The following is a 130281-nucleotide window of genomic DNA, read 5'->3' as shown; positions in this document are numbered from 1 at the left end:
AACCCTTTTGTTTTTAACTTTAGACAGGCTTGCTTTCTTCCTCCCTAGCCTCCAGGGTAGCTGGGATCATAAAGCATGTGCTACCATGCCTGGTGGAACTTCCTTTGAGCCTGGATTGTAATTCACAAAACTTGGGATCCATCAATAGCTAAATTCCATCATGTGGTTTGTGGAGAGCTGAAAGAGTAACTTCCTAGACTCCCTAAGACACTTCTGTCCCAGGGTCCTTTCCAGCTGTGACCTGAACTTATTCAGCATGTGATCCTTCTAATAAATGTCTTTCTCTGTTTAAGATAGTTTGAGTTTCTCTTACTTGCAAGCAAAAGAATTAACTATATGGGTTAACAATATGGGTTAACCTCCCTTCTGCCTTCATGCCTATATGTAAACTGTAAATGAAAAAAATCACAGTGCTGTTGACAGAAGCCAGAATTCCTTTCCTGATCTCCAACCTCAATTGATTTTCTAGTATTTATATCTTCCAGATATTAACCACCAGTGAGTAAGTGTTGAACAGGAACTCCTTCATCCCGACTCTAAATTTGCTAGTATAAGTACCCAATCAGATTTACTTGCTTTCACATCTCAGGGCAAGTTCCTCATATGCAATGCTACTTGACATAGCTGTGCCTATTCCAAAGCTCAGACTTTACTCCACCTATTATTCTCTCTCTTCTTTAGATTTATAGTTTCAGAGTTCCTCTCATCACACACAGTCCAGCTCTATAAACACGCTAAGATCTGTCTTTAAAATATTAAAGAACTTTCCTCAGGCCTTTGTTTTCCTCTTCTATTTTCACCTAATTTCTCTTTCTTCCCCTCCTTATTCCTTCCTTTGGTTGAATTCAGGGATGTCTACTACCATGGTACATCCCCAGTCCTTTATATTTATTTATTTTTTAAAATTTGAGACAGGGCCTTGCAAAATTGCTGAGGCTGGTCTTGAATTTGTGATCCTCCTGCCTCACCCTCCCAAGTTGCTGGGGTTACAGGTGCGCACTATCACACTGGGCTTCACCTCAATTTCTTGCAGCAACAACCTAAACTCATGTGTCCACTTCTGATTATTCTTTGACCTACTGTAATATTGTTAATTGATCAAGTTTTTGTTTTTCTGGTACCAGGGATTGAACCCAGGGCTACTTGGCCACTGAGCCACATCCCCAGCCCTTTTTAAGATTTTTTTCAATTAGAGACAGGGTCTTACTAAGTTGTTTAGGGCCTTCTAAGTTTCTACTGCAGGCTCTGAACTTGCAGTTCTGCTGCCTCAGCCTCTTCTAGCCGCTGGGATTACAGGCATGCACCACCACACCTGGCTTGATTTGAGATTTTATGGTGTGCAATGTACTGTATTAAGCACTTGGTATGCATTCTAATCTTGCCGCAGTCTGGCTGGGCACAAATCACGAGCCACTGAAGCAGGAACAAACTTTATTTTTGAACTGCAGGAAAACACTTCACACAGCTCCTGGGGAATCCTCCCGAACGCCATGCGGCTAGTCCAGGAACCCCCAGCTGGAAATATCTCTCCCGGAAATCCCTCCTCCTGCACTTCCCCAACCAATGGGAACTCTCGGGGAATCCCCGGAAATCCCCACGAGAACTCCAAAATAGTGCGAGAACTCAAAAGTTGCGGCAGAGGCGGATAGTAATGCCTCGCCTGTCAATCAATACTGTTGGCAAAATGCCAGGGGCCATACAGACTCAGCCGTGGCTCTCAGCATCTCCCCCTTTTTGTTTAATTAAACAACAAGCAATGTGGCTTAGGGACCGTGCCTGTTAGGCAGTCCAATTCAACATATGGTCCTTACCCGTCATCGGACGAACTGACCTCCAGGTGTCAGCCTCCTGTCCCAGGTTGGTACCACTGCAATTCGATCATACCCGTCACTGACTACCGGTCCAGCATACAGCCATACTTGTGGATAGGCCTTTGCACCAGTGGGGGGGTGAGGTTCTTTGCCTCACCTCTGTTGGCCCCCAAATTTGGCCTTGGTGCCAGTGGGGGGTGACGTTCTTTGCCTCACCTCTGTTGGCCCCCAAATTTTAGACCATCACTAGTAGAAGGGAGGAGGATGCAAAATGCCATGACACTAAGCCAATTGAGGGCTCCTTTGAAAAATTGTACCACCGGTGACACCATCAGCAAAAATACTCCAGCACTACCACAATTCGCTGTACCAACAGATAGTACACAATGCATACAAGTGATACATAGTCCAGGCAAGTTCTGCAAGCAATTCAAAGCAGAGGAATCTGTCAATACGTCCATTTCCTCCCAAAGTAAATCGACTCCTTAATTGAGCATTACTTGTTGAGTTATTATTCATTGATGCATCAGTTTTTACAGTTTGTTGTGATAACTATCGAAGAAGCTGTAGTTTGGTTTTATCTTTGTCTTCACCGGCACTGGGATGAAGATAGGAATTCTGGCAATGATGCTAAGAAAAAAAATATGTAACATTCCAACAGGCACTAAGAAACAATTTTTTGAACAATTTACAGTATCCTGAACAGAATTATTAAATATAATGAGAAGGACAGGTGAAAGTAAACAAACGGATCTGTTAACCTCCTTATTTGTTCACATATTAAAACAATTTTCAACAGCTGTTTACCCAATCTAAATTAAACCATTAAAATCACGTGAATAAAAAAATTCGGATCCATTTATTCATGAGCGCTCCTCATATATGATATATGGACATACGCACATACAGACATACAACACAAAACAGAAGTGTGCACACATAACATACAACACATAAGACAATAGTAAAGGCCTTGTAGCTTTACCTAGGTGAAATCTCCATTGCAATGCTTAAAAACTCCACAGTCAAAAAATAAAACTGATCAGAAAAACATTAACCTAGGTCTGTATGAGCTCAAAAATAAAATAGAACTTTATGATGTGGGAAAAGGCAAATAATAAAATAAATATTGAAAAAAGCATCCTGGTTAATCACTGTCGCAGATGTAAGAATAGCCAAACTGGAGTTCTGGATATCAGCTGTTATGGATTTGAGTCAAATCATCTTCCTTTTGGTCTGTAGAAATTGTTTTAGTTAATCTCTCTGGAATCCAAATCGGCTGCTGTTCTCCCTGTGGAAAAACACAAACAGAACCCCGACTCCAGACAATCACTGGGTCAGGACCTTTCCATTGTCCTGTTAGAATATCCTTCCAAAGTACCTTAGGCTTATGTACATTTTTTGGACACATATGCCTTTCCGCAGCACTAAGCCCTGAGGAATCCAAATTTAAAAAGTTTAGAGTAAAAAGGGTTATTTTAAGTTTATCTTTGGGTGATATATACCCCTTTCCAATTCCCTCTTTTTGCTTTAGTAAGTACATTTTAATAGTTTGATGAGCTCTTTCAACTATGCCTTGTCCCTGAGGATTGTATGGGATTCCTGTTATATGAGTAATGCCAAATGATGAGCAAAATTGTTTAAAAGAGGTAGAAGTATAACCAGGACCATTATCTGTTTTTAACTGTTTTGGAATGCCCACAGTGGCAAAATTTTGTAAGCAATGAGCTATAACATCTTTAGTTTTTTCTCTGGCATGAAGGGAGCCCATCAAAAATCCAGAAGAAGTATCAACTGTAACATGCAAATATTTTAATTTTCCAAATTGTGGCAAGTGTGTGACGTCCATCTGCCAAATATGGTTAGGTATCAGTCCTCTAGGATTGACTCCAAGATTAACTTGTGGTAAAAAGGTCACACAATTTTGACATTGTTTTATTGTTTGTCTAGCTTGTTCCTTAGTTATTTTAAAACGCTTTTGTAAAGTATTAGCATTGACATGGAACCTTTTATGAAAATGTGTAGCTTCTTCTAGTGTAGAGAAAATATGTATGTCATGTGTAGTTTTATCTGCTAAATTGTTGCCCAAACTAAGGGCTCCAGGCAATCCTGTATGTGCTCTGATATGTCCTATAAGGAATGGATCTTTTCTGTCCCAGATTAGACTTTGTATAGCAGAAAACAAAGAGAAAACAGTAGAGGAAGGGGAAATCCTGCCAGCATCTTCAAGGGATACTATAGCATTAACTATATACTGACTATCAGAGAATAAATTAAATACAGAATCTTTAAACATCACAAAAGCTTGTAAAACTGCATTAAGCTCTACCTTTTGAGCTGATTGTTTGGGTACTAAAAATGTAAAAGTTTGATCAGGGGTAACTACTGCTGCTGTACCATTATTTGACCCATCAGTGAATACATTTGGAGCATTCATGATAGGGGTTTTTCTTGTCATTTTTGGAAAAACTACAGGATGCGAAGACCAAAAAGACAACAAAGGATTAGATGGTAAGTGATTATCAAATGAAACATTAGATTTACACATGATTGTTGCCCAAGTATTTAACTCATTAGCTAACTCATCAATTTGATCCATAGTATATGGAGTAATAATTTTATTGGGAGAAATTCCAAACACTCCCTTTGCTGCTTTTATTCCTTTGACTATTAATTGTCCTACAGCCTCAGGATACCTAGTAAGAATAGTGTTAGGAGAATAAGATAAATGTATCCACAATAATGGACCTTCTTGCCAAAATACTCCTGTAGGAATATTTTTTGTTGGTATTACAATAAATAATAAAGGCAAAGTTATATCAATTCTATCCAAATGCATATTTTCCATATATGTTTCAATAATTTTTAATGCCTTTCTTGCTTCAGGCATTAACATGCGGGGTGAATTTGGATCTGATGGACCTTTTAGGATATCAAATAAAGGTCCCAACTCTCCTGTTGGTATGCCTAGATAAGGCCTTATCCAATTTATGTCTCCTAATAACTTTTGAAAGTCGTTAAGTGATTTGAGTTGATCTACTCGTATTTGAATTTTTGGTGGACGGACCATGGTTGAGGATAATAGAACTCCTAAATAATTAATTGGAAAATTTAATTGTACTTTATCTATTGCTATCTCTAGATTATAATTTTTTAATAAATTTGTAAGTGTGGCATAACATTCTAGCAATGTGTTTTTATCTTTGTGTGCTAACAATACATCATCCATATAGTGAAATATTTGTAGTTCAGGATTTTGATTTCTAAGTGGCTGGATTACTTTGTTAACATAAATTTGACACATAGTTGGGCTGTTAGCCATCCCTTGAGGGAGTACTTTCCATTCATATCTCTGATCAGGACCTTCATGATTCAGTGCAGGGATAGTAAATGCAAAATGTGGACTATCCTCAGGATGAATTGGAATTGAAAAAAAACAATCTTTAATATCTATAGCTAAAACTTTAGTACCAGGTTTTTGGCAAAGCAGACAATTGAGGAATCCCCGATTGAGCAGGCCCCATAATAACCATCTCATTATTAATGGCTCTTAAATCTTGCAATAATCTCCATTTGCCAGATTTCTTTTTAATGACAAAAATGGGAGTATTGTAAGGAGATACGGAAGGTTGTATATGTCCCTCTGCTAATTGTTGTTTGACCAGGTCATGGGCTGCTTGTATCTTTTCTTTAGTCAGGGGCCACTGAGGAACCCATACTGGTCTATCTGATTTCCAAGTAATTTTTATTGCCTCAGTGACCCCTTCTGAAAACCCAGTCCATGTCTATTTATTCCCTGATCTATTTGAATTGGTGCTGCTATGCCTTGTTCTCCTAATCTTTTTTCTTTCCTGAAACCTTGTCTAGCCCTAATAGTGGGCGCATTTGGATTGATGTTATTTGTTAATATCAAACCTAATTGATCTAGGACATCTCGTCCCCATAAATTTATAGGAAGATGATCCAATACATATGGCTGTATAGTTCCTTCACATCCTTCAGTATCCTTCCAATCTAATACCATTGCACTTCTATGGGGATTAGTTGCCACTCCTAGGCCTCGAAGCGTTTGAGTGGCTTGTTGTAACGGCCAATGTTTTGGCTATTCTTGACGAGATATGATGCTAAGGTCTGCACCTGTATCCAGTATCCCATTAAATTCATGTCCTTGAATATTTAGTTTTAGCATGGGGCAAGAATCTAAATTTAAAGACAGCATAGCCCAATCTACACCTGTGGAGCCTAATCCCCTGGAACCTCTTTCTATAGTACTACTGGAAAATTTATCATGTAGGCTGGGTATTATTAATAACTGTGCTATTCTATCTCCTGGTGAAATTACTGATATACCCTTTGGAGAACTAGCTATAATTTTTATTTCACCTTCATAATCGGGATCAATTACCCCGGGACTTATCATAAGTCCTTTTAGCGTAGAAGAACTGCGTCCTAACAATAAGCGTACTGTTCCTTGGGGAAGAGGTCCTTTTTTTTTTTAAAATTTATTTATTTTTAGTTCTCGGTGGACACAACATCTTTGTTGGTATGTGGTGCTGAGTATCGAACCCGGGCCGCACGCATGCCAGGCGAGCGCGCTACCGCTTGAGCCACATCCCCAGCCCCTGGAAGAGGTCCTTTTACTCCTGTGGGAATGATTTGAACTCCCATCTCTGGAGTTAGTACTGCTCTGGCGGAGGCGCAGATGTCCAACCCTGTGCTCCCTCTGGTTCGTCTGATGAGAGATCTGATGGATAATGTGTCCTGGGCACTACCCTGATGGTGTTGCTGGGTTCCTCCATGGTGTTTCTGGGTTCCTCCAGTGCCCCGTACATTTGTGGTCGTGGGCCCCGGAGCATTGGGCCCCCCTGTCCGTTTTTTGACAATGGAGCCCGATGCCTTTCTCCACAATATCGTGGCTAAACACTTGGTCCTTGTCTGTTTTTTGATAACGGAATACCCTCTATGGTGGTTTGAGAACGGCATTCATTAGCCCAATGTTTCCCTCTACGGCATCGTGGGCAAATACCCGGTATTCTATTCCTTTGACACCTAGCTTTGTTAAACCCTCCTCCTATGGGGCAACTCCTTTTAAAATGTCCTGTTTGATCACAATTATAGCATGTTTTTGGCCTGGCATCTAAAGCCTGTTGTACTGCTGCTAAGACTTGCCCTTGTTCATTAATGTCTCTACATAATTTAATATATGTGTTTAAATCTTCATGTCTCCATGGTCTAATGACCTCTCTGCAGCAACGATTTGCTTGGTCATAAGCCAGTTGTTTTATAAATGGCATTGCCTGTTCTGTATCCCCAAAAATTCTGGAAGCTGCTTGAATAAGCCTATCTACAAATTCAGCGTAAGGTTCATTAGTTCCTTGTATTACCTTAGATAATTGACCTTGTAAATCTCCATGCCCCTGTAAAGTTTTCCATGCCCTAACCGCATCTACAGCAATTTATGCATATACTCCAGGATCATATTCAATTTGTTGCCGTTGACCCTCATAAGGTCCTTTTCCTAACAACATATCTAGATTTCTTTGAGGGTAACCAGCTGCTGCATTTCGCCTAGCTGTCTCCCTGCAAAATTCCTCATTGGCAACCTTCCATAACAAATATTGTCCTCCATTTAGCACAGATTTACACATACTAGCCCAATCTGCTGGCGTCATGTCCAAGTTGGTAATGGATTCGACCATGCTTACAGTGAACGGTGCTTGAGGACCATAGGTTGTTACAGCCTCCTTTAACTGCTTCACTGTTTTGAAATCTAAAGCACGGTGAATTCGCTGCCCTCCTACCTGCTCAAGTACAGGGCATGCTAATCTTTGAGGTCCTGTCTCAGGATCCCATCTATCAACTACGGGGTTTGAGGGCCACTCAGCTATCTCCATAGGGGGAGCTGTTGGTTGAATTACGCCCTCTGGTGATAGAACGGTGTTAGTAGCAGCCTCCTGTTGTAGCTTTTTCCCTAATAGCTGTTTCTCCTCTAAGCTTTCTTCCTTTAAATTTTCTTCCTCTGTCTGACTAGCTTGAGAGACCTTCTCTTTTTCTTGATCTAAAATGTCTTTCTCCATGGTCTGAACCTCTAACAATTTACTTAACACTCTTTGAGTTTGTTTTTTACTAATTTCTAATCTGTTATAAAGATAACGCAACCCAATAAGATAACACAAAACAAAACCGAAACAGAATTAAACAAAAATGGAACAAAAAATCGTTGTATCAATTTTCCTATTTTCTTGATATGTGCATTTGTGGTCTATTTCTATCTCTTCCTCAGGGGCGAACAACTTCAAACCTTGAGCCAACCATTTTTCCCAATCTGCCTGAGAAAATCCTAGGGATAGGCAGCTTGAAACAAACACAAAACAAATCAAAACAAGAACACATTGTTTTTTAAAATGGTCACCCATTCTCTCGCCTTCCCTTAGGGGCAAGCAATTTCACTTACCCCGAAGCTTCAGACGTTCCCCGTTCGGGCCACCAATTGCCGCAGTCTGGCTGAGCCACTGAAGCAGGAACAAACATTATTTTTGAACTGCAGGAAAACACTTCACACAGCTCCCGGGGAATCCTCCCGAACGCCACACGGTTAGTCCAGGAACCCCCAGCTGGAAATATCTCTCCCGGAAATCCCTCCTCCTGCACTTCCCCAACCAATGGGAACTCTCGGGGAATCCCCGGAAATCCCCACGAGAACTCCAAAATAGTGTGAGAACTCAAAAGTTGCGGCAGAGGTGGATAGTAATGCCTCGCCTGTCAATCAATACTGTTGGCAAAATGCCAGGGGCCATACAGACTCAGCCGTGGCTCTCAGCATGATCTCATGTTTACAAGAACCCCATGAGGTAGGTGTTAGGCGATACTTCCCCATGGGTCCCTCATGTTCCTTCACATCCTGGTGAATATACCTAAAATGCAAGACTCTGCCCTCCACAAATTCTCACACTTAAGCTAATTCACTAACCTAGATAGAGCCTCTTAGTGAGATCCTATCTCAAAAAGACTAGGAATGTAGCTCAGTGGTACAGCACCCCTGGGTTCAATCCCCAGTACCACAAAATAAATATAACAAACATTTAAATAAATAAGCAAACAACTCTTAACACAGGCCGTTTTCTCAGAGTTGTGTTTGTAGTAGGCAACCTTGAAGGATGGATAATGTCTCCAAATGGGGAAAAGAGCAGCTTACTCACCACTTACTATAAAATATTAGGTCCCAAGCTCCTTGTTTTCCCCCTATAATTCAGTTTCCTGTATGCCTCACATCCATCTGATCCCCTCCATGTTGGCTCTGGGGCACTTGGGAGAATGCAAACAAGTAACCAAGGCATACATGCTTGTGTTACTTGTGCCTTGAATTATAAGGTCTTTTTTAATCTCTGACCCAGATATCTCTTGTTTTCTACCAATATCCATGAAACAGTAACTAATTTATTAACTTGTAAGGAGACTTCAAATTCCAGACCTGATAGTAGATATTATTTTCTTTTAATATCCAATTGGATGGATAGATAGAAGAGATTCATTAGGGGAACTGGCTTATATGATAAGGAGGCTAAGAAGTCCAACCATAGGCACTCTGCAAATTGGAGGCCATGGAATGCCAAAAGGGTGGCTCAGTCTCAGCCCTAAGGCATGAGAATATGGGGGAGGGGGTCACTGATGTAAGTCCTGAAGTCCAAAACTGGAGATCCTGGAATTCTAATACCCCAGGGCAGGAGGAAAGCATTTACCAATTCCAGGAGAAAGAGACCTTTGACTTTTTGTCCTCTCTGGGCCTCCAGCTGATTGGATAATGCCTACCCACAATGAGCATCGATCTTCCCCGCTTAGTTCATTCAGACCCACACACCAATCTCCTCTGGAACTCCCTTCAGACATGCCAAAAAATAATGCTTTAGCAGTTCTCTAGGCATTCCTTAATTCAGTGAAATTGACACCTAAAGTTAACCATCACAAGTCCAGCCCTTGCCAATTTGGTACCTCCCAATAAAGATAATATTGAGATAGTAGTTCTATCCAAGATTATGCAACTGTTTTGTATACAACAAAAAGTGCACTACTATCCCTTCCCTCAAAGGGAAAGTAAAGTCTTTGGGTAATGTTTACTCTTCTCCTGATATCTTTTATCTTAAATACTATGATATAAAATTAACAACCCTTAAGCACTGAAACAAATTCAACAAATCTTTTTTCATTTTTTAATTTTTTGGTACTAGGAACTGAACTCAGGGGCACTTGATCACTGAGCCATATCCCCAGCCCTATTTTGTATTTTATTGAGACAGGGTCTCACTGAGTTGCTTAGCGCCTTGCTTTTGCCAAGGCTGGTTTTGAACTCTGGATCCTCCTGCCTCAGCCTCCTGAGCTGCTGGGATTACAGGTGTGCACCATTATGCTTGGCTCCAATAAATCTTACTGTTACACAATAAAATAAGAAAGGAATTGAAAACAAAGATACTGCTTAACATATGAAAACACACAAACATATTAACAGTGTAAGAAAATACTCTTTGATAATCACAGTCCTCATTTCTGAAACTAGTCACAATTTATATATTCCTCTAGGTGCTGGAATGTAAAGTTTCATAAATGTTCAGAAAGTGCTCTACCACTGAGCAATACCCCAGCCCCACAGCTACCCTCTACTACCATACTGTACTCCATTTACCTTCAATAAGCACCTCAGCTAGTCATGTTTCTTACCTTCCTGAGTGGTCCAAACCTTCATTCTAGATGTCTTGGCCATTTATAGTCTTGCTTTGAATTGGGTTCTAATTTCCCCTTGATCTTAATCACAGGGCATAGTAATATTAGGAGACGTTTTAAAGGATTACCTACATTCCAGACATATTCTTCCTTACCTCCATTGTGGAGGACCAGTCAAACTTCCCCTTGGTAGTCTGGAAAGTGACCCTAGCCAACTTAACCTGTTGACTCAGAGGCATGAGGAGCCCAAAGTGACCTGATAGGTATCTTAACTTCCAGTTCAATGTGTCTCCTGGTGGAAGAATCCCCACTCTGGCATTAAGACCTCTAGGCCAGAAGAGCATAATGTTACAAAAGCAGGAAGCAAAAAATTACTTGGTCACTACAGATAATGGTGAATTATGTCACTCCCATTTGTATCCCTTGGTTCCTGGATTTGTGAATCCTGGCTATGGGAGTACTATAGTACTATTACACAGTCCCCAGCTTATAATGACTCAACTTTCAATTTTTCAATTTTACAATGGTGTAAAAGCAGCATTATGAATTCAGTAGAATCCATACTTCAAGTTTCAAATATTGATCTTTTCCCAGGCTAGCAATGTGCAGTGTGATACCCTTGTCATAATGCTGGACAGTAGAAGCAAGTCATAGCTCCCAGTCAGCGACATGATCATGAAGGTAAACCAACTTGATTAGATCAAGTCTCTAATGATAGTACTGTGTTGCTAAGTCATGATATTTAGAAGGTTAGTTATATTAAATGTACTTTCAATTTGATATTTTCAATTTACAATGGGTTTATTAGGATATAGCCCTATCGTAAGTCCAGAAGCCTCTATGTTGGATGCTGATCTGGAACAAACAAAGCCTTTAGAAGAATCTTGCCCCAGCCCTGCAAAGTATTGTCACTTACCTGCTGATGTGACCCTTCAAAGGGCCACTACTCCAGATGCTTCAGGATGATGAAGATCATGTTAAGACCAGTGAATCCACAAGCACGAGGCAATTATCTCACTTTTTTGGCTACAAAGTGTGTTCCTTGATCAAAACCAATGCTATGTGGAACACCATGATAGTGGATAAAGCACTCTGTGAATCCACAGATGTAGTTTTGGCAGAAACACTGTTTTGGCTGGATAGTCAGGGACTTGAAGGAACATGATTGGAAAACCAGTGACAAAGAATTTGACAGAAGTATGTAGATTGATCGCTCTAAGGCAAAGGATGTGGAGATATCTGTGTCCTGTGTGAATGCTCACCAAAGGATGACTTTTCGTAGTAATTAGGTGGATAGAATGAACTAATGGATACTAGTCAGTTTTTCTCCCCCAACTTTGTCATCACCAAATGGCCTTGTGAACCAAATGACCATGGTGGCAGGGATGAAGGTGTTATGCATGCACTAAGCAACATGGACTTCCATTTACCCAAGGCCAACCTGGCTATGTAACCAACTGAGTGCTCAATCTGCTGGTAGCAGTAATGAACATTGAATGCCTCATGTGACACTACCAGTCTCTGGGGTGACCAGTCAGCTAACTGGTGGCAGGTCGATTACATTGTACTGCTTCTGTTTTGGCAGGGGTAGTATTTTGTCATTACTGGAATAGACACTCCAGATATGATTTGCCTTCTGCACACAATTCAGAAGCAGAAACTATGAGATTTGGGGATATTTCTTTATGTAACTTCTTTGTTCCTTCAGGATCTGCTTGGGCCTGATCACATATGAATTTGATAATGGACTGCTTCTGTACATGCCCAACTGTTACTGGAGTCCTGGGCCAGAGGCCAGACTCCAGGGGTTCCAAGAAACCAGGTCCAGCCACTTGTCCGGAGAACCAAACAGAAAAGATAATGGCGAAAAGCAGGAAAAGAACTTTAAACAATATGGCCATATTGAGACGGCAAAGTGAGGTCCATCATCTTAGCCCTGTCTTCAGTGTGCTGACAGAAGCTGTAAGTTTAAATAGAGGAAGAATAGAGGTGGGGTAAGAGGTATGCATAATTAAGCAGTCTTAGACTGTTGTCTGGGCTGATCACTATTTCAGTTTTGGTTCTGAGATGTGGTCTGGAGTTCTTACTGCTTGAGAAGATAATTTCTACTTGTTGCTCAGAATATTTATCTACCAGACTTGTCATCAAGTATAATTCAGTTCCCATGGAATGAAATGATTGTTCCTGTCCTGCTCAGGATGGCAGTCTCACAGTGGGGTAATTTGTCTATAAGGTTCTGTTGTTCCTGGAAGGTGTAGAACAATCACTGAAGATTTCTAGGCACCACTCCAGGAATCTGAAACAGGATGTTATATAAGCTGACAGTTGCATGTCCCTGAAAATCTCATCTCAGGGGGGCAAACTGGTTAGGTAAACTTAGGGTTAATAGACCCTAAATTACTAGTTTTTAGGTCACTCCATAAATGATTAATATGCCTACATATAGAGCTAAGCAGGTACAAAGTTTAAGGTAATAAAAGAGATACAAGGCAGGGATGCCAAGCTTTATCCTGCTTTCAGTTACCTAATGGGCATCTACAGACTGAAGTAAATAGTCACTGCTTTTAGGAAAGGCAACTTCAAGTCCCTGTTGAACAACTTTCTTGGCTTGGTGGGTCAAATAACATCCAGTTCATGACGAGCAGTTCAGGTTGCATGGTAACTTGGTAGCCCATGGTCAAGCACTCAGTTTCTACCAAGGTCCAGTAGGCCAAGAGCTGTCTTTTAAAAGGAGAGTAGTTATCTGCAGATGATAGCAGGCTCTTGCTCCCAAGTCCTAAGGATCTGACTATAATTCACCCATAGAGACCCACCAAAGGATCCAAATAACTGGAGTCTGCCAGTAACACCTCAAGTGTTAGCAACAAGTACTATTGGATCTGCTGGATCCTATGGCTGAAGTGGCAGAGTAGCTTGCACAGCAGTTTGGACCTGTTGCAGCTGTCTCCAGTTCTCCACTTAAAACTAGTAATTTTTAGGTCACCTGATAGAAGGGCCACAGTAGCATATCAAAATGGGAAGAGTATTGCCTCCAAAATCCAAACTAGGCACTGAACCTTCTTCTCAGTTGTATAAACCCTTTGAAGGGATATCTTTTTTCTTTTTTTCTTTCTTTTGTAGTGCTGGGAATCAAACCCAGGGCCTCATGTGTTCCAGGACGCACCCTACAACTAAGCCACATTCTACGCCATTGGATCCCTAGAAATCTCACTGATGTAGACAGCCCCTGAATTTTAGTCTGATTTATTTCCCATTTTCTGATATACAAATGTCTTACCAATAAGTTCAGAGTACTTGCTATTCATGCTCACTAGGTCCAATCAAAATAATATCATTAATGTAATGGATAAGTGTGATACCTTGTAGAAGGGAAATGCAATCAAGATGTCTGAAAACTAAATTGTGATACACAGCTGGAGAGTTGATACAGAGTAAGACAGTGAAGATGTATTTCTGGATTTGCCAACTAAAAGTAAACTGCTTCTGATGGGCCTTATGGACAGGGATGGCGAAAAAGTCACTTGCCACATCGATAGCTGCATTCCAAGTACCAAAAATATGTTAATTTGCTCAAGCAATGAAACCACATCTGATACTGCAGTTGTGATTGGTGTCATCTACTGCTTAAGCTCACAATGATCCATTCATTCTATAGTATCCACATGTCTTCCACAGAGGCAAAGTAGGAACAGGGATATGGTGGGAATCTCAATCCTTGCATCTTTCAAGTCCTTGATCACGACAATAATCTTTGCAATTTTCCATTTTCTTAGGTAGAGGCATTTCTAATAATTTCCATTTGGCTTTTCCTAATTAATGTTAGTCAGCTTTTTGTCACTGGAGAAAAATAATATATAGGAGGAAAAGTTATTTTGGTTCACAATTTCAGAAGTTTCAGTCTATTGTCCCCAGTTCCACTGCTTTGATCCTGGAGCAAGGCAGAACATGATGGCAGAAGGGTGTGACAGGTAGCCAACTCCTGGTAGCCAGGAAGGCAGGGGGTGGAGGAGGAATGACATAGGGGCAGGATATAGTTCTCAAAGGCATACCCCCAGTGACCTATTTCTTCCAATGATGCCCTGCCTGCCTCCACCACCTCCTAGTAGTCCCCTTAGTTTATTAATCAGATGGATTAATCCACTGTTAAGTTGAAAGTCCTCCTGATCCAATAATTTCCTAAAAGCCCCTGAACATCACAACATAGAGGACCAAGCCTTCAACATATGAATCTTTGGGGAACACTTATAATACCCACCTCACTGCAAAGGTTAGGGAACCAATGTGGGGATCTGCCAGCTACTAAGTACATCAATTCCAATTATGCACTCTGGAACTGGGGAAATGATTAAAGGAGGGGTTTGGGACCCTCTGTGAGTTGGATCTGAACTACAGCTTCATCTATTACCTGACCTCTATTAGCTCCTACTCTAACTGGAGAGCTACAGTGATGTTTTGGGTCTCCTGGAATCAGTGTCCATTCAGAGCCAGTGTTCACTAATTCCCCCCAAAAGGCCTTTTTATTTCTGTTTACCTAAAGTACAGTTACCCTCATAAAAGGCTGTAAGTCCCTTTGGAGAAGGATGGGAGGAAGATTAATAGTATAAGTTTTAGTAATATACCAGGGTCCTTTCTGGATGCAAGCTGGCCTACATACACCTCAGTAAGGGGAAATTTGACTGAAGGGCCATGATTCTGTTTTTATATTTATTTTATTTTTTCAAGGCATTTTTTTAAATCACATTTACTATGTTTACCTACTATTTATATCACATTCAGTAGGGCTCTTTTATGCATAATTAAAAGCTTCTCATTTTATCAGGCATCTCAATGTGCATAGCACATGTATCACATTATCGATTGGCACTTGTTAAAACTATAGATGGATTCTGAAAACAGTGAAAAGTACGGAAACCTCAAATCCCTATCACAGCAACCTGAAAACTGCAATATTTCAAAGGTTCAATTACATTGTTAGATGCATAGCAAATGATTATACATACAAGTGGTAAGGATGATCAAACTTTGCACTTCAGACGTGCTTGTTTTCATGATTCAAGTTAGACTCTTGTTCACCCGACCTGAAAATTTTCTAGTTATACAAATGAGGTAAGAATTTAGTAGCCTTCCTATCTATTTTACTTCTAGGAACACCATGAGTTCCTAGAAACAAGCAGCCAACATCACAGATCTACACTAATCAGACTATTCTAATTGTTGCTTTGCCTCTACTTTCTGTTACAATACCTTTGTTCACCTTGCATTTGATGGTTGAGTGCTGTCACTTGGCTCCTGCCTTGCTAGGATCTAATTATTCCCAATGCATTTAAGTTGTCCAATTGAGTTACTGTGGTTCCCATTGTAATGTCTGGTTTATAGAGAAGCACAATATCATGGAGTTCTACGGGGATGCTGGGGATCCCCTCACATAACTATTTTTATTTCCTTTTATAAAAAATATTTTTTTAATTGTAGTTGCACACAATACCTTTATTTTATTTATTTTTATGTGGCGGTCTGGCTGGGCACAATCAGGAGCCACTTGTCAAAAGAAACTAACTTTATTTTTAGAACCACACACGACAAACAAAATAGTCTCTCAGGAAAAACCCTCAGAGCCTCAACTGCCACCACCGGCTTTCCACAAGCCTTTCTCTCCCCCACAAGCTTCTCTCTCCCTCCCACAATCCTCCTGCTCTTGAGGCCGATTGGCTGGGTCACGTGGGCGGAGCCAAAAAAGTCCCCCAATGAGCAGCTCCGTGGTCTGAAAGGGCAGGGAAACAGTCCAATGAGCATCACCGCAGAGGAGCCAATCAGCTAGATGTTGCTGGGGCCGAGGAGCCAATCAGCTAGATGTTGCTGGGGCCGCTGTGAGCCAATCATCAGCCAGCAGCTGGAAGTTTGCTGGCAGCTGGAAGTTTGCTGGGGCCCCTTTGGCTGTGGCTCTCAACATCTCCCCCTCTCTGTTTAAACAACAAGCATGTGGCTTAGGGACCGTGCCTGTTAGGCAGTCCAATTCAACATATGGTCCTTACCCGTCATCGGATGAACTGACCTCTAGGCGTCAGCCTCCTGTCTTAGGTTGGTACCACTGCAATTGGATCATACCCGTCACTGACTACCGGTCCAGCATACAGCCATACTTGTGGATAGGCCTTTCCACCTGTGGGGGGGTGAGGTTCTTTGCCTCACCTCTGTTGGCCCCCAAATTTTAGACCATCACTAGTAGAGGAGGATGCAAAATGCCATGACATTAAGCCAATTGAGGGCTCCTTTGAAAAATTGTACCACCGGTGACATCATCAGCAAAAATACCCCAACACTACCACAAGTCACTGCACCAACAGATAGTTCACAATGCATACAGGTGAGCTCACAGTGTGTCCAGGCAAGTTCTGCAAGCAGTTCAGTGATGGCTATTGTAGAAGCTGTAGATTGGTTTTATCTTTGACTTCACCAGCACTGGGATGAAGATAGGAATTCTGGCAATAATGGCTAAAGAAAAAATTATGTAACATTACAGAAGGCACTAAAAGAAAACAATTTTCTTAACAATTTACATTATCTTTAAGAGAATTATTAAATATAATGAAAAGGAAAGGTGAAAGTAAACAAACAGATCTGTTAACTTTCTTTTTTGTTTACATATTAAAACAATCCTCAACAGTTGTTTACCCAATTTAAATTAAACCATATAAATCACGTGAAAAAAAAATATTTGGATCCATATTATCATGAGCGCTCATCATATATGATATATGGACATACGTACATTCAAACATATAACACAAAACACAAGTGTGCACACATAATATAATACATACAACACATAACATTATAGTAAAGGCCTTATAACTTTTTACAGGTGAAATCTCCATTGCAATGCTTAAAAACTCTATAGTCAAAAAATAGAACTGATCAGCAAAACATTAACCTAGGTCTGTATGAGCTCAAAAAACAAAATAGAACTTCATGATATGGCAAAGGGCAATAATAAAATAGATATTGAAAAAAGCATCCTGGTTCTGTTGCAGATGTAAGAATAGCCAAACTGGAGTTTTGGATATCAGTTGTTATGGATTTGAGCCAAATCATCTTCTTTTTGGTCTGTAGAAATCGATTTAGTTAATCTTTCTGGAATCCAAATCGGCTGCTGTTCTCCCTGTGGAAACACATAAACAGACCCCCGACTCCAGACAATCACTGGGTCAGGACCTTGGTTAATCTCTCTGGAATCCAAATCGGCTGCTGTTCTCCCTGTGGAAACACACAAACAGACCCCCGACTCCAGACAATTACTGGGTCAGGACCTTTCCATTGTCCTGTTAGAATATCCTTCCAAAGTACCTTGGGCTTATGTACATTTTTTGGACACATATGCCTTTCTGCAGCACTAAGTCCTGATGAATCCAAATTTAAAAAGTTTAGAGTAAAAAGGGTTATTTTAAGTTTATCTTTGGGGAATATATACCCCTTCCCAATTCCTTCTTTTTGCTTTAATAAGTACATTTTAATAGTTTGATGAGCTCTTTCAACTATGCCTTGTCCCTGTGGATTGTATGGGATTCCTGTTATATGAGTAATGCCAAATGTTGAGCAAAATTGTTTAAAAGAGGTAGAAGTATAACCAGGGGCATTATCTGTTTTTAACTGTTTTGGAACACCCACAGTGGCAAAATTTTGTAAGCAATGAGCTATAACATCTTTAGTTTTTTCTCCGGCATGAAGGGAGCCCATCAAAAATCCAGAAGAAGTATCAACTGTAACATGCAAATATTTTAATTTTCCAAATTCTGGCAAGTGTGTGACGTCCATCTGCCAAATATGGTTAGGTATCAATCCTCTAGGATTGACTCCAAGATTAACTTGTGGTAAAAAGGTCACACAATTTTGACATTGTTTTATTATTTGTCTAGCTTGTTCCTTAGTTATTTTAAAACGCTTTTGTAAAGTATTAGCATTGACATGGAACTTTTTATGAAAATTTATAGCTTCTTCTAGTGTAGAGAAAATATGTATGTCATGTGTAGTTTTATCTGCTAAATCATTGCCCAAACTAAGGGCTCCAGGCAATCCTGTATGTGCCCTGATATGTCCTATAAAGAATGGATCTTTTCTGTCCCAGATTAGACTTTGTATAGTGGAAAGCAAAGAGAAAACAGTAGAAGAAGGGGAAATCCTACCAGCATCTTCAAGAGATACTATAGCATTAACTACATACTGACTATCAGAAAATAAATTAAATACAGAATCTTTAAACATCACAAAAGCTTGTAAAACTGCATTAAGCTCTACCTTTTGAGCTGATTGTTTGGGTACTAAAAATGTAAAAGTTTGATCAGGGGTAACTACTGCTGCTGTACCATTATTTGACCCATCAGTGAATATATTTGGAGCATTCATGATAGGTGTTTTTCTTGTCATTTTTGGAAAAATTACAGGATGCAATGACCAAAAAGACAATAAAGGATTAGATGGTAAGTGGTTATCAAATGAAACATTAGATTTGCACATGATTATTGCCCAAGTATTTAACTCATTAGCTAACTCATCAATTTGATTCATAGTATATGGAGTAATAATTTTATTGGGAGAAATTCCAAACACTCCCTTTGCTGCTTTTATTCCTTTGAGTATTAATTGTCCTACAGCCTCAGGATACCTAGTAAGAATAGTGTTAGGAGAATAAGATAAATGTATCCATAATAATGGACCTTCTTGCCAAAATACTCCTGTAGGAATATTTTTTGTTGGTAGTACAATAAATAATAAAGGCAAACTTATATCAATTCTATCCAAATGCATATTTTCCATATATGTTTCAATGATTTTTAATGCCTTTCTTGCTTCAGGCGTTAACATTCGGGGTGAATTTGGATCTGATGGACCTTTTAGGATATCAAATAAAGGTCCCAACTCTCCTGTTGGTATACCTAAATAAGGCCTTATCCAATTTATGTCTCCTAATAACTTTTGAAAGTCATTAAGTGATTTGAGTTGATCTACTCGTATTTGAATTTTTGGTGGACGGACCATGGTTGAGGATAATAGAACTCCTAAATAATTAATTGGAAAATTTAATTGTACTTTATCTATTGCTATCTCTAGATTATAATTTTTTAATAAGTTTGTAAGTGTGGCATAACATTCTAGCAATGTGTTTTTATCTTTGTGTGCTAATAATACATCATCCATATAGTGAAATATTTGTAGTTCAGGATTTTGATTTCTAAGTGGCTGGATTACTTTGTTAACATAAATTTGACACATAGTTGGGCTGTTAGCCATCCCTTGAGGGAGTACTTTCCATTCATATCTCTGATCAGGACCTTCATGATTCAGTGCAGGGATAGTAAATGCAAAACGTGGACTATCCTCAGGATGAATTGGAATTGAAAAAAAACAATCTTTAATATCTATAACTAAAACATACCAGGTTTTTGGCAAAGCAGACAACTGAGGAATCCCTGATTGAGCAGGTCCCATAATAACCATCTCATTATTAATGGCTCTTAAATCTTGCAATAATCTCCATTTACCAGATTTCTTTTTGATGACAAAAATGGGAGTATTATGGGGAGATACAGAAGGTTGTATATGTCCTTCTGCTAATTGTTGTTTGACCAGGTCATGGGCTGCTTGTATCTTTTCTTTAGTCAGGGGCCACTGAGGAACCCATACTGGTCTTTCTGATTTCCAAGTAATTTTTATTGTCTCAGTGGCCCTTTCTGAAAATCCAACCCATGTCTGTCTGTTCCTTGATCTATTTGTATTGGTGCTGCTATACCTTGTTCTTGTTTTTCTAATCTTTTTCCTTTCCTAAAACCTTGTCTAGTCATAATAGTGGGTGCATTTTGGTTGATGTTATTTGTTAATGTCAAACCTAATTGATCTAGGACATCTCGTCCCCATAAATTTACGGGAAGATGATCCAATACATATGGCTGTATAGTTCCTTCACATCCTTCAGGATCCTTCCAATCTAATACCATTGCACTTCTATGGGGATTAGTCGCCACTCCTAGGCCTCGAAGCGTTTGAGTGGCTTGTTGTAATGGCCAATGTTTTGGCCATTCTTGACGAGAGATGATGCTAAGGTCTGCACCTGTATCCAGTAGCCCATTAAATTCATGTCCTTGAATATTTAGTTTTAGCATGGGGCGAGAATCTAAATTTAAAGAAAGCATAGCCCAATCTACACCTGTGGAGCCTAATCCCTTGTAAACTCTTTCTACAGTACGACTGGAAAATTTATCATGTAGGCTGGGTATTATTAGTAACTGTGCTATTCTATCTCCTGGTGAAATTACTGATATACCCTTTGGAGAACTGGCTATAATTTTTATTTCACCTTCATAATCGGGATCAATTACCCCAGGACTTATCATAAGTCCTTTTAGAGTAGAAGAGCTGCGTCCCAATAATAAGCCTACTGTTCCTTTGGGAAGAGGTCCTTTCACCCCTGTGGGAATGATTTGAACTCCCATCTCTGGAGTTAGTACTGCTCTGGCGGAGGCGCAGATGTCCAACCCTGCGCTCCCTCTGGTTTGTCTGATGAGGGATCTGATGGACAATGTGTCCTGGGCACTACCCTGATGGGGTTGCTGGGTTCCTCCAGTGCTCCGTATATTTGTGGTTTTGGGCCCCGGAGCATTGGGCCCCCCTGTCCGTTTTTTGGCAATGGAGCCCAATGCCTTTCTCCACGATATCGTGGATAAACACCTGGTCCTTGTTCGTTTTTTGATAATGGAGTACCCTCTATGGTGGTTTGAGAACGGCATTCATTAGCCCAATGTCTCCCTCTACGGCATCGTGGGCAAATACCTGGTATTCTACTCCTTTGATACCTAGTTTTGTTAAACCCTCCTCCAATGGGGCAATTCCTTTTAAAATGTCCTGTTTGTTCACAATTGTAGCATGTTCTTGGCCTGGCATCTAAAGCCTGTTTTACTGCAGCTGCCACAATTTGCCCTTGTTCATTAATGTCTCTGGCATCTAAAGCCTGTTTGACTGCAGCTGCCACGACTTGCTCTTGTTCATTAATGTCTCTACATAATTTAATATATGTGTTTAAATCTTCATGTTTCCATGGTCTAATGATATCTCTGCACCAACGATTCGCTTGCTCATAAGCCAGGTGTTTTAGTAATGGCATTGCTTGTTCTGTATTCCCAAAAACTCTGGTAGCTGTTTGAATAAGCCTATCTACAAATTCAGCATAAGGTTCATTAGCTCCTTGTATTACCTTAGATAATTGACCTTGTAAACCTCCATGTCCTTGTAAAGTCTTCCATGCCTTAATTGCATCTGCAGCAATTTGTGCGTATACGCCAGGATCATATGCAATTTGTTGCTGCTGATCCTCATAAGGTCCCTTTCCTAACAACATATCTAGATTTCTCTGAGGATAACCAGCTGCTGCATTTCGCCTAGCCGTCTCCTTGCAAAATTCCTCATTGGCAACCTTCCATAACAGGTATTGTCCTCCATTTAGCACAGCTTTACACATATTAGCCCAATCTGCTGGCGTCATGTTCAAGTTGTTAATGGATTCGACCAAGCTTACAGTGAAGGGTGCTTGAGGACCATAGGTTGTTACAGCCTCTTTTAGCTGCTTCACTGTTTTGAAATTTAAAACTTGGTAAAATCGCTGCCCTCCTGCCTCAAATACAGGGCATGTTAATATTTGAGATCTTGTCTCAGGATCCCAACTATCAACTGCGGGGGTTGGGGACCTCCCAGCATATGGAGGTGGCCTTGTTAGTTGGACATTTACGTCCTCTGGTGATAGAAAGGTGTTAGTAGCAGTCTCCTGTTGTAACTTTCCCCCTGATGGCTTTTTCTGTTTTACACTTTCTTTCTCTGTCTGACTAGCTTGAGAGACCTTCTCTTTTACTTGAATCATTATGTCTTCTCCTTCCTCTACCATTGTCTGAACTGAAGGCTTTGGACTAAGCAAACAAGATACGAATGTCCACAATGGCAATGTGCCAACTGGCAGAGTCCCTGGGCTTTTCTTTTCTATTCTTTTTAAATCTTCACCATGATGGTTCCATTGTGATATATTTAACAACTCCTCCTTAAAAAGCCATGGGCTACATTTTTGTATTGTATCAACGTATGCCCTGATTGTTCTTGATTTTACTGAGATGCCTCCTTCCTCTAACAATTTACTTAACACTCTTTCAGTTTGTTTTTTACTAATTTCTGATCCCGTATTTCTACTATAATACAACCCAACAAGATAACGCCTAACAAAACTGAAACTGAGTGAAACAAAATTGGAACAACACAAAATCATTATAATAGCCTCCTGAAATGTCCATCCGTCCTTTCTCCCTATCTGTTCCTCAGATGTGAGCGGTTTTTCTTCCATCTTACACATCTCCAGGGACAGGCAACTTAAAACAAAAGTGAAACAAAATAACAAAAGAAGAATCTTAAAATGGCTACCCATCCTCTCGCCCTGCCCTCAGGGGCGAGCAGTTCACTTACCCTCAGTCGCTCCCTGTGCGAGCCACCAATATAACATGATTTGAAAAGGGAGACACTTATGTTTGAAAAAGATTGTGCCACTAAACTAAAGGAGAAGCAGCTCTTTAAGATATTTCCAGCCATTAACCAAAATTTTCTGGTGGACATTTTCAAGGATCACAACTATTCGTTAGAACACACAGTGCAATTTTTAAACTGTGTTCTCGAAGGAGATCCTGTAAAAACAGTTGTAGCTCAAGAGTTTATTCACCAAAATGAGAATGTCACTTCTCATACTGCACAGAAGACTAAAGAGAAAAAGGCAAAGAAATTGAAGGAGACTGAAGATACCCCAAGTGAACCATCTTTCCAGGATTTCGAGTACCCTGAGTATGATGACTACAGGGCAGAGGCTTTCCTGCACCAGCAGAAGAGGTGGAGAGAAGCTTGTGTGGGAGAGAGAGGCTTGGGGAAAGCCGGTGGTGGCAGTTGAGGCTCTGAGGGTTTTTCCTGAGAGACTATTTTGTTTGTCGTGTGTGGTTCTAAAAATAAAGTTAGTTTCTTTTGACAAGTGGCTCCTGATTGTGCCCAGCCAGACTGCGGCATTTACCGGTGACATCATCAGCAAAAATACCCCAACACTACCACAAGTCGCTGCACCAACAGATAGTTCACAATGCATACAGGTGAGCTCACAATGTGTCCAGGCAAGTTCTGCAAGCAGTTCAGTGATGGCTATTGTAGAAGCTGTAGATTGGTTTTATCTTTGACTTCACCAGCACTGGGATGAAGATAGGAATTCTGGCAATAATGGCTAAAGAAAAAATTATGTAACATTCCAGAAGGCACTAAAAGAAAACAATTTTCTTAACAATTTACATTGTCTTCACCGGCACTGGGATGAAGATAGGAATTCTGGCAATAATGGCTAAAGAAAAAATTATGTAACACTACAGAAGGCACTAAAAGAAAACAATTTTCTTAACAATTTACATTATCTTTAAGAGAATTATTAAATATAATGAAAAGGAAAGGTGAAAGTAAACAAACAGATCTGTTAACCTTCTTTTTTGTTTACATATTAAAACAATCCTCAACAGTTGTTTACCCAATTTAAATTAAACCATATAAATCAGGTGAAAAAAAAATATTTGGATCCATTTTATCATGAGCGCTCATCATATATGATATATGGACATACGTACATTCAAACATAACACAAAACACAAGTGTGCACACATAATATAATACATACAACACATAACATTATAGTAAAGGCCTTATAACTTTTTACAGGTGAAATCTCCATTGCAATGTTTAAAAACTCTATAGTCAAAAAATAGAACTGATCAGCAAAACATTAACCTAGGTCTGTATGAGCTCAAAAAACAAAATAGAACTTCATGATATGGCAAAGGGCAATAATAAAATAGATATTGAAAAAAGCATCCTGGTTCTGTTGCAGATGTAAGAATAGCCAAACTGGAGTTTTGGATATCAGTTGTTATGGATTTGAGCCAAATCATCTTCTTTTTGGTCTGTAGAAATCGCTTTAGTTAATCTTTCTGGAATCCAAATCGGCTGCTGTTCTCCCTGTGGAAACACATAAACAGACCCCCGACTCCAGACAATCACTGGGTCAGGACCTTGGTTAATCTCTCTGGAATCCAAATCGGCTGCTGTTCTCCCTGTGGAAACACACAAACAGACCCCCGACTCCAGACAATTACTGGGTCAGGACCTTTCCATTGTCCTGTTAGAATATCCTTCCAAAGTACCTTGGGCTTATGTACATTTTTTGGACACATATGCCTTTCTGCAGCACTAAGTCCTGATGAATCCAAATTTAAAAAGTTTAGAGTAAAAAGGGTTATTTTAAGTTTATCTTTGGGGAATATATACCCCTTCCCAATTCCTTCTTTTTGCTTTAATAAGTACATTTTAATAGTTTGATGAGCTCTTTCAACTATGCCTTGTCCCTGTGGATTGTATGGGATTCCTGTTATATGAGTAATGCCAAATGTTGAGCAAAATTGTTTAAAAGAGGTAGAAGTATAACCAGGGGCATGATCTGTTTTTAACTGTTTTGGAACACCCACAGTGGCAAAATTTTGTAAGCAATGAGCTATAACATCTTTAGTTTTTTCTCCGGCATGAAGGGAGCCCATCAAAAATCCAGAAGAAGTATCAACTGTAACATGCAAATATTTTAATTTTCCAAATTCTGGCAAGTGTGTGACGTCCATCTGCCAAATATGGTTAGGTATCAATCCTCTAGGATTGACTCCAAGATTAACTTGTGGTAAAAAGGTCACACAATTTTGACATTGTTTTATTATTTGTCTAGCTTGTTCCTTAGTTATTTTAAAACGCTTTTGTAAAGTATTAGCATTGACATGGAACTTTTTATGAAAATTTATAGCTTCTTCTAGTGTAGAGAAAATATGTATGTCATGTGTAGTTTTATCTGCTAAATCATTGCCCAAACTAAGGGCTCCAGGCAATCCTGTATGTGCCCTGATATGTCCTATAAAGAATGGATCTTTTCTGTCCCAGATTAGACTTTGTATAGTGGAAAGCAAAGAGAAAACAGTAGAAGAAGGGGAAATCCTACCAGCATCTTCAAGAGATACTATAGCATTAACTACATACTGACTATCAGAAAATAAATTAAATACAGAATCTTTAAACATCACAAAAGCTTGTAAAACTGCATTAAGCTCTACCTTTTGAGCTGATTGTTTGGGTACTAAAAATGTAAAAGTTTGATCAGGGGTAACTACTGCTGCTGTACCATTATTTGACCCATCAGTGAATATATTTGGAGCATTCATGATAGGTGTTTTTCTTGTCATTTTTGGAAAAATTACAGGATGCAATGACCAAAAAGACAATAAAGGATTAGATGGTAAGTGGTTATCAAATGAAACATTAGATTTGCACATGATTATTGCCCAAGTATTTAACTCATTAGCTAACTCATCAATTTGATTCATAGTATATGGAGTAATAATTTTATTGGGAGAAATTCCAAACACTCCCTTTGCTGCTTTTATTCCTTTGAGTATTAATTGTCCTACAGCCTCAGGATACCTAGTAAGAATAGTGTTAGGAGAATAAGATAAATGTATCCATAATAATGGACCTTCTTGCCAAAATACTCCTGTAGGAATATTTTTTGTTGGTAGTACAATAAATAATAAAGGCAAACTTATATCAATTCTATCCAAATGCATATTTTCCATATATGTTTCAATGATTTTTAATGCCTTTCTTGCTTCAGGCGTTAACATTCGGGGTGAATTTGGATCTGATGGACCTTTTAGGATATCAAATAAAGGTCCCAACTCTCCTGTTGGTATACCTAAATAAGGCCTTATCCAATTTATGTCTCCTAATAACTTTTGAAAGTCATTAAGTGATTTGAGTTGATCTACTCGTATTTGAATTTTTGGTGGACGGACCATGGTTGAGGATAATAGAACTCCTAAATAATTAATTGGAAAATTTAATTGTACTTTATCTATTGCTATCTCTAGATTATAATTTTTTAATAAGTTTGTAAGTGTGGCATAACATTCTAGCAATGTGTTTTTATCTTTGTGTGCTAATAATACATCATCCATATAGTGAAATATTTGTAGTTCAGGATTTTGATTTCTAAGTGGCTGGATTACTTTGTTAACATAAATTTGACACATAGTTGGGCTGTTAGCCATCCCTTGAGGGAGTACTTTCCATTCATATCTCTGATCAGGACCTTCATGATTCAGTGCAGGGATAGTAAATGCAAAACGTGGACTATCCTCAGGATGAATTGGAATTGAAAAAAAACAATCTTTAATATCTATAACTAAAACATACCAGGTTTTTGGCAAAGCAGACAACTGAGGAATCCCTGATTGAGCAGGTCCCATAATAACCATCTCATTATTAATGGCTCTTAAATCTTGCAATAATCTCCATTTACCAGATTTCTTTTTGATGACAAAAATGGGAGTATTATGGGGAGATACAGAAGGTTGTATATGTCCTTCTGCTAATTGTTGTTTGACCAGGTCATGGGCTGCTTGTATCTTTTCTTTAGTCAGGGGCCACTGAGGAACCCATACTGGTCTTTCTGATTTCCAAGTAATTTTTATTGTCTCAGTGGCCCTTTCTGAAAATCCAACCCATGTCTGTCTGTTCCTTGATCTATTTGTATTGGTGCTGCTATACCTTGTTCTTGTTTTTCTAATCTTTTTCCTTTCCTAAAACCTTGTCTAGTCATAATAGTGGGTGCATTTTGGTTGATGTTATTTGTTAATGTCAAACCTAATTGATCTAGGACATCTCGTCCCCATAAATTTACGGGAAGATGATCCAATACATATGGCTGTATAGTTCCTTCACATCCTTCAGGATCCTTCCAATCTAATACCATTGCACTTCTATGGGGATTAGTCGCCACTCCTAGGCCTCGAAGCGTTTGAGTGGCTTGTTGTAATGGCCAATGTTTTGGCCATTCTTGACGAGAGATGATGCTAAGGTCTGCACCTGTATCCAGTAGCCCATTAAATTCATGTCCTTGAATATTTAGTTTTAGCATGGGGCGAGAATCTAAATTTAAAGAAAGCATAGCCCAATCTACACCTGTGGAGCCTAATCCCTTGGAAACTCTTTCTACAGTACGACTGGAAAATTTATCATGTAGGCTGGGTATTATTAGTAACTGTGCTATTCTATCTCCTGGTGAAATTACTGATATACCCTTTGGAGAACTGGCTATAATTTTTATTTCACCTTCATAATCGGGATCAATTACCCCAGGACTTATCATAAGTCCTTTTAGAGTAGAAGAGCTGCGTCCCAATAATAAGCCTACTGTTCCTTTGGGAAGAGGTCCTTTCACCCCTGTGGGAATGATTTGAACTCCCATCTCTGGAGTTAGTACTGCTCTGGCGGAGGCGCAGATGTCCAACCCTGCGCTCCCTCTGGTTTGTCTGATGAGGGATCTGATGGACAATGTGTCCTGGGCACTACCCTGATGGGGTTGCTGGGTTCCTCCAGTGCTCCGTATATTTGTGGTTTTGGGCCCCGGAGCATTGGGCCCCCCTGTCCGTTTTTTGGCAATGGAGCCCAATGCCTTTCTCCACGATATCGTGGATAAACACCTGGTCCTTGTTCGTTTTTTGATAATGGAGTACCCTCTATGGTGGTTTGAGAACGGCATTCATTAGCCCAATGTCTCCCTCTACGGCATCGTGGGCAAATACCTGGTATTCTACTCCTTTGATACCTAGTTTTGTTAAACCCTCCTCCAATGGGGCAATTCCTTTTAAAATGTCCTGTTTGTTCACAATTGTAGCATGTTCTTGGCCTGGCATCTAAAGCCTGTTTTACTGCAGCTGCCACAATTTGCCCTTGTTCATTAATGTCTCTGGCATCTAAAGCCTGTTTGACTGCAGCTGCCACGACTTGCTCTTGTTCATTAATGTCTCTACATAATTTAATATATGTGTTTAAATCTTCATGTTTCCATGGTCTAATGATATCTCTGCACCAACGATTCGCTTGCTCATAAGCCAGATGTTTTAGTAATGGCATTGCTTGTTCTGTATTCCCAAAAACTCTGGTAGCTGTTTGAATAAGCCTATCTACAAATTCAGCATAAGGTTCATTAGCTCCTTGTATTACCTTAGATAATTGACCTTGTAAACCTCCATGTCCTTGTAAAGTCTTCCATGCCTTAATTGCATCTGCAGCAATTTGTGCGTATACGCCAGGATCATATGCAATTTGTTGCTGCTGATCCTCATAAGGTCCCTTTCCTAACAACATATCTAGATTTCTCTGAGGATAACCAGCTGCTGCATTTCGCCTAGCCGTCTCCTTGCAAAATTCCTCATTGGCAACCTTCCATAACAGGTATTGTCCTCCATTTAGCACAGCTTTACACATATTAGCCCAATCTGCTGGCGTCATGTTCAAGTTGTTAATGGATTCGACCAAGCTTACAGTGAAGGGTGCTTGAGGACCATAGGTTGTTACAGCCTCTTTTAGCTGCTTCACTGTTTTGAAATTTAAAACTTGGTAAAATCGCTGCCCTCCTGCCTCAAATACAGGACATGTTAATATTTGAGATCTTGTCTCAGGATCCCAACTATCAACTGCGGGGGTTGGGGACCTCCCAGCATATGGAGGTGGCCTTGTTAGTTGGACATTTACGTCCTCTGGTGATAGAAAGGTGTTAGTAGCAGTCTCCTGTTGTAACTTTCCCCCTGATGGCTTTTTCTGTTTTACACTTTCTTTCTCTGTCTGACTAGCTTGAGAGACCTTCTCTTTTACTTGAATCATTATGTCTTCTCCTTCCTCTACCATTGTCTGAACTGAAGGCTTTGGACTAAGCAAACAAGATACGAATGTCCACAATGGCAATGTGCCAACTGGCAGAGTCCCTGGGCTTTTCTTTTCTATTCTTTTTAAATCTTCACCATGATGGTTCCATTGTGATATATTTAACAACTCCTCCTTAAAAAGCCATGGGCTACATTTTTGTATTGTATCAACGTATGCCCTGATTGTTCTTGATTTTACTGAGATGCCTCCTTCCTCTAACAATTTACTTAACACTCTTTCAGTTTGTTTTTTACTAATTTCTGATCCCGTATTTCTACTATAATACAACCCAACAAGATAACGCCTAACAAAACTGAAACTGAGTGAAACAAAATTGGAACAACACAAAATCATTATAATAGCCTCCTGAAATGTCCATCCGTCCTTTCTCCCTATCTGTTCCTCAGATGTGAGCGGTTTTTCTTCCATCTTACACATCTCCAGGGACAGGCAACTTAAAACAAAAGTGAAACAAAATAACAAAAGAAGAATCTTAAAATGGCTACCCATCCTCTCGCCCTGCCCTCAGGGGCGAGCAGTTCACTTACCCTCAGTCGCTCCCCGTGCGAGCCACCAAATGCCGCAGTCTGGCTGGGCACAATCAGGAGCCACTTGTCAAAAGAAACTAACTTTATTTTTAGAACCACACACGACAAACAAAATAGTCTCTCAGGAAAAACCCTCAGAGCCTCAACTGCCACCACCGGCTTTCCACAAGCCTTTCTCTCCCCCACAAGCTTCTCTCTCCCTCCCACAATCCTCCTGCTCTTGAGGCCGATTGGCTGGGTCACGTGGGCGGAGCCAAAAAAGTCCCCCAATGAGCAGCTCCGTGGTCTGAAAGGGCAGGGAAACAGTCCAATGAGCATCACCGCAGAGGAGCCAATCAGCTAGATGTTGCTGGGGCCGAGGAGCCAATCAGCTAGATGTTGCTGGGGCCGCTGTGAGCCAATCATCAGCCAGCAGCTGGAAGTTTGCTGGCAGCTGGAAGTTTGCTGGGGCCCCTTTGGCTGTGGCTCTCAACAGTGCTGAGGATCAAACCCAGAACCTTGCACGTGCTAGGCAAGTGCTCTACCGTTGAATCATAACACCAGCCCCATCACATATCTAGTTTTCAAAGTACATTGGACAAAGGTATATCTTCCGGACCCTCCAGTGTGGGAGTAGTCAACCAAGAAGTCATAGACAAAGTTAAAATACAAGCAAAGATGTTTTAAATTCAGATACAGAATAGGTTTGCAAATCAGGGGTGTAGTTTTGAGACAGACACCATCATAGGGACAAAGGGCAAATGCATTCCTGCACAAACATGACCAAACAGCCATTTAAAAACAGCAAAACATAGCTGGGTGCAGTGGTGCACAACTGTAACCCAAGTGGCTCAGAAGATGGAGGCAAGAGGATTGTGAGTTCAAAGCCAGCCTCAATTTAGTGAGGTACTAAGTAACTCAGTGAGAACCTATTGCTAATAAAACACAAAATAGAGCTAGGGATGTGACTCAGTGATAGAGTTCAATTCCCGGTACCCCACCCCCCCAAATAGCAAAACGTGTTTTCTTTTTCCCCCTCCTCTGCTCTCCTACTCAACTCATAGCTTGTTAAGTAGCAAAAGCTTGGTATGCCTAATTACCCCTTAAACAACTTTACCAACTTCAGACACCAGGTGCACCATTAGGGGCAGGTTGATCTTGCCATGACTCTCCAAGGACAACATAAAGGAAAAAAACGGTTGAGAAGCCATCAAAATGGCAAATTCCCAGGGACCTTAACTTGTTACCTGCCATGATATGTGTTCTCTTCCATTTCCCACCTGCCTGTTCTCTTAACAGTTTCAACAGCCCATACTTACCACAAGATGTTTATACAGACCATTGTCCCAATGTGAGAAACTAACACTTGGCTCCACAGGGCCTTCCCCAGAAGTTAAAATGAAAAGAAAAGCACACTTTTAAGCATACCTAAAGACAATCAACATTCCTAAATCTTAGCTCCCTCCCTTGCAAATAGCACTTTCACATGAATAACTCTCTCCCTTTATTATCAGAGCCAGCCTGACACTGTGCTGTGACACTCGACTAAATCAGTCAGGGTCACTCCAGGTGAACTGGGCACTAAATAATCACACAGACACGGAAAGTACCTTTTTCTTGAGGTTCAGTGACAGCTCCTCTGCCCCAGCTCCCACAAGGGAGGCAAGAGAGGCAGGCAAGAGAGAGAGAGCAGGCCTGAAACCCTATTTATTTGGGGGAAAGACATTTGAGAAAGTTCAACCCAAATAAGGCAGCAAAGAATTGGGTTTCAAGGTGATGTCTTGCAGTCAGCAGATTGACTGACATCTAGGAAAGCCACACCCATCTCAGGTGCTGTGTGGGATGGAAGGCAGAGCAAGGGAAAAGGACACATAGGTGGCACAACCCAATCAGAGCAGCACAGTCAGGCCAGTACCCTCATGTGCTGAAATGCTCACAGCTCACACACACTCATGGCTGGCTCCTGACAACACTGTGGTCAGTTCTGTCTACCTTCTCTTAGGAGTAACCCTAATAAAAGCCTTGTCCATATGTTCTCTCCCCTGACTTGCTTTCCTTTCTGCTGTTACTAAGTCAAAGTTCCCATATCCTGCATCAGGCTCACTTCGAAAACCAAACAAATAGGGCTGTGAGTGTGGCTCATGGTATGAGTTTACCCAGCATGCAGGGGACCTGTGTTCAACACCCAGCACCTCAAAGAGAAAAAAAGAAACCAAACAAGTATTTCAAAGCATTTCATCAAGGGTGAGGAAGGCTGTTTTTTAGTATTTATTTATTTATTTGGCACTGGAGATTGAAGCCAGAAACACTTTACCATTGAACCACATTCCCAGCCCTTTTAATTTGTTAATTTTGAGACAGGGTCTGGCTGTTTCTTAGAGTCTCGCTAAATTGCTGAGGCTGGCCTCGACCTTGCGTTCCTCCTGTTTCAGCCTCCTGAGCCGCTGTGATCACAGGCGTGCGCCATCGCACCCAGCAGAGGATTCTTTTTTTAATACGGTAAAAGGGAGACTGTGGGGTGAGGTAACGCAACATTATTATTATTATTATTATTATTATTATTATTATTATGTGCGGAGATTGAACCCAGGGATGCTCTACCAAAGAGATACACCCCCAGTCCTTTTTATTTTTATTTATTTAGAGACAGTTCTCGCTAAGTTGCCCAGCCTGGCCTGGAACTTGCGATCCTCATCTCGGCCTCCCGAGTCGCTGAGATGATAGGCGTGTGTCGCGTCGGGCTTGGACACTTTGTGTAGGAACCCTACACTAAGCACTCGACGGAATCCGGGATTCAGAACTCTGGGTCTCGGTTCTGCCGCCTGCAAGCAGCACCTTGGCCTCTGCATCTCTAAGAGGGACGGCATCCGTGACCACAGCCAGAGCTAAATCAAATCGAGGTAGGAACCTGCCGCCGCGGGCCTGTCCAGCCGAGATCGCGAGCACCGGTGGCTCGGGCCGCCCCTCGCTCCCTTGAGTCGCTTAACTGCTCCAGTCTTCGCCTTCGGCTTCTACTCACCTCACCGATCCGTAGGCAGTCTCACCTAAGTAGCGGGAAGGAACTGCGCCAGGCAGTCGGAACCTTTCTCCCAGGCTGCTGTCCGCGAAAAGCCAGTGAGGGCAGGCCCCCAGCCCCGGCCGCTTTCAGACCAGTCGCTCCTTCATCCTCATTCGTTCAAACAGGCCGCTCCAGAAGGACCAATCACAGCCTCCCTTGTCTACCGGGCTTCCCGGCGCCGTCCAATCAACGCAGGCCATCTCTCAGTAAGTTGCGCCCAGGAGTCCAATCTCCCCTCCGGTTTCTCTACTCCCGCAGGGTAAGGTCAGAGGGGAAAGGCAAGGATGTTGACGCCGGAGAGGCGCCATCTTGGCTAAGGGCAGGACAAAGGGTCCTGGTGGGCTTTTCTGATAGGAAAGCTACACCATATCTTCGTGTTTCGGAAACCTGTCTTAGCCAAGCACTGAAGGGATTTCTCATGGCGCCACCCCTGAAGAATGTAGAGAATGCGGGCAGTGAGATTCGCGGACGTGGCCGTGTCCTTCTCCCCTGAGGAGTCGGGGTGTCTGCGGCCCGCGCTGAGGGCGCTGAACCGGGACGTGATGCGGGAGACCTACGGCCACCTGGGCGCACTCGGTGAGGCCCGGCGATCCTGCCAGGACCCCCCCGGAAAATCTGGAGCAAGTGGGGATTGGTGTTCCCACAGGCGAGTGGGCAGGTGGTGGGGCCATGAGAAAGTGGCAGCATCCGCTCCTCCCGTGGTGGCCAGCCGGCCTGTCCCCTGTCTATACCCGACAGAGGTGGCGGATCGAACAAAGGACACCTATCGCTGGGTGTGGTAGCTCACACCCTAGTCCCAGCCGCTCTGGGGCAGAAAGATGGCTTGAGTCCAGGAGTTTGAGAGGCTAGCCTGGGAAACAGCCAGACCCTGACTCAAAAATAGAGAAATAAGGAGACTCATTTCTTCACTTTGCACCGCTGACCACAATGAGCGCAGGGAGGCACCGCCAGAGCTCAGGCCATAAAACCTGAATGTAACCATGAACAGGTGGGATGGCAGAAGTCCTACCAAAAGCCAGAATGTATTGCAGCCGTAACAGCCAGTGGAGGCCAGAAAATATAAATTGACTGAAAAGGCCCTAGTATTATCTACAGTGAGGAACATTAAACAAGAATGTGAGGTTGGGCCTGAACTTGGGCAGGCAGGAGCGCCTGCCAAGAGTGGCTCCAGGGCCAGTGGGTCTTATTTGTTTTCTCCAGTGACCAGCCCCAAGCTCGGCAAGCAGTCTTCCGGCATCTTCCTGCCTGACTGCAAGAATGTTCCAAGTGGGAGGATGAAGGTATCTGCACTGACAGTCCATCTCTACTAGCCACCAAGATGGCCCATCTTGACTAAAACGCAAAGAGGAAAACACTGAATCTAGGAAGTAGAGGTTACAACCCAGGGAGACCCTGGGTGATACATGAGGCCCAGTCCAGTCTGGAGAGAGGAATGAGACTCAGGGAAGGAGGTTTCCAAAGGGGGAAATATGGATTTGAGAGCTGATGCTACTATCCTTAATAATTTGGAACAACTTAAAGGAGAAGGAGTAGATAACACAAGGAGGGGAGGTAATTAGAAGCCTCAAACAATTGAATAAGAAAGGAAACAACAAGCACATACAGAGAATATTTACAAAGATTTCATTAAGTGTGTTGGGAATAGAGGTGAGAAAGGGGCTGGAATCTAAAGCAGCAAGTATGGAGAAAGATTCTCTCCTTGACCAAACTGAGCAATTTCTCCTTTAGCTCAGCCTTGTACTATAAACACTGACATAGTTTCTAACAGCTCCAGACCACACTCACAGAGTGATCCCACCAACCCCTTAAAGTTCCTGCCTGAGAAAATTCAAGGCTGCCAAAAGAATCTACTGTGGGCTGGGGATGTGGCTCAAGCGGTAACGCGCTTGCCTGGCATGTGCGGGGCACTGGGTTCGATCCTCAGCACCACATAAAAATAAAAGATGTTGTGTCCACAGAAAACTAAAAAATAAATATTAAAAAAAAATTCTCTCTCCTCTCTCTTTAAAAAAAAAAAAAAAAGAATCTACTGTGTGTTCCAGCCAACATCTGGAGACAGGGGACTTTCGCCCAGCCTTTGTGGGAGGGTAGGAGCTTAACTTTAATAAGCATCAGTTAAATCTTGTTAGCAAACCCAGGCATGTTTCACATGGACCAGCAGCCCCTTCCTGATCCCTTCATTCCCCTCTTTAAAGTGCTCAGTGGCAGCTGTACAAACCAAAGTTGAGTTCAGCTCACATTGGGCTCCTTTCCTCACTGCAGTAGTGTATTACAGATTAAAATCTATCTTTACTACTTTAGTACCTAGTTTTGATTTGTGATAGCATCACAGCAGTATGCCCTAGATAATGATAAAAATTGGTATATCAAAAAACAGCAGCCAGCACATAATCCCAGCATCCCAACAGTTTTAGGAGGTTGAGGTAGGAGGATTGAAAGTTAGAGGCCAGCCTCAGCAATTCAGTGGGACCTTGTCTCAAAATAAAAATGGCTGGGGTGTAGTTCAGTGGTAAAGTGCCCCTGGGTTCAATACCCTGTATCCCACCCCACCCCCACCCCACCAAATTAAAGTTCTAAAAGAAACAACTCAGAGCATTAAAAATGTATTGACCCAACATGGGAAGATGAAAATGTTCTGGAGATAGTTGGAGTAATGGTTGCACAACGTGAATCTACACTTAAAATGGTTAACTTTGTTACATATATCACAATTTTTAAAAAAGAGGAGTGAAATCCTAATATATGCTACAAAATGGATTTACCTTGAAATTAAGTAAAATAAGTCAGATTATGGGGCTGGGGCTGTAGCTCAGTGGTAGAGCATTTGCCTAGCATGCATGAGGCACTGGGTTCAATCCTCAGCACCACATAAAAAAATAAAGGAAAGGCATTCTGTCCATCTACAACTACAAAAAATAAAAATAAAAAAAAGTCAAATTATAAAAAAGGGCAATTATCATATGACTCTATTTATATGAAACATTTAGAACAGACAAATTCAAACATGCACAGAGTAGATTAGAGGTGACCAAGGGCTGGAGGGAGAGGAGAGGAATGGGAATTGACTGCTCAATGGATTCTGGATTTCCTTTTGGACTCAAGAAAACATTTTGGAACTATATAGTAATAATGGTTGCATAACATTGTAAAAGTATTAAATGCTGCCGGACTGTAAACTTTAAAATGATTAAAGTGGCAAATTAAACTACCAAACTGAGCTGGTACAGTGGTGCATGCCTATAATCCCAGCGGCTTGGGAGGCTGAGGTAAGAGGATCGTGAGTTCAAAACCATCCTCAGCAATTTACCAAGGCCCTAAGCAACTCAAGTGAGACCTTGTCTCTAAATAAAATGGAGGGGGGTGTGGCTCAGTGGTTAAGCATCCCTGGGTTCAAACTCTAGTACCAAAAAAAAAAAAAAAAAAATAGAACTGGACACTTTAAATGGGTGGATTGTACAGTCAGCAAATTGTATTTCAATAAAGTTGTTAAACAACAACAACAAAAACCCTATACACAAATGTTTATAGCAGCACTATTCACAATAGCCAAAAGGTAGAAATTCAGATGTCCATCAACTAATGAACGGATAAATGAATTTATATAAAATATCGAGAAAAAGCAGTTCCATAGAGACAGCAGATTAGTGGTTGTCAGGGGCTGGGTGGAGAAGGAGAGGATGGAAGAGGCTGCTAAATGGGTGGGATGTTTCCTTATGGGGTGATAAAAACACCAAAGTGATGATAGTGGTATATTGTGTGGTATATTGTGAATGTCCTAAGTACCACGGAACAGGAAGGCTTAAAATGGTTAGTCTATCTATTTTATCTATGTATTTTACCACAATAAAAGTTTTGACTGTATGGGAAATAGGTTCTGGTGTTCTGCAAGGCATGTTAACTCCAGATAACGATAATTGTACTATATGTTTCAAAAAGAAGAATTCTTCTTTCTAGGTTTTTTGAAATATGCAGTACGATAATTCACTGTTGTGAATGTTTTCACTACAAAGAAACAATAGATACTTGAGGGGATGGATATGCTTATCCTGATTTGAATATTACACAACGTCTACATGTATCAAAACATCATCAGACAGTATTCCCCAAACGTGCAATATTAACGTGTCAATTTTAAAAAGTGGGGCTGGGGTTGTGGCTCAGTGGTAGAGCACTACAACTAAAAAATAAATATTAAAAAAAAAAAATGACCGGAAAGGGTACACAAGGAAACATTCAGAGGTGACATCCATGTCCCAGTCTTGTTCTGGGTAACAGTTACATGTGTTAAAACTCAAGGAATCTTACATCGAAGATTTGGGTATTTTACTGTATGTATATTATAACTCAAATTAATAAAGAGAAATCGTTTCCTTCAAGAAATGGGGGTTGTGGCTCAGTGGCAGAGCACTTGCCTTGCTCATGTGAGGCACTGGGTTTGATCACATCACCACATAAAAATAAATAAAGATATTGTGTCCATCTATAATTAAAAATTTTTAAAAATTAAAAAAAAAAGAAAAGAAATAGGGGGAGTTTAAAGTACTCCTCTTTACATAACAAACCTGGTTATATTACTTTTTTTCTTTTGCAGTATTGGGGGTTAAACCCACCGGTGCTCTACAACTGAGTTACATCCCCAGCCCCTTTATTTTTTGCTTTGAGACAGGAGCTCGCTAAGTTGTTGAGGCTGGCCTCGAACTTGCGATCCTCCGGCCCCAGCCTCCGGTGTATCTGGAATTACAGGCATATCCCAGAGCCAGGGCAAGCGGAATCTCGCATATACAAAGGGTCCTGTTGGCTCCGCAGCTGTAAACACATGCTGTTTTCTACCTGGACCGCTGTATCCAGGTTTTGCTACAGTGTCTTCCCGCAAGAGCTGGGGTCCAGATTCTAGATCCCGCTGCTGAAAGGTACGGGGGAAACCGTGGTGGACCAATTCTCAGGCACCAAAGCCGCCAAGGTTCTTCTTGAGCTCCAGTCCGCCTAAGGAAGATTCAGGTTCTGTTTCAAACGCCCAGCCGATCCGGACCAATCACAGCGCAGCTTCTTCCTGCGGTTACAGCCAATCATCAACCGCTGTCTGTTGTGGGTACAGAGAGGTGGAGTGAGCTGCGTCCATCTTTCTTGAGGGCAAGAAAGTTTTCCTCGACTTTCCAGTCAGTCCTCCTGCCACACCAAAAGAAGGGGCCCCGGGGACAAGGAGGGCGGGGAAAACTCCTGAAGCAGCCATTATATTTCAGGGCAAATGAGACGCTGATGCCAGAGAAGCCAGAAAGCGCCATATTTGATATGCTTAAAAGAAGCGGCGCCCTCAAGAACAACCAGTGGCAACTGAAGCCAAATTGTCGCCATATTTTCTGAAGGCACCTTCCGGGTCCTTTAACCCGGGTGTCTATGTCCAAGCGGCCATGAAGTGAATAAACACCAAGGAGTTTTATTTGTCCCCATCCCCGAATCCCTAGTAGCTAGTCCCTACTATTTCGGTTCCCATTCCCGGCAGCGTTCGGACGCCGAGGCTGGGCGGGGCCCGGGCCTGGGCAACCCTTCCCGTGGACGAAGAAAGCTGAGGCCAGGAGCCGGGAGGCGGTGGCCTCAGGGACTAGGCTGCCGCTACTCGGGGTTGGAAACCCCATGGCGCCGCCCCCAGCCCAGCTCCTGGCGCTGAGACCCAGGGAGACCCGGCCAGGTTGCAGGGAGCCCGGGGCCGTGAGCTTCGCGGACGTGGCCGTGTACTTCTCCCCGGAGGAGTGGGGGTGCCTGCGGCCCGCGCAGAGGGTGCTGTACCGGGACGTGATGCGCGAGACCTACGGCCACCTGGGCGCGCTCGGTGAGGCCCCTGGCCAGAGCCCCCCTCCTTCACCGGGTTTCCTGGGGGACATGACACAGAAGGACCCAGTGGATCGTGAGCCCTCACCCCGCACTAGTCCACCAACGGCGCCAGCCACCTCCCATTCCCGGGGCTTCAGGTACTCCCCCGGGAGTCTTACCCTTCCGTATCCGCTTCATCCAGAGCATTGCAGACTCTGTTCAGGTTGAGCATAAGTTCTGAGGAGGTGCCCTCACTGTGGCAGGGGGATGCCATCTTCCAGGACAGCCTCTCAGGCCGGCACTGTGATCCCTGTTCTCTCCCAGGATTCCCAGGCCCCAAACCAGCCCTCATCTCTTGGATGGAACAGGAGAGTGAGGCTTGGAGCTCCGCCGCCCAGGATCCTGAGGAGGGGGAAAGCCTGGGAGGAGCTCTGAGAGGTGAGGGGTTGTCCCAGGTCTCCTCCCATCCCCCCCTTGATACTCTTCCTAGCAAAGTTTTCTTTCAGGTCCTCAATCCCAACATCTCTAATGAAAGAACCAACCTATGTTGGATACTAGAAGAGGAAAGAAGGCAGACCTAGTACAAGTTTGCAGAACTTGAGACAGTAGTCATGTTGATGCCAGGAGCCCAAGTCCAAGACTCAGGTTTCCAAGTCCCTCTGATAGAAAACACCATTCTTCCCTTTTCAAGAACAACTCAAATGTCCTTAACAATGGAAGTGGCTTCCAGTCTACTTTTTCACATTTCTCAAGCAAGCCAAAGTGGTATCAGGGAAAATACTGGTAATTGATTAACTTGGGTCTTTTTCCCTCATCAACCCCCAGGGAAGTGAACTGGAGCAAAGTGCTGACTATGCATTATTCATTTAATCCTCCCATGGATCTTATGAAGTCAAGAAACCATTATTGTTTCCATTTGACACATGAGGAAGGAGATCTGTTCACCTTCCACCAAAGGTTAATTACTGGCAGTATTTTTTTTCAGCACTTCATAAGTAAAAAGCAACCTATAACCTGAGATGATTTATGCAAAAGTGTTTTAAAATGTACCTTAATACCTGTTTCCCAGGAGACATCCCAAACAAGGAGAAGTTGGAACCCAAGGAAGGTCCTACGGCCAGAAGAAGAGGGATGACTCCTGGGAAGGAGCAGCATGAAGAGTTTGTTAAACACAACCCTGACTCCACTACTAGCAAGGCCTCTGCGAGAGCACAGCTGCCCGTGAAAGTTGCCTGGGATCAGACGGCACGTGCACAGTCCCCAGTACCCGTGGCCAGTGTGGATGCTCAGGCAAACCAGCGGCGTCATGTATGTGCAGACTGCGGCCGCCGCTTCACCTACCCGTCGCTGCTGGTCAGCCATCGGCGCATGCACTCGGGCGAGCGGCCCTTCCCCTGCCCTGAATGTGGCATGCGCTTCAAGAGGAAGTTCGCGGTGGAAGCTCACCAGTGGATCCATCGCTCCTGCTCTGGGGGGCGGCGGGGCCGGAGGCCTGGCATCCGGGCTGTGCCTCGGGCCCCAGTCCGAGGTGACCGGGACCCGCCAGTGCTCTTCCGGCACTACCCAGACATCTTCGAGGAATGCGGGTGAGCAGCTCCCACCAGCTGTACTTCAACTTCACCTTGGCACTGACTGAACCCTGAGGTTGGCTCCGGAGTCAGGGATTTGGGAACTGATATTCATCCCTTGTGCTTCCCTCAAGGATCCCTCAAGTTTCCAAACTTGTAAAAAAGAAAAGTGCCTGTAAAGATCTAAACAGATTAAAACTGATATCCCTCTCCCAGTGTTCTGTTAAAAAAAAAAAAAAGGGTGTGGGGAGTAAGAGGCTGGACTTTTCTCAGTGTTATCTCAGTAGCAGGTGCAACTGAGACCTTGCCATCATCTCAGGAAACATCCACTGACTCCCTGTCTACTTCAGAGGTAAATGCTGAGGCCTGGGGAGAGGCCTGCAGGCAGACATGGTCCCCCAGGATGTAGGGCAGGTGGACTGGTGCATGAGTACAGATGCATGTGGCCCAAATCTGTTCTCTGAAAATTGCCCCAGGGCACTTCTGGTAAGTCATATGCCCTCCCTGAGCCTCAGTTCCCTCATCTGTAAGAGGAAGATTAATATCTACCTCAAAGGGTTGCTGTGAAGATTGAAATTTTAACAAGATAATATGTATGACATAGTAAATGTGCAATAAACATTTGTTAAAAAGACTGAGTTATTGTCAACATTTTACACTTTACAAAGTGTAAAGAAGAGTTGGTTGTGGTGGTGCACATCTGTAATGCCAGCTGTACCAGCTACTTGAAAAGCTGTGACAAGAGGAAGTCAAGTTTGAGGGCAGCCTTGACAACTTAGCAAGATCCCGTCTTAAAGAAAAGAAAGAAAGAAAAGAGGGCTGGGGTTGTGGCTCAGTGGTAGAGCACTCACCTAGCATGTGTGAGGCCCTGGGTTTGATCCTCAGCACCACATATAGATAAATAAATAAAGGCGTTGTGACCATCTACAACTAAATTTTTTTTTTAAAGGAGCTAGGGTTGGATAAAATGGCACACATCTATAATCCTAGCAACTTTGGGAAGCTGAAGCAGGAGGATGTAAAGTTCCATGCCAGCCAGGGCAACTTAGTGAGACCCTGTCTCAAAAAGTAAAAAGGACTGGGGATGTAGCTCATTGGTAAAGTGCTTGCCATTGGGTTCAATCTTCAGTAAGGGGGTTGGTAGGGGTGGGGATAGAAGGAAATAAAAAGAAAAAAGAAAGAAGTCAGGCATGGTGGTGCATGCCTATAATCTTTCTTTTCTTCCTCCTTCCTTTCTTTGAAGTACTAGGGATTGAACCCGGAACCTACAGCCTCCCACAAGCCAGGCAAGTGCTCTACCACTAAGCTACATCCCCAACTCTTCAAAAAAAAAAAAAAAAACTTAAGGGTCTGGAGATATAGAGCATGTTTGACCCCCAATACCAAAAGAAGGAGAAGGAGGAGGAGAGGTAGGAGAGAAGAAGCAGCTTGCTAAGGAGGGCATGGATACCAACAGCCATGTTTTGCAAATATGTAAACTTAAGGTCAGATTTAGTGACTTAGTGATGCTCTCCAGGTTTGATTGTTATTCCACAGTAAGGCTGGAAACAGACATTGAGCCCCAGTATTTCTGCCATTTCTGAGAAGTCAGATCTGGGGCTCAGGATACAGGACCTAGCCCAACCTGCCTGGGGACTGTGTGCAGAAAATTAAGCACCCCAGCAAAGCTAGTGCCCATTTTCACTCCAAAGATGCAGCCAATATTCAGTGACTGTGTTGAAAGCTTTCTTTGGAGAGACTGGGAGGTAAGGGATTCCAAGATGAGGAAAGAAGACCTTATTCATTCATTCATTCGTTCGTTCATTCATTCAGCAAAGACTATCTGAGGCCTACTGTGGGTTTTGTGCTGGGCTCTGGGGGTCACAGCTCACCCAGGTTGCACATGGAATGTGGAAGAAAGTGATTGGGGCAGATACCACCTAACCCAGCCTACCTGATGATAAGCCAGGAAATGCTGCTGGGAGAACTGTCCTTGCTTACCATGGCATGAGGAAGAACTGGTGTGGGGAGAGGTTCTCCAGCAGAGGAAGCAGCAAAGGAGGCTTGTTTCACAAAAATGATAGAAAAGGGACACAATGTGGGGCAAGGTTAAGAGCACTGGCTCTAGACAGACTGGTTCAGCTTTTGACTCACCTGCTTTTTGCCACGCAATCCTGGGCAAATCATTGCTTGCCCAAGTGCATCAGTTTCTTTGTCTCTAAAAACCTGGAAATAACAACATGTATCTCATAAGATTGGTATAAGGAGCCGGGTGTGGTGATGCGTGCCTGTCGTCTGGGCAGCTAGGGAAGCTGAGCCAGGATTGCAAGCTCAAAGCCAGCCTCCTCAACTTAGTGAGGCCCTAAGCAATTCAGTAAGACACTGTCTTTAAATAAAATATACAAAGGGCTGAGATGTGACTCAGTAGTTAAGCACCCCTAGGTTCAATCCCTAGTACAAAACAAAAACAACAACAACAAAAACACCAAACCAAACCAAAACAACAACAAGAAACAAATTGATGCCAGGAGCCATCCATGAAATGTGCGTGAACCCAATCATCATGGAAGTCACTAGGTAGGAAAGTCTAGAATCTGGGAACTCCCAGAGGCACTCATGCTGGTTCTGAGACTGCCCAAAACATGGAAATTCCTACTTAGCTCTGCCAGGTTCAGCACTGCTCTGGAATTGGGGTGACCCTCTGGAGATACATAGCCACACAGCCTCTCAGAGATGGGTGTAACTCGCCAAGATGCCAGTCAACCTGTTTGCTGCAAATCCCCTGCCACAAGACTCCCCCACTGAAACCCTCCCCTGCTTCTGATGTTCTCCCTTAAATAAAGGACCAGAGCCATTTTCTAGTTCTTCAGTTCCAGCTCCTACCAGGACTGGAAGACCTATCAGGTGCTCTGCTTTTTAAAACTAATTTCTGGCTCTGGGTCTCTTAATTCTTCACTAGTTATTTAAGGCTTTCATTTTCTCAGGTGGCTCATCACCTCTTGAGCAGAAAACTATACTGGTGGGGTGCTGGTCACCCTGTGATAAATTGGTATAAAGATTATAAATAATGGAGTCTTGCACATTGGTGGTTTTTTGTTTTGTTTTTATTTTGATTTGTTTTTGTTTTGCAGTAGTAGGGATCAAACTCAGGGCCTTGCACATGCTAGGGAAATGCTCTACCACCAAGCTATACCCCTAGCCCCTACCCCCTTTTTTTGGTGGAGTCTCACTACTGTGCCCAGATTAGTCTCAAATTCCTTGAGTCAAGCAATTCTCTGACTCAGCTTCCCCAGGATCTGGCTTCACATTAGCGTTTAATAAGCATTGGTTATTGTTATTACAAAATAATATGTGGGAGGACCTCGAAGAGACTTGGGCAGGTCTTCTGAATCTAGGAAGGCTTCCCAGAGGAGGTGGAGCACACCGGACTTGAAGAATGACAAAATTTTCAATAGACTAGGTAGACCTGCATGTGGAATGGTCAGCAGTTCCACTTGACTAAAACATGAAGACCTAGAATGGAATAAGGGAAAACAGGCAGCTGAGGGATGGGGTCATGTTTTAGTCAGCTTTGTGTCACTGTGACTGAAAGACCCGAAGAGAACAATGTAGGGGAGGAAAAATTTATTTTGGCTGAAAATTTCAGAGGTTCAGTCCATGGCTGACCAACTCCATAGCTCGAATGTTAAGGCGGAAGGGCCTGGTGGAGGACAGCAGCTGAGACATGACAGCCAGGAAGGAGAGATGGAGAAAAGGGGACGGGGGAGAGAAAGAGGGAGAGGGAGGGAGAGAGGAAGTGTTCTGTTCAGGTTGAAAGTAAATACCCTAAAGTTAAGCACCCAGTGACCTATATCTTGCAGCCACATCCTACCTATCATTATGCTGCAGGGACAAACGAGGCAAGGCACCGAAGATAGCAGGAAACAGTTGTATTTGGCTGCAGCCAGGTTCAGAGGGCACAGCTTTTGCTGTCATCAATCAATCCCCTGAACCCCGAGTTCAGGGAGTTTCAGAGTTTTATACCCAGTGTGTAAGGAGAGGGGCTCAGAAGTTCACAGTCTGCAGAAGTTCACATAAAAGCAGCTTTTTCTTTCACTATTTTGGGCAAGTTAACCTTTCAAGGACAACACCTGAGAAGGGGAGAGCTTCTTCTCCCCTTCTTTCCTCCCCTGCCAGCTGTTACCATGGAGCCCAATTGGTAACTTCTCTTTTTTTTTTTTTTTAATTTTTAATTGTAGATGGCCATAATATCTTTATTTATTTTTATGTGGTGCTGAGGATTGAACCCAGTACTTCAAACATGCAAGGCAGGCACTCTACCACTGAGCTACAGCCCCAGCCCGGTAACTTCTCTTATCTTAAAAATGTAGACATCTCTGTGAAGCCCAGCTCAAGGGCAGAGGCCTTGTTTGCACATTTCTTCAAAGTACTATACTGGATATTGAAAGGAAAGTGACCACAACACTCGGAGCAACCAAGAGATCTTTATTGCAGTAATGCAAAAGAGGAGAAAAAGAGAGAGAACGAAAGAGTGGGGAAAGAGAGAAGAAAGGGGGGAGCAGAGAGAGAGAGAAGAGGAGAGGAGAGAGTGAGAGGGAGAACTGAAGAAAGAGCAAGAGCAAGAGAGAGGGGCCCGGCGGGAGGGAGTTTTTATAGCCCAAATCTAATGGGGTCTCTGGGTCTGTAAGCTGCCTTGTTGGCCTACAGTGATTAGATCATACTGTAGTGTCATCTTCTGCCTTCAGGCAGACGGGGCAGGGGCTAGATGTGGGTTTCCGTTGCACCAGACTGGTGGGGGTTGAGTGTTCAGCCTTGATGCAAACAGGTGATAAAGGACCAGACAGAGGTGGGCTTGAGTGCGTGGGTTCTCCTGCAGCTAACATTCGTTCAGCCTGCCCTGCAGATAACTTACTTCAGCCTGCCCTGCATCTAACAGATATGTTTGTGAAAACTAATAAGGGGTGTCCAGCATCTGGAGTGCTGGTATCTTCTTAGCCAGTGGCCAAGTAAAACAGGGCGACGGGAAAATAGGAAGTTTATCTTCACTGAACTCTTTTGCAGAGACTCTTTTGCTGATAGTCCTAAAATCACTCTGGGTGAATATTTCTGGAGAAGCCCAGTTAAAGTCTTTTCTAGGGAGAAAGAGGGTGCCACTTCAATTATAATCCAGTTAATCCACATCAGTGGATTAATCCATTGATTAGATTCAAGCTCTCATAATCTAATCATTTTACTTCTGAACCTTCTTGCATTGTCTCACACATGACCTTAGGGGACATCTCATATCTAAGCTATAACAGGTCAATCTGAGAGAATAACCCATCCCAGCAGAAGAGTCTGAAGTTTATTTTGCAGGCACTGAGGAACCATAGGAAGTTCCTGAACAAAAGCAGGACTGTTTGATAGGTGTTGTCAGAAGATGTCTTTGCAAAGCATGTGAAGTGAGATTTGTGGAAGAAGCCTAGACCCTACAGATCTGTTGAGGAGCCATGGGAGTTGGAGAGGAAAGGGTCTTGGGGCTGCGGGTTTTGGGATGGAAAAAGTAGGGGGTACAGGGAACAGCAAGTGAACCTTCTGAACTAGGAATGAGTTTGGGAGAGGTACAGAAAAGACACTTGTGTTTGGACCCAAGAGCAGAGTACAGATTTACAGATGGGGTTGGAGAAGGGGAAGGGGCAGGTCACAGAAGCTCTGGTTGCAAGAATGCAAAGTTTGGACTTGATTCTAAATATATCAGGATTGTGTCTGTACAGTGCTATGGATTAAATCCAGGGCCTTGTACATACTTGTCGATTGCTCTACCATTGAGCCATACTCCCCAGTCCCACCTAAACTATTTTTAAGAATATGGTACAGTGGCTATAAATACAGTCATGCTTAGCACAGGGGCTCATTCTGAGGAATGCTGCCTTAGGCCACTTAATTGTTGTGTGAATATCATAGAGTACTTAACTAAGAAGGATTTGACATCACCTGGCAACATAATCCCTTGGGACAGTTGTTGTACTTGCTATGGACTAAAACCTCATCATGTGGCTATACATTCAAATTGTTTTATGACTATCAAAACCATCATGGGCTGGGGCTGTAGATCAGTGGCAAAGCGCTTGCCTAGCATGCATGAGGCACTGGGTTCGATCCTCAGCACCACCTAAAAATTAACAAATAAAATAAAGGCATTTTGTTCAACTACAATTACAACAAAAATTAAAAACAACAACAACAACAACAAAGAAATAAAAACCCAATCAGGCTCCAGAACTTCTTCATTTTCCCCAATTAAAATTCTGCACCCATGAAACACTGACTCCATATTCCTCCCTCTCCGCAACTACTGGCAACCACTGTCCCTTTTTGTGTGTGAAGTTGACTCCTGTATGTGCTTCCTGTAAACCACTGGGGGTTTAGGCAGCATGTTAATTAGATCTGATTTGCATTAAACAAACAAACACACTTTGGCTGCTCTGAGAATGAACTACAGAGGAGGATAGAGGAAGGGTGGAGATGGAGAGTTGCAGATGAGGCTAGAGGTTAACAAGAAGCACCTGCTTCCTTCATGGGCTAAACGTGGGGAGCATCAAAGGAGGCTGGAATGATGGTTTCAGGTTTTGGTCGAGTGAAGAGGAAGATGGAGGAGCCAGTTCCTGGGTAGCCCTGGGGTGGGCTTTTAAGCCTCTAAAACTCCTGTGGGTCAGTGTTTTAAGCACGGTTTGGTAAGCAGTGGATGCAGTTCTTTCCTTCCCCTCTCCCTCCCCTCCTTTTTCAGTATTGGGGATGGAACTCAGGGCCTCAGACATGCTAGGAAAGCACTCTATCCCTGAGCTACATCCTCAGCCTCATTCTCTCTTTCTGGTACTAGGGATTGAATCCAGTGGTGCTCGACCACTGAGGTACATCCCCAGCCCTTTTTTTTTTTTTTTTAATCTGAGATAGGGTCTTGCTAAGTTGCCCAAGCTGGCATTGAACTTGAAGTTCTCCTGACTCAGCTTCCTACTTGGGATTACAGACATGTGCCATTACACCTGATTCTTTCTTTCTTCTTCCCTTTTCTTTTCTTTTTCTTTCTTTCTTTCTTTTCTTTTTTTTGGAGTAAGAGTCTCACCTAGGTTGGTCCCCAAATCATGGGCTCAAGGGATCCTCCTGCTTCAGCATCCCAAATAGCTGGGACAACAGGCATATACCACTACATCTGGCCTTAGGTTTCTTTCTGAAGACTGCCCTGTATCTTAAATATGTTAAAGGGACTCTCTAAGGGACATGGAGGAAAATTCTTATTTTTCCCCCATAGGGCATTTTGTGGGAATACCGTTCCACAGAATATAGTCAGAGAAAGCTGAGGCCCAGAGATAGGAGGGAACTTACTGAAGGTCACACAGTTGAGTCAGTGGCAGACAAGTCTGAAACCTAAACCTCCTGATTTCTCATTTCTTTTTTTTTTAATTTTTTAAAGAGAGAGAGAGAGAATTTTTTAATATTTTTATTTTTTAGCTTTCGGTGGACACAACATCTTTGTTTGTATGTGGTGCTGAGGATCGAACCCGGGCTGCACGCATGCCAGGCAAGCGTGCCACCACTTGAGCCACAACCCCAGCCCATCATTTCTTTTCACTACAACAGACTGTCACAAAGGATGGATGGGAAAGGCAAAAGGCTAGGCGCCCAGAGACCAGCAAGGAGACCCCAGACTTAAATCTGTAAGGGTCTGAATCAGAGAAGCCCACAGGGCACCTTTTGTTCCTGTCATCCTTCCTCCTGGGCAATTTCACATACCTCCTATACACATGAAATGACTTTCTTCCTCTTTTACAAGACCCCTAAATATATCTTTGTTATTTACTTTTCATGGCTTATCATAGCCTATTATTTTTAGCTTTTCTTTTCAGGGTTATAGGACTGTGGAATAGTGCATGAGGCCCAAAGTAGCTTTTCTGATCTTTAGGTCCCTGCTTCTTGCACTACCCCATGTTACTACTCTATCTGGCCTCAAATTCCACTTCTCTCTGGTTGTTGAAAAATTGCCTTCTCTTGGGCTGGGGATGTGGCTCAAGCAGTAGCGCGATCGCCTGGCATGCGTGCGGTCCAGGTTCGATCCTCAGCACCACATACAAACAAAGATGTTGTGTCCGCTGAAAACTGAAAAATAAATATTAAAATTCTCTTTCTTTCTCTCTCTCTCTCTTAAAAAAAAAAAATGCCTTCTCAATTCTGTGTGTTCCAGCATGTGTTCTGGAATCAGATTGCCTGGATTTGAATCCTGGCTCCACTACTCACTAGTTCTGTAGCCTGAATAAGATAATCTCTGGTCCTTAGCTTCCTGATAAACGAGATTACCTATCTCTGAAGAGTTGTTTAATGAGTTAACCAGAAAGACCACTTAAAGTGTGTGTGTGTGTATTTAAACCAGGAATTGGACCAAGGGGTGTTTAACCACTGAGCCACACCCCCAGCCCTATTTTGTATTTTACTTAGAGATAGGGTCTCATAGAGTTGCTTAGCACCTCGCTTTTGCTGAGGCTGTGTTTGAACTCACGATTCTCCTGCCTCAGCCTCCCAAACTGCTTTGCCACCGTGCCCTGCAGCACTTAAAGTCTTGTACATAGTAAATGACCAATTAAGGTAAACAAATACTACTAATCTCTTTAGTCATATCACAGAACCAAGTGCAGTTTTGTAGAGTGGGCTATTATCTTCTGTCTGGAGAGCCTGGAATTAGGAAATTCAAGGAAGTGAAGCTTTAAAAACAAACAAGGAGCTGGGAATGTAGCTCAGTGGTACGTTTTCCTAACATGATCAAAGCCCTGGGTTCAATCCGTATCACCCACAAAAAAATTGAAAATAAATAAATGAAACAAATGAATCCTGTCGTCCATTAATGCACCTAATTTTTTACACAATCATACCTTAATACACTTAAAATCCAGCTCCTTTTCATATGGTCAGCAGGGGTCAGCATATTCAAAGTGTTCACGTAGCTTTTCTGGCCCACACCTGGAGGAGGCAGTGTGAGGCGCTGGGAAAGGCTGAAGACCTGCAATCACTGAAGGGGTATCTGCCTTTGGCTAGCAGCCGGGTTTCAGCGTTCTCTTTTCTCGTTGAACTCCTAAGGCATTGAGAGATATTCAGCCCAGTGTCCTCAGAGCTAGTAAATATGACTTCTGTACAGGAATACTTAAGAAACTGATAATAAAGGAATTGAATAGGAAGTGACGTCACTGAATATTCTTCCGCACCTGGTAAATGAAATTTTGAATAACATTTTAAATGAGGTTGTTAAAAAAAAAAAAAAAAAAGATCGCTGGTTATACCTTCTTGCAGAAATTGAGGCGGCGGGGGGGGGGGCGGGGCGCAAGAGGTTCCCTGACCCCATCTTTTTCCACTTCTGGATCACTCGCCGCCGCCCGCCCTGAGCTCAAACCCGAAGCAACCGGGGCCATATTAACTATGGGCAAGTGGAGCCGCCAAGAGACCCTCAGGAACAGAGGACAGAGTGTTTCTAGGGGGGACAATCCAGGTTACTGACACCAGGTTGACATTCAAGCTATTCAGTGACTTTTTCTAAAACAAATAGAGCCTAGGACGCAGCCATCTTTTCTGAGGTCACCTTAGTTTTCTAGCCCCCGCACCACTGAGTTCGTGTAACCTGAGTTTCTCGCGGTCCTAGAGCAGACACACCCAAAGGTATTTCCGGTCGCCGAGCTCCCTATCCCCCGCCTTGGCCCCCAGATTCCTTAGCGTCGCTCTCTGGGTTAGCGGAACTCTTTTGTTTCCCTCCCGATGTGCCAGTGAAAAACTGAGAAGGGGAGAGATCGAAGGCTGTGAGCTTCGCAGACGTGGCCTGGGACACTGGGGTGTCTGCGTTATGGGGGTGCACACGTGTTCGTTAGCTGGTGGGGATTTCTGAAAAAGGAAAAAGATGGGTGGCATGGGCAGGGCCTTGTGTCTGACTCGCCCTCGCTCTTGCCCCAGATTGATTCCTCCCTCTCCAGGTCAACCTCACTGAAATTACTAGCTGCTTCCCCCTGCCACATTCCTCCAATGGCCTATCAGAACGCACTGTAAAAAGTTCGGGAGTGTATATTCCACAGTGGCCGGCATCCTGCATCACTTGGAATTCCAACCAGCTCTCTACCTACGAGAGGCCGTCCCACTTAGTTACACCTCCAAATTTAACTCATCCTTCAATGCTCTCAAATGCTACCTCCAGAAATTCCCCCTGGAGCTGGGTTTGGTGGCTTACCACTCTAAATCCCAGCGACTCTAGAGGCTGAGGCAAGAGCATTCAGGTCCAAGGCTAGCCCCAGCAATTTAGCAAGGCCCTGTTTCAAAAAATGAAAAAAAGGACTGAGGATATAGTTCAGTGGTAGAGTGCCCTCAGTTCAATATTGGGGGGGGTGTCTTCTGAATCCCTTCTATCCCATGCTAGAACCCTACTCAGAACCATGGCTCTGTGTCTTATTTGTATAGTCATGAAGTTCTATACAGTCTGCCCAGAAGATCTTCTAGAAACTTGTGCCAGCAAAACTCATACCTGGTGTCTCTCTCCCTCAGCTTATTGTAAACTTAGAGCAGAAACTTAATTTTGATTCAACAGTGACTCCAACACCCAGAGCATCTGCCCTGAATGGAAGAGATGCTCCACTTTCATTCAATTAGTACACAGGTAGTTTTGGTGGGGGGCGGGGTTGTACCAGGGATTGAACCCAGGGGAGTTTAACCACAGAGTCACATCCCCAGCCCTTTTTATTTTTTATTTTGAAACGGTCTCACTAAGTTGCTTAGGGCCTTGCTAAATTGCCCCAGCTGGCCACAAATTCCTGCCTTAGCCTCTGGAGTTGCTGGGATTATAAGCATGTGCAACCATGCTCTGCTATGCCCAGGTAATCTTAGGATAGGTTTCTTGAGTAATGAGTGTTTTCCCCAGGATTCTTAGACCCCAAACCTCCTTCATCTCTTGGGTGAAGGAAGAATCTCAGCTGTGGGGCCCAGATACTCAATAGGAAGGCAGAAACCTGAAAGCCAGTAGGGACAGTGTACTGGTTCCAGCTAGAAGAGAGGATGTTCTGTTGAGCAAGAAACATCATCTACATATTCTTTGCTTAATCACCCAGTGTTACTAATTTCTGCTGACCTGAATTTCTAACACACACTAGAGCCTGAGATTTTGACCTTCTTCTCACATAATTGGCTTTGAGATATCCAGTGGTACCATGATCAGGCCACACTATATGAATCATTCAAACTTGAGGTCAGTGGCAGAGTGTGAATTCAAATTTAGGTTGGAGGTGGTACACCTTTCCATCTCCACTTCCCTAAGCACTGTAATAGTTGCTCCTATGATCCATCCTAAAATGTGTGATTGGCCCTACTTGGTAAGCCCCTCAATTGCCCAGCATAGTTCAGGGGTCGGGTGGCTCCGAGGGGCTAGCGACCCATCTGAATCCTTCTGCTGTTGTGAGGTTTGATGCTGTTACCTAAATGTAAGTAACCCTTGGGGAGGTCCCAGAGCAGGGTGTGGAATGGAAGATAGATTTTTTTTTTTTTAATCTTTGTTTAAAAAAAAAATCTACTTTGTTTCTTTCTGAGTAGCCACTCAGAAAAAAAAAAAAAAAAAAAAGGATACATTTAGAAGAGGCCAGCAAGGGAGCTAGCTGGGAGTTGTCTTGAGCCCTTGGGCTCAAGAGACACTGATGTGGTTTCTGAGCCTCTAGCCAAGGCTCTCTGTATCCCAAGCCTTCCCCAAACCCTCGATCTGTGCCAGGTTTCAAACACCTGGCACTCACCCAGCAACCTCATGGCTGTTCCCAAGTGTAGTCATGAATTGCCAAAATCTTCAGTCTGGCCCAGTTGGTACTGCATGGAGTGACCTTTTGCCTGTAGCACCTGTTTCTACCACAGGGAGTAACATTGGAACAGTGTTTTTATGTCTTTCTTTAGTGGGCCATACTTCAGAGGCTTACTGGGGGACCCAATGCTGTGGTCCCATGGTCCTTAGGGGCTCACCTCCAGGGGTGTGAACTCTGCACCTGGCTCTTCCCTAGAAGGGTCCAGACCCCCCATAAATCTTCCCAGTCCTGTGGGTGATGAGTCACTCAGGGAGTGGGCACTGAGAGGTGACAAAATGCCATTGCTCTTAAGGGAAGTTTTCAATGTTCTCTGTATCCTTCTAGGGCCTGAGAGACTGGGAGAACCAGGGCTGGGGTGTAGATCCTTGGGAGCAACTCTACACCCTCACCCTTTCCAACCCACTCTTCAGTCAGTCTGGCCCTGCCCAAGATCTTTTGTCTCCTCCTCAGTCTGCTGTGATCAACTCTTTATTTGCGCTACCCTGGGTGTGGGGAAAAGCATCCACTAAGCAAAGTGTCAGGTGAAAACTTCACAGCAGACTTGTTGAAGAGATGAAGTCTTTTCATGAAGCATGTGAAATGCTGTGATTGATTTAGTCTGCCCAGAGAAAAATACCAAGTCTCCCTAGGGCAGGGTATGTATGAAGGCATGTGGGAGCAGAGTTGGCAGTCAATAAATGAGAGGGAGGGCTGGGGCTGTAGCTCAGTGGTAGAGCACTTGTCTAGCACATGTGAGGCACTGGGTTTGATCCTCAGCACCACATAATAAATAAATAAAATAAAGGCATTCTGTCCATCTACAACTACAAAAAATATTTTAAGAAATAAACAAGAGGAGTTTTAGGGTTAGAGATGGTGACACTTGTTTAAATAGAAGACCTGAGGTTGGGAGTGTGCTTGGGAAAGAAAGTGAGTTCAGTTTGTCAGTTTATTTTGTTTTTGCTTTTTGCAGTATTGGGGATGCTGATAAACCAGTCTAATTCTCTCTTAAGATTGGGAGCCATCTCCTCACAAAGGCATGAAAAGTTAATTTCGGCTTTACTATAAATTACTGAGATTTCTAAACTTGCTTGGAATGCCTGCCCTTGCCTTGAACTCACCCATGCCTGGCTTTCCCTGACCAGATAACAACCCTCTCTGAAACATTAGTGGCGCCTCATAAATTCTGGCTTTCCCTGGCCAGATAACCACCCTCTCTGAAACTCTAGTGGCCTCATAAATTCTGATGTTGGGATCTAAATTTACTCCTTAAGTGCTGAACCATTTAGACCATTAATTTATTATCTGCCTTTGTATTATGCTTGTCAAAATCCTATTATCTGTAATTTCTCAAGACACTCCTCTTTTGCAACTTTTTGGTGCTATAAAACTGCGCTCCTAGAAAGCTGGAGGGCTGTCTTCTGTTCCCACCGGTTTTGGGAGAGACAGCCTGGGCTGATGGGAATTGCAAGCTTGCTTTAATTTGATTTAAATTGGAGTGGGTGGTCTTTTCTTTGCATTATGGTTTAACAATGGAACCCAGAGTGGCACATATACTGTCAAACCCTCTACCAATGAGCCATACCCATTCTCTAAGAGATCAGTTTGAGGCATGTGGAATTCCAGGTGCTTGAATGACATCCAGGCCTAGCCAGGGAGGCAGTCAACCTGTAAAGGTGGGTCCTGCGGGGAAGGTGGGGGGAGTATCAGCTTGCACAAGAAGGTTCTTCTGTCCTTTCTGAGACACTAGGCTAGGCTCCCTAGTGGCCCCCATTACCCAGTGTGCCCAGAATTTTAGTCTTGAACAAGTTTCCAATAGAAAAGATTCTCTTTTATCTTTTTTTTTTTTTTTTAATTTTTAACTGCCAACATTGAGAAATGGTTGCTATCATACAATTTTGAGCTAATAACAGAACAAGAACGGCCCAGAAAAGCAAACTAACGTCCCAACCCCAAGAGCACAGCAATCATCAGTTCGGGCCCGCAGCGACTCTCCGCAAGGGACCCGGCCTGAACCCCGACAGGGCAGCAGCTCCGCCCTCCGCGCGCGGAGTCCTAGCCCACCCGGCCCAGCGACGCGCGGCGGGTTCTCGGACTGGCACTTGCAGCCGCCGCGGCCATTTTGGATGAGGGCTGGAAGACAAAGCGACCGGGAAATACCCGGCTGGCATCACCGTGGGCATGACGGCGTGGGAGCAAAGTTCGAGAGGCCGTGTTGCCGCCATTTTTATGAAGGCATCTCCCGGTTCTGACAATGTATCCGTCGCTCTCAGTTCTCATCCACTCCAGTGGGCCCAGGAGAGGCCCGGTCTTGCCCTGTCTGGGTCCTAATTCCCGCCCTCCGAACCCTGAGCCCGGGCTGGGGAAGCGTTCTTAAGCGCGGGACGCTCGGCAGAGCCAGGTTCGGTAGGGGGAGGTGGCTGGCCTGTCGCCGGAGCTGGCAGTTTCCATGGCGCCGCCTCTGGCTCCTGTCCCCGCCTGGGAACCGAATGGGGCCGGGACCGAGTGCAGGGAGCCCGGGACCGTGAGCTTCGCGGACGTGGCCGTGTACTTCTCCCTGGAGGAGTGGGGGTGCCTGCGGCCGGCGCAGAGGGCGCTGTACCGGGACGTGATGCGCGAGACCTACCTCCACCTGAGCGCTCTCGGTGAGAGCCCTGCCTGCCCGCCGGCGCCCACATGCCCCCTGTACCCTGGGTTCTGCACGCGGAGTGGGAGGCCCCAGGTCGGGGAAGTCGGGACAGTGTGGGGTGGCCTCTCTACAACGCTGGGTTTGCGTTCTTTTTTCCCAGGAGGCGGAGGCACCAAGCCAGCGCTCATCTCCTGGGTGGAGGAAGAGGCCGAACTGTGGCATCCGGATGCCCAGGATCCCGAGGTCGCCAAGTGCCCAACAGAAGCAGATACAGGTGAATATATACTCAGGCTCAAGGGGACTTACCTGCTTAGCATTTTCTTCCCTGAATTGCGTCTCAGCCGAAACCATCATTCTTGGCTCCTGCCTGGCTTCTGGACTCAGCCTAGAAAGAGGCGGCTGGACCCACCTGTCTCCACTCCTTTGAGCTCTCACACCTATTTGGTCACTAAGCTCTGTTGCTACCCCCCCGCCCCCACACACACACACATCATTACTCTGGCTTCTCTACCACCTGTGTGTTGCAGTTCATTTTCTCTTGGCTTTTATTGCTGTATTTCTTTAGTTCCTCAAGGGCTCAGCCTCGATTACTTTGTCATTGCTGGCCTCATTCATGCCTTTCTTTAAGCTGTTTCTGCCTCTGGGAACATCCATAAGCATCCATTCATCTTTCTTGATCCAGCTCAAATGGTTCCTCTCCTGTCCCCGAGTGCCATTTCCCTAGCCCTGAGGGACAATATACTGCTCTTCCCTCCCCTCCTTTCTGTCCCTAAAGCTGATGAAAGGTGTTCATCCAAGATCCTCTGCCCATTCTTCACTAAGTCCCAGAGACAACCGTGGGTCCAGAAAGTGGTGTATCTGAGAGGCCTGTCACTGTGCAGGGTGTGGGATTCAAGGACTAGGATGAGCCTGAGTCTGAGCTCTTGCCCTTGTCTTCCAGCAGATTCCAGAAACAAGGAAATAAAAAGGGAAAGGGAAGAGCCAGAAGCACTGGAGAAGACACTTTCTGTGGACTCTGCAATTCCTGGGCAGAAGGTCCCCCAACCATCCTCAGCTGGGTTCCTTTCCGGCTTAGAGAGGCGGTCCAAGGTCCGTCACCGGGGTCGCCCTCCGCTCCGTGCCCACCCATCTGTCCCACGAGCAGATCAGCGTCATGGCTGCTATGTGTGCGGCAAGAGTTTCGCCTGGCGCTCCACACTGGTGGAACATCTCTACACCCACACAGGAGAGAAGCCCTTCTGCTGCCCTGACTGTGGCAAGGGCTTTGGCCGGGCTTCCTCCCTGAGTAAGCACCGGGCCATCCACCGAGGGGAGCGGCCCCACCGCTGCCCCGACTGTGGCAGGGCCTTCACGCAGCGCTCCGCCCTCACTACCCACCTGCGCGTCCACACCGGCGAGAAACCCTACCGCTGTGCTGACTGTGGCCGCTGCTTCAGCCAGAGCTCTGCCCTTCACCAGCATCAGCGGGTGCACAGCGGCAAGACCCCTTTCCCCTGCACAGACTGTGGCCGGGCCTTTGCCCACGCCTCAGACCTTCGGCGCCATTTGCGCACCCACACAGGCGAGAAGCCCTACCCATGCCCAGACTGTGGGCGATGTTTCCGGCAGAGCTCTGAAATGGCAGCCCATAGGCGTACCCATAGTGGCGAGCGACCCTACCCCTGCCCTCAGTGTGGCAGGTGCTTTGGCCAGAAGTCAGCCATGGCCAAGCATCAGTGGGTCCATCGGCCAGGAGCTGGGGTCCGCAGGGGCCGGGGGGCTAGTGGGTTGCTTGTGACCCTGGATCCTGGCCCAGGGGACCTGGACCCACCTGTAAGCTTTCAGCTTTATCCAGAGATATTCCAGGAGTGTGGGGGACAGGCAGAGGGTGAAGATCTAGACCTAGTCTGAAGCCCCAGATGAGCTCAGGGGCATCAACTTCTGTGGTGACCTCTAGGGAAGTCACAGAATTTGTAATTAAAAGCTGAACCTGGGGACTGAGGATGGTCTTACAGGCCTCACCAGCTTCATCTGCTGATGCATTGCTCCCTGCTCCCCAGGTTCTAGAAGCTCTCCCCCTCTCATTTGAGGTAGGGCTGTATAACCCTCACTGGACCTCCCTTTGGGGGAAAAAAGGCAGTTTTTCAGCTCAGAAGTATCAAGAGGATTGAAGTCAAAGAGAACCTTGTTTGACCAATTGTCTCTTTAATGTAGAAGTTAAAACTCACTGCTGCATCTTGAATCAGGGCTGACCCAGGCAGCATTTTTAGTGTTATAAATTAGCAACCTAAGATTTTTAAATCTCAAGAGGCTGCGGCAGGAGGATTGCAAGTTTGAGGACAGCTTCAGTAAGTTAGGGAGACCCTGTCTCAAACAAAAAATTGAAAAGGGCTAGCATGGGCAAAGTTCTAGTTTCAATCCCCAGCACCACATAATAATGATAATAAAAATCAGGGTATTTCACACAAAAATCTAGGTTTCTAGCTTCTCTTGAGAAGTCCAAAGATTTGGCAAGTTGACCTAACCTAAGTTCCCATTAAACCATAGCTGGCAGAAGCAGATCAACAGCTGCTTCCTCAGTGAAGCCAGAGCTCTCTATAAGCACAGCCCACACTCCTTATCAGCTCCTGACAGCTGATAAGCCATTAACCATGGCTTGCTTTTTAGTGTTTTCAGTGTTTTTCTTAAAGCAAAAAGATAAAGTAAATTGTTTCTTGAACCAATCAATGTCTTTGACAAAGCAGGTTTTCTCCCTCTGGACCTGCTGAGCCCCCAGGAGTCATTTGAGTTTACAAACCAAGGTCTACAGTGTTTGGGTTTTCTTGAATAGGAATGAGTATATATGTGAGAATGTGGCAAGTGGGAAGTAACAGCAAGGTTTGTATCAGATCTCTGCTTCTCTCCTGTTTTATGGTTTACAAAGTACTGTCGTCCATAGACTCATTTCACCCTTATAACAGCCTAGGAAAGGAAGCATCTTGCTTGAAGGGGACAGCCTAGTCAGGATGAGGCAGTAAAACCAAGTGTGACATCTGCCATGCCACAGTACCACTCTCAGGTGAGCAGCAGCTCCTGGTTTTTTGGGTTTGGTTTTGGTACCACAGATTGAATCCAGGGGTGTTAACCACTGAACCACATCTCCAGCACTTATTTATTTTTTATTTTGAGGCTGGGTCTTGCTAAATTGATTGGAGCCTCAGTAAGTTGCTGAGAATGGCCTTGAACTTTTGATCCTCCTACCTCAGCCTCCAGAGTCACTGGGATTGTAGGCATGTGCCACCACACCTGGCAGGTCCTGGTTTTGAAGGGGAAGGCCCCAAGATTCTTCCTAGTCCTCCTTGGACCTTCCTGAGAAACCCTTGGGGCTCAAGCCTTCTTAGCCACCCTAGAAGGCCTCCTCACACATTATTATTATTATTATTATTTGTGTGTGTGTGTGTGGTGCTGGGGATTGAACCCAGGCCTTGTGCATGCAAGGCAAGCACTCTACCAACTGAGCTATATCCACAGCCCTCCTCGCACTTTTTAATTGAAGATTTATTTTTCTTGACCCTTTGCAATTGGGGACATTGGGATCAGGTGAGGCTAAGCACCCTGCCCCCAACGTCACACATACACAGTGAAACTCCAGGGTTCTTTTTTTTTTATTATTTATTTATTTATTTTTAGTTCTCGGCGGACACAACATCTTTGTTGGTATATGGTGCTGAGTATCGAACCCGGGCCGCACGCATGCCAGGCGAGCGCGCTACTGCTTGAGCCACATCCCCAGCCCGCAGGGTTCTTAATTGTCCTTTTTTTCTTTTCATTTTCTTTCTTTTTTTTTTTTTTTGGTACCAGGGATTGAACCCAGGGGCACTTAACCACTGAGCCAAATCACTAGCCCTTTTAAATATTTTATTTAGAGACAGGATCTTGCTAATTGCTTAGGGCCTTGCTAAGTTGCTGAGGCTGGCTTTGAACTTGCAATCCTCCTGCCTCAGCCTCCGAAGCCACTGGGATTGGGAGATATGGTCTCACTATATTGTCCGGGCTGGCCTTGAACTCCTGGGCTCTTCTGCCCAATCTTCTGCCCCAGCCTGCAGAGTAGCTGGGACTACAGGTGCACACACTGTGCCTGACTTGTCATTTTCACCATACCATTCATGTGTTCCTTGCCAACTTCTCAGTCAGGGTTTAGAGGCATCTGTCTGTTCCTTGTGATAACACCCAGGCACTGACCTGGATGGGGATAGTCAATCCCAGTTATAAGATGGGCCTTAGAGAACAGCCATGTGACAGACTCAGGCAAGAGAAAACCCAGCCCAAGATGAGAGTTGCAAATCAACAAAAGCAAATCTTACATCTTCATTCTTTTGGTACCTGCCATAACGAACAAAGGGGGATGGGGGTCAGAAGCCATGTGGCATTATGAAGGAACTGTACCATCTGTTTCCAAGCTTTGCAGAAACTTTTCCTGATCGCCCTGTGACTCCATTTTCCATCTACCACCAATTCCTTTGTGGTTCAAGTCCAGCCTCACACATGTGGCAGGGAACAGCCAGCATGGGTGAACCCTGAGTTCCCTTGGTCAGGAAGACCCTTCACTTCATGGAGTCATGACAAGGGCGTATGTCCTAGCTGTCCTGTGTGCACTTGCTTGTTCACCTGTCTTAGTCCTGTGTTTGAGAGGAAGAAAGCAGGCCTGTCAACTTCAAGAAACTTCTGAAAAAGTAGAAAATTTGGAGAAAAGGCACTGTTCTGGTGAAGTAATGAACTCTACCCACCTAATCTTCAAATCTGACTCCATTAAGGTCTTCCTAACCCTAACCTTTTCTGGGGAGGATTGTTTTATGTGTCACCTTATCACAAGGGGAACAGGAGGTGAGAAGAGGCACCTTGGCAGTAGGAGCTACCTTTAAACCAGATTTTAATTCCCAGTTTACAGCCCCAGCCCCTCCCTGGGGCTCAGTGCTGTCTGGGGAAATCCCAGTTTGCAACACCAGTTCTCAGCTCAGATTCAAGCCAGATCTGGCCCCTGCCCTCAGCTTGCCAATTAAAGGTGCCATAATTGCAACTTAAACACGTTTGAGTGCTTTGAAGTTTGCAAAGCTTGCTCAGGGCTCAACTGAAAAAGAAACCAGACTCAACTCCTCTGCTTCCTGCCCTCATGACACGATTTTCCACTGTTTAATCAAGTCTTTAGGGTCATGAAACCCTTGGGCCTCAGCCCCATTTTATTCTCAGCTGCTCATTTCTTGGCACAAATACTTCCACCAAAAGTAGGGCTCCCTTTTCTGCTTTTGTGGGTCTTTGAGGCTCAGCTTCAGAAACAATTTAAACAAGGAAGAGGTGTTGTTTAGTTTTGTTTTTACTAGGAATTGAACCCAACAGTGCTTTACCACAGGGCCACATCCCCAGCCCTATTTTTTTTTTTTTTTTTTTTTTTGAGATACAATCTTGCTAAATTGCTTAGGGATTTGCTAAATTACTAAGGCTGGCCTCAAATGTGCTCTGCCTCAACATCTTGAGTTGAGGGGTTTCCCAAGGTTTCACAGGTGCATTGGAAGAAACACTTGTCAGCACTAGACAAGATAAGCCCTCTGTGAAAAGCCAACCAGGGTGAGAAGTAAAAGCTACAGCCACATCACTCACCCTTAGCTTGACCAGACCACTTAAAATAAGGGCAGGTAAGAGCTTGAATTCCAAAGACCCCCTAAAATTCCTCAGAACATTTGTCTTTCTAGGAATAGGACACATAAAGAAATTTATGATCCAAAGAAGCTAAACCTTGCTCTAGGCCAGTACAGTTGTTTTCAGGGTTGGGGAATTGGTTCCAGGATCCCCATAGATATTGAAATCCACAAATGCTCCAGTCCCCTGTATAAAATGGTGTAGTATTTGCATATAACCTACACACATCTGCCTGTATACTTTAAATCATCTCTAGATTACTTAAATACCTAATACAACAAGTGCTACATAAACAGTTATACTTTATTGTGTGGAGAATACTGACAAGACCAAAAAAAGTCTATACATATTCAAAACAAAAACAGATGTATTTTTTCCCCAAATATTTTAAATCTATATTTGGTCGAATTAGTGGATGCAGAACCCACAGATACAGAGGGCCGATTATATTTCCAAAATAAGGGATCTCTCTCACAATTATCACATGGGATGCCTTTTTAAAAATGTAGCAAGCTCCCTGGCTCTGGGCTCTACCTCTAGCCTATTGAATCGGAATCTCCAGGGATGGAATTTTATGCCTGCTAAAGTTCAAAGAACTACTCCTCTGAACAAAAGGTCATTTTCCAATTACTCTTTTTTTTTTTTTTTTGAGGTAGTGCTGGAGATTGAAGTTATCTTTCCAGGGTCACTTTCTTCAGCATTCAAAACTATACCTGGGGCAGTATTCTTGGATTCTCTTCCTCTCAGCCAGACAGGACTGGAGAGTTCTTAGATCACTTAAAAGGAATTTCGTATATGCTAAGTGAGCACCCTACCATCAACTGCATTCCAAGCCCTTCACTGTTCCTTAGTTTTGCAAGAATAGTGGCTGGTTCCAGGGTCTGTCCCAAATGTGTCAGGCCAGGGGATGACCTGCCCTGGTACAAAGACCACATTTCATTTTTCCGGTCCTTAGCTGGTCTCTCCTGGGCACCTCAAATCATGTTGACTATATTGGGGCATCTCTTCTCATGCCTGACAGAGGCCTTTTAGAGGACTTGTCTTTTGCTTGCAGGAAGAGACAGTTCATGCAGAAGTCCTTCACACATTGAGAAGCTCTTTCTAGCATGGGCCCTGAAATGTTGTCCAATACTTTGTCCCTAAACTGAATGGTTCTGCCCCAGGCTCCTTTACACTGAGTGGACAAAGTGGCCACTCAGCTCAGGACATGCACAGGGTTCCTCACTATGGACACAGTAGTAGAACAAGTCCAGTGGACTCCTAAGTTTTCTATGACTTGCAATGAAGTTGAAACCCTTACTTATCAGAGGGGACTGCACCATCTGCTAGAGCTTCTCACTCTGTGGGTGTGTGGCAAGTGGAGGCTGGATATCCGTTGAAGGCCCTTTGCATAGACAGGACCCAGTGTTGGGGGAGGTGAACTGGAAGTCAGCCACTCTTTTCCTCTAGGGACAAAGGTGGCTGAATTTCCCTGTGGAGATGCTGGTGCCAGAGCAGCTGGAAGTCCTGGCCTGACTTCTGCCACACTTTGGGTTTGTGACTCATGATAAGAAGAATGCAGGCAATGGACTGTGTCAGAGCTGTGGCTGGAGGACCTGCCACACATTTTGTAGAATTTGGTTGCTCTTCTGTGAATCTTCTGGTGAATAAACAAGTTAGAAGTCAGAGAAAAGTTGTAAAGGAAACTTTTGTTTCTTACCTGTGTTCATGCTTTGGGGACAAGAGGTGGCCTCATGTATAGCTCTTCCCACAATCAGTGCACTTTGTAGGGTGTTCTGACTATGTGGGCTCTCTAGTGATGCACCACACATATCACTCTTAGCAAAGATTTTAGAACAAACAGATATTGTGATAGGACAGAAGTATAGAACTGGTAGCTGTTTCCCTGGAGGGCAGAAGGGTGCCTCAACTTCACTGTGGAAAGATCTGTAATTCTATTTGTAAGTCTCTCTCTCTAGTCTTTTTTTTTTTAATTTTAAGTTATAGAAAGACACAATATCTTTATTTTTATGTGGTGCTGAGGATCGAACCCAGGGCCTCACACATGCAAGGCAAGCACACTGCCACTGAGCTACAACCCCAGCCCTCTCTCCAGTCTTTTATTGTTAGACCATGATGCAAAGAAAGGACCACCGACTCTAATTTAAATAAAATTAAAGCAAGCTTATAATTTTTGACTGGCCGGGCTGTCTCTCCCAAAAACCGTGGGAACAGAAGATAGCCCCGCAGCTTTCTAAGGAGCACAGCTTTATAACACAGAAAGTTACACAAAGGGGGGTTTGAGAACTTACAAATAACAAAATTTTGACAAGCATAACACAAAGGCTAGTTAATATTTTAGCTGGCCCCAACATCAGAATTTATGGGGGCCATTAGAGCTTCAGAGAGAGTTGTTATCTGGTCAGGGAAAGCCAGGCTCCGGTGAGTTCAAGGAACGGGCAGGCATTCCAAGCAAGTTTAGAAATCGCAGTAATTTATAGTAAAGCCGAAATTAGCTTTTCATGCCTTTGTGCAAGATGGCTCCCAATCTTAAGAAGGAATTTATCATTACCACTTGGTATTATCTAAATAATTGTTCTCATCTCTTTTCAGGAATATTGGAAGATGCCATCTTTCTTCCCAACAAGTTTCTTACCTTTATTTGTTCGGTTAGGCAAGAAAACACACAATCCATGGCCACTGTAACATTCACACAGGATAATTTGGCTCCTTAATTGTCAAGAATGTTACCTAACTTGTTTCAGCAAGAAGGGCAGAAAAAGGACAAGATTGGATGATATTAAGTTGTCTTTTCAGGGTCACTTTCTTCTGCATTCAAAGATACACCTGGGGCAGTATTCTCAGGTTCTCTTCCTCCACAAACATCCAGTCAAACCAGATAGGACTAGAAAGTTCTTAGATCACTTAAAAGGTCCTGTGGTTCTGTCTGTCAATTCTCTTCCTGAACTCTTCATTGTCATCCTCCCCTGCAAGAAATCCTGCTTCCCTGTGAGAAAATTCAGGAACCAGGGACTAAGGTTCCCAGGGATTCAGTTAAATTCAGGCTTTGAGGAGAGTAAAGGGAAGAGACAGGGTAATGAAAAAGAAAGAGGCTTCCTCTCTTCAGGAGGATCTCTGGACTGGTTCCTTCAGCACTTAGAACCTGTGGGAAGAAGGAAACTGCTGAGAAAGGACTGCAGGGAGAGAGGGTAAGGAAGTGTATCTATCCTCACATCCCTTGGCTTTCATTCCTCAAAAAGATAAAACATAATTGAGGGCAAATGGGGGTGGAAAAGTTTTGAAAGCACGGGCCGAGGCGCCGGGCATCTCCCTCCCACTCACTCCCCCGGGCAATTCTGGCGGACAGAGGTGCAACCGGCCTGGGTGCCTTCAGCCAATCATAAAGATGCCTCTGGTTCCCTGGCGACCATTAACGCCAGGCAGCCACCGAAGTCGGAGGAGGAGGGGCGACGAATGCACTAGCCACATTGACCAATCGTTGAGCTCTCTGGGAAGTTAGGGGAGGTGCTTCTGGAAGCCGGAGGCGGGGCTGTCTCCTTGGCAACGATCCTAGCCTTCCCAGTAGGGGAGAGGGGTGGATTAGGAAGAATGGGGAGGGGGCCGAAGAGGAGTGAGGGTGGGCGCGCTGGTGTGGGGACCCGGAGTTCGACGAGGGAGTCCCAGGCTCAAGAGCCGCGATGAGGTCAAAGGGGAGTCCGTCTAGGATTCCGAGGTGCGGCCGGAGCTGACCCGAAGGCCTGGGAGGGGAGGGGAGTTAGACACCGCCCCCGCTGGCGCCGGGAAGCGTCGCTCCTTCTCGCTGACCTTGGTCTCGCTTGTCGCCTCGCCCTTGGCCACACGCACTGAGGGACACAGGGCTCGGGAGATCGACAGACAGGCCCGTGGACAGACGAAGACCCAGGATATAGGCACACAACTGCCCTAGCCCCTTCCGCTGGCTCCAGCACGCTGCGTTTCCCCTCGCCCTAACGCCGGGGCCATCCAGCCCAGGGTTAATGCCAACGAGTTTCCACCTCCAGCCGCTCCTAGAGAGGCCGCGGCGCTAGCCAGCGGGGGAAACTGGCCGCGGACGGACACTTCCTGTGCGGGGGGAGGGGGTCGGAGAGCCGCAGCCCAGCCCCGGGCCGGGGGGCCAGACCGCGGGGTCTCGGGCAGGGAGCGGTGGCAGGGGGCGGCAGGGCTAGTCGTGAAGCCCCTCATCTCGGAGGCCCCGACGCGCGGGGGCTGGTGAGGGCCACGGGACAAGTCGAGACCTTGGGAGGGGGGCGGGGCCGCGGGTAGGGGAGGGGCTCGGCGGGCCGGAGAGGCCCAGGGTCAAGACGTCCGGCCTCGGGGGCCAGGGCTGGGCAGCTGGGTGCCCTGGGCGGCGCTGAGCGGGCGAGTGGCGAGGGCCCAGGTCCCAGGGCACTCAGGCAGGGTCTCAGGATCGTTCACCATCGCCACCGCTGCTGCACTGGGAGCTGGCGGGGATGGAGCGGGAGGCGTCGCCGTGGGGTCTCGAGCCCCGGGATGTGCAAAGTCCTGACGAAATGGGGAGCCCCGAAGGGTCCCTCAAAGGTGAGGGAGGGACCTCTCCTCCGAGGATTGTACCGGGAGCGGGAGAAGGGGCTTTGGCCCGTGGGAGGGAAAGAGGGTCGGGGGCTTGGACACCTGGGACTTGGTAGGGGGGTGCTGGGGACTGGATGTTCTGGGTCTTCTCTGAAGGGTTGGGAATTTCAGCACCTGCCAAAGGGTCAGCGACCCTGCTTGGGGCGCGGGGAGAGGTTTGTGGCAACTAATGGACCAAATGACCTTCCAGGTCCCCACACAATTTGGATTTTCTGTAATTCTCTTGACCCTGCAGGCAACTCGAGTGAGAATGAGGAAGAGGAAATTTCTCAGCACGAAGGCAGTGGGGACTATGAAGTTGAAGAGATACCTTTTGGGCTTGAACCCCAAAGCCCCGGGTTTGAGCCACAAAGCCCAGAGTTTGAATCCCAAAGCCCCAGGTTTGAGCCTGAAAGCCCGGGGTTCGAGTCCCGAAGCCCTGGGTTTGTGCCCCCAAGCCCCGAGTTTGCACCCAGAAGTCCTGAATCAGATCCTCAGAGCCCTGAGTTTGAACCCCAGAGCCCTAGGTATGAACCCCAAAGCCCTGGCTATGACCCTAAGAGCCCTGGTTATGAACCCCGGAGTCCTGGCTATGAACCCAAGAGTCCTGGCTATGAACCCAAGAGCCCTGGTTATGAATCCCAGAGCCCTGAATTTGAATCTCAGAGCTCCAGGTATGAATCCCAGAGCCTGGAATATGAACCCCCAAACCCTGGAATTGAACCCCAGAATCCTGGGTTCAAAACCCAAAGCCCCGAATTTGAGGCTGAAAGTTCTAAATTCCAGGAAGGTGCAGAGATGCTTCTGAACCCAGAGGAAAAGAATTCCTTGAGTATCCCCTTAGGAGTTCACCCCCTGGACTCCTTCACTCAGGGGTTTGGGGAACAGCCTACAGGAGCCCTGGCCCTGGGGCCACCTTTTGAAATGCCTACGGGGGCCCTGCTGGCAACACCCCAGTTTGAGATGCTCCAGAATCCCTTGGGTCTGACAGGGACCCTTCGGGGCCGGCGGGGCGGCAGGGCCAGGGGTGGGCAGGGCCCTCGGCCCAACATCTGTGGAATCTGCGGGAAGAGCTTTGGGAGGGGCTCCACCCTCATCCAGCACCAGCGCATCCATACCGGTGAGAAGCCCTATAAATGTGAGGTCTGTAGTAAGGCCTTTTCCCAGAGCTCTGACCTCATCAAACACCAGCGCACCCACACGGGCGAGCGACCCTACAAGTGTCCCCGTTGCGGCAAGGCCTTCGCTGACAGCTCTTACCTGCTTCGCCACCAGCGCACCCACTCTGGCCAGAAGCCCTACAAGTGCCCCCACTGTGGAAAGGCCTTCGGCGACAGCTCCTACCTCCTGCGGCACCAGCGCACCCACAGCCACGAGCGGCCCTACAGCTGCCCTGAGTGCGGAAAGTGCTATAGCCAGAACTCGTCCCTGCGTACCCACCAGAGGGTGCACACCGGGCAAAGGCCCTTCAGCTGTGGCATCTGCGGCAAAAGCTTCTCCCAGCGGTCGGCACTTATCCCCCATGCCCGCAGTCACGCCCGCGAGAAGCCCTTCAAGTGCCCGGAGTGCGGCAAGCGCTTTGGCCAAAGCTCTGTGTTGGCCATTCACGCCCGCACCCACCTGCCAGGCCGCACCTACAGCTGCCCCGACTGTGGCAAGACCTTCAATCGCTCCTCCACGCTGATTCAACACCAGCGCTCACACACGGGCGAGCGGCCTTACAGGTGCGCCGTGTGCGGCAAGGGCTTCTGCCGCTCTTCCACACTGCTGCAGCATCACCGGGTCCACAGCGGGGAGCGGCCCTACAAGTGCGATGACTGTGGAAAGGCTTTCTCTCAGAGCTCCGACCTCATTCGCCACCAGCGGACCCACGCGGCTGGCCGGCGTTAACCCGGGACCCATCAGGGGTGGGGAGGCGGTGGGCAGAGGAGAAGGGGACCGGGAGCTAGAGAAACCTTTAGAGAGGTTAGTGGAAGGGTTGAAGGAGAATGGAAGAATTGAGCATCCTACAAGAGGGCCAGGGTGCAGGAAGTTACATGCCCTGGAGACTTATGGGAAATGGGCTATGAAGAGGGATTGGAGGGAGGCCAAACAGGCAGCAGGAGGCACTGGGAGAGATCCAGAAAGAGGTCAGCAGAGAACTGGCCTCAGCAGCATGCTCCTTAGTGGGTGCCTGGCTTGGCAAAGTGCTAGATGGGGAGGGGGGGAGGGAGAGGGAGGGCTAATTAGAGTGGGGTAGTTTAGATTGGTAGCTGCTGAGACCCTCGTTGAGTTTGGAAGGGGTTAAAAAGGGTAGGTAGGGTGGGGATTGGGGCCTTGGGGTAGGGCCTGGGCCTCTTGAGTGCAAACCCCAGCCTGCCTTGTCTTCCTCAGGCTTTGGAGCCCCTGAATTTGAGTTCAATAAAAACCTTATGTGATAAAAGAGACTTGTCCTTAAAATGAGTGTGTGGACAGTGCCCTGGGCATCATGAGCCACTAGTCATTACTATGAACAGCCAGTGAAGCCCTAGGGCCTTGTCTGGGAAGTGCTTTTATGTTCAGTGTTTCCTTGGAATCTTATCTAAAATTCAGGAGGCATGATTTCCACCTAATTTCTTGTTGCATGGTTTGTATGCTGCACAAGTAGAGTGGCCCAGTGTGGGAGGTGTGAGGAAGCCTTCAACTTTATGGAGATTGCTCTTCCTAAACACAGGGTTTCCCCTTGGGCCAGAAAACACCCTGATTGTCATCTCTCCCTGGTTCCTAGCACCCAGTTGCTCTGTCCCTTAAGCTGCAATCTCCAGCCACTATCTTGTGCAGATCCTTTGTCCAGGCTCTGAGACCAGAATGGGCAGCTGCTATCACAGCTTCACCCAAAGCACAGTGTATATTTGATCAGGTGTGAAGACTGGACCATTTTTCTTACTCTCATGACCCTCCCACCACACTGGGCTGAATTTGCCACAATTCTGCTTCCTTTTTAATGCCCCCGTGCCAGTTGGTGTGGGACCCCCCTGTCCCTGCCCCACTTTTGTGTTACTTTTCCATCCAGTCCTAGCCTTCTTAACTCTTGGCCCCTCAGGTATGGATAGAAAGGGCCATCTGAAGTGTGGCCTCTTGTGACCTTTGCTAGAGAGGACAGATGCCACAACTCGGGGAATCACTTGCTGCTGGACACATTTTGAGATAAAGACTACTAAGGGCCTGATAGTTCTCTCTGAAGGTTTACTTATTTTATTCACAGATAAGAAAAGAACTCATAGAGCTAAGTGACTTAAAGTTACTCTGTGGCCAAGAGGCAGATGTGACATTCAGATTATATCTATGTGGCTCTGACTCTCTCCAGCAGCTTGGTTACACAGGCATATTTAAATCTCTTGGGTCTCTGGATCCAACCCCATACCCATCCTCAGGGCCTTATAACTTGCAAAGAGCAAATAACTTCTTGGAGCACATTTCAGACCAGCCTCTCATTATCTGCAAGCTCTAGAGTTATGCAGTTCAGTTTGTTTGGTTTTCAAACTAAAATATTTTTGGAAGTAGGAGCTGGGGATTTTAGCTCCCAGGCAGAGCTTTTACTTAGCATTCATGCACAACACCCTGGGTTCAAGCCTCAACGTGTGTGTGTTCCCCGCCCCCCCACACACACACACAAAGTAAAACATCTTTGTCAAATGAAATCTTAATAATAATTTCAAGATCTTTATGAATTTGTGTGTGTGTGTGTGGGGGGGGGGAACTGGGGATCAAACTTAAGAGTCTCATGCATGGTAGAGAAGCACTGTATCACTGAGCTACCTCCTCAGCCCAACCTTTATGAACCTGATGAATATATTTTTTTAAATGGGGTTAAATGTTGCCCAGGCAGCCCTCAAGCTCCTGGATTCCAGTGATTCTCCTGCTTCAGGTGCATGCCACAGGGCCCAGCTGATGCAGACTTTTTGTATTGACATTCTACCACACATAATTTCAAATATTAAAATACTCCAACTACCACATGTAAAATAACAACATAGCTATAAATGTTTAATAGTACTGCACCTGACTACCTGACATATTTGTGCATTTACTTAACCCTTCATTTCAATTCTATAATTTTATTTTTGTATTTTGAAGTTGATTTTTGTATTCAGCTCCCAAACATGTCTATAGACCCCTGAAAACTGGAAGACCCAGGGCACAAGACCTGTGACATTTAATTACAAGTGGCTTGTTTGAACAGACCCTCAATATTCATCAGTATCCATGGGTAATTGGCTCCAGGACCCCCTGAAGATACCAAAATCTGAGGATGCTCAGGTTCTTTATATAATTTTCCCGTACACTTTTTTTTGATACTGGGGATTGAACCCAGGGGTGCTTAACCACTGAGCGACATACTCAGTCCTTTTTTGTATTTTATTTTGAGGCAGGGTCTTGCTGAGTTGCTTAAGGGCCTTGCTAAGTTGCTGAGACTGGCTTTGAACTCATGATCCTCCTGCCTCAGCATCCTGAGCCACTGGGATTAAAGGCATGTGCCACCTTGCCCAGCCACTTTAAATCATTTCTAGATTACTTATAATCCCTATACATGTAATTAATCATTAAACTGCATTGTTTTAAGGAATAATGACAAGAAAAAATCTGACATATTCAGTACAAATGCAATTTTTTCTGAATATATATTTTGTAGTGCTGGAGATTAGACCCAGGGCATCATGCATGTGAGACACATGCTGTACCAGTGAGTTACATCCCCAGTGTCCTAAATATTTTCAATCCACAATTAGTTGAATTGGCAGATGTAATAAAGTTTGTGGATAAAAGGTCCATTGTATATAAAAGCAGATCAAATAAGGGTGAGGATTTAGGTGATCACACTCCACCCTTCTCTTCTATGACAGCTCCTGAGAAACTTCCAGAGTAGGGGGAAAAAAAAAAACAGAAAGGGCAGGTTTCTTTCCCAAGATCACACAGCAAGCTAATGGGAGAACTCAAACTCCAGATTAGGTCTCTCTATTTGGCTTTCTGCTACAGCCTGCACAAGAAAAACCATTGCCATCCACTACCATTAGTAAGCATATATGGGCTAGGAATAGTGCTAAGCAGTTTGCAAGTGTCATCTCATTTAATGCTCACAGGAGCTCTGAAGTATACATATAGTTTTTATTGCCATTTTACAGATGAAAAAAACAAGTCCCAAGGACACATCTAGGAGGCAGCAGAGCCTGAATTCAAACCAGATCTGACTGAAGTTTGACTATTTTCCTTAACAATATTAAGATGTTCTTTGTTCACTCTCTCTTGAAAATACAGCATTTTCTAGTTATGATTTGCAATGACATATATCATTATTCTGATGGTTCATGTGGAATATGGGCTTGGATGTTCTTATGTTTTAACTTTTTTTTTCCATTTTTAACTTCTAATTTAATAAATAACAATAGATATAACCCATATAAAAATGGTTCTTTGGAGAATCCTCAATAGTTTTAAAAGCATAAAAGAATCCTCATATTAAGTACCGCAGAATTAGACACTTATGGAACAGCCCCTTGTGCCAGCCCTGGGGAGGAGCAGGTGTTGCTAAGACACAAATGAGGCTTTATCCTCCTTGCAGGACCTAACAGTTTGGAGAGAAGCCTGCTCAGAGGCAGCGTGATGGGCCCCAGTGAGGAGGAAGCTCAGTGCTGATGGAATCGAGTGAATGAAGAAAGCTCAAGTGCTTTGAAGTAAGGAAAATCGTATCGGACAGAAAAGAGGTAGAATCCAGGTGTGGTGGTGTGTGCCCATAGTCCCAGCTATTTGGAAGGCTAAAGTGAGAGGATCACTTGAGTCCAGAAGTTCAAGGCCATCCTGGGAAATATAGGGAGACCCCCATCTCAAAACAAAACAAAACAAAAAAATAAAAAAAAAAGAAGAAAGGAAAAGGAGAGGTGGAATGAGCATTTTGTGTAAAGTCATAAAGGCAGAGAAAGGCAAGTAGGGAGGACCAGTTAGAAGAGATTCCGAGATGCAAATGATGGCAGTTCTCATCCTGAAATGAGACTTGCTTTTTTGGTTCCAGACTCGATGAAAACAATCTTTTTTTTTTTTTTTTTTGTGTGTGTGTGTGTGTGTATGTGTGGGTGTGTGTGTGCAAGTATGTCTCAAAATCTCACCTCCTCAGAGATACTTCCCTGACCACCCATGGCCTTCTGCATCACTCCCTAACCTGTTATCCTGCTTTCTTTTCTTCCTAGCCCTAATCACTACCTGAAGTCACTGTACTATTTTCCCACTGGAACAAACTTCTTGAGAGCAGAGATTTGCCATTTTCATCACTACATCTTCAGATCCCAGGACAGAGCTGGACACAAAGCCCTCAAGACCCACTGAATGAAAAGAACCTGACTTACCTTTCATGAGCCCTACAGATCATTTCATGTGCTGTTCTTAGTTCTGCGATATTCTGGGCAGTTAAACATTTTCTCCACTCTGGGAAAATGGGTCTCAGTTCTTCCTTTCTGCTATCTTGTTTATGGGCCAGCCCCAGGTTCTTTGGGGGCTTGACCAGGAGAATGGGTGGTGAGGTTGGAGAGGCTAGGAGGCTTTGAATGACCATCTTGGGTCTTGCATGCCAGGCTTGGGAATGTTTATGTCATCTTCTCTAGGCAGAAGGGGGCAGTCACTGCCTGGGGAACCAAAATATTGCACCATGTTCTCTCTTCCCAGTGCTAGACCAGGAGCTGATCCTAGTCACTCAATATTTCCTTGGGGTCCTATTGAGCACAGGAAGATAGCAATGACTGGCCCCCTCTTTCTCCTCTAAAGGAGGTACTTGAGGGCCATACCTCTTCCATCCTTGCTCTAAATAAAAGATGAGGAAGGTGTGGGGGATCACTGAACCCAGGTCTCAAGCATGCACAAACATACCACTGAGTCCTTTTCTAATGTTTATTTTGAAACAGGGTCTCACTTTGTTGCTCAGTCTGGCCTTGAACTTGTGACCCTCCTGTCTTAGCCTCCAAAGTAGTTGGGATTACAGGCATGCACCATTATTACTGGATTATACTCCCATCTTAATAAATTATCAAATGCCCCTAACCTTGTCTACCTTTTCTCTGATTCAGTCTTTCCCCCCGCCCCGCCTTTGTCCTTTGTGGTGCTGGGGATTGAATCCAGGGCCTCATGCATTTTAGACAAGTGTTCTACCACTGAGCTACACCACCAGTCTCTCTCCTTTTTTAAAAAAATATTTATTTTTTAGGTGTAGATGGACACAACACAATTCCTTTATTTTTATGTGGTGCTGAGGATTGAACCCAGGTCCTGCTTGTGCTAGGGGAGCACTCTACCGCTGAACCACAATCCCAGCCCCTCTCCTTCTCTTTTTAATAAAACCTACAAGGTCAGGCACAGATCAGTATCTAAGGGTCACCATGGTAAAAGAAAAAAAGAGGGAGGATAAGAAGGAGGGAGGGGGAGAGAGAGAGAGAGAGAAGGAGAGAGTCACAGAGAAGGAAGAGGCAGAGCTGACCATTTTGGTTCCTCTTAGGGAGAACTGCAACCTCTTAGGTTGAAAGGGGAATGTTTATCTAATTGAACCAGTCCGGAATGTTGCACCAGCACAAAAACATGACAAAACTGGACCGAATCTCACATTTACTGGGCAAATATGTACAGGCACTGTGCTTGGTGGCAAGACACCAGTGGAACCCATTCCATTTTGAGCTTGGCTTTCCTCTGAGCAGGCACTGTGGAACCAGGAGAGGGGCAGAACCTGTGAAGGCTGAGCCTTGACAGGGTTCCCAAGGGCCTGTCTAAACATTTTCTGTATCTTTCCATAGGTTCCATCATGAATTTAATGAAATTGTGACAAACACCTGCTGTGCCCTATCCTGAGATAGCATCAGTGATTCTAAGGTGAACGGGGACAGTTACGCACTCCTTACATTCATGGAGTTCACTATTTGAGAGATTGAAATTAAATAAATCATTAAGCAGTGAACACATACAACCTGGGGGATAAGGAACAGGTTCAGACCGGTGTAAGTGTGGACAATGTAGAGCTGGATTGAGCCAGGATGGGGGCTGCCTTGAGGAAATGACAAGTAGGCAGAGATCTGAAGGGTAGGAATGTTCCAGGCACAGGGGGCTGTCTGGGCAGATGCAGCAAGAGAGGAAGGAGTTTGGCAGCCAAGAAAGGCTGGAATAACAGAAGCCTAGAAAGCCCTAGAAAGGGAGGTAGGACATCTCCAGAACTGTAGGGACCCAATTCTGCAAGATCTTGAAAGTCTTCTTAAGGAAGGTGGTCTTTGTCATTTGCTATAGCAATGCAGTTACACGGATCACATTTGCTCTCTGGCAACAGAATGGGGGGGACTAACACTAGAAGGAGAGAGTATAGGGGCAAGTTCTGGGAATCCGAGGCCTCTGGACATTCAAGGGCAAAGGAGAAGGCCAGAGTATCACTAGGTTCTGAGACTGCGGTTCAAATTTAAATTTCAATTTAAATTAGATATTCTCTTCCAGGGGAGAAAACTAAGACAGGCTGGTGGGAGCCAGGACTATCTGAGGACCACAAGGCCTCACCTCTGTAGATTCTCACCGTGAATCTGCAGAAGAGACAGGCGGGAATGAGATCCATGCTCAAAACCAGGAAACTGAGGCCTGCAATGCAGGCAGAGGCTGACTAGCCCCAGGCATCTTAAGTCCAGTTCTGGGTCCTCTGTGCATCAAGCCTGGACCTCAGTCCTTGTCACCTCCATCCTGGGCCTCCTCTCCCTGGAGGGGCTCTAAACAATCCAGATCCATGGACTTTTCCTGAGATGCTTCTCCAGAGTCTTCTCCAGCGATTCCATTTGGAACATTTCCATCAGCTTCCATCTTCTCCTTCAGGTTCCGTTTGAAGAATCCAACCTGAAGGAAGACAGATATTTAGTGAGCAAAAGTCCAGGCAGCATTTTGGACCAGTCAGCTCCAACAACATGTGAAGACACTCTGTCATCTGCAAGCTTGGTTCTTTGGTGGGGGAAAATATATGTACATATAAATCTTGAAAAAACTTTTTTGTGTGTTGGGGAATGTAACCGAGGGGCTCACACATGCTAAGCAAGTGCTTTACCATTGATCTACATGCCCAGCCCTTCATATTGTTTGTTTGTTTGTTTTGTTTTGTTTTGTTTTGATACTGGGGATTGAACCCAGGGTGCTTTACCACTGAGTCATATCCCCAGCCCAATTTTTTTTTTTTAGTTGTTGATGGATCTTTATTTTATTCATTTATTTTATATGTGGTGCTGAGAATCGAACCCAGTACCTCATGCATTTGAGGCAAGTGTTCTACCACTGAGCCATAACCCTAGCCACCCCTAGCCCAATTTTTATTTTTTTATTTTGAGACAGGGTCTTGTTAATAGCCCAGGCTGGTCTTGAACTTGTGATCCTCCTTCCTCATCCTTTTAGGTTGCTGGGACTATGGTGTGTGCCACCCTGCCTGGCTGGAAATACTTTTAAAAGCTTTAAGTTTAGTAGTTCACTCTTTTTTTTCTGCAGTGCTGGGGATTAAACCTAGGGCCTCATGAGTTCTAGGCAAGCACTTTACCATTGAGCTACAGTACAGCTACATCTCCAGCACTAGTAGTTCATTTTTTGGCTCATCAAAATGTCATGTTTCAATCTTTTAAATGAGTGTCTTTTTTTTCTCCCAGTGCTGGGGATTGACCCATGGCCCCCCACACACTAGGCAAGTGCTATTCCCCATCCCATTGACCAGTTATTTGACAGTATTTAGTAACAAACATGAAGAGCCAACACTTATATAGTGCTTATTATATGTACATACTTGTTGAAAGCTCAAAACATACATATATTTTCCCCAGTGCTTTCACTTCTAGGAATTAAGTCTAAAAAATATTTGAATGAATGTGCAAGGATATCAGTAAAAAGAGTCTTTGACACATTGGTTAAAACAGACGGGAATGAGAAACAATCCAAATGTTCATTGCTCATCAATAGGGAACTTGTTTAATCTTGGTGACTTGGGAGGCTTAGACAAGAGGATCATAAGTTCAAGGCCAGCCTGGGCAACTTAGCAAGACCACATCTCAAAATATTGAAAAACAAAACAAAACAAACAGACAAACAAAAAACAAAGAGGGCTGGGAGACTCAGTGGTAGAGCTTCTATGGGTTCAATCCCCAGTATGAGAAAACTAAAAAACAAAATAGGAACTTGTTAAATAAAAAATGGGACATCCAGATATTAGAAAACTAGCCAAGTTCAAAAGCAGGAGGTAAAGCTGACGAACATCAAGATGTAGTATCAAGTAGATACCAGGCACAGTGGCGCACACCTGTAATCCCAGTGGCTTGGGAGGCTGAGGCAGGAGGATTGCAAGTTCAAGGCCAGCTTCATCCCTTAGCAAGGCCCTAAGCAACTTAGTGAGATCCTGCCTCAAAATAAAAAGTAAAAAGAGCTGGGGGCTGGGGGAATGTGACTCAGTGGTAAAGCACCCCTGGGCTAAATCCCCAGTACTCCCGCCCCCGCCAAAAAAAGAGAGAGAGAGAGAGAGAGAGAGAGAGAGTGTGAGTGAGTTAAGTGGAAAACACAAGCTCCCAAGAAGTCTTTATAGTATTACTCCATTTGTGTTCTTCACCTATACACACATAAAATTTCTCTTGTCTCTTTGTTAAAATATTTTTTAGTTGTAGATGGACACAATACCTTTACTTATTTATTTATTTTTACGTGGTGCTGGGGATCCAACCCAATGTCTCACACATGTGAGGCAAGTGCTCCACCACTGAGCCGCAAACCCAGCCCTCTCTTTTCTCTCACACTCACATGCACACATATATTAACAATGAAATCAGAATTTGAAGGAATAAAAACAAAATGGGAGTTTATGACAACCCTCCGGGAATGCAATTAGAGAGAAACTTTGATTTTCTGTGCTCTCTTTTCTGTACTATTTGAGGTTCTTTACCTGGATCATATGCCCTTCACTCTTCATCTCTATCTTCTAGTCATTTTTCAAATCCCAACAAATGCCACCTCTCTTAGGAGGACTTCCCAGGCCCTCCCAGCCTGAGTGAGGTCCCTGTATGACAGGTTCCAGAGTACACAGGTCCCCAGTGTGGCACTCATTATGCCTTCCCTTTGGGAAGACAGGGACCATATTTTGGCATATGCCTCTGTACTATGGGACTTGGCACCAGGAGGCCCTGCTACATGGGCATCCTTGTCCCTCCTTTCTAGGGTACCTAGTCCTGGCTCTGCCAGTGCTGGACTGAGCAATAGTGGGAAAAAACCTCACATGCTCTTTGGACCTCAGTAGCCTTATCTGCAGAAAGAGGAGATAAGTTGACATCTTTTCTGGCTCTAATGCTCCCTGAACACAGTGGTCTCCTCCCTGGCTCCTGCCAAAGGGCACCCCCCAGTCTTGGCAATGCCCATTCCTCTCAGAAGTTCTTACCTTGTATAACGCTGCGAAAATTAGTAGCAGTAGTAGCAGCCCTCCAATGCCACTCAGCACATACAGATAGAGCATCTCCTTTTCGTAAACCACGTCGACCTTCATGAGGACCTGTGGGAGGAGGGGCAGCTGAGTGCAAGCCTTCCCATCCCTAAAAGTTCCCATACCACCCAGTCCCCAGTCTCACCATGTCCATCTGGGTTTATTGGAGTACTGGACTCTGGCTCCAGACCCCCTCTCTCAAATGTGTCACCCACTATAGTCACCACAGTGGCTAGGTCAACCTACAACCTACAACCTACATATAAGTCTTCCCAAAGACTTATATGGCTTCCCATTAGCCCCAGCACACAGTGCCAGAATCTCAGCTCAGCATTCAAATCTGAATCTGGCTTCTGCTTCTGCTTTAAGATTCATCTGTGGGGCTGTCTACACTTCTTGGTCCCCCGCCTTCTCTGATCACTCCCTGAACCTTTGTACTGCTCTGAGCACCCTCTCTATGTTCATTGCTGGGTTGGGGACCCTTTGCTAAACTGCCATCTGATTGATCTTTAGCTGACACCTGAGTCTACCTTATCTCAGAGGGGTGACCTTGGGGTCTGCTTGCACCCAAGTGGGGTGGGAAATTCCCCAGGGCAGATGGCTTTGACTGGGGTTGTGAGTGTGTGTACCTGGCCTGAAGCCCTCTGCTGCCTGTTCCTGGGACTTCTAAGTGGGTAGATACCTGGGCCATGGAGCCATTGCTGCCATACAGGTGGAAGTGCTTGCTGCTATTGAAGGAGATGGAGAGCGAGCTGCAGAGGCTGAACGTGGTAGAGGCCTGTTGGAAGGGTGGGGAGGCATCAGGACCAGGAGAACAAGGACGGAGAACTCACTGACTTCTGCCCCCACTTTAACACAAAGGGGAGAAGAGGGGAGTGGGACCAGTGAGGTGACCCTCCTCTACCCAGTTCTCTACCATGGGCACCTCCTCATTGCTGGAAGGGAGGTTTTTCCCATAAAGAACATCCCCTTCCGTAGACTCACAAAAACAGCCCTGCAAATATCAAGCAAATCATAGTTCTCTTTCATCTGCAACTGTCTAAACTTGGGGAATTTTTCATCCAGACAGAAAGAAAAATAGAAGTAGACTATTTGGGGGAGTTCCCATGCACTACCACCCACCGAGGCTCCTAGGCCCTGACTACTCCCCATCACCAGTTTTGAGTAGATGGTACCTCAATCTCGCCCACCAGCTCCACGGTCCCGGTAACATGGACGAGGATCTCCTGACTGAAGACAAATGGGCAGTGGAACTGGACTCCTGGGAGACAAGGCTGACGGGGTCAGGAATACAGGGGTATCAGAGAGGGCTATTGTCCCTTTGCATACTACCCAACCGCAGACTGATTTCTTTTTTTTTTTTTTGTACCAGAGATTGAACCCAGGGGGCTTTACCACTGAGCTACACCCCTACCCCACCCCCATTTTTGTGGTACCAGGGATGAACTCAGGGGTTCTCTACCACTGGGCTATATCCCCAGCCTTTCTTATTTTTAAAGTTTAAAAACATTTAAATTTGTTTTCTTTCCCTTGCTATTTCTTTTTTTGGGGGGTGGGGGAGCAGTACAGGGGATTGAACCCAGGGGTGTTTAACGACTGAGCCACATCCCCAGCCCTATTTTATATATATTTCATATTTGTAAAATTTATAAATTTATATTTATTTATTTACATTTTCTATTCATATTTTATTTAGAGACAGGATCTCGCTGAGTTGCTGAGAGCCGGTTCTGAACTTGCGACCCTCCTGCCTCAGCTTCCTGAATAACGGGGTTACAGGAGTGCACCACTGTGCCTGGCCCCAGCCCAGTTTCTTAGCTCACATGCTCATACCTCAGCTGCACTGGGTAACTTTCTCAGTTCCTCACGATGGCAGGAGACAGGAGGATCCTAGGAATGAAGATGTGGGGTCTCCAGTTGGTCTGGGGCCTCTTTCCACCCGAGTAAAGACATTAGCATTCTAGTTTTCTTCCCCCACTGGCCCTTAGTTATTTTAGACATCACTGAGTCTATGGGACTTGGATCCCTCCATTCTCACCCACTTCCCATATCCAGCTCCAAGCTTTGAACCCAGGACAAGTTCACCCACAGGCCTGGGCAGCCCCCTTCTCTGGGCAGCACTCACCATCTGCACGTGCCACTGGTGTGTGATGGGCCCCTCGCTGTGAGGCTGTGGCACTCCAACCAAGGCCTCTAGGGTTGGCATGTTGTGATCATGAACAGAAGGCTGGATCCTCACCTGGCATAGAGGACAGGGACTTCAGAGACTGAATACCAACCACGCCAACTGCCACTCCACCCAAGTGCCCTGCAGTCCTCACTGGATGAGTCCACTATTTGTGGGCACTGGGCACTGATGACCCACACCTGGCCCGCCCTCACAGCTTTTCAGTGTGGCTTCTGTGCTCTTCACATGGCAAACCCTCACACACCTGCTAGGCCCTGCCCCATCATCATCTCTGAAGGTTTTACTGCTGCCCCAAAGAGAGGGCAGTTTCCTCCTCCTGTGTCCCACAGCACTGGTCATCCCTGGCAGGATGGCAAAGTGTCTGTTTCTGTGTCTCAAACTCCACTAGACCTTGAACTTCCTGACTACGGAGGCAATGTCTTATTTCATCTCCTATTCCTTATTGCTTGACATGGTGTCTAGTACGTAACAGGCTGAAAAAAAGGTAGTTTTGTGCTTTTGTTTAGGTGCTGGGAATTGAACTCAAGGTCCTGCACATGCTAAAGTATATGTTCTTACCACTGAGCTAGCCAACCCCAGCCAGAAAAGTAGGGTGTTGTTTTTTTTTTTTTTTGGGCGGGGGATCCTGGGAGTTGAACCCAGGGGCTTTACCACTGAGCTATTGATAAACCTAGCCTAATTCATTCTTAAAATTAGGAGCCATCTTGTCAAAAGTTATAAAAGAATCATTTCTGTTTTCTGTAAAATATTAGGATTTCTATTTGGCCTGGCCATATTTTGATGTTTTAAACTGGCTTGGAATGCCTGCCCGCGCCTTGAACTCACCCAAGCCTGGCTTTCCCTGAACAGATAACAACCCCCTCTGAAACCTTAGTGACGCCTCATAAATTCTGGCTTTCCCTGGCCAGATAACCACCCTCTCTGAAACGCTAATGGCCCCTCATAAATTCTGATGTTGGGATTTAAATTTACTCATTAACTTGCTACCTGCCTTTGTATTATGCTTGTCAAAATCCTGTTATCTGTGAGTTCTCAAGACAACCCCCTTTTGCAACTTTTTGTGCTATAAAACTGTGCCTAGATAGCTGGAGTGCTGTCTTCTATCCCATTGATTTCGGGAGAGGGACTGTCCGAGCTAGTCAGAATTACAAGCTTGCTTTAATTTGATTTAAAATTGGAGTCGGTGGTCTTATCTTTGCATCGTGGTTTAACACTACATCCCCAAATCTTTTTTTTTTTTTGAAACATGGTTTCATTAAATTGCTTAGGGCCTCACTAAATTGCTGAGGCTGGTTTCAAACTTTCAATCCTCCTGCCTCAACCTCCTAAATCTCTAAGATTATAGGCAGGAGCTGCCTGGTTTAGATTTAGGGTGTCCCAAATAAACTCAGGTATGAGACAATGCAAGAGAGTTTGAGGTGAAATAATTGGGTTATGAGAGCTTTAACCTAAACAGTGCATTAATCTACTGGTAGGGATTACTGTGGTAACAATAGGCAGGCAGGGTGTGGCTGGAGGATGTGGTTCACTGAGGGTGTGCCTTCAGGGTATATATTTTGTCCTCGGTGAGCAGAGCACTCTCTGCTTCCTGATTGTCAGGTCCTGGATTGCTTTCCTTTTTTCTGCCTTGATCTTCTGCCTGATCTTGGGCGCCAGGACAGTGGAGTTGGCGTTCTACTGACTGAGACCTCTGAAACCGTGAACCCTAAATCAACTTTTCCTTCTCCACTTTGATCTTGTCTGGTCTTTTGATCACAGCACCAAAAAATGCTGACTAAAATATCTGGCTTTTATTTAATTATTTTATTTTATTTTACTTTTTAGGTCCTGGGGATTGAATATCTAAGTCCACTTTACCATTGAGCTATATCCCTAGGCCTTTAAAAAAATTTTTAAACTTAAATTTAAATTTGACACCAAGTGTTAAGTTGCTGCTGGTCTTGCTAAATTGCCCAAGCTGGCCTTGAACTTGTGATTCTCCTGCCTCAGTGTCCTGAGTTGCTGGGATTATAGGGATTATAGGTGTGTGCCACCAGGACCAGCTCTTGAATGCTTTTGTGTGACGTAGGCAAGCTACTGACCTGTCTCAAGCTACTCGTGCTGGTGCTGGAGACCCAGAATGCATAAAAAAGTGACACAGAAGTGGCACCAATATGTCTCAGGGAGGTCAAGCAAGGAAATATATATCCAGTATGAAGGGTTCTATTGTTATTCATTCAACAAACATTGGTGGGCACTTAAAATATCAGTTAAAGTAACTTGAAAAGGCCTAATGTCAGAGGCAGCAATTGAACTTAACTATGAGAGTCTGCCAGGGTTTTCATAGGTAAAGATGGGAGGGTATCCAGAAGGAGAAGATACAGAGAGTCAGAACTATACCAGGTGAGTGTGATTGGTTGGAGAGTGGAAAGGAGACATGGGGAGAATTCTGCCATCATATTGGGATCCAACTATGGGACCCAGAAGGCCTGAGCATGAGGAGTCACAGTACTATCAACTAGGTGATGGAGAATCATGGTGGTAGCTGAGGAAAGAGTAGATTGTAAGATGCATAGAATGGAAGAAGTTCAGAAAGGCAGGTCAGGCCCCATGTAGGGCCTGTCTCAAATTTTTAATATTTATTTTTTAGTTTTTTCTGCAGACACAACGTCTTTGTTTGTATGTGGTGCTGAGGATTGAACCCGGGCCGCACGCATGCCAGGCGAGCGCGCTACCGCTTGAGCCACATCCCCAGCCCCTCAAATTTTTAAAATTTTTAATAACTCTTAATGCTGGGCTATTTAGGCCTTACTAGCCACATTGAAATTGTATGCAACTTTATTTTATTTTATTTTATTGTGGTGCTGGGAATAGAACTCAGGGCTCAGCATATTATGCTAGGCAAGTGCTCTACCACAGAGCTCTAGCTCCCTGTCTGAAATCTTAGAGCCTGTTTCAACAATCCAGATGCAAGAAGATGAGAAACTGAGTCTGAACAGTATCAGGGGGCAAAGAGAAAAGGGATACAGACTATAGAACAGTGGGACCAGGCACAGAGGAAGAGAAATTCATGCAGACTTGGCAATTCTACTTGAGGAAAAGCTGGTGCTTTAAAAGGATTCCGAGCAAGTCAGAGGAAATGCTGACTTAGGGGAAGATGACAAATTTGGCTTGGAACATGTGGAGACCAAAGCTGCAAGATAGCAATTGTATGCAAAGTTTACTACACTCCTCTGCACTGTACTGTACTGGATTATATTTATCCTACAAAGTAAAATGAAAATGCTCTTGACTTAGTCAATGCCTCCTACTCCCTTTGAGGTCACCTATAAGGAAACCCTAATTGGGGGTGGTGGGGTGTGGTTGAGGGTTGGGGGTGGGGATCATTGCCCAGCAGTGACCATATTGCAGGAGCAATGTCAAATCATGAATTTGGAGGTTTAGCACATGGATTTGGGTATTCAAATGAAAGCCTGAATCGAATCCCTTCCCCTAGGAGCTGGTGTGACCTAGGCAAGCTACTGACCTGTCTCATCTGTTCAATGAGAATGGCAATGATTATCAAATAGGGCCTTACAGGCTGGAGTGGGAGTGACACAGGTGTATGAATAAAGCACCAGTCGCAGAACTTAGGCTTGGTGATGGGCAGGGACCCAGCACCAAGCAAAGTACCTAAAGTAGAACAGCAGTTCATTAAATGCTTGAGCAAAAATATAGGTTCTCTCTCAGAGTCCTTGTTCTCAAGTTCTGATCCCATAATGATATGTCCAGTGGTGGAAAGGAAGTACTGAGCCTACTGCTGGTGGAATCATTTAAGTAGAGGCTGTGAAGCTCTGTAGGCAGGATGACAGACTTGGATCCACTGAGGATAGACTGTGTCTAATTGGCATGTGCAACCTCCATCCCCAGGGCAGGCCTGAACGAATATGTTCAGGTCTATAAGGACCCTTCCCCCTTTGAGGTTCATACCTGGTAGATGTGCTTGACTTGGTGAATCTTGGGACCTTTGGGGGTGAAACTGACATACAGTGTGGAGTTTTCCTGGCTGTAGAGAGAGAAGAGCAGAAATTGAGGGTGGAGGAGATGTCATCCAGAACTCTAGGAAGCCTTTGAACTGTCAGCACGGGGCTAGGGATTACAAGGGCACCATCTCATTGAGTTCTTTGGAAACTAAGGCCAGCCTCTTGCCCAAAGCCCCACAGTGGAGAAATAAGACAGGTGCCTGGCGGGCAGGGCCATGCTTTGGGGGCTGTGTCCTCTGTGCTGAGTGTCACCTCACCAGCGTCTCCCCAGTCTTCTGAGCTCTGTTTATCTTGATAACCATGTCAACCTCTGCACCCCTCCCCCACCCCATGCTTCCAGTGCATGTGGCTGGCTCTTCCTGACATCTCTCTGATCCTGATGCTACTACTCAGAACCCGTCCATGGCTCCCTGCTGCCTGGGAGGATCAGGTCCAAGCTCCCATGTCCAGACTGCCTTCCTCTGCTCCCCTGCACACACCTGCCCTTGGTGGCACCTGCCCAGTCCCTATTCCCAACATGGGTCCCTCTACCTTCATCCCTTTGCCTATGCTATGATCTTTGCCTCCTTTCTGGCCCTTATCCAAATTGCCCCGTCCTCCAGACCCCAGTCCAAGTCTCATCTTCATCAATCTTTCGCCTCTCCCCCACTTACCCTGACATTGACTGGCTCATAATTTCATATCAAGTTGGAATTTATGGTCAAAAGTATCAGAGACCTGAACTCAGATACTGCACCTGTCCTTATCTCACTGAGCCAATCTGAAAAAGCCCCTCAACTTTTCTAATCTTCTTCTCTATAAACTAGAAAGTCCAACTAGAGTTCCCTGTGAGTCCTTCCTGCCCCAGCATTCTAAGATTCACTGGTTCTAGGGGTGCAGGAGTTTGGTTTCTCTGGCTTGACTGTAAGCTCCCTGAGGGCAGGGGTCATGGTGGGGACTTTAATCTCTTCCAGCACTGCTGAGCCCAGGAAGAGAGAGACTCTAGCACAGCTAATACCAGCTAACAGAGCCAGACAAAGTTGAGACCCTGGCTTCAGTGCTTCCTGGCTATATGACCTTGGGCAAGTGCCTTTCTTCTCTGAGCCTCCGTTTGTTTATTAGTTGAATGGAGAGAGAGGTACAGCTTCCCCATGGAGGTGTCAAAAGCTCCAGGGAAAGCAAACAGCCATGCAGTGCCTCTGGCATAGCATCTGGCACCAGGCAGCTTGCTGTGGAGTTTTAAATTCCATCAATTAATGCTGACCTGAGTTCTTAGAGGACCCTCCATTTTTGGAACGTGGAAAACCACAGGGGTTGTGGCTGGGATCAGTTCTAATTACTGTGCTGCCCCAAGCTCTAGAAAAGGAAGAGAAGCCAGGCACAGTGGCATATGCCTATAATTCCAGCAGCTTGGGAGGCTAAGGCAGGAGGATCTCAAGCTTGAGGCCAGCCTCAGCAACTCAGAGAAACGGTGTCTCAAATTAATAAAAAGAACTGGGGATGTAGCTCAGAGGTAGGGCACCTCTGAGTTCTATCACCAGAATCAAAAAAGAAAAAAAAAAAGAAGAAGAAGAAGGAAAGAAAATTAAGGGTGCGTGGGCGGGGAGCTCATGGGCATCAAGACTGGGTGGGAAGGCTGAGGTGGAGTGGGGTCAACACAACACAGAAGGACTCACTCCTTGATGAGCACGTTGACGGGGTACATGACAGGGATGCTGGTGGTGGCCGAGTTGTCCTCCAGGAGGAGCGGGTCCTCATTCTCACTACATCAGGGGAAGGCAGAGGGAGTTAGATGGGCTTGGCCAGGCCTGGGTGGTGGCGATGCTGGCAGGGGCCCTCTGAGGACCTGCTCACCAGTTCACAGTGGCGTGCAGCTCAACAAAGTCCTCCCAGGAGCTGTTCAGCAGCGTATTAAACATCACCTGGATACCAACCTAGCAGGGAAGGACAGGGGGCCTCAGGGGCAGTCTGAGCACCTCATGGCCCCCAGCATAGTCACCACGACTGCAGTGACCACCACAGGTGCTCACTACATCCCAAACACTTGGCTAAGCATTTCATCCCCATTGTACAGATGAGAAAACCAAGGATCCAGATGGTTCAGTCTTGTGTCCATGGTCACAAAACGAATAACCCAGTCCCAGTTTGTCTGCATCCAAGGTCCAGGCTTTCTAATGTGACAGAGAACAGCTCCTACACATGTCCCCTGGGGTAGGGATTGGCTTTCTGGCTAATCACCTGCCCCCTTCCTCAGAGCCAAAGTCTACCTCCCCTCCTCCAGCTCAGGGCCCCCTAGCTGCTGGGTTTCAAGCACACACTTCACTCACCGAGCTGCCTGCTTTGAAGATGGGAGAGCTCACGTTGCACAAAAGGGTCCTGGTCAGGAGTCTGGATTCCTCGGGAAGCTCCTCACAACTCACAGGCATCTGGCTGTGCGGCTGGGAATGAGAAGGGAGACCAGGGGTCAGGGTTCCCCAGGGGTCATCAACCTCCTCCAGGACCCCTGCCCTGTCATAGCACATTCCCAGAGAGGCAGAGCCAAAGAATCAGGGCAGAGTCAGATGGTGGTGTGTGCTGTAGTTTTTTTTTATCTACCCAGGAATCTGAGCAGGAGACTGTTAGAGACCAGGAGGTGGAGACGAGCCTGGGCAACACAGTGAGCTCCTGTCTCGAAAAAACAAAAACCAACTCCAAACAAAAACATTATGCTAAGTGAAATAACCCAGACCTAAAGGGCAGAGTCATATTGTGTATATTTAACACCATAATTTTTTTTTTAAAACATGGGAGGGGGAATAACTATGTGGAGGGCAAAAATGTCAATTAGTTAAAACAAATATAGAAAAAGTACCCAATGTGGGGGTGTAGCTCAGTGGGAGAGCACTTGCATAGCATGCAGAATGCCCTGGGTTCAATCCTTAGTATCACCAAAAAGAAAAAAAAAAAAAAAGAATAAGTACACAGCACTGTGTATGTGTATAAATAAACAGATAATATATAATATACACCTATGTACATATGCATATATGAAACTATATAGAGAAAAGTAAAAAGGATAAACACTAAAAGATTAAAGTAGTAATTGGCCAGGCATAGTGGCACACACCCGTAAGCCCAGTGACTCAGGAGGCTGAGGCAGGAGGATCACAAGTTCCAAGGCCAGCCTCGGCAACTTAGTGAGACCCTCAACAACTTGACAAGACTCTGTCTTAAACTAAAAAACAAAAAGGAAAGAAAATGTGGTATATATGCACCATGGAATACTCCTCAGCCATAAAGAAGACTTTATGATATTTGATAGTAAAGGGATGAATCTGGAAACTATCATGCTAAGTGAAATAAACCAATCCCCCTAAAACAAGGGGTGAATATCTTCTCTGATATGTGGGAGCTAACTCACAATGTGGGGAGGGGAAGAACAGAAGTTCAGAGGATTAGACAAAGGGGAATGAAAGGAAGGGAGGGAGGATAGCAATAGGAAAGACAGTGGAAAGAATCTGACATAACTTTCCCATGTACATATATGAATATACCACAGTGACGTACGTCATGTATATCCACAAGACTGGGATGGGTCCTAATTAGAATAAGATATATTCTGTGAATGTATAATTTTATCAAAATGTCTCACTAAAAAGAACCAATAAAAAATAAATAAAAAGAGCCGGGGATGTAACTCAATGGTTAAGCATCCCTGGGTTCAATCCCTCGGACAAAGGGGCGGGGGAAGGGTAGCAATTGCTGAGTTGTAGAAGTACATATCATGGTCTTCTTTAAACTTCTCTGTAATTTTCAAATTTCCATTGTGATCATATATTGCTCTTATAATAGTCCTTAAAAAGTAAACATTATATGTCAAACACTCCAGGACATTGCTCAAAATCACTCTGGTTGCCTCTACCAGGGAGGCGGATCCATCTCACTCAACTGTACATCTTACTCACCAACTGCATGGGGGACATGGCCCCTGAGTCTCTTCCACATGCTCCTTTTGTATGACCCTCTCACTAACCCCCTGAGTGTCCCCAGTCTCATTTTTGGTTGTGAAATCTGAGGTTCAGAGAGGGTAAACTTTGTACCTCAGATCACAGAGCTCAAGGGGGACCATCAGGCTGGGAACACAGATATGACACTCACTTCCTCCGCTACCAGCTGCTGCCAACTGCTCAGGATGTAGGATGGAGTAGAGGCGGTGGGAATCAGAGCAGCAGGTAGGTGCTGCCCCCAGGCTCACCTTGAGCACCTTCACCTTCCGGAAGGAGAGTCCCCTGGGGAAGCTCAGGTTCAGCTGGACCCAGTAAGCATCTTCTCCCGAGTTATTCAGTGTCCACCCCACAGTCAGACTGGCAGACGGCGTCAGACGCAGGACTGTGGGTCTGAGGGTGAGGGGATCAAGGAAAAGTTATAGGAACCAAGATGAAGGAAATAGGATCGGGGTGGGGACTTTAGAACTGAAAGATTTGTAAAGCCACACAAAATGAGCTCTTATGCACTTGAGTTCTCCACAAGGTACCCGCATTTCTCAGAGGCAGTGTGCAGGGAGAGGGGTGTCTTAAGTCCAGTGTTTTTTCCCAGCACATGGGAGCTGCTGCATCAGAAAGATCGAGAATGAGCCCAGGAGAGCGCAGCGGTGCACAACTGTCATCCCAGCAGTTCCGGAGGCTAAGACAGGAGGATGGCGAGTTCAAAGCCAGCCTCAGCAATTTAGCAAGGTCCTAAGCAACTCACCAAGACCCTGTCTCTAAATAAAATATTAAAAAGGGCTGGGGATGTGGCTCAGTGGTTGAGTACCCCTGAGTTCACTCCTTGGTACCAAGAAAAGGAAAGACACAGACGGAATTAAAGGGAAGGCTGGAGGTGGGAGTGGGAGGAAGTCTTCCAGACCTGTCAGCAGAGGACAGCTCCAGGTTAGCCTCACACTTCTTGTCCTCCCCGCAGTTTTTCTCAAAAGGGATCTGAAAGGCCAAGAAGAAAGGACTGGGAGGCTCTGGCTCCAGACCCAGCAGGAGCCCGACCCCAGGCCTTGGCATCTGCCCCTCCTCCCCTCTTACCTCCTTGGTCTCAGAGTGTGGGGTGGGTCTCAGAATGGGCTGCAAGTCCTTGTCCTGCTGTGCACAGAGGGAGGAGGACAGGGGAGCTCAGTTGAAGCAGCAGGACTAGTAAAGGCGGGGCTGGCCTCACTCTCCAGCCTCAGCCCTCGCCTGTGTGTGCAGCTGTCTGGCGGCAGCTACCTAATGGGAGCCAGAGGCTCAGGGTGACCCGTTCCCTCCTACAGACAAGAAATCAAGGCCAAAGCAGCCTCACCATTTCTTTCTTGACAGGGGATCCTGGCTGCACAGCCCCAGAATTCACCTGCCTGCCAATGGCCCTTTCTTGGGGTTCTCCTCTGCCAATTCTTTCTCCCCCTAGAGTGACTCTCCAGCTCTTAGAAGTTCAAAGCTGATTTTTCCAACATTTTCTGCATTTCTACTCCAGAGCTGGCCCCATGCTGGTCACTGGTTATACACCAAAGGACAAACAGACATGCTGCCTGTCCTCCTGTTCTGGAAGGAGAAACGCCTCGCTTTTTTAACTATGAGTCAAAGTTATGACCAGACAAGTTCAGGGTATGTTCAGAGCATGGAGAGAGGACTCCTATCTCAGACTTGGGGATCAAGGAAACTTCCTGAAGGAATGCCATTATGACTGAAATCTAAATGCTATAGTTTAGACCTGAAATGTCCTCCAAAGGCCATATGTTAAAGTCCATAGAGCAACTGGGAAGCGGTGGAACCTCTAATAGGTGGGACCTAGTTGGAGGCAGTTAGGTCACTGCGAGTGTGCCTTTGAAGGAGATATTAGGATCCCAGCCCCTTGTCTCTCTTTCTTTGATGCTGGCAATCATGAGAGTGAATAGGTCACTCTGCTGTGTGCTCCACCATGATGTGGTACCTCACCCCAGGCCCCAAATAACAGGGTCAACGGATCAGGAACTGAAACCTCCAAAACCACAAGCCAAAATAAACGTTTCCTCTTTATAAGTCGATTGTCTCAAGTATTTGTTACAGTAACGGAAAGATGACTGACACATTAAAGGAGGGAGCCAGATGGAGAGAATCGAGAGGAAGAAAGCATAGTGTATACAAAGGCCCAGAGGCAAGACAGACTGTGCTCCTTCAAGGAGCAGAAAGGTGCTCAGACTTGCTGGAGCGCCATGCATTGGAAAGGCAGGGAGGCAGAGCAGGGTCCAGGTTCCATTGAGCCTTGTGGGCCATGGTGGAGTTGGGACTTTATTCTAAAGGTAATGGGGGCCCCAGAAAGTCAGCCTCCTCTGACTTCAGATCACCTGCCATGAAATCTCTAGATTCTTCCTTGGGGATCTGGGGTCCTAGCGGTCTCTGCTGACTGCTCCCCATATACCCTCAACATTCACACACAGCTTTCCACCACCCACTTGAGCCATGCGCCAAATGGTAGACCAGACCTTGAACTTGACCAGCCGCCTTTGTGCCAGAAGTGAAGTCCATCTCCCATTTCCTTTGATATCACCACCATACCTTTCCTCTCTTCTCCATCTACCTAAAGTCTACTCATTTTGCAGGACCTAGAACCAATGTCATTTCCTCCAGGAAGTCTTTTTTTGACTTTGACCTCATGTCTCTTTTTCCCTGAGTATCTACGCTACATAGTTTGGCATTTAATTAATACCTACGGCTGAGGCTGCTGGTTGTACCCACATATCCTTCCTCACCTGTTGCTTTTCAAACAGAGCCTCCACTTTTTGGAAGGAGAAACGCCTCGCTTTTTTAACTATGAGTCAAAGTTATGACCAGACAAGTTCAGGGTATGTTCAGAGCTTTTTGTTGGATCACATGGCCTAGTTCCAACCAATGAGATATAAGGGAAAGTATTATGTGGTTTTTGAGGAACCGTTCTTAAAGACATATTTCTTCTGTCTTCCTTGGCAAGGCACAAATGGGATGGGTAGAGTCCATGCAACTTTGAGCACATGAAGGCACAAAGAAGGTGACGAAGAAAGAAGATGAAGAAGCAATTCAGAAGGAACCGAGGATGCTGACTTAGAGAAGGAGTAACTGGATTATAACAGGAAGGCCAAATCCTGCCCTCACTGTTCAGTTAATAAAGTGCTTCAGGAACACAGACACACCCATTCATTTGCCTATTGTTTATGGCTGCTTTGATGCTATAAGGGCAGAACGGAATAGCAACAGAAACCACCTGGCTTTCAATGCCAAGGACATTGATGGTTTGGCTCTTCCCAGATAAAGTCTGGGAAGTATTTGTTACAGTAATGAAAAGATGACGGACACATTAAACTCCTGATTTAGAAACTCAGAACTGCCACACCAACTCCAACCTGTCTTTTACAAGAAAAAGACTTTTTAAAAGGTACTTTCTTTTTTCTTTATGTAGTTGTAGATGGGCAGCATGCTTTTATTTTATTGGTTTATTTTTATGTAGTGCTAAGGCTCAAACCCAGTGCCTCAAGCGTGCTAGGTAAGTGCTCTGCCACTGAGCTACAGTCTCAGCCCCTTAAAAGGCACTTTCTATGTAAATTTCTGTGTTTGCAGCTGAGCTAATTTAATGGCTCTTGGCCTCTGCGGATAATGAATCCAGTTGCCTCTTGGATGATGCACAGACCCCAAGTGCACCAAGTTCAAAGAAGTTCAAAGCTGAACTCTGCAGCTTACTTTCCTGACAAATCTGTGTTCCCATCAGCGTTTCCTTTTGGGGGTGGGCTCCGTCATCCACCCAGATGCAAGTCAGATATGAGTATCATCTTCTGCCTCTCTCCCCACATCTCAGTCTCTGACAATGCTGCTTCTTAAACTCTCTTTTTTTTTTTTTAAATATTTATTTATTTATTTTTCGGTGGACACAACATCTTTGTTTGTATGTGGTGCTGAGGATCGAACCCGGGCCGCACGCATGCCAGGTGAGCGCGAAACCACTTGAGCCACATCCCCAGCCCCTTCTTAAACTCTCTTGAATGCACCTCTTCCTCTCTACTTCCACAGAAAATGCCTTGGGTCAGAGCTTACCATCCCCCAGTGGGACCAATCATTAGAGCAGTCTCCCTGATCCCAGGCTCAAGTCCTTGCAAGCCAGCCTCCTTATGACTGCTGGAATTAGCTTCCTAAAATATCTATATCTACTCCCCGCTTTCCCAACTCTTCTCCATACCCGGTCCCACCAAGGGCTTTGATTGTCCCCATATATCTACCTACTGGGTACACATTCTACCCAGGCCTGGTCCAACAGATTAGTTTAGGGGTGTGACTACGGCCAAGGTCATGTCCACAAGATCTCTGCTTTCTACTTGGAGTTGACAAGTAGTGAAGATAACCTCAGACAATGATACCAACACAAAGATAGTAAGTGATGATATGAAGAAAAACAGTTCCTGAATGCCCACCTCTCTACCTGGGGACTTCCCGGTCACCTCTGTGGGCAGACTTTTCTTATCCCCTCAAATCTCTGGTATAGATTGTTGCTGCCCTGAACCTAACTTGACGGTGGCATCATGGCAGTGTGTTGTCACTGCTGATCCCCCAGCTTCTCCAACAGTGGACTGTGAGCTTTTCAATGCTGGAGTCATGCCTATTGATTTCAGTAGAACCAGTGCCCAGAAAAGGTCTTAGCACAGGAAAGGGGCTCAGTCAGCTTTGCTCAGGTGCGTGGTGAGCATCCGGTAGGCAGGGCTTTATTTCTAGTGAGCACACCACCAGTATCTTCAAATCTCAAGTGGGCGGGGTGCTCTGCTGACTGCTGCCAAAAGCCACAGGAACTGGCAGTCAGCAGCGAGAGGCCTCCAGCTCTGGAAGGGGCCTCACAAGGCTGGACTCACCTCATAGGTGGGGAAACAGTCCCAGGGAGGGACAGAACCTGCTCATGCTTGTACCAGGAAAGAAAGCCACATGTTCAGGCTACCAGGCCCAGGTTCTATCCTCTAGACCCAACCAAACCATCCGTTGAGTGCCAAGGATCTCAGAAAAGGACATCAGGCTCTTGGCACTGGGTAGGGGGTGTCTGATCGGGGAATGGAAGGTGGATATTGTTGCCCCCTACTTTTACAACGTCCCAATTTGAACATGCATAGGTGAGAAGGTGCCCTGTTCTTTCACCAATAAGGGACAAGCCTGGGCCCAAAGCTAGGCCTTCTGAACTTCTCTCCCTGGAATTTATAGGTTGAACAGTGTTGGAACCTGGTGTAATCTGGAGCTGATAACTGGTAGGGACCCAGAGCAGATTCACTGAAGGGGACCTGGAGAGTCTATCCATTATCCTCTCCTCTTGAAAGCATCCAGAGTCACTACCCAGGTCCCCCTTATTCCCAGAGCTGTGTTTTGAATTTTTTAATTCCTGCTTGAGTAAGCCATATTTGGTTTATGTTGCTTAGAATCACAAACTCCTATATAATCCAGTGACTTCTTGCTAAATAGAATTTCTTCTCTTCCATATTACCCATTAATGTCCCCAGCCAATCTCTTCTTACCACACTTTGATTCCTCTGTGTCCCTTCTTCTTCCCAAAGAGAGAAATTCAGGGAGACATTGATGGGGGAGATAAGGTCTTGAATGCACACCTGAAAGTGAAAAAAGAGCACAATCTTTGTCCTGAATCTAACATTTCAATTGAGTGCATTTGCATGCCTTGTTTGCATTTTACCAAGAATCAAATGCTAGTAGTTAGTTGTCTAAGACCTTAAAAGAAGTCAACATTTTTTTTCACTGCTTACTAGTAATAAATAAATATGCCATATAGCATATGTTGATATTGTGCTCAGGGTACTTCTCAGCACAAATTTCTAATTGCCCAGCCCCAATTCCATGGAGACATCACTAATCAGTCACAGCACTGTTTGCCATTGAGTCCTAATGAAAGCTACTGAATCTGTCAAACGGTTCTAGGTAGTCATTATCAATGTTTGCACAAGAATATTCTAGAATAAGCTGAGCATGGTAGGACACACCTGTAATTCCACTCATGAGGCTGAGACAGGGGGATTGCTACTTGGAGGTCAGCCTCAGCAATTTAGCAAGGCCTAAGCAACTTAGTGGGGCTCTGTCTCAAAATAAAAAATAAAAAGAGTAGATGTGGCTCAGTGGGAGAGCCTCCCTGGGTTCAAGGTTCAATCTCTAGACACATACACACACACACACACCACACACACACACACCCCAAAAAGACAGAGAGAGAGAGAGAGAGAGAGAGAGAGAGAGAGAGAGAGACTATTCTAGAATAATAGGACTACCCTAATTCTAGAATATTAGTCCCTTGAGAAGTTTTTTTTTTGTGTGTATTTTTTTAGTTGTAGATGGACACAATATTTTTATTTTATTTATTTATATGTGGTGCTGAGAATTGAACCTCACACATGCTAGGCAAGCGCTCTACCACTGAACTGCAGCCCCAGTTCTAAGGATGCATTTTAGTGCCACACACATGCTAGGCAAGTGCTCTAACACTGAACTGCAGCCCCAGTTCCAAGGATGCATTTTAGTCGTTTGTAATTACCAGTGCCTGACTACTGGCACTTCACAGGTTGTAAATCATAGTTCTCCTAAAATTCTTACTAATTTTGAGAGGTAGGCATTATTATTTTTATATTCAAAATGAGGAAAATTAGCCTTAAAAAGGTGATCCAATTGCTCAAAGGTCTAGAACATGGAGTGACAGAGCCAAGATATGAATCCACATCTGTCCAAAACCAAAGCCAAGGTCTTTATGCCATCTTCTCTGGCAAATTAAAGTTCAAGTGTTCATCTCTGAGTTGACACTGTTGGAAAGCTACCGGGGGATCATTAAACTATTTGCTTCTACTTTCGGGTTAGACACTCCCCATAATAAAAAATGTAAAACAAACTTCAAAATCTCTTTACCCTAACCCTATCTTCAGCCCTTTCTGAAACATTTAAGAGATATAATAATTTGATGTCAATTCCATTTTTGCACAGGATAGCTATAAGCAAACTGCATTTGAGTATTTCAGTACTTGTTCAAACTAATATAAAAAAAACTTTCTGCAGCCCCATGCAGTGCCTGTAATCCCAGCTACTGGCGAGGCTGAGGCAGGAGGATCATAAGTTCACGGACAGCCTGAACTACTAAGTGAGATGTTGTCGCAAAAAAAAAAAAAAAAAAAAAGGGACCATAGATGTAGCTTAGTAGTAGATCACTCCTGGGTTCAATCCTAAAAACAAAATAAACAGAGACAAAAACACAAAGAATCTTTTTCTCAGATAGACGTTCATAAATTATTACATGTATCTGACAAATAATGACATACCCTGATGACTGAATGTTCTCTAGTTATTAAAAATATGAAAGAGCTGGGTGCAGTGGTGCACACCTATAATCCCAGAAGCTTGAGAGGCTGAGGCAGACAGAGGTGAAGTTCAAGGCCAGCCTGGGAAACTTAGCAAGGTCCTAAGCAACTCAGCAAGACCCTGTCTCTAAATAAAATACAAAAAAGGGCTGGGGATAGGGCTCAGTGGTAAAGTATCCCTCCTAGTACAAACAACAATAAAAAAAAAACAAAACTGTGAAACCTGAGTAGCAGCATGAACATAGGATGTGAGAAAAAAGTAGGGGAAAATGGTAAGTGCATTACAATCATCACCATATTAAAAATGCTATGTGAATATAGTCAGGACCAGAAGCAAATATGCCTAAGGGTGTTATCCCCACTATTGTACAGCATAGGAAATGGTAGTACTGAGGATCAGCACGACTTGTCACCCAGCTGGACAACAGCAGAGCTGAGCCCACACCCTCTCACCACAGTAGGCTCATGCACACCTTTCCAGAACACCAGCACTAGTTCCCTTACCGGGAAGTGAAACCAGAAGTCCATGCAGGACTTGGCTGGGGTAACCAATGTGTTCCCAGTGAGTTCAGGTTTCCCTCCTGGGAACAAACCCCGGCTCCTGGTCCTGTGGCCATCGAGCTGCAGAATGTAGGTGAGATTGGCAACCAGGGGACCTGAGAGGGTAAAAGAGGCAGGAGTTAGACTATAGAGGATCCTGAGGCCATAGCTGGGATTCGGGGCGGGCAGGAGAACAGCACTGACCCTGGAACTTGGGAATGAGAGACTTGAGCTGAAAGCAGACTGTGATGTTGACACCTTCCTTCTTCTTGTGACTTGCTGAGTAGGAGCACTCCACTTCGTGCACTGGGATCTCCGCCGGGGAGAAGGATATCACAGTGATAACGTCTACCACAGGCCGGGAGCTGACAGACAGAAAGCCACCAAGTCTCTCAAAGGACTCTTCTTCCCTAAACTGAACTCTATGTCACTGTCACCTCTCAATGATAACAATGACCATGACAATTAATTAGGCCTCCCCAGTTTGCTTCTGGTAGCCCTGTAACCAATTTTCTATAAAGAAAAGTGAGTTATGTCAGGCTCAGTGGCTCACCCCTGTAATCCCAGCAGCTCGGGAGGCTGAGGCAGGAGGATCACAAGTTCAAAGCCAGCCTCAGCAGATTATTGAGGCCTTAAGCAATTTAGCGAGACACGGTCTCTAAATAAAACATAAAAAGAACTGGGGATGTGGCTCAGTGGCCAAGTGCCCCTGAGTTGAATCTCCAGTACAAAAAAGTGTGAGTTATAAGAAGAGAAATCACAGCAGCTAAGGATGTAGCTCCGTGGTAAAGTGCTTGCCTACCATGTACAAAGTCCTGGGTTTGATCCCCAGCACTACAAAAATAAAAACAAAATGAAAAGAAAAATCATATTGAGCTATTTCCATGCGTATAACTGTCCAATGATGACATGTGATATTTAGAATAAAATTCAGATATTTTACAATCCCAGCCATACTTCCTGTATCACCAATCTTATCTCCCTACTCTTATGTCTAACCCTATGTCCCCTGTTTCTGGGCTGACCACATTCGAGCCACATCAGTCCACTTTTGCCTCCTAGGGCCCTGACACACCCTGGGCTTTCTACACAGAATGCTCTTAACCTAGATTTTTGCAAGCCCAGTTCTTTCTCATCTTTCAATTCCAGGTTCAAATATCACCTTCTCAGAGAGCCTTATTTGGCCATCCAATCTTCAAGAGGCCTCCTCCACTATTTTCTCCCATAGTGTCCTGTTCATTTCTTTCACTACACTTACCACAATTTGTAATTATCTATTTATTTGTTTACTACTTTTTTGCAATACTGGGGATTGAACCCAGGGCTGCTTTACCACTGGACTACACTCCCAGCATGTTCTATTTTTGGTTTTGAGGCAGGTCTCTCAGTTGCCCAGAGTGACCTCAAACTTGTGTTCCTCCTGCCTCACCCTCCTGAGTCACTGGGATTATAGGCATGAGATACCACACCTGGCTTGTTTAATTTATCATATCTATCACTACTCAGAAACTCTGGACCCAATGTCGGGCTTATTGTTCAAGACATAGCAGGTGATCAATAAATAGCTACCATCAACACAAAGAGAGGATAAGGCAGAAAATGTCACCACCACTTCAAATGTGAGAAAAGTTAGGTCCCAGAAGCCCAGGACACCAGGTCCTGAAGCCATGCCTTTGTCTATCACATGTGTTGCTTCTCTAGGAAGTTTTAGATAGACAGGTCTTCCCTAGGAAGTGTCAGATAGGACTGAGTTCAAATCGGTTCTGTTGCTGAACGGCAGCTGTTGACTTGGAGTAAGACGTGAAGCCTCTATAAACAGAACCCAGCCAATCACAGTGGCACATGCCTGTAATTCTGGGGACTTTAGAGGCTGAGGCTGGAGGATCACTAGTTCTAGGTCAGCCTGGGAAATTCAGTGAGACCCTGTCTCAAAATAAAAAGGGATGGGGGCGCTGGGGTTGTGGCTCAATGGTAGAGCACTTGCTTAGCATGTGCAAGACACTGGGTTCGATTCTCAGCACCACATATAAATAAATAAAGGTCCATTGACAACTAAAAGAAATATTTTTTTTAAAAAAAGGATGGGGATGTAACTCAGTGGTAGAGTACCCTTGGTTTTTCTTTCTTTCTTTTTTTTCGGTAGGTGGTATTGCGGATTGAACCCAAGAGGTACTTTATCACTGAGCTACACCCCCAGCCTTTTTTATTTTAGAGATGGGGTTTCACCAAGTTGGTTAGGGACTTGCTAAATTAGTTAAGGCTGGCTTTAAACTTGCAATCCTCCTGCCTCAGCCTCTCTAGCTGCTGGGATTATAGATAAGCATGTACCCCTACACCTGGCTGCAATTCTGCTCAGTAAAGACCGTCCAAAAAAATGAAAGAAAAATAATCACTGCAGATAATTCCTCAGTACAGGGAGAAAAAAATGGAGAACCATCTCCCAGGGTTGGGGTGAAGACCAAATGGGCCAGTGCTGTCAGGCATTCAGCATAGTGCACAGTTCACTACTCAAAGGATAAGAGCTGAAGTTACCAGAGGGACTCAGGAATCCATCTTACCGCAGCACAATCACCTGGCCCTCAGCCCCCACAGCCACATCTGCCAGGCCATCCCCTCCAAGGTCCTTCACCCCATGAATGGAGCGTCCAAACCAACGAATTCCTGAGAACATCTGGGACCCTGCTATACGCTGTAAGCAAGAAAAAAATTCATGCTAAAATGGGAACAGGATCTGTAGAGGCAGGCTGGAGACTCAAGGCTTCAAGGTGCCTGGGAACAGAGTTTGATGGGCAAGTCGGTATCTCACCTGACTCGGCTGGGAGCTGAGTCCACTGTTCCTCCCATTGAAGATGTAAACAGCCCCCTGCTCCTCCAGAGGGGCTCCCACAGCCACATCCATCAGCCCATCCCCATTAATGTCGGTCAAGGCAGCAATGGTGGCTCCAAACTGCCCAAGCGGGTAACCAGGATCTCCCTGAAGTTCTGAGACCATTTCAAACTCCAGCTGGGAAGGAACAAGGAAACAAATTGCAACTCCATCACGGCATTGTGGAGAACAGTTTAGTGGAAAACACTAAAGAAATGTGAGATGTGGTCCCTCACAGTCAGAATGATGCTATCAAACTAATCTGGCCCTTAGTGCCAGCCTGATCTTGTGTTGTCTGTGTGATCTCCCTGTGTGTTCCCTGGCCTCCCTGAAATAGCCTCCTATTTATAAAATAAGGCTTGCAGGATCTCAGGAGGTGATGAAAGGATGAAACAAGGTCATGTATATAAAACATCTGGCACTGGGCCTTGCACACTGCCTACCCCCAAGTAGTGTTAGCTGTTGTTTATTGTTCTAAAGGTTTGATTTATACATGATCAAACAGGAAAAGACCTTTGGAATAATTAGGACCCGAGTAGGCCTGAGAATCTCTGCCTCTCCACTTCCACCTCGCTCAGGGTCGTGATTCTCACCTTTTTTTTCTGGTAGATAAACACCCGGCCACCTCTCTGCTCCCCATAGAACAGGGGGGCTCCAATCAGCAGCAACTCTGTCTCCCCATCTTGGTTCATGTCAATGCCACATAGCTCCCCACCAAAATAAGAGCCAATCTGTAGGGAGAGGAAGATGTTAAAGGAAGAGCCCATAGGGACAGCAGGAGGTGGCAGGTTACCTCCCCCTGTAGATGCACCATGTCCATCTTCTTACAAGCTGAGTTCTGGAAAGTTCAGTTTCTTAAACTGTAGAGACACAGGGCTTACCTCAGAGAGTTTTATGATAGGGTCTGCCACACAATAAGGGGATGAGAGTTGAAAGGACATAAGGAACATCATTCATGTCCCTATCCTGAAGATGCCTCTTGGCCCATGCTCACCTGGGTCCCATTTATTTTCTGCACCTGGCTCCAGTGTCCTCTGTCCTTTGATTCTTGAAACAGTAGTACTCGCCCCACATGCTGATATCGAGGGGCTCCAGCAGCCAGCAGTGATGTGGGCCCCCGGGAGGGCAGCCAGGTCACAGTGTAACCTGAGGAGAGAGAATGAAGAGCATGGAAATGCAAAGGAAGCTGGAGTCAGGAAATAACCCCAAGGAAAGGGCAGAAGCTGTTCACAGAAATTGAACTCCGAAGCAAAGATGCATCAAAGCAGCCAGAAGACCTTCTCCTGAAATGAAAAATAAACAAATAAATAAAAATGGGAAAAGTACCAATTTCATAGAGAGTAATTTTGAGCATGAAATCAGGCCAAGCATATAAAATGCCAGCACTTTGTTAATGATAACTAAATTAAGAGCTAAAGGTGAGCAGCAGAATAAACATTCAATGCTATATATATATGTGAGTGTGTGTGTGTGTGTGTGTGTGTGTGTGTGAGAGAGAGAGAGAGAGAGAGAGAGAGAGTAGTGATGTGCCTGCCTCTTTCTCTTCTTTAAAAAATAAAATTTGTTACTTGGGATCAAACTCAGGGGCACTCTACCTCTGAGTTTACATCTCCAGCTCCATTTTTAAATTTTGTTTTTGAGACGGGATCTTGCTAAATTGCAGATGCTGGTCTTGAACTTGCAATCCTCCTGCCTCAGTCTCCCAAGTCCCTGGAATCATGGGAGTACACCACTGTGCACAATTTGACTGCCTCTTCTTTAGTGAGCAAAGTTGCCAAGGATTTTACAGTATATTGAAAAACAAGAAATCCCCTTGAAGGCAGTAATGTAAGTGTCATGGTTTATAGAACAATCTACTTGAGTTCCCCTACTAGTAATGTGACCCTAAGCAAGTTATTTAAACTGTTGTTGACTCGATTTGTTCATCGAGAAATCATAAAAATACTTTCTTGGCCTTGGGAGGTAGCTCAGTGTGTGTGTGTGTGTGTGTGTGTGTGTGTGCGTGTGTGTGTGTGTGTCCCTGCTTTCAATCCCCAGCATCACAAGAAACAAAAAATATTCCAAAATAAAAACTCACTTAATAAGTTCTTCTCATCGTGTTGTTGTGAAGATGAAATGACATAAAGTATGTTAACACAGGTAAAGCCTTTAGAACATAATATTTGCTCAGTAAAGACCGTCCAAAAAAATGAAAGAAAAATAATCACTGCAGATAACCTGATATAAGATAAATAGCACTAATTTTCTGAGAAAAATTTAATAAGACATTTGTGTTCTGAGACTTTAACAAGGATGGATCCATTTCTAAGCAGAGGGCATGGATGAGAGAGTATGGAAGAATGTGGTTCTAAATCCCTGAGAAGATCAAACTTGGAAGCAGTCCTATCCCAGGCTCTTGGAGCCAGTTCATACCTTGGGCACGCTGACTACATGAAGCAAACAAAACAAAACAAACAAACAAAAAACTATAACCTCAGAGCCCAGGGATTAAGTCTGAAAATGGCCTCACTTAGGTAGACTTGCACATACAGAACTGTGCAGGCCCAGACTTCAACAGCGACACCACGTGGCAGAGATAAGCAGCAGCAATTGTGGATTGAGCAGACTCATTTCCTCTGTTTAGCATAAAAAAAAAAAAAAAAAATCTTGGGCTGGGGATGTGGCTCAAGCGGTAGCGCGCTCGCCTGGCATGCGTGCGGCCCAGGTTCGATCCTCAGCACCACATACCAACAAAGATGTTGTGTCCGCCGAAAACTAGAAAATAAATATTAAAAAAAAAAAAAATCTTGAAATTGAGTAAAACTCTAGAATTCTTCAACAAATCAAGAAAAGGAATTCTTATAAAAAGAACAAGTAGTCCTCCTATTAATCAGGCAGGTTGTTTTAAAATATACCTGGGATTTAATGTTTAGTTACTACTGAATGATGACAGAGAGTCACTGACATTGAAAGAAGTTTCCTATTCGTTTCCCCAGAAGCAGGAGGTACTGCTCACCACAAGAGCTAGTGGAGAAGCATCAGCTCAGTGAGGAGGCAGAAGGACCAAGATTGTGGTTTTCGTGGGAAGGAAGGGGAAGAAGGGTTTAGGATTGGACAGACTGAAGAATTTTGGTAAGCTCAGGGGTTGTAGAGGTATTTTCTAGTGGTCTGGTACCTGACTGACGCAATTTAGGGCAGGGGAACTTTTGGCTTGGTGTGTGAATTTGGATAAAATAAGTGATTGGTGCTCTGGGCCCTGGATGGCTGGTATGCATATGAAAGTCATGTTCACAGGCAAGAGTTCACTAGCTCTAGGAATTAGCCAGCCCTGGGAGGGGCAGTTTCTTTAGGATTATCCAGGCCCCAAGAAGTCAAAGCACCAAAAAAAATCAAGAAAAAAAACATAATTAATACACAGGTAAAAGGTTATTAAGGGGGAAATTAAGAGTGTTATAATCATACTTAAACCCTGAGTTTGCTCAAGCTGGTTGCTTAATTGCTTTCACTATTATTTGGAAAGTCAATCTGAGTTACTCTCAGCATCTCAAACAGAAGAACCCATTAAAAAAGAGAAATACTTACCCAAATATCCTGCTCTCACTTCTGGTGTCAATGGTTCATTTCCAACAAATATGTCATCCTGCAAGTCAGCCTTCAGGTCTAGAAAGCCTCCAGCCCAGTCCTTGGCTCCAACTGCCCCCACAACTGCATGGCCCTGCTCAGGGAAGGAGGGGAATCCTGTCAGGACCCTCCCTGATCCAGCTCCATCCCCACATCCCTCTGTTCATGGCTTCAGGCCACCAAGCACCTTGCTGAGGTCTGCGCTGATCCCACTGGAGGACAGCTCCATGTTGAAGGATGTCAGGTCCTGCTGGTTTGTGCCTGAAGGACAAAGTAGAGGAGATCAGGCTGAGACCCAAAGAGCAGTAAAAACAGTGACACTTGGGAGGACTCAGAAGAAGCCCAGCATTCACCTTAGTGCAAAGTAGAAAGCATGAACATCAAAGTGGGACAGATTAGGGAAGTTGCCTGATGCTCTGAGTCAGCTCTCGCTGTACAATGCCAGGAGCCTAGTGACTCCACCTGAGCATGTCTTGGTACAGCTTAAAAAAAAAAAAAAAAAATATATATATATATATATATATATATATATATATATATATATATATATATGTTTTATTGGTATTGAACCCAGGGGCACTTTACCACTGAGCTATATCGCAAGCCCTTTTTTTATTTTGAGAAAGGGTCTTACTAAGTTGCTTAGGCTGGCCTTGAATTTTCAATCCTTCTGCCTCATGCTCCTGAGTAGCTGGGATCACAGACCCATTGCCGCTGGATAAAGTCAGCTCTTACTTTGTCTTACTTTGCTCTTACTCAGGCTTCCCCCAGTCAATGATGAGCATCCCTAACTCCCTAGGGAATAATGCTAAGAAACCAGGAACCAACCTTGATTCTTCCTTTTCCCCTGTATCATCTCTAAGAATCACCAAATCATGATGGTTCTGCCTCAAGATAACACCTCCCCCTCTGAAAAGTCTGTACTGACACCACATGGGTCCAAGCCATATTCATCTTTTGCCTAAATGATGTAACAGTGGCCGGGTGCAGTGGTGCATGCCTATAATCCCAATGGCTCAGGAGGCTGAGGCAGGAGGATTGCAAGTTCAAAGCCAGCTTCAGCAAAAGTGAGGCACTAAGCAACTCAGTGAGACCCTGCCTCTAAATAAAATACAAAATAGGGCTGGGATGAGGCTCGGGGGTCAAGTGCCCCTGAGTTCAATCCCTGGTACACCCCCCCCCAAAAAATTATGTAACATCTTACTGATTTGGTCTCTGACTCTATTCTTTCTGTGTTTTCTTTCCAGAGAGCAAGCCAGAGTAATCTATTTTTTTTCAAAAATGTATATCAGACCCTATCTTGATATATGATAAAATCGTGCCATTGCTTGTCACACTGAAATCCAAACTCTTTCTGAGTGGGAAGAGAGAGAGAGCACACCTGAGACTCTTTTTATTGAGGAGAAAGTTCCATCCAAATGAGGCAAGGGACTGGGTTTCAGGGTGGTGTAGCCCAATCTCATTGGGTGACGCCCACTCCCAGAGCTTCATTCCCCTGCCAAGCGGAGGTGAGATCCATCTGCTGCTGCCAAAGTGGAAACCAATCTCACACCTCCATAGCTCAAGGCTAAGGGTGCTCAGCTCCTATGTGTCAGCTCCAGACAGTCGACCTTTTTTCTATTCCTCCAATATGCCAAGTCCTTTCGCATCTCCTGGCTTTGTGATTGCTCCTCTTTCTAACTAGGATGCTCTTCACCTACATTCCTCAATTGCCATTTGATTCTCATCCTTCATGTCTCAGCTTGAAAGTCATTTTAGAGTGTATTTTAAACAATTTTAAAAAGTCATCTCAACTATGCCTGTAATGCCAGCAACTCGGGAGGCTGAGGCAGGAGAATTGCAAATTTGAGGCCAACCCCAGCAACTTAGCAAGACCCTGTCTCAAAACAAAAAATAAAAAGGACTGGGAATGTAGCTCAGTGGTTTAATTCCCAGTACCAACAATAAATAAATAAAGTCATCTTTAATAGGCCTTCCTCTGAAGTGGCACCCCCTTTCTTCACTGAAAAGTCTTAACTGGGTCTCTCCAGAAATCTTCACCATGGCTGCCTTTAGGATTGTCAGCAAAAGAGTCTCTGCAAAAGAGTTCAATGTAGATAAACTTCCTATTTTCGTGTCGCCCTGTTTTATTTGGCCACTGGCTGAGAAGATACCAACACTCCAGGTGCTGGACACCCCTTACTAGTTTTTCACAAACATATCCAGTATAGTTCTTTGTAGAAATGTGCAAACAAGGCCTCTGGCCTTGAGCTGGGCTTCACAGAGATGTCTACATTTTTAAGATAAGTTACAAATGGGCTCCATGGTAACAGCTGGCAGGGGGAGGAAAGAAAGGGGAAAAGAGGCTCTCCCCTTCTCAGGTGTTGTCCTTGAAGAGTTAACTTGCCCAGAACAGTGAAAGAAAAAGCTGCTTTTATGTGAACTTCTGCAGACTGTGAACTTCTGAGCCCCTCCCCTTACACACTGGGTATAAAACTCTGAAATTCCCTGAACTTGGATTCAGGGGATTGATTGATTACAGCAAAAGCTGTGTCCTCTGAACCTGGCTGCAGCCAAATACAACTGTTTCCTGCTATCTTCGGTGCCTTGCCTCATTTGTCCCTACAACATCTCCAAAAGCCAATCCAAAGTGGCAAGTGTTCTACCATAGAGCTCTACCCCAGCCCAGCTTCCTATATATAAGTCTATCTCATTGCTTTTTTTTTTTTTTTGGAAGTACTGGGAATTAAACCCAGGGGCACTTTACCACTGAGCTGCACCCCCAGCCCTTATTTATTTTTTTATTTTGAAACAGGGTCTCACTAAGTTGCTTGTGGCTTTGCTAAATTGCTGAGGCTGGCCTGGAACTTGTGATCCTCCTGCCTCAGCCTCCCAAACCACTGGAATTACAGGCATGCGCCACCACACCCAGTTTATCCCATTGCTTTATTCATCCTTTATATAGCAGTTATCACAACCTTTAATGATCTCATTTGTTCAGTCGATCACTGTTTTTCTTTATCCAATGTGAATATGAGTTCTACTTTCAGAAAATCCCTGTCTTAATCACAGAGTCTGGTATATAGCTGTTGCAAGCATGAATCAATAAAATGGAAATAATAACATCAGCCTTACAATGATGCTGAGATAAATATTTAAATATTGTAGCCAAAGGGCCTGTTTCATGTAAATTTTCAAGAAACATGGCAAATATTACCATAATTCATTCATTTATTGAATAAGTAATTAGCAAAACTAAGTATCTGGCACCAGGGATATCAGTGGTGAGAAAGCACACACAGCATTTGCCATGGCAGGTACCTCAGAAATCCACAAATTTAGAAGCCAACATATACTACAGGGGCCATGGCAGGGAGCTTGCAGCAGTTACAGTAGCACACAGCACATAACCCACACGTGTGACATCTAATAGGAGGAAGTGAAATCTAAACAAGAGCAGAAGGATGAGCAGGAGCAGGTTAAGATAGACGATGACAACTAGTGATAAGAGCTATGACTTAGGCACAAGAAAAAATATAGGGCTGGGAGCTGGGGTGCATGCCTGTAATCCCAGAGACTTAGGAGGCTGAGGCAGGAGGATTGCAACCTCAAAACCAGCTTCGTCAAGTTAGTGAGGCCATAAGCAACTTAGTTAGATCCTGTCTCAAAATAAAATATAAAAAAGGTTGGGGATGTGCCTCAGTGGTTAAGCACCCCTGGGCTCAATCCCAGCACATAATAATAATAATAATAATAATAATAATAAATGGAAAAAAAGGAGGTACAATCTACAGAGAGCCCACAATGTACTGGGTACATTACTAAATTGAGGTTAGGGGTTGAATTATGTCCTCCAAAAAGATATATTGACATCCTAATCCCCAGTACCTCAGGATGTGAGCTGATTTGGAAATATGGTGTTGATAGAGGTCATCAAGTTAAAATGAGGACATTAGGGTGACCCTAATCCAATATGACCGGTGTTCTCATTAAAAAGGAAATGTGCAAAGATGAAAATTGACATGAAGAGGCACAAGAGAAGGTGGCCATGTGATTGGAATGATGTACCTACAAATGGAGAAATGCCAAGGATTGTAGGCAGACACCAGAAGTGAAATTGTTAAGGAAGGGCTTTTTTCTAGAACCATCAGAAAGAACATCTCCCTGCTCTTCTGGACTTCAAGCTTCCAGAATATTCAGACAATAAATTTCTGTTGTGTTAAGCCACCTGGTTTTTAGTACTTCGTTAAAGCAGCTAAACCTTACAGCACTGTAAGACTGGTATTATTATCCCCCCATTTAACAAAGAATAACAAGCCTCAGAGACGGAAGTATCCTGACTGAGGTCACACAGCAGGTAAGAGGTAGAGTGAATTTTTTTTTTTTGTACAGGGGATTTAACTCAGGGACACTCAACTACTGAGCCACATCCCCAGACCTATTTTGTATTTTGTTTAGACATAGGGTCTCACTGAGTTGCTTAGCACCTCCTCATTGTTGAGGCTGGCTTTGAATTTGCAATCCTCCTGCCTTAGCCTCCTGAGCTGCTGGAATTACAGCTGTGAGTCACTGCACCCAGCTTTAGGCAGAGTGAATTCTGGATCAAGTCTGCCCAGCTCCATTCTAGCCATCATGTTGCATCTTCAAGTGAGCCAGACACCAAGGCTGTGTCCTGGCCTAGGGGACTTCCCCTTTGAAACCACATATCTGGAGGCAGAGTAGGCTTCCTGAAGTAAAGCCCTTTTATGACCAGTCCTCCATCTAATTACTGCAATAAGAACTTTCTTTTATTCTAGGCGAAGGAAGAGCATCTGTGGGTTCCTCACACTTTGTTTCTACTAATTTAACCTTTTTTTTTTTTTTTTGTACCAGTGATTGAATTCCAAGATACTTAACTATTGAATCACATCCTTAGCACTTTTTTTTTCCCATTTTGAGATAGGATCTTGCTAAGTTATTTAGGGCTTCACTAAATTGCTAAGGCAGGCCTCCAACTTTTGATCCTCCTGCCTCAGCCTCCTGAGCCTCTGGGATTACAGGTGTGTGTCACCATGTCGCACTTTGCCCATCTTAAGTAAGGTGGGGCCTACGCTAGGTGAAAATGAAAGAGTTGACCAAGAGGAGAAAGAATTTAGATGGAAATCCTTCAGGGCTCCGATGACCCCAGATATAGGTCAAATTTGGGCCCCACTTTAAAATCAAGCTGAGCTCCCAGAGGAAGATGGAATTTCAGAGAGAACTATCTTATCAGAGCCTGCTCCTAAGTTGCGGTCTCCTAAATTCCTTCCTGTGGCTGTTAATTGCTTGTTTGTTTAGGAGAGCTCCCAGCACCAAGTAGGATCCCCAGTGCTCTTTATTGTTCAATGTCTCTTATCTAATGTCCTGGGGAGTTCTTGAATACATCCTCTCAAATTCTCTCCCAGGGACTATCACTCACCCTCGATGTCATAGATCTTCTTTTGCAGCTCAGTAAATAGATCTTTGAGCTTCTCAAATGTGTTCAGAATCTTTACAAACTCCTTTGTGGGGTTTGAGGCAAATTTGTGGAGGGTCTCCTGAGTTTTCTTGGTCTGGAAGTGCTTTCCAATCTGCAAGGGAATGTAGAGTGAAAAGCTGGCACCCCCAAACCTCAGACCAAGACTTTGGCCCCAGGGAGAAAAGGAATCAGGTGTCAGGAGTAGAAAAGGAAAGGGGAGAGGTAAGAAGCAGATAGAGCCCAGGACCCATACCCCAATGACATAGCGGATGATGTCTTTGGCCTTGTCAATGTTGGCAAAGTCAGTAGCCTCCCCATCGGTGATGATGATGAGCACTTTGGTGGCATCTGGGCGGGCCCCCTGCTCTTTCTGGAACACCTGTGTCCTGTGTCCAGGAGAGGGGGATGTTAGAGATTTCCCACAAACCAGAGCTTGAGGTCTCCCCACTGTTCTGCTCATCAGTTATGCAAAAGCCCTTCTTGAATCTCCCAGGAAGGTACCCAAGCATTCAACATTCTCCTCTAAACCTTGACCTCGTCTTTCCTGCCAACCATTCTCTCTAGACTAGTAATCTTTACACTGCTCTATTCTGGGCAGCCTGGTGGGTGTTCCAGAGTCCACAGGGGAAGTTTTGTGCAGGGTGACTCAGGGCTTCCTACCCTCCATTTCAACCATGTAGCAACCACCCTTTCATCAGCTAAAGACATTGATCTAGGTGATAGCCCATGTGACAAAAGAGCTGCACAAAGAAAATTGGGAAGTCACTCTCATGAGCAAGCTCACATAGCAAGCAGCTCCTCTGCCTTCTTTCCCTACCTCCCCCAGGCTATCTAGAAAGTTCTACCATAGCAGATAACCTAGTGAATTTAGTGACCTGTTTCTGTGTCAGTTTTTGCCCTGCACCATCAATATTCATGGAAAGGACCATATTCATCCACTGCCCTATTTATGGCTCCCAGTACAGCATAGAGGCTCAATGTGTGTGAGATCGAAGAAATAAAGAAAGGAGCCCTGCGCGATGGCACATGCCTGTAATCCCAGCGGCTCAGGAGGCTGAGGCAGGAGGATAGCAAGTTCAAACTCAGCCTCAGCAACTTAACAGGAACCTAAGCAATTTAGCAAGACTCTGTCTCAAAATGAAAAGTAAAAAGGGCTGGGGATGTAGCTCAGTAATAATACGTCTCTGGGTTCAATCCACAGCCCATTAAATATTTATTTGAGTTGTAGTTGGACACACTATTTTATTTATCTTTATGTGGTGCTGAGGATCGAACCCAGGGCCTTGCACTTGCTAGGCAAGTGCTCTACCGCTGAGCCACAACCCCATCCCTTCAAAGCACATTTTCAAAAAGGAAAAGAAAGAATTGTATATTTGGCAAAGTTCAAAGTTCTGCTACATCCACAGCCTCCTTCTGAACAAGTCAGCTTGCCCATAGCTCCTGCTGCAATAGCAGCTCTTTGTGAACCATTTGACCTGAGGATGCCTGCGCTTCAAGACCTCTGGTTCTATCTTGGATGGAAAATGTTTTTCAACTTTCATCCACATGTCACTTATCTGGGTTTCTCAGTAGGCTCATACCGGGCCTCTCTTCTTCTACCCTGGTCCCCTCTGTTGGCTTTGAATTTGTGATCCTTCTGTCTCAGCCTCCTGAGCTTCTAGAACTACAGGCACACTTTTCTTTCTATAGGTTAATTATCTCAGGCATTTGTCACAGTTAAAGTGACAGAAAACTGAGTAATACAAAGTTTGTGTACATCTCAGAGCCTTTGATATTCTCTGCGCCTGGTACCCACATGGCTCACTTCCTCTCCTTCATCAAGTCTCTGCTCAGAAGCAACCCTCCTTGATCTGCCTATGGAATATTGCTTTATTTTTCTTTGAATAACTTATGTCTTTTACTGTATTATCTAATTTGCTTATTTATCCTGTTTGTGACATTTCTCTCCCCTACTAAAAGGGTAGCTCTAGGAGAGTAGGGATTTTTCTCTGTTTCATTCACTGCTAGTTTCCCAGTATTTAGAACACAGCAAACAATAATCTGTGGTCCAAATTCAACCTGCACCTTGTTTTGTATGGTTTGTATATTTTTAAAGAATTATAAAATCAAGCAAAGAAGAATATTCAACAGAAGCCATATGTAGCCGAAAATGTTAAAAATATTTACTATCTGGCCCTTTCCAGAGAGTTGTCAGATTCCTGATAGAACACTGCCTGGCCCAAAGGGGTGAGATTTAAATGAGACAAAACTGTTTATGACAGGGAGGGTGTGGTGGCGCACAACTCTAATCCCAGAAGCTTGGGAGGCTGAGGCAGGAGGATCGAAAATTCAAGGCCAACCTCAGCAAATTAGTGAGGCCCTAAGCAACTTAGTGAGACCTTGTCTAAAAACAAAAAAGGGCTGGATATGTAGCTCAGTGGTCAAACATCCGGGGTTCAACCCCCAGTACCAAAAAAAAAAAGTGTTTATGACAGACATTTTCATGACTTTCTTTTTGCTCCCACAATTGACCCTTTTAGAGGGTCTACTCATTGTATGGTGATCTCTTTCTCTAAGAATTTAGAGACAAACTTTCTAAGACAAATTCCTGCAGAGGCGGGGCTCTAGCATTCATGTTTGTGCCATTTGCTTTGGCACACTACTATAAAGTAGTTCCTTGTCATAGCTGCGTGGAGAATCTCTGCTTTGGACCCAGGAAATCAGGATATGGTAATTTGATTCTTTTTTTTTTTTTTTTTTTTTTTTTAGTACTGAGCACTGAGCCCAGGGCCTTACACATGATAGGCAAGCACTCCACCACTGAACAACACACCAAATAATTTTATTTTGAGACAGGGTCTTGCTAGATTGCCAACGCTGGCCTTGAACTTAATATCCTCTTGACTCACCCTCCCCAGTAGCTGGGATTACAGGTGTGCACCATCTTGTCTGGGTAGGATATGATCATTTCTTTTCTTTGCTCTTCTCTCTCTCTCTCTCTTTTTTCTTTTGTGTCTCCTTGGTGGTATTGGGGATTAAAGCCTAGGCAAGTGCTCTACTGCTAAGCTATATCCCTAGCAGATATGGTAGTTTCTAATGTGGGACTTGAGTATATAAAATTTTATGAACAATTCAAGAAATTCTTCAAGGATTCTTTTTGACTATTTGAGATTTTTGTTCATATATTGATTTCCAAAGCTGATCCCCATCTAAGATGTGACTCTTCATGATTGTTGGGTTTCATAATTATTTTCCAAGTTCTGGTTTTAGTCCCTCATGAGATCGAGAAATACTTCTTGTTCCTGTATCCTCTCAAGAATTTTTCTTTGGATTTATAAAGTGCAGAGTAGATTACTGTTACTTATAACCAAAGATTAGACTGGACTAGGGCTGGGGTTGTAGCTCAGTGGTAGAGTGCTTGCCTAACACATATGAGGTGCCGGGTTCGATTCTCAGCATTATACATAAATAAATAAATAAATAAATAAATAAAGGGTTTTTTTGTGGGTGTGTGTGTGTGTGTGTGTGTGTGTGTAAGAAACTGGACTAAAGTTGAATCCCTACAATAAACTGCCCCTTGTTGTACCTATCTATTGAGTTCCCACACCTTGAAAGCTCGCTCTCACAGAACAGATGAATGGACATGTTCTCCCCTCAAAAGGGAACTCACGCGACATAGTTGATGGCACCAAAGGTGTTGGTCAACTCGAACATGTGTCTCACATGGGCTAATAACACATCAGGGTCCTTTAGTCTCACATAATCCAAGAAATTAAATTCTGTATGGTAATTTGTGGAAAACTGAACGGCAGCAAACTAGGAAAGGAAGGAAGAAATGATATGTAGTTATGTATCCCTTCCCACTTGTCCCCTCTAACCTCTACTTCTAATGCAGGACCTGGGTAACCCAACTCTGCACCTCTGCTTAAAATCATTCTTTTGAAATGAAGCAATAATATGTAAATAAATGCAGACATAAAACAAAATGAACCTCTGCTTTCTTTTGCAGTGTTGTATGATGAACTCTTGTTCTTGGGTCTGACTACCTCATCACTAGGATGGTTCCTGGTAGCCATATTTCTGTGGAGTGAACCTTGCTAAAGTGGATGTATTAATTAGGGATAGTATAATGATTTAGATGTGAAGTGTCCCCAAAAGCTTATGTGTGAGATAATGAAATAGTGTTTAGAGGTGAAACGTTGGATTATGAGAGCCTTAACCCATTCAGTGAATCAACCCCTGGTAGGGATTAACCGAGGGGTGACTATAGGCAGGTGTGCCTTTGAGCTTTAAATTTTGTCCTTGTTGATCAGAGCTCTTTCTCTGCTTCCTGGGTACCAGGTCCTGAGCTGCTTTCCTCCACAACACCGGTCTGCCGTGATGTTAGGTCTCATCTAAGACACTGAGGAATGGAGTTGGCCATCTGTGGACTGAGACCTCTGAAACTGTGATCCCCAAATAAACTTTTCTTCCCCAAAGCTGACTAAAACATATGGCCACCGAACTGACTCTAGGCCAGTCAGAATCTCTTCTCTGAAAATTTAGAATTTTCAGAGTGAGGAGTTGGTTGAGAGGAACTTTAACATGTGACTTGGGAGCTTTCCACAAGCCCATTGGCTCATGTGATCCAAAAAAAAGTTAGTTTATGGAGACAGCAAGAAAGAAAAGAGGGAAGCTAGAATACAGAAAGAAACAGGAATGAAAATTAGGGCCTGGGTTGTGGTTCAGTGGCAGAGCCTAGCACGTGTGAGGCACCAGGTTCTATTCTCAGCACTGCATATAAATAAATAAAAAATAAAAGTTCATTGACAACTAAAAACTTAAAAAGGAAAAGAAAAAAATTAGACAGATTACTAGAAGCTTTCTACTCCTGGGTTCTTGTGCCTTCCAGAGGTCTAGTTATAGCCATGCCCATAGGCTAGAGAGAGAGAACTTATACCAAATTTTCCTTTAATGACTTAGCTGGGTCAGGTAGGCATCCACTGCCTACAATCAAGAATTCTAACCAGCATATTTACCTGGTAGGAAGAGTTGCTGAGTTTCCTCATCACATCCTTCATGAAGTCCACAATTTTCTGAAATTCATCTTGTTGCAAACTCCCTGAGCCATCAAACAGGAACACCAGGTCCACATTACCTTTTATACATTCTGCAGAGGCCAGATGGAAAGGGGTCTGTTGAAGTGTCTCCAGCATTTGGGCCACCATGCTGGTTTCCATACCCAATGGGTCCCCAGTTCATTTACCCTGATAACCAGGATGCCCTTGTAGCACAGGTTCCCCTAGACTTGGGGGAAAGAGGTAACATAGGCCACTCAGATAGGAATTCTGGTCACATGTCCGAGACAACCCAGGGTCACAGGCCTGAAGGAAACAAAAGCAAAAGGGTTGGGGTTTCCTCTTGCTGTGTATCTTTTAGGTATCATCACAATGAAAAAGAGCCTACAGAATCCTGTACACCTCCCTCACTCTCTACATCCAAATAGTTACTCCAAAGCAAAGGAATTCTCCCTCTGCAAGTTCTCTCATGTCCATCTCTCCATTCCTATAACTAATACTCTATGCCAGTGGATAGTCACCACCTATGAAATAAAGTCTAAACGCTTTAGTTTGGCATTCACGCTATGTACAGTTGGGCACATTTCCAGGCACGTTCCTTCCCATGCCCAATCACACATTCTGTGTAAGCCCAAATCACAAACTCACTATTCCCAGAATATACAATAAACTGCCTCTTTTGTTTATGACTATCTTTCCTGCCAGACTGACATTTCCAGACAGGGCTTGTATCAGATATCAAGGTCAACTTTCTATTCACATTCCTTTCCTCTTTAGAACCTAGCACAATGCCTGATACATAATAGCAGCTCAGTAAACTAGCTACAGTTAAATAAGGGATCAGTATGTCACCAGTCTATCTAGCTCTCACACAGCCATGTCAGAAGGATGCTGCATAGGAAAAACCGGAAAGAACAATAGAATTGAAATCAGTTGAGAATTTGATTGATCTTAGCTCTACTACTTTGCAGCCATGTGATCTCAGGTAAATTTCTTAATTCTTTGGGTTCTCTTTCCTCACATTAAAAAAAAAATATATATATATATATTGATATTGATATTGATATTGATATTGATATTTATCTCATTCCAAAGTCTTGAGGGTTAAAAGAAATGAAGCAATGCTTCCTAACCTTTAGGCATTTGTGTAACACTTTATAATTTCTAACATTTGGCATATTTATTTAATGCTTTCTTTTAAACTTACAATTTTTTTAAACTTTAGCTTCCTCCTCTATATTTATTTATTTATTTGGTACCAAGGATTGAACCCAGAGCATTTAGCCACTGAGACAAACTTATTTAAAAATTTCCAATCCTATCTAAATTTTTTTTTTTTGGTACCAGGGATTAAACCCAGTGGCACTCAACCACTGAGCCACATCCCCAGCCGGTTTTTGTATTGTATTTATAAACAGGGTCTCACTGAGTTGCTTAGGGCCTCACTTAATTGCTGAGGCTGGCTTTGAACTTGTGATTCTCCTGCCTCAACCTCTAGAGCCACTGGGATTACAGACGAGCCCAGTTTATATATTTCTAATAAGCAATTGAAATACATGTAACTGGGCTGGGGATGTGGCTCAAGCGGTAGCGCACTTGCCTGGCATGTGTGGAGCACTGGGTTCGATCCTCAGCACCACATAAAAATAAAATAAAGATGTTGTGTCCACCGAAAACTAAAAAATAAATATTAAAAAATTCTCTCTCTCTCTCTCTTTAAAAAAAATACATGTAACTACTAAAACATTAAAAGTAGGCATACAGGGCTGGGGATGTGGCTCAAGTGATAGCGCATTCGCCTGGCCTGCGTGTGGCCCGGGTTCGATCCTCAGCACCACATACAAACAAAGATGTTGTGTCCGCCGAGAATTAAAAAATAAATATTAAAATTCTCTCTGTCTCTCTCTCTCTCTCTCTCTTAAAAAAAAAAAGTAGGCATACCACTAAAGGTCATATTATATATCAATAGGCATAGATATTTCATCTTTGTAAAAGTAACTGAAGTAAGTAGGTTCTTGGAAATAACTGATTTATAACTGGTTCTCGATAAATACGCATAGAATCTGAATCTCTGATGCCTTTAACATTTTATGGAATCTTTCATCCATTTTCTTTCCCCCTCTTTTCAATCTCTCTCTCTTCTAACATATTCTCTGAGATCACCAATATACAAAATTCTTACCAAAAGGCTTCCACCTGAGGGGTCTATCACCAAGGTCATTCCCAAGTACTTGGAGGTATAGTTGGAACCTGTAAGCACCAGAAGGTTGGTCTGAAGGAACTCAGGCAATCCAGATGTATTGGGGCCAGCCTCAATTTCCCTAAGATCCCATTCTTCCCTGCTCCCTTACCAGCTACTCACCTCCCAGGCTGACTGGCTCACAGTGTCCACTGCTCGGTTGGCACTGATAGAGGCTTCCTGTGATGTTCCCCTCACCTGGAGCTCCCACAATAACCCTGGTAAGAAATATCATTTGTGAGATGGAGCTGTCCAGGTCTTTACCCACCCACTCCTGCCTATTAAGCAGGATCAGATCCCACTACCTATCTCAAAGCCATGTGACCACACCCCTCTGGGGATACTCCTCAGCGCCCACCTCTTCTCTCCTGAATCCCAGAGAAATAATTCCTCATGCCTGAATGCTAGAAGATCAAAGATCCTTTCCATTTACAGTCTAGAAAACTTGAGGCCCAGAGAATGATCTCCCAGAGTGTCACTCATTCAGCCATCCATTCAAAAGTCATTAATGGCTTACCTACTGTGTGCTAGGCTGGAGAATGTACTAGAAAGAGGAGGAGGGACAAAATCTCTGTCTTCAAGGAGCTCACTGTGTAGTCAGAGAGAGTCAAAAGCCCAGGATGGGATGCAAAGTGTTTTAAGGACTGTAATGTCTCCCCTGTCAGGTACTTAGGTGGAGCGTTAATGATTGTCCCCTTCCTACTATTTGATAGCCTTGCTCCTGTCTCCAGAGAACGCCTTCAGAAAGGAGACCTGCCTTGTTTCATTGACTGGCCGGCAGGAGGTAGGTGAAGCATCCCCCAGAGGCAGGGGCAGTCTCTTGGTGGGCATAGAAGCACGGGGTCTTGTGTACTGTGCCAGGCAGGGAGGATTTGGCGGGGGTGGGGGGGATATCAGCTCACCCATTTCCAACCTGCAGGACGCGGTACCCAAAGTGCCTCCCAGCGTGTGGGGTGGAAAAGTGCTGCACATTCTGCACATCCAAGTTGTAGCTGGAGGCCGGAGCTAAGGGAGGCAAGGGTGCTCAGTTGCTTCTGACCGGGGCGCTCCCACAATGTCCCCCACACATCAAGAGCCTAGGAACTGACTGGCCACCGATCACACTTCTGGTCCCCAAAACTCGGCCCACCTTCCCCAGGCTACCTATATCCAGACAGAACTAGAAAATGTTCTTGGACTTTCCCTCAAAGTCCTTGACTCTGGGGAACAGGAAAGCAGCGCACTCTGCCACCCAGAGTTCTGGCAACTCTTCCCAAGGCGTGAGAAGGACACCACTTCCCTTTTGGCCTATCAGCAAAGAAGGAAGAATGAAGAGGTTGAGGCCTGTGAGAGAGGAGCAGGTCAAAGGGGGCCCCAAGGTACAGGGGTGCCTAGGCTTCTAGGCAGGAACCAAGATGGGGATTTCCCAAAGCAGGCTGTGCCTCCTCACACACCCACTTCTCCCATGATCAGGGGCCCCAGGTACCCAAGAAAGACCAGCCTCGGGAACTCAACATCTGCTGAATCCTGGGAGGCTGCCTCCTCACTCATCTCAAGCTCCCCAACCCCACCAGAGATGGGTCTCTTCCTGAAATGCTGTCTCAGGTTCCCCCCCAGCCCATCTCCCATATCAGGCAACTTGGCATCACCTGCAAACCAAATGGTTCTTTCCCACCCTGTTTTCCTTACGGGCATCAGAACTAGTTCACAGCATCCTGGGATGTCAGGGAGGCTAGTACCTTTGTTTGTTTAGATGAAGGGATAGAGACCCACAAAGGAAAAAGATTTGCCTAAGACCAGGCACAGCAACTGAATTCCGCAGTCTCCTTTAACCCCACATGCCCTTTCTAAGGCTGCACTCTCCTCCTCTCTCACTGGACTGCCTTTGTCACCTCTCTCTGTCTTTGTCTCCATATTTTGCTCATACTTTGGGCTTTGGCCTTATTTCTCTTTCTTTTCCCCTCTCACCCTCTCGGATTCCTGGGTCCCCCATTACCTATGGCCAATCCCACCCTGAGAGCAACTCCTCTTTACCCCCTTCCACAAACTCCTGCAGTTTCCCTGGTCACAGACACATGTCCCTTCCCCCACCCCTCCCTACTTTCCTACCAAAGAAAAAGGGTCCAGACAGCAGCAGCCTCATTACGATGACGCAGGAATTCTTCATTTTTCCCATGTTGGAGGGACCCCCGGGTCCAGGCTCAGTCGCGGAAGGCTCTTGGGATTTGCTGACAACCTCCACAGGGTGAAAGAGGGAAATGATAATGCCTAAGGGGCCTCTTGCAGTGGAACTTTCTCACCGAGGCGCCAGGCTGGTGACACTGGGTGGGAGGAGGGTGAGAGGGGGTGCCTTAGGGGTTGTGAAACCTCATAGGTTCAGAGAGGAAGTGTAAGCGGGTTAGAAACATTTCCTGTGCCTACTTGCATTTTCACATCATCCAAAAGCAGACAGCAGAGTGGTTGGTTGAACAGCTGCATCATAGTCTCTCACCAGCCACCAACTGAAGACTCTTCAAAAAGCTCAGCAGAGGACTGGTCAAACAAACTGTGGTACAACCGTTTGTAATGGAATGCAATGTAGCCATGAAAAAGAATGGGTCGGAAAAGATAAATGAAGAGAGAAATTTTTTTTTTTTTTTGTCTTTTTTGGAACTGGGGGTCGAACCCAGGGCTTTGCGAATGCAAGGCAGACGCTTTGCCACTGAGCTACATCCCAGCCCTGAAGAGAGAAATTTGAGGTCGTTTTTTCTCGACGTTGGAAGATGTTCATGATACACAAGTTCATGATAGCACAAGTTGCAGAATGGAGTATTTAGTAATTACTTTTGGTCCTAAAAAGCAAAAAATAAAATCCGGAGATTGGGAGAAAATATTTTTAAATCACATATCATATATCATATCTGATAAGGCACATGTATCCAGAACATATAATTCACAACTTAACAATAGACAAATAATCTATTTTTATTTAATTAAATTAATTGATTGATTGACATTTTGTGGCATTGGGGATTGAATTGAAGGTCTTACATGTTAGGCAATCACGCTATCACTGAGCTACACCCCCAGCCCTTATTATTTATTGTCCAAGTAACCTATTTTTTAAATGAGCAAAGGTTTTGAATGGGTATTTCTTTAAAGATGATATATAAAAGGTCAAGAAGCACACGAAAATATACTCAGCATTATTAGTCATTAAAGAAATGCAAATCAAGGACTGGGGTTGTAGCTCAGTGATAGAGCACTCACCTAGCACATGTGAGGCCCTGGGTTCGATCCTCAGTACCACATAAAAATAAACAAATAAAATAAAGGCATTCTGTCCATCTACAACTACAAAAAAAAATTATTTAAAAAAAAGAAATGAAAATCAAAGCCACATAAGATACCACTTCACACCAACCAAGATGACTAGAATTTTTAAAAAAGGAAAGAAAGGAAGGAGGAAGATAACTGTTGGTGAGGCCAAAATTGGAACCCTGAAACACTGCCAGTGGGAATGTAAAATGATACACCTGCTATGGAAAACAATGTGACAGTTCTTCAAAACAGTTAAAGATAAACCTGGTGCAGCTATTATGGAGGCTGAGGCAGGAGAATTGCCAAGTTTGAGGCCAGCCTTAGCAGCTTAGCAAGACCTATTTCAAAATAAAATACAAAAGTCTGGGGCTGTAGCTCAGTGATAGCCCCTGGGTTCAATTCCTAGTACCACTAAAACATAAAATAAAATAGAAAGGGCTGTGGCTGTATGTAGCTCAGTGATAGAGTGCTCCTGGGTTCAATCCTCAGCAACATAAAATGAACAAAAATAGAGTTACCACATAACACAGAAATTCTTCTCCTAGGTATGTATCCCCAAAATTGAAAACTTAGCTGGGTATGGTGACTCACACTTGTAATCCCATTGAGAGGGATTACAAATCTAGCCTCAGCAATTTAGTGAGGCCCTAAGCAATTTAGACCTTGTCTCAAATTTAAAAAAAAATTAAAGAGATGGGGATCGAGCTCGGGAGTAAAGCATTCCTGAGTTCAATCCCCAGTACCACACACACAAAAAAGGGCACACTTTTTAAAAAAAAAATTTTTTAATTGTAGTTGGACACAATACCTTTATTTTTTTGTTTTTATTTTTGTTTTTTTATGTGGTGCTGAGGATCAAACCCAGCACCTCGCGCATGCTAGGTGAATGTTCTACCGCTGAGCTACAACCTCAGCCCCCCAAAAGGCACATGTTTATACAAAAACTTATACACAAATTATTCATACAGCCTTATCCATAGCAGTCAAAATCTGGAAATAATCCTCATGTGCCACAATTAATGAATGAATAAACAAAATATAATATATCCATATAATATAACATTATTTACCCATAAAATTGAATGAAATACTGCACATGCATAAATGGATAAATCATAAAAACAGGCTAAGTAAAAGAAGCCAAGCACAAAAGGTCCCATAGTATATAATTTCATCTAAGAGAAAGATCCAGAATAGGTAAATCCATAGAGACAGAAAGTAGATTAGTGGTAGCCAGGGATGGGGGACAATAGGGAATAGAGGGTTGACTGTTAATGGATATAGGATTTCTTTTTGAGGTGATAAAATACTCTGGAATTAGATAGTGGGAATGATTGTACAACTTCATGAACATATTAAAAACTACTGAATAGGGCCAAGGATGTGGCTCAGTGGTAGAAACTGGCTTAGCATAGAGATGGCCCTGGGTTCTAACCCTAGCCCCACAAAACAAAACAAACCACTAAATTGTGCAATTTGAAATTTTTTTTTTCTTTTTCTGTACTGGGGATGGAACTCAGGGCCTCACGCATACTAAGCAACTGCTCTGCCTCCATGCTACACACCCAACACTTCTTATTTTTTAATTTTGAGACAGAATCTTACTAAATTGCCCATTCTGGTCTGGAGCTTATGAAGTTCCCACCTCAACCTCTGAGTCACTGGGATTACAGATATGCATTCCTGTGCCTGAGTGGAAATGAAGATTTTTATATGTGAATTATATTTTAATAAATAATAATAATAATGAAGCTGTATGTGTATGTATTTTAAAAATCTAAAATGATATACAACCAAACTCTAAATAGTGGTTGTTTCTACAGAATGAGACTTATACATTTCTGTGTGTGTGCGTATGAATTGAACATAGGGCTTTATGCATGCCAGGCCGGGGCTCCAACACTGACTACAGCCCCAGTCCTTTTTAAATTTTTATTTTTAGACAGGTTCTCACTAAATTGTCCAGGCTGGGCTTGAATTTGTAATCCCTCTTGCCTGAACTTCCTATGTAGCTGGAATCATAGGTGTTCACTACCACCAGGGTTTATACATTTTTACTTCATCTGAATTGTTTCTTAAATGAGGATGTATAGCTTTACATTCTTAAAAAAGCACAAAAATATTAAAAACACAACAGAATACAGGAACTGTATATGTTATTGGGCAAATGGGAAGAACTTTCAGTTTCTCCCTGTGCTGTGAGGAAATCCTACTCAATCAGCAAGGTTACTTGCAGGGCCACTGCCCAGGGGAAGGAAGGCTTTTGCAGACAGATTATCTGTAATCTCTACTGCCAATTAGTTATGTCATGACAAGTTGCCTCCTGGTAATTAGATGATGTCAATCTCTTTAAAATTTTTCAGTTAAGATTACGTGATTCAGGCGGGTGCTCACCTATCATCCCAGTGGCTTGGGAGGCTGAGGCAGGAGCATTGCGAGTTCAAAGCCAGCATCAGCAATTTAGCCAGGCCCTAAACAACTCAGTGAGACCCTGTTTCAAAATAAAAAATAAAAAAAAGTGCTGGGAATGTGACTCAGTGGTTAAGGCCTCTGGGTGTAAGCCAAAAAAAGATCAGATGATTCAGATTGATTTCTTTCATTTTCTGTATAGCAATTCCTATTTACAACTAACCAAATTCTATGCTGAAATTTCAGAAAGAATATACATTTTCAAATTCAAACACTGTAGAAGTATGCAGAGAAAAAGGATAAAAACACTTTTTAAAGCCCTTCCCCACACCATTCCTAAGTCCCAAGAATAACCATTGTTAACAGTGGAGCCACACATTCTCCATGAAAACTAAAAAAGGTTCATTTTAATAGTTAACTCTACAGGTTTTACTTGTTTGGGAAAACTGTAATGATCTCACCACAGAACATCTAAACCAAGAACTGATAGTCAACTAAGCCATCCCCAGTGTGAAAATTTTCCTTAAGGCCACCTTTGAAATTTAGGGCTCTAAATTTATAGAAATATTAAGTGTTAAACTTCAAATGTTTACAAACATTTAAGCAGCATTGAATAAGACAGCTGGGATAAAAGGAATTCAAGAAATGATCTCAAAGTCTTCATTGTGTGGATCACAATTTAAGTATATGTTATAGCAGGCAAGTGTGCTCATTTTTTTAAAATATTTATTTTTTAGTTGTAGTTGGACATAATATCTTCATTTATTTATTTTTATGTGGTGCTGAGAATTGAACCCAGAGCCTCACACGTGCTTAGGTGAGTGCTCCGCCACTGAGCCACAACCCTAACCCAAGTGTACTCATTTATAAATTTATCATAGTTGGTTTCAGATTTTAAAAAAGCAAAAGCCACTGGGCATGGTGGTGCATGCCTGTAATCCCAGCAGCTCGGGAGGCTGAGGCAGGAGGATTGCAAGTTTGAAGCCAGCCTCAATAATTTAGTGAGACCCTAAGCAACTCTGTGAGACCCTGTTTCAAAATAAAAAACATAAAAAGGGATGGAGATGTATCTCAGTGGTTAAACACCCCTGGGTTCAATTCCCAGTACAAAAAGTAAGACTAATACTATTTCAGTCCATTTCAGCTGCTGTAGCAAAATATTTTGTCTGATGAGGGCTTTTTCTGCTTCAAAGATGGTGCCTTCTTGGGGCTGGGGATGTGGCTCAAGTGGTAGTGCACTCGTCTGGCATGCGTGAGACACTGGGTTCGATCCTCAGCACCACATAAAAATAAATAAATGAAATAAAGGTATTGTGTCCAATACAATGCTGTTGCCTCCCAAAGGTTGACCCCCTAAATACTATTGCATTAAGGATTAAGTTTCAACATGAATTTTCGATGTTTTCACTTCAAAATACATTCATTCCATCCCAATAATCTAAAAAGTCTTAACTTGATTCAACATCAACTTTATAGTCTAAAGTCTCATCTAAATGTCATTTAATTCAGATTTGAGTGAATCTTAAGATATAATTCATCCTGAGGCAGATTCCCTCTGCAGCTGTCATCCTGTGAAATCAAACAAGTTAAGTGATAAACCCAGCCTAACTCCCTTTTAAGATCAAGAGCCATCTTGTCACAAGTTATAAAAGATTCATTTCTGTTTTCTGTAAAATATTAGGATTTCTATTTAGCCTGGCCATATTTTGATGTTCTAAACTTGCTTGGAATGCCTGCCCGTGCCTTGAACTCACCCAGACCTGGCTTTCCCTGACCAGATAACAACCCTCTCTGAAACTTTAGTGACCTCATAAACTCTGGCTTTCCCTGGCCAGATAACGACCCTCTCTGAAACTCTAGTGGCGCCTCATAAATTCTGATGTTGGGATCTAAATTTACTCCCTAATGTTAAACCATGACACAAAGAAAAGACCACCAACTCGAATTTAAATCAAATTAAAGCAAGCTTGTAATTTCCACTGGCTGGGGCTGTCTCTCCCGAAACCCTTGGGAATAGAAGACAGCCCCCCAGTTCCCTAGGAGTACAGCTTTATAGCATAGAAAGTTGCAAAAAAAGGGGGCGGTGGGGATGGGTAGGTTGTCTTGAGAACTTACAGATAACAGGATTTTGACAAGCATAACACAAAGTCAGGTAGTAAATTAATGGTCCAGCACTTAGGGAGTAAATTTAGATCCAAACATGGGAATTTATGAGGCACCATTAGAGCTTCAGAAAGGGTGGTTATCTGGCCAGGGAAAGCCAGAATTTATGGGGGCCACTAATGTTTCAGAGAGGGTTGTTATCTGGTCAGGGAAAGCCAGGCATGGGTGAGTGAGTTCAAGGCACAGGCAGGCATTCCAAGTAAGTTTAGAAATCGCAGTAATTTATAGTAAAGCCGAAATTAGCTTTTCATGCCTTTGAGATGGTTTCCAATTTTAAAAGGGAATTAGGCCTGTTTTATCACCCAAGTGCTGAACCATTTAGACCATTAACCTACCACATTCCTTTGTGTTATGCTTGTCAAAATCCTATTATCTGTAAATTCTTAAGACACCCCCCCTTTTTTGCAACTTTCTGTGCTATAAAGCTGTGCTCCAATTACAAGCTTACTTTTATTTGATTTAAATTAGAGTCGGTGGTCATTTCTTTGCACTGTGGTTTAACATTAAGGTGCTTCCAAAATACAATGGCAGCATGGGATAGACATTCTCATTTCAAAAAATGAGAAACAGAAAAGAGAAAACAGATCCCAAGCAAATCCAACAGGACAAACATTAACTCCTAAGGTTCCAGAATATTCTGTGTGTGTATGTGTGTGTGTGTGTGTGTGTACCAGGGATTGAACCCAGAGGTGCTTAGCCACTGAGTCCCAGCCCTTTTATTTTTTATTTTGAGACAGGGTCTTGTTAAGTTGCTTAGGGCTTTGCTAAATTGGTGAGGCTGACTTTGAATTTGTGCTCCTCCTGCCTGACCCTCCCAAGTCACTGGGATTACAGGCATGTGATAGCTTGGCTGGCAGAATATTCTTCTGTGTCTTCATGTGCCACCTTTCAGACACAGGGAGTGGATGTTAGGGCCCCATGGCTTTGCTGGGCACAAGAATAGCAGCTCTTGGAATAGCAGCTGAAACAATATGCTGTGGCTCTACCAGTCGGGGCTCTCAGGGGTGGCCCTACCCTCACAGCCCCATTAGGCATTGCCCTTGTGGAGTTTTCTTCATAGCCCTGCCCCTGCAACTCTCCTGGGCATTGCTTTAGTTGTGACTCTCTGAAATGGCCCAGTCCCTCAGCATGTTCTCTGCATGGGCCTCAGGGATCTCTGTGTTATCCTTTGAAATCTAATAGGAGGAAGCCATGCCCCACAGCTCATGCACCTTGTTCACCCATGGATATGGTACTTTGTGCATGCTGCCAAGGCCACCTGGAGCCACTTTAGACACAGATGGGGCAGCTAAGGAGAACTGCATTGTAATGCATGAAGCAGGACCTTGAGATTATAACAACAAATCCTGAGGTCCCATTGGTACCCTGGGCCCTTCCCTTGAGACCAGTTTGCCTTCAAGGCCAGACATGTGATAGGAGTGGCAGCATCAAAGGTCTCCAGAAATGGCTGAATCCTTCTTCCATGTCTTGATGAATATCATGTCTCCTTCTATCCATATCAATCTCCTCTTTAAATGTCTTCAATGTTCTTTCATAACATGGTATTCCATTCTTAACATGGCCAGACTGAGAATTTTCTAAATCTTTAAGTTCTGCTTCCTTTTTTGATTATAAATTCTGTCTTTTAAAAAAGTTTTAAACATTTTTTTTAAGATGGCGTCTTGCTATGTTGCTCAGTATGGCCTCCAACTCACAGGCTCAAGCGATCCTCCTGCCCCAGCCTCCCGAGTAGCTGGGACTACAGACACATGCCACCACGTCCAGTAATTCTGCCTTTGATTCATTTCTCTCTTCTTAAATTTTACTGTAGTCAAGAGGAGTCATGCTATATCCTCAACACCTTGCTTAGAGGTTTCTTCACTAAATATTCCATTTCATCTCTGTTAAGTTTGCCTTCCACAAAACACTAGGTCCCAAACACAATTCAGCCAAGTTTTTTGGCCCTTTATAACAAGAATGATCTTACCTTATAAGGCTCTATGGTATTTGGTATCTGTTAAAGACTTTCTTTATTTTTCCAAAGAATGACTCCTTCTCACCGTGTCCTTGGATAGCAGAAAGCCAAAAGGAACAGATTCTGTCCTCGAGCCCTTTTTTGAAGACACTAATTCCATTTTTTTTATTTTTTTGGCACCAGGGATTAAACCCAGGGGCACTTGGCCACTGAACCACATCCCTAGCCTTATTTTGTATTTTATTTAGAGACAGGGTCTCACTGAGCCTTGTTTGACCTTGGACTTCCCAGCCTCCACAAATATAAGAAATAAATTTCTATTATATATAAATTACCCAGACTAAAGTATTCTGTTATAGCAGCCCAAACAAACCAAAGCAGAAATTGGGACTGAGAAGTCGGGTACTACTGTAACAACTACCCAAAACTGTGGAAGCAGCTTTGAAACTGGGTAAGGGGCAGAGGCTGGAAGAGTTAGCGTCTTGCTGTTGCTGAGGCTGGCTTTGAACCTGCTATCCTCCTATCTCAGCCTCTTGAGACACTGGTATTACAGGTGAGCACCACCGTGCCTGGCTCTCCACCCCTTTTTATATTTTATTTTTTATTTTGAGACAGGGTCTTGCTAAGTTGCTTAGGGCCTGGCTGAGTTGCTTAGGCTGGCTTTAAACTTGCAATCCTCCTGCCTCAATCTCCCAAGCCACTGGTATTACAGGTGAGCGCCACCATGCCCAGTCACTAATCCCATTTATGAGGGTAGATCCCTCATGCCCTAGTCACCTTCCAAATTTCTCCTGTATGTGTTTGTGTTTGTGTGTGTGTGTGTGTGTGCATGTCCATGCACACTGGGGATTGGGCCTTATGCATGCTAAACATGTGTTTTACCTATCTATATCCCCAGCCTAGGCCTCACCTTTTACTACCATTACCTTGGTGTTTAAGTTCCAATGTATAAATTTTGGAGGAATATATAATTCAAACAACAGCAAATACCTCTTCTTTCTTTCTTTTTCTTTTTTTTTTTTCCTATTTGAGAACTTTATGGCTAAGGAAGTTATGAGATTCAAGTAAGCCTAAGGATTAAAGGAAGTCAGGATCTTAAATGTGTGACAGTAAGTAATTCCCCTGAGGAACTGGGCTGCAAAGATCTCAGGCTGGGATCACGGGGGAAGTCCCGAGGCAGGATGTCTCTCTCTCACACCCACCCACACACAGAAATTCTCCTTAGTCACTGGCCTTGATGCCTCTTAACTCAGATTGTCAGTTCTCAGGTGTCTCTCAATTCCATTCCTTCTGTGTGAACTTCCGCCACTTCTCACCGGAAGTATTCATTGTCACTGCAGCTCATCCCTTGTTCACGCTTCTCCCCAACGGGTACTGCCAGATTACCCTTGAGAAGAAACCTGAGCATGTCTCTCTCAAGAGAGAGATTTCTCTTGAAATTTCAAGATTTCTCTTGAGCTGGACATCATGGTGCATGCCTGTCATCCCAGCTGCTCAGGAGGCTGAGGCAGGAAGATCACAAGTTCAAAGCCAGCCTCAGCAATGGCAAGGCACTAAGCAACTCAGTGAGATGCTGTCTCTAAATAAAATACAAAATACAGCTGGGGATGTGGCTCAGTGGTCAAGTGCCCCTGAGTTCAATCCCTGGTTTCCAAAAAAAAAAAAAAATTAAAAAGATTTCTCTTGAAATCCTCTGATGATTTCTCTTTTATGCACACAAGATCAAGTCCAAACTCCTTGGTGTGGCTTTCAGGGCCTTCAGTCATTATTTCTCTGAACTCCACATGTAGCTCTTTACCACATATCTCATCAGTGTTCAAATAGGCCACGTGTCCTGGAGAACAGTCCATGGAACTCGAGCATTGGCCACACTGTCCTCTTTCTGCAGAGCCCAGTAGGGGATTTTCTGCACGACATCATCTTGCCTGCTGCAAATGAATAGTCTGAAACTCACCTGCTGGCGTGGCTGCATGGTTGTGGCTCACAGGACCCAGCTCAGTGTCTGAGGCAAAAGGAGCCACACGTAGTCTGAACCTGACAAATGTTAGTTCTCTTCAGGATGGCTTCCTTGCTTTGCTTAATATAAGTGGTGACATATAGGATCATGAACTCGAGCCCAATCATATGGTGTCACCAGTGTGGGTCTCAGGCTAGAGTGTCACGGGGGGAATGAATGACAAGTGACATCCTTGACTGGGAAGTTTGAAGGTTTAGAGAATCTGTGCATCTAGGATGGAGCTCGCATCCTGGCTGTTCAAGTCCTCTGTGTCCTCTGAGTGAGGTAAAATGATTTTAATGTTGTCTCCATGTCCTGAAAATAGAGGGGATTTTCTTCTGTCCCACTCAAGAGAGCACACAATACTTTATGTCCAGCTACTTCTCAACTTCACTTGTGATCCCTGATTCAAGCCACCATCATTTCTTGCCTGGATTTTGTGATGGTCTCTTAACAGGCTTCCCTTCTTCCAACTTTGAACCTGATCCAACCAGCAGTCAGAGAGATTTTTTTAAAAAAAATATACAAGTCTAGTTGGGTGCAGTGGTGCACATCTGTAGTCCCAGAGGCTCAGAGGCTGAGACAGGAGGATCACAAGTTCAGAGCCAACCTCAACAAAAATGAGGTTCTAAGCAACTCAATGAGACCTTGTCTCTAAATGAAAAATACAAAATAGGACTGGGCATGTGTCTCAGTGTTTGAGTGCCACTGAGTTCAATCCCCAGTACCAAAAAAAAAAAAAAAAAAAAAATCCAATTCAGCAAGTCTTAGATGGAGTCCAAGGATATTCTTTCCTAACAAGTTCTCAGGTGCTATTCCTGGGCCAAACTTTAAGAATGCTTGATCTGGTGGCAAATGCCATAATCTCAGCAACTCGGGAGTCTGAGGCAGGAGTATTGCAAGTTCAAAGCCAGCCTCAACAACTGAGTGAGGCCCTAAGAAACTTAGTGAGACTTTGTCTAAAAAAAAAAAAAATTGAAAAGAGGGACCAGGTGCAGCATATCTTTAATCCCAGGGGCTCAAGAGGCTGAGGCAGGAGGATTAAGAGTTCAAAACCAGCCTCAGCAATTTAGCAAGGCCCTAAACAACTCAGTGAGACCCTGTCTCTAAATAAATTACAAAAGAGGACTGGGGATGTGGCTAAGTAGTTAAACTCCCCTGAGTTCAATCCCTGGTACCAAAAAGGGAGGGTGGAAGGGGCTGGGGATGTGACTCAGTGATAAAGCCCCTTGGATTCAATTCCTGGTGCCAAAAAAGGAAAAAAAAAAAAAAAAAAGCCCAATCTAGACAATGAAGTTAATTATACCTATGTTTAAATCCTAACCTTGAGCTGGACCTGGTGTCACACATTTGTAGACCCAGTTTACACCCAGAGTCTGAAGCAGGAGGACCCCTTGAGCCCAGGAGTTTGAGGCCAGCCGGAGCAACATAGCAAGACCTTCCTATAATCCCAGCAGCTCAGGAGGCTGAGGCAGGAGGATCATGAGATCAAATCCAGCCTCTGCAAAAAGCCAGCTACTAAGCAGCTCAGTGAGACCCTGTCTCTAAATAAAATACAAAATAGGGCTGGGGATGTGGCTCAGTGGTCGAGTGTCCCTGAGTTCAATCCATGGTATTCCCCCCCCCCAAAAAAAAAAGCCATAGCAAGCCCTTGTTTCAAAACAAAAACAAACAAAACCCCAAAAAACCTCACTTTGCCACTTGGTAGCTGTGTGACAATGGGTGATTAGTTGCAGAGCAGACTGAACAAACGTTAGCTGCAGGGTGAGCTGAACACTCCACCCCATCTGTCTGGTTCCTTATCGCTTGTTTGCCTCAAGGCTGAACACTCAACCCCACTCAAGGCTGAACACTGGACCCCCACCCATCTGATGCAAAGGAAACCCATATCTAGCCCCTGCCTGGTCTCCCTAAGGGCAGAAGATGACACCCTTAGCAACTACTGTATGATCCAATCATTGTACACCCAGAGACCCCATTAGATTTTGGCTATAAAAACTCTCCCCTCTCTGCCCCCCCCTTTCTTCTCTTTCTCTCTGTCCGTGTACTTTGCTCTCATTTCTCTCTCTCTCTCTCTCTCTCTCTCTCTCTCTCTCTCTCTCTTTACTCTCCCCACCCCCTTCCTTCCCTGTTAATCTGACACCACAGCAATAAAGAACTCTTGGTCCCTCTCCAAGTGTCGGGGTCACTTCCCTTTCAGGTGAGTTCAATAAAGAGGCTGAGCCTCACTTTCTTTATCTGCAAAAAGGAACAATAACTGTCTCAAACTTCAGTTCCAAGGATTAAATGACATCATGAACTAGAAGCTCCTGACGGGACAGTGGGGCTCAGGGGACATTGTTCTTCACTGACTGTCAAGTTCCACGACTAAAACACTCAGGGCCACTCCAGGTGAACTGGCACGAAATAATCACACAGAGACAGAGAAATGTCTTTTTCTTTGGGTCCTATGACAGCTCCTCTGACCTTAAGGATCTATGGAAAGAGAGAGGAGAATGTGCTGAGCCCTTATATTGGGGAGAAGCCATTTAAATGAGGCAAGGGGTAGGATTACAAAGGAACAGGTAAGTGTAGCTCAACTCCCTCCGGGTGCCACCTACTCTTAGGGCCACACCTTGTTATTTGAGCGAGGGAAAAGCCCAGGTCACTACAGTGATCTTTCATATCGCTGTGATGCATCAGGACTTAAAGGTGCCTGCATTTGGAGTGGCTCCCCCAACTGACCACCTTTGTACAGTCATTTAGATGGTCCTTGAGTCAAAAGGAAGATCCATGAAAGTTTAAAAAAATAGATTAGAATGGATACTGCCAGGTGATCACCACCCACTCAGAGGAGGGTCCTTCTGGAACTTTCCTTTTGGATTGGGGTTGTAGCTTGGTGGTATATTGCTTGCCTAGCATGTACAAGACCCTGGATTTGATATTCCCATCACTGGGACAATAAATAAATAAGGATAAAGGTCCCTTCAGCAGAGATTTCTGGGATTTAGGCCCAGCTACTGGGAACATTGCTGATGAGATTCAAATGTCTTTTAGGGATATTTAAGGGGGGGCTTGAGAGCTCATTAAGAGAGAATGGTCAGGGCTGGGGTTGTGGCTCAGTGGTAGAGCGCTCTCCTCGCATGTGTGAGACCTCTGGGTTCGATCCTCAGCACCATATAAAAATAAACAAACAAAATAAAAATATTGTGTCCATGTATAACTTAAAAAAAATATATATTTTTTTTTAAAAAGAGGGGATGGTCATAGGGAGAGCAGCCTGGCACCCAGGAAATGCCTCCTAAACCCACCCCCTCTCTCCAGCACCACCCTTCACCTTGATCCATGTCCTCATCGATTTTCCCCTGTTGTTACAACTCCCCTACAGTTGGAGCTTATCAGCTCCAACTCTTTTTATCTATTTCCACAATCCTTTTCCCAAAGCAAGGAACAATCATGTCAAGGCCTGGACTCTGGAACCTGACTAATCCCATCACTGCAAAGGCATCTCATGAATGACTCTGGGAAGTTCTCCAAACCATCTCATTCTCTCTTTCCTTCTCTGTAAAATGGGGATCTGAATGCCTTAACCCCTTTGGTATAAACATAATGGGCACTTAATCATACCCATGTCCTTTGTCCTCCATGTAAGCACAGATCACATATAGATCGCATATTCCTCCTACTCAAAGCCCTTCAAGAGCTCCCCACTGCCTAGTTGTTTTAGTCTGTTTTACATGACTGTAACAGAATACCACAGACTGGGTAAATTAAAATCAACAGAGGTTTATTTAGCACGTGGTTCTGCAGGCTGGGAAGTTCAAGATGGAAGAACTGTACCTGGTAAGGGTCTTCTTGCCGGGTTACAATGTGATGGAAAGAATCACATAGTGAGAGATGGTAAGAGGAGTTGGGAAGAAAGGGGCTGAGTTTATTTTTAACCAGGAGCCAACTCTCTTGGTAACTAACTCACTCCCGCAATAAGGGCATTAATCCATTCATGAGGGTACAGTGCTCATGGCCTAATCACCTCTTTTAAGTCCCACCTCTTATTGGGCACATACCTGTAATCCCAGAGGCTCAGGACGCCGAGGCAGGAGGATGGCAAGCTCAAGGCCAGCCTCAGAAACCTAATGATGCCCTAAGCCTCACTTAGAAAGACCCTGTCTCAAATTCAAAAATAAAAAGTGCTGGGGATGTGGCTCATTGTTAAAATACCCCTGGGTTCAATCCCTGGTACTAAAAACTAAATTTAAAAAAAAGTGAGAAGAGAACAGTGCAGACATGAAGAGAAATAGATGTTGAAATGTTCCAAAAACTTAATCAGGAGATCCATAAATGGGAAGAGTAATAACTTGTAGAGTAGCCTCCATTCCTAATGGTCTCTCCAGTCCCAGTCTGATACTGAACTTTTCTTATGGCTCTTAGATCTTGAGTGAGCAAGGGTGTGGCAGAAGGGAGTTTCTTGTTCTGCTTGGGGCCCATTGGGCCTCTGACTAGTGTATGGCAGAAAAGATCTGTTCAGAAAAGCAGACAGGAACCTCCCTTTGCCCCACACACCACCAGGTCTGATGGCCAAAGGCCAGGGACAAATTAGGGCTAAAGGTCTCTCCCCAGATGCACCCAAAAAGATGAGCTGGTACAGAAAGAACTTGACATCAGCTGCTGCCTCCTGGCCCAGGCTCCCTACCCACCACTTCCTCCTGGGCGTAGTGACACAGGCACATTGGTCAGGATGGATAGAGATAGAAGTATGTGGGTCACAACAGTGCTCCTTCCCCTTATTCCGCCTCCCCCCGCCAAGA

At 44.4% G+C, this 130281-nt stretch overlaps 4 protein-coding genes and 2 long non-coding RNA genes across 10 annotated transcripts; 3 read left to right on the top strand and 3 right to left on the bottom strand.

Moving 5' to 3' along the window:
• Positions 1-36407: 36407 nt before the first annotated feature.
• Positions 36408-39105, bottom strand: LOC124099324 (uncharacterized). Its single transcript, XR_006853927.2, has 2 exons — positions 38948-39105; positions 36408-38040 (listed from the first exon to the last, which is right to left on the bottom strand). It is a non-coding gene; the product is annotated as an uncharacterized LOC124099324 (long non-coding RNA).
• Znf688 (zinc finger protein 688) lies at positions 38250-40970 on the top strand. 2 transcript variants are annotated; one of them, XM_046454356.2, is made up of 3 exons: positions 38253-38787; positions 39093-39206; positions 39838-40970. In XM_046454356.2, exons 1-3 carry the CDS (start codon positions 38592-38594, stop codon positions 40356-40358), a joined length of 831 nt encoding a protein of 276 aa, XP_046310312.1. In that variant the 5' UTR covers positions 38253-38591; the 3' UTR covers positions 40359-40970. The 2 variants fall into 2 exon arrangements, with proteins under 2 accessions (XP_046310313.1, XP_046310312.1); XM_046454357.2 differs by lacking the exon at positions 39093-39206 and having other exon boundaries at positions 38250-38787.
• A 13169-nt stretch (positions 40971-54139) lies between these two features.
• On the top strand, positions 54140-57468 carry Znf764 (zinc finger protein 764). 2 transcript variants are annotated; one of them, XM_046454354.2, is made up of 3 exons: positions 54140-54782; positions 54927-55040; positions 55707-57468. In XM_046454354.2, exons 1-3 carry the CDS (start codon positions 54587-54589, stop codon positions 56654-56656), a joined length of 1260 nt encoding a protein of 419 aa, XP_046310310.1. In that variant the 5' UTR covers positions 54140-54586; the 3' UTR covers positions 56657-57468. The 2 variants fall into 2 exon arrangements, with proteins under 2 accessions (XP_046310310.1, XP_046310311.1); XM_046454355.2 differs by having other exon boundaries at positions 54151-54782; positions 55710-57468.
• A 1377-nt stretch (positions 57469-58845) lies between these two features.
• LOC124099506 (uncharacterized) lies at positions 58846-64691 on the bottom strand. The gene is made up of 3 exons (XR_006853970.2): positions 64223-64691; positions 63054-63560; positions 58846-59107 (listed from the first exon to the last, which is right to left on the bottom strand). It is a non-coding gene; the product is annotated as an uncharacterized LOC124099506 (long non-coding RNA).
• A 5-nt stretch (positions 64692-64696) lies between these two features.
• Znf768 (zinc finger protein 768) lies at positions 64697-67224 on the top strand. The gene is made up of 2 exons (XM_046454639.2): positions 64697-64975; positions 65262-67224. Exons 1-2 carry the CDS (start codon positions 64888-64890, stop codon positions 66893-66895), a joined length of 1722 nt encoding a protein of 573 aa, XP_046310595.1. The 5' UTR covers positions 64697-64887; the 3' UTR covers positions 66896-67224.
• Positions 67225-70110: 2886 nt separating this feature from the next.
• On the bottom strand, positions 70111-116032 carry Itgal (integrin subunit alpha L). Of its 3 annotated transcripts, none has more exons than XM_046454585.2 (31): positions 115785-116031; positions 114599-114701; positions 113820-113914; positions 113640-113707; positions 111646-111763; positions 111419-111549; positions 110071-110216; positions 106675-106807; positions 106383-106533; positions 101154-101227; positions 100928-101060; positions 98361-98512; positions 97960-98097; positions 97307-97504; positions 97059-97189; positions 94705-94865; positions 94465-94616; positions 92128-92217; positions 87683-87736; positions 87516-87586; positions 86866-87007; positions 84959-85069; positions 84486-84565; positions 84308-84394; positions 82600-82675; positions 78589-78702; positions 78297-78353; positions 77639-77737; positions 77146-77241; positions 76422-76532; positions 70111-73864 (listed from the first exon to the last, which is right to left on the bottom strand). In XM_046454585.2, the coding sequence occupies exons 1-31, from the start codon at positions 115849-115851 to the stop codon at positions 73694-73696; spliced, it is 3510 nt and encodes a 1169-aa protein (XP_046310541.1). In that variant the 5' UTR covers positions 115852-116031; the 3' UTR covers positions 70111-73693. The 3 variants fall into 3 exon arrangements, 2 of the variants coding, with proteins under 2 accessions (XP_046310541.1, XP_046310540.1); XM_046454584.2 differs by having other exon boundaries at positions 87683-87739; positions 115785-116030; XR_009227812.1 differs by having other exon boundaries at positions 73827-73864; positions 77093-77241; positions 87683-87739; positions 115785-116032.
• Between the last annotated feature and the right edge of the window lie 14249 nt (positions 116033-130281).

The sequence above is a fragment of the Marmota monax genome, unplaced genomic scaffold, assembly GCF_021218885.2.
Source record: "Marmota monax isolate L192 unplaced genomic scaffold, Marmota_monax_Labrador192_F-V1.1 WCK01_AAM20220418_F8-fsc00086, whole genome shotgun sequence".
Taxonomy (NCBI): domain Eukaryota; kingdom Metazoa; phylum Chordata; class Mammalia; order Rodentia; family Sciuridae; genus Marmota; species Marmota monax.
The sequence above is the reverse complement of the archived record's forward strand: the minus strand, read 5'-3'. Positions and strand labels throughout refer to the sequence as shown.

Coding starts and splice junctions, on each gene's coding strand:
- Itgal (XM_046454584.2), bottom strand. CDS start 115,851: ATGGGAAAAATGAAGAATTCCTGCGTCATCGTAATGAGGCTGCTGCTG. Junction 111,764..113,639: donor CCTCAGGTGGAAGCCTTTTG/GTAAGAATTTTG, acceptor TGTTTCCTTCAG/GCCTGTGACCCTGGGTTGTC. Junction 94,866..97,058: donor GGCCAGGTGATTGTGCTGCG/GTAAGATGGATT, acceptor TCTGTCTGTCAG/CTCCCGGCCTGTGGTAGACG.
- Znf688 (XM_046454356.2), top strand. CDS start 38,592: ATGGCGCCGCCCCCAGCCCAGCTCCTGGCGCTGAGACCCAGGGAGACC. Junction 38,788..39,092: donor CGGCCACCTGGGCGCGCTCG/GTGAGGCCCCTG, acceptor GTTCTCTCCCAG/GATTCCCAGGCCCCAAACCA. Junction 39,207..39,837: donor CCTGGGAGGAGCTCTGAGAG/GTGAGGGGTTGT, acceptor CCTGTTTCCCAG/GAGACATCCCAAACAAGGAG.
- Znf764 (XM_046454354.2), top strand. CDS start 54,587: ATGGCGCCGCCTCTGGCTCCTGTCCCCGCCTGGGAACCGAATGGGGCC. Junction 54,783..54,926: donor CCTCCACCTGAGCGCTCTCG/GTGAGAGCCCTG, acceptor CTTTTTTCCCAG/GAGGCGGAGGCACCAAGCCA. Junction 55,041..55,706: donor CCCAACAGAAGCAGATACAG/GTGAATATATAC, acceptor CTTGTCTTCCAG/CAGATTCCAGAAACAAGGAA.
- Znf768 (XM_046454639.2), top strand. CDS start 64,888: ATGGAGCGGGAGGCGTCGCCGTGGGGTCTCGAGCCCCGGGATGTGCAA. Junction 64,976..65,261: donor CCCCGAAGGGTCCCTCAAAG/GTGAGGGAGGGA, acceptor TTGACCCTGCAG/GCAACTCGAGTGAGAATGAG.